The following is a 128382-nucleotide window of genomic DNA, read 5'->3' as shown; positions in this document are numbered from 1 at the left end:
GCAGAAAGGGCCAAATCAGACCTTCCCTCTGCAGGTACAGTGTGTGCGTCTGGGCAAGAGGCCAGGGCAGCAACGCCGGTTGGCCAGCAAGCCGCTTGCAGAAGAAGTGCAGACGGTCCCTGCTGGGACAGGGGCCTGACCGTGGCCGAGAGAACCATTGGTGGGATGCGGGGGAAGAGTGGCATCCGTCAGGGAGGCAAAAGCAGAAGGAAGAGCAGATCAGCCCCATGTCTGTGTTGGACCCTGCAGCTCCCCAGCTGCAGCCGCCGGGCAGGCGGTGGCAGGGCGGATGCCCAGCACCTTGCCCTGGCAGCAGGACTTTCCCTGGGCCCTGCTTCCCCGGCACCAGCGAGCCGCAGGTTTCCACGGCTGCCCGCCACCTCCCCGAGGCCGGGCGTTTGCTCTGCAGGGGCACAGGGGTCCTTTGCCGCCTGCGTGGGAGGAGGGGAGGGGAGAAGGGCCCGGGGCAGAGGCCGGGCGGTCAGAGGAAGACGCACAGAGCCTGCTCTCACTCTTTACACCCCGGAGTAACGCTGCTTTTTGCCACGGTTTCTTTGCAGAATGGGATTCCCAGAGGCTTTCGGTTTCTGAAACTTGGCATATGGAGCAACTGGGGAAAACCAGGATACACCTGCATTTATCGAGTGCAAGTGCATGGGAAGATCGTGGGAAGGAAGGCCGTCGGCCAGACACCTGTGTAGACCTTCTTCCCTCAATAAAAATTAAAGCAGAAAACTGAGAAACAGAGCAGAGGGATGCGGCCGTTAGTCTGGTGCAGAGCAATGTCGTTTCAGAGGCCCCCTCAAAGGTGCCAACTTCTGCCTTTCGCAGGCTGAGGCCTTCCTCAGGCTTTCCACTTTCTCTCCACCAAGGAGATGTTTCCTAACCGAGCAAAAGGAGACGACGCTCCCGTAGCCTTTCCTTGCCTAAGGTCCTTGGTGAAATCCTTTGGCACGAGGGCCGTCCCTGCGTCTCACCCCAGGCAGGAGTCGTCGGAGCCTGGCAGCGTTGGGGGTCAGGATCCCCAGAGCTCATGAGCTCCGCCCCCATTCCCTTCAGGGGACACCGTGCATCTGGGGACTGGGTCTAGTGGGGGCCCACATGGGGTGCAGCCATGGCTGGGACCCTTGAGGGGTCTGAAGCTCCAGCACAAGGGCTCCTGCCGCAGTATCACAGCCCCTGCAGTTATTGCTCCAGTCCCAGGACAGGTCGCGTCTAGTGTCTGGCCATACTGTCCACGGGCGTCTGTCACAAACCCAAACCAACCTATTGATTCGGGGAATTTCTCCGCATCTAATGGACTTGCCTGTGAGCAACCTATGAACTCCTGCTTCTCATATAGGAAGAAAAGAAACACTAACACATCTCTCCGGCGAGACAGCCCTGATCTCTTGGCACACCTCTCCCCACAGCCTGCTCCACGCCACCCATTTTCTTCCCCTCTCTCCTCCCGCCCTGCTTCCTGTGGCCAGCAGGTCGAGGGAGGTCATCCTCCCCCGCTACTCTGCCCTGGTGAGGCCGCACCTGGAGTACTGTGTCCAGTTCTGGGCTCCCCGGTTCAAGAGGGACAGGGAACTGCTGGAGAGGGTGCAGCAAAGGGCTACCAAGATGATTAGGGGACTGGAGCACCTCTCTTATGAGGAAAGGATGAGGGATTTGGGTCTCTTCAGTCTGCAAAAAAGACGGCTGAGCAGGGACCTTATCAACACTTCTAAATACTTCAAGGGTGGGTGTCAGGAGGATGGGGCCAGGCTCTTTTCAGTGGTGCCCAGCGGCAGGACAAGAGGTCACGGGCACAAACTTGACCATAGGAAGTTCCACCGAAACATGAGGAGGAACTTCTTCACCCTGAGAGTGGCAGAGCACTGGAACAGGCTGCCCAGGGAGGCGGTGGAGTCTCCATCTCTGGAGACATTCAAAACCCGCCTGGACACGATCCTGGGCAACCTGCTCTAAGACGACCCTGCTCTGGCAGGCGGGTGGGACCTGATGATCTCCAGAGGTCCCTTCCAACCCTATGATTCTATGATTGTATGATTGTATGATTCCTCTGGCTCGGCCCTTGGAAACTGCTCCGACTGGAACCCGCAAGTTCCTGCTGCTCTCCAGCACAAGCCGTTTGTGGGCCCCTGCTGCAACCACGGTGCAGGGTTCTGAGCCGCCTCTGGCAGAGCCACGCGAGAGCCCAGCCCTCGCCTCGCTGGGACCCCCGGCCCCGTGCTGCTGCTGCTGCTGCTGCTGCTGCTGCTGCTGCGTCCTGGTGGGTCTGTGGTGAGGGAGAGAAGCCGTGGGGGCTGTTTCAGAGAGGGCTCTGGCCCTTGTGCTGCAGAGGCCCTGGGAAGAGGTGGGGGCTGTGGAGGAGGGCAGCTGCTCCCCTCTCCCCGTAGACCGCCAGGCCTCTGAGACGCCTGCCCAGGGGCAGGTTGGTGCTATGGGGGCCGGGGGCAGTCGAGGTGAGAAGCGGTTGTGCTGCCCTGCTGCGCCTGCTGCTGTTTCTGTCTCAGCACGGCGGGGATGTCTCCCGGTGGGCTGCCCAAAGGCTGTCTCCTGGCCAGGGCCTCGGCTCTCGTGGCATGGAGGCAGTGCAAAACAGGGCTCTGCCTGTTTCCTCCCAGAGGGGTAGCCCCTCTCCCGAGGAGCAGGGCACCAGCTGGAAAGGGCCAGCACGCTGCAGCTGCAGTGCTGGAGAAAAGGCGAGTGGCCACCAAGCCCAGCCCCACGGCACTGTGAGCCACTGTCTCCCACCTGGAAGGAGCTCGTGCTGTCCTGGTGGCTCTTGGCTCATGGCAGGTGTTCCCTTGGCCACATTTTGGTGGCTGTTGCCTGAGTGTCCACCCCTGGGCAGGCAGCATTCCTGCAGTGGAGCAAGTGGGCATAGGCTTGGAGGAGAGCTTCGTTTCTCCCCAAGATGAAGAGGAGAAGGGCTCCTCCAAGAGCACAAGGGGCATTAACAGCCCTCTGAAGGAGAGCAGCAGACAGCAGACAGTCTCTCCTGGAGACATCAGCTGGTGGATAGGACACACAGAGCCTAATGCAGGGCTGGTTGTTCCGGAGGGGGAAGCTGTCAGGAGCTGTAGGCATAGTAAAAGCCGCAGGGCTTAGAAACCTGCCTTGAGCGCAGGAGAGTCTGAGCTCTGCCCGAGTGCTGTTGAGTTCAGCCTGAGAAAAGGAAGCGATGTTCCTCATGACTGTACCAAGCCTGCTTGGCTTAGCCGGGACCCACGGCCCCGCAGAACCAGCGTCATCAAGCCCCGAGGGAGCCCTGGGGCCACCTGCCCTACGTGCCCATGTGGAGCTGGGTACCACGTCCACGTCTTTGTGGGATCCTGGAGTAACCAGAGGGTACACCGGTACGGTAGAGGCCAAGAGGCCAAAGCCTCATCTGTTCTCCCTGCCCAGGCACGCCGTCAGCGCCCTGCCTGCGAGGGGAACCTGCCAGGCCCTCTGTGGCAGGGCTGCCCCCCTCTCCAGGGCATAACCCAGCCCCCTGCCCATGCTTTGTGGAGGGAGTGCACAGGACCAGTGCCACCTCCCGCAGGGGTCTGGCATACGCCCTGAAGGGCCGGCCACCTAGAGAACAGTCCGCAGGCTTTTCTCCAGTGTCGTTGAGCAAGGTTGGTCTTCAGCATTGCTTATGGTCTGGCCATAGCCCTGGTCTCCCTCGGTGGAGGGGCCGTGGCAGGGACGGAAGCCCAGAGGCTTCCCAAGGCCCGTCTTCTGGACAGGGCCTCCACACTGGCGGCTCCCCCCGCTCTTCGCTCGCACGGCGTGGAGACAGTGCACAGCAGGGCTCCGTCTTTGTCCTTAGAGGTGCTCACTCTCATCATGGCCCGGCAAGGCCCTGCAAGCTGGTTTGTCCCAGAAGGGGACATTGGGGTGTCCTGGGTGCTCGTGTGTCCCGTTGAGGATGGAGGGGCGCAGCAGCCCCTTGGCATGTCCCTGGGGCCAATTTGGTGGCTGAAGCTCCCCATGACGATGTGGAGCCAGAGGGGCTGAGTGGAACAAAGCCCCGTGCAGCCCCAGCCCATGTCACCCTGAGCCACTGTCCCCTCCTTGCTCCATGGGACATCCCCGTCTGGCATGGCAGGCCCTGCCCAGGCAGGGGGAAGGCAGGGGGCCATGCTCGCTACACACCATGTCCCCGTGCCACCACACGAGATCCCCACTGCCCTCGGGGCAGCCTGTGCCCCTCCGTCCCAGGAACCTGCCTGGTCCACCGAGAGCCTATAAAGCACACAGCAAACACCCTCCTTTCTCGACCCAGGCTGCGGTGGGTTGACCCCAGCACACCGATGCCCAGCCAGTCCCCAAGAAATGGCTGCGTTGGAAAGACCAAAGGCCCAGGATTTATTGCGGAGCTTGACGATCCATGGCGTGGAGCAGCCCTTGGGTCCCTTTGGCTTGGCTCTCCCTGCTGTGTCCCCTCCCAGCCTCTCGCCCAGCCTCAGCCCACTCGCTCGGGGACACACAGAGAGGACCAGAGGAAGCCTTGGCGCTCTGCAGGCACTGCCCAGCACCACCTGAAACATTGCTGTGTTTTCAACACTGTCTGCTCACAAATGCAAAGCACAGCGGCCAAGCGGGCAGCGGGGTCTCTCTCCACCCCCCCACCCCTCCTGCAGTTCCTCCTCTGACATCACAGCCACGACCTCAGACCGTGCGGGGACAGGCTTTGTGAGGTCATGCACCGTGGGCCATAAGATGTGGTCTCGCGGTGTGCTGCTGGCTGTGTGCCTGTGGCAGGCGTTCTCCTCACGGCTATCTCCAGGAGGGATCTGCCCGCACACACAACACTCCTGCGGCTGAAGGAGGCCACCTAAGCTTGCGGGAGAGCCAGGTAAAATCTCAGGAGGCTCAGGCACCAGACGGCCCAGGCCCGCACGCCGCAGGGCTGCAGAAAAGAAGCGTAAGTTCAGTGCTGCCTTTCGCCCCGTGTTTGCACCAAGCCTGCCTGGCTCGGCCGGGAGCCACGGGCCTGCACACCCAGCCTCATCCTGCCCCGAGGGAGGCCTGGGGCCACCTCGCCTCCCGGTGACCATGACGGAGATGGCTACCGTGCCCGTGTCTTTGTGGGATACTGCACTAACCACGGGGTAGGCCGGGACTCGTGCCAGCCCCCCTGCCCAGGCACGCCAGCAGTGCCCTGCCTGCGAGGGGATCCTGCCCGGCCCTTGTACCCCACTCCCAGGCTGCGCCCAGCTGCCCCCTTCTCCAGGGCAGAACCACGGCCCTGCCCCTGCCCCCAGGGAGGGAGGACCGGCGCCCACCTCCCTGCAGGGATCTGGCACGCGTTGGACCAGTGTCCTCAAGAAGGGTCCTCAGGCTTTTCTGCGGTTTCTTTGCCCAGGGTTGGTCTTCGGTCTGCCAGCGGCTGTGGACGCCGTCCAGGGATGCCTCAGCACAGGCATCTCCACCCTGTGAGTACAAGACGTGCGCAGTGGGGACACGGAGACGAGGGGTGACAGTGGGTCAGGGCGAGCAGGGGGAGGCTGGCGGTGCTCCCCACCAGCAGGCCCTGTCTCCTCCAAAATTCCTGCTCCTTGGCTTGGAAGAGAAGGTCCCCTCGTGCAGGGCTCTGCCCTTGGCCACTGCTAAGCTCAGAACTCCCTCTTTTTCAGGCAAGAGATCGTCACCTCGAGCAAGAAGGGGATCTTTGCAATCTTCGTGATGATCATAGGTGCTCTCGGTGAGTCTTTGTCTGCTGCCAGCGGAGGCACAGAGGCAGGGAGTGTGAGCTTAAGTTCACAGGGAGATAGTGGGGAGAGGAGCTAGTGGGGCCTTTCCAGCCTCCCATGTCTGCAGCTCAGGGAGCTCCCCAGATGCTCCCTACGCGCAGAGCGGGGAGGGGAAATGGGGCGTAGCTGTGGGGCGGCCAGCGTGCCCGGGAAGCAGGGCTGTGCAGAGCCCCGAGGCCCAGGGAGAGAGAGGCTCCCTTCTTGGAGCCGCAACCTCTCTCTGCACCCTTGCCCCGTGTCCTCAGCCAGCCTCTTGCCACCGTGCTGGGGGAGGAGACCGCGGGACTCCAAGCATTGTCAGAAACCCTCCTAAAACAACTCTCTCTTGCTCATGTGAATTACAGTTGGTTCCTGCTGCGGGATCCTGCAGCTCATGTGGATGCAGGGGGCAGAGGATGTGGCACAGGTCAGTGACTGCTGCTGTGGGACAGGAAAGGCCCACGGAGGAGCCCTGCTGGCGGTGGGTGGGGAAATGGCCCAGCGCTCCGGTTCCAGGCAGTGACCCAGAGAACCAGCAGCAGCTTCTGCTGTGCCTTCCTAGAGCCACCGGCTCTGGAAAGCCCCGGCAGCTCGGGGACTCAAAGGGAGAGCCTTTCTCTTTCAGGTGCCGCTGGGGCAGGCATCAGCCAACCTGTGGTCCCTACGGTAAGAGCCCTCTCCTCTCTCCTCACCTGCAGCACCTTTGGCGGGCTAGCGGCAGATGAGCCCGTGCTATTTGCCTTCCCTTGCACTGTGCCCAGGGCTCATGCCTTTCGCTCCTGCCTGGGCCTTTGGCTCAACCCGGAGGGGGAGGGAAGCGCTTACAAACCAGGGAAAGAAAAGGGGGCTCGAGCGCCCCTCTCTCTGCTCTCCCTGAGCTTGGAGGCTCTGGGAGGGGCTGGGCAGCGCTCTGACGAGATCTGCTTTCCTGGTGACTGCAGGGAACAATCCCCAGCAATGGAACTCCTGAGGAAGGAGATCAGGCGCCTGGCTGCAGAGATTGATGCTAGCAAGGAGGTGATGCTGCACTTTGGGAAAGAGGGCTGGGACGGGCAAGGCCCTTCCTGGGCCACTTGGTGGGCTTTTCCTGCTCACCCCACACAGCCATCCCCTGCCAGGGGCTGCTGGTCGAGCTTCTCCGCTCTAAAGCCCCTTGCCCTGGCCAAGGGACCTGTGGTCATTTCCCCTGCTCCCATGTGTCTTTCCAGGAAGTTCGGCTAATGAGAGAGGCAATGTCTGCAAGCACGCAGATGTCTGACTGGGCTCTGAAAGAGGCAGGTACGGATGGACGCAGGCAGGCAGGGCTCTCATCGCACTGAACTCCTGCTCAGTGCTCCCAAAAGGAGGCTGCGCTGCAGACTCTGCTCGACAAAGCGTAGGGAGATTGAACGAAACCACGGCGCCCAAGAGCGTGACTGTGGCAGAGCTGGGCCCAGCCCTGCCGTCGGACCCCTCGCTGGTGCCCATGGCAGCATTTCTGCCCTCTCCCTCTCCGCTGAGCTTTGCTGGGGAACAAAAGCGAGCAGACGGGCTGTCCACGCAGCGCGGCCTCAGCTTGGGTCTGCAGCTCTTCCCCAGGGGGCTTGCTGTCTCCCAGCACCCGCAGACCTTCTCTTTGTGCAGCCGGGAGGGGCGTGGGGCACGGGGATCCCCTCCTTCTCCTGGGGCACCTCCAAGCGTGCGCTGCTGGCTGTGGGGCTGGCAGGCAGCCTTAGTAGTTGCCTGCAACCACCAGGTGCTCTGAGCCTGGGCCTTTTGCAGTCACCTGCGCTCTTCTCCCTTCAGGGGCTGCCATGGACCTGCAGAGATCGTCCAGCAGCTCTGCAGGACTCTGCAGGGTGTTTTGGTTCCTGTGTGCTCCAGCCCCCCAGGACACCTTTGTGCAGGTACAGGAGCAGAAACCGTCATTGCTGCTTCTCTTGCCTCTTTGAAGGTGTGGGGCAAGTCCTGGGGCATCTCCCCTCAGGCCAATGGCGTTGCCCAAGGCCCCGGCACCGGGGCGGTGCCAGGCACCTGAGGTCTCCCACAGGGCTTGGCTCCCTAGAAAACAGCAGTTGCCCTCAGAAAGGGGCTGCGCTGAGCTGAGCTTCCTGCCCACCCTCCCTGGTCCCTGCTGGGTGAAGATACTTCTCCTTCGGGACGCCATTTCCCTGCCACAGCTCTGATTGTCCCTCTCCCACGGGGGCAGTGGAGGGGGTGGGAGGCTGCAGAGCTGCTGGCTGCAGAGCTCCTGTCCGCCTCCCAACATGCCATTCGTTTCGAGCACAAGCACAGCCCACAGGGGCAGTGCCGCCTGTGCTCCTGGCTCCACGGGAGCACACGGGCTCTACTACGTCGTCGTGTTCCCATCACACCCTCACATTCTGTGCTCTTGCTTTCAGCCGGATGCTTTGCCGGGATACTGCTGGCCTTTCCAAGGGTCTTGGAGCGAGGTGCTGATCCGGTTGCCCACACAAATAACACCAATAGCCATAACCATACAGCACACCGCAAAGATGGCCTCTGCGCTGGGGACTGTCAGCAGTGCCCCCCGAGATTTCACTGTCTCTGTAAGTCTCTGCCGGGCACTGGGGGTTGGGACCTGGCCGCGGGCAAAAGCTCTAACGGGGACTTGCTGCTCTCTGCGCATCTGCCGAGATTCTGCCGTTCCCTGAGGGGACATTTCAAGGGACGTGCCGGGTGGTATCACCCCTCCTAAGGCTCCCTCAGCACCTTTTGGCCCAGCACCTCCGGGCCCCTGAGCAACACACAAGGAGGACACTCAGCCCCACCGCATCCTGCGCCAGACCGCACTGGAGCCGCAGGAGTGGGGTGCAGATGACGGGCGCGGGTCTGGCATGAGTGTTTCCTGGTGCTCGGGTCACGACTGACTTCCTCCCCTGTGCTTTATCTCCAAGGGACTGGATGAGGAAGGCGAGCAAGAAACTCTGCTGGGGACATTCACCTACACTTTGCAGAAAGGGCCAAATCAGACCTTCCCTCTGCAGGTACAGTGTGTGCATCTGGGCAAGAGGCCAGGGCAGCAACGCCGGTTGGCCAGCAAGCTGCTTGCAGAAGAAGTGCAGACGGTCCCTGCTGGGACAGGGGCCTGACCGTGGCCGAGAGAACCATTGGTGGGATGCGGGGGAAGAGTGGCATCCGTCAGGGAGGCAAAAGCAGAAGGAAGAGCAGATCAGCCCCATGTCTGTGTTGGACCCTGCAGCTCCCCAGCTGCAGCCGCCGGGCAGGCGGTGGCAGGGCGGATGCCCAGCACCTTGCCCTGGCAGCAGGACTTTCCCTGGGCCCTGCTTCCCCGGCACCAGCGAGCCGCACGTTTCCACGGCTGCCCGCCACCTCCCCGAGGCCAGGCGTTTGCTCTGCAGGGGCACAGGGGTCCTTTGCCGCCTGCGTGGGAGGAGGGGAGGGGAGAAGGGCCCGGGGCAGAGGCCGGGCGGTCAGAGGAAGACGCACAGAGCCTGCTCTCACTCTTTACACCCCGGAGTAACGCTGCTTTTTGCCACGGTTTCTTTGCAGAATGGGATTCCCAGAGGCTTTCCGTTTCTGAAACTTGGCATACGGAGCAACTGGGGAAAACCAGGATACACCTGCATTTATCGAGTGCAAGTGCATGGGAAGATCGTGGGAAGGAAGGCCGTCGGCCAGACACCTGTGTAGACCTTCTTCCCTCAATAAAAATTAAAGCAGAAAACTGAGAAACAGAGCAGAGGGATGCGGCCGTTAGTCTGGTGCAGAGCAATGTCGTTTCAGAGGCCCCCTCAAAGGTGCCAACTTCTGCCTTTCGCAGGCTGAGGCCTTCCTCAGGCTTTCCGCTTTCTCTCCACCAAGGAGATGTTTCCTAACCGAGCAAAAGGAGACGACGCTCCCGTAGCCTTTCCTTGCCTAAGGTCCTTGGTGAAATCCTTTGGCACGAGGGCCGTCCCTGCGTCTCACCCCAGGCAGGAGTCGTCGGAGCCTGGCAGCGTTGGGGGTCAGGATCCCCAGAGCTCATGAGCTCCGCCCCCATTCCCTTCAGGGGACACCGTGCATCTGGGGACTGGGTCTAGTGGGGGCCCACATGGGGTGCAGCCATGGCTGGGACCCTTGAGGGGTCTGAAGCTCCAGCACAAGGGCTCCTGCCGCAGTATCACAGCCCCTGCAGTTATTGCTCCAGTCCCAGGACAGGTCGCGTCTAGTGTCTGGCCATACTGTCCACGGGCGTCTGTCACAAACCCAAACCAACCTATTGATTCGGGGAATTTCTCCGCATCTAATGGACTTGCCTGTGAGCAACCTATGAACTCCTGCTTCTCATATAGGAAGAAAAGAAACACTAACACATCTCTCCGGCGAGACAGCCCTGATCTCTTGGCACACCTCTCCCCACAGCCTGCTCCACGCCACCCATTTTCTTCCCCTCTCTCCTCCCGCCCTGCTTCCTGTGGCCAGCAGGTCGAGGGAGGTCATCCTCCCCCGCTACTCTGCCCTGGTGAGGCCGCACCTGGAGTACTGTGTCCAGTTCTGGGCTCCCCGGTTCAAGAGGGACAGGGAACTGCTGGAGAGGGTGCAGCAAAGGGCTACCAAGATGATTAGGGGACTGGAGCACCTCTCTTATGAGGAAAGGCTGAGGGATTTGGGTCTCTTCAGTCTGCAAAAAAGACGGCTGAGCAGGGACCTTATCAACACTTCTAAATACTTCAAGGGTGGGTGTCAGGAGGATGGGGCCAGGCTCTTTTCAGTGGTGCCCAGCGGCAGGACAAGAGGTCACGGGCACAAACTTGACCATAGGAAGTTCCACCGAAACATGAGGAGGAACTTCTTTACCCCGAGGGTGCCAAAGCACAGGAACAGGCTGCCCAGGGAGGCGGTGGAGTCTCCATCTCTGGAGACATTCAAAACCCGCCTGGACACGATCCTGGGCAACCTGCTCTAAGACGACCCTGCTCTGGCAGGCGGGTGGGACCTGATGATCTCCAGAGGTCCCTTCCAACCCTATGATTCTATGATTGTATGATTGTATGATTCCTCTGGCTCGGCCCTTGGAAACTGCTCCGACTGGAACCCGCAAGTTCCTGCTGCTCTCCAGCACAAGCCGTTTGTGGGCCCCTGCTGCAACCACGGTGCAGGGTTCTGAGCCGCCTCTGGCAGAGCCACGCGAGAGCCCAGCCCTCGCCTCGCTGGGACCCCCGGCCCCGTGCTGCTGCTGCTGCGTCCTGGTGGGTCTGTGGTGAGGGAGAGAAGCCGTGGGGGCTGTTTCAGAGAGGGCTCTGGCCCTTGTGCTGCAGAGGCCCTGGGAAGAGGTGGGGGCTGTGGAGGAGGGCAGCTGCTCCCCTCTCCCCGTAGACCGCCAGGCCTCTGAGACGCCTGCCCAGGGGCAGGTTGGTGCTATGGGGGCCGGGGGCAGTCGAGGTGAGAAGCGGTTGTGCTGCCCTGCTGCGCCTGCTGCTGTTTCTGTCTCAGCACGGCGGGGATGTCTCCCAGTGGGCTGCCCAAAGGCTGTCTCCTGGCCAGGGCCTCGGCTCTCGTGGCATGGAGGCAGTGCAAAACAGGGCTCTGCCTGTTTCCTCCCAGAGGGGTAGCCCCTCTCCCGAGGAGCAGGGCACCAGCTGGAAAGGGCCAGCACGCTGCAGCTGCAGTGCTGGAGAAAAGGCGAGTGGCCACCAAGCCCAGCCCCACGGCACTGTGAGCCACTGTCTCCCACCTGGAAGGAGCTCGTGCTGTCCTGGTGGCTCTTGGCTCATGGCAGGTGTTCCCTTGGCCACATTTTGGTGGCTGTTGCCTGAGTGTCCACCCCTGGGCAGGCAGCATTCCTGCAGTGGAGCAAGTGGGCATAGGCTTGGAGGAGAGCTTCGTTTCTCCCCAAGATGAAGAGGAGAAGGGCTCCTCCAAGAGCACAAGGGGCATTAACAGCCCTCTGAAGGAGAGCAGCAGACAGCAGACAGTCTCTCCTGGAGACATCAGCTGGTGGATAGGACACACAGAGCCTAATGCAGGGCTGGTTGTTCCGGAGGGGGAAGCTGTCAGGAGCTGTAGGCATAGTAAAAGCCGCAGGGCTTAGAAACCTGCCTTGAGCGCAGGAGAGTCTGAGCTCTGCCCGAGTGCTGTTGAGTTCAGCCTGAGAAAAGGAAGCGATGTTCCTCATGACTGTACCAAGCCTGCTTGGCTTAGCCGGGACCCACGGCCCCGCAGAACCAGCGTCATCAAGCCCCGAGGGAGCCCTGGGGCCACCTGCCCTACGTGCCCATGTGGAGCTGGGTACCACGTCCACGTCTTTGTGGGATCCTGGAGTAACCAGAGGGTACACCGGTACGGTAGAGGCCAAGAGGCCAAAGCCTCATCTGTTCTCCCTGCCCAGGCACGCCGTCAGCACCCTGCCTGCGAGGGGAACCTGCCAGGCCCTCTGTGGCAGGGCTGCCCCCCTCTCCAGGGCATAACCCAGCCCCCTGCCCATGCTTTGTGGAGGGAGTGCACAGGACCAGTGCCACCTCCCGCAGGGGTCTGGCATACGCCCTGAAGGGCCGGCCACCTAGAGAACAGTCCGCAGGCTTTTCTCCAGTGTCGTTGAGCAAGGTTGGTCTTCAGCATTGCTTATGGTCTGGCCATAGCCCTGGTCTCCCTCGGTGGAGGGGCCGTGGCAGGGACGGAAGCCCAGAGGCTTCCCAAGGCCCGTCTTCTGGACAGGGCCTCCACACTGGCGGCTCCCCCCGCTCTTCGCTCGCACGGCGTGGAGACAGTGCACAGCAGGGCTCCGTCTTTGTCCTTAGAGGTGCTCACTCTCATCATGGCCCGGCAAGGCCCTGCAAGCTGGTTTGTCCCAGAAGGGGACATTGGGGTGTCCTGGGTGCTCGTGTGTCCCGTTGAGGATGGAGGGGCGCAGCAGCCCCTTGGCATGTCCCTGGGGCCAATTTGGTGGCTGAAGCTCCCCATGACGATGTGGAGCCAGAGGGGCTGAGTGGGACAAAGCCCCGTGCAGCCCCAGCCCATGTCACCCTGAGCCACTGTCCCCTCCTTGCTCCATGGGACATCCCCGTCTGGCACGGCAGGCCCTGCCCAGGCAGGGGGAAGGCAGGGGGCCATGCTCGCTACACACCATGTCCCCGTGCCACCACACGAGATCCCCACTGCCCTCGGGGCAGCCTGTGCCCCCCCGTCCCAGGAACCTGCCTGGTCCACCGAGAGCCTATAAAGCACACAGCAAACACCCTCCTTTCTCGACCCAGGCTGCGGTGGGTTGACCCCAGCACACCGATGCCCAGCCAGTCCCCAAGAAATGGCTGCGTTGGAAAGACCAAAGGCCCAGGATTTATTGCGGAGCTTGACGATCCATGGCGTGGAGCAGCCCTTGGGTCCCTTTGGCTTGGCTCTCCCTGCTGTGCCCCCTCCCAGCCTCTCGCCCAGCCTCAGCCCACTCGCTCGGGGACACACAGAGAGGACCAGAGGAAGCCTTGGCGCTCTGCAGGCACTGCCCAGCACCACCTGAAACATTGCTGTGTTTTCAACACTGTCTGCTCACAAATGCAAAGCACAGCGGCCAAGCGGGCAGCGGGGTCTCTCTCCACCCCCCCACCCCTCCTGCAGTTCCTCCTCTGACATCACAGCCACGACCTCAGACCGTGCGGGGACAGGCTTTGTGAGGTCATGCACCGTGGGCCATAAGATGTGGTCTCGCGGTGTGCTGCTGGCTGTGTGCCTGTGGCAGGCGTTCTCCTCACGGCTATCTCCAGGAGGGATCTGCCCGCACACACAACACTCCTGCGGCTGAAGGAGGCCACCTAAGCTTGCGGGAGAGCCAGGTAAAATCTCAGGAGGCTCAGGGCACCAGACGGCCCAGGCCCGCACGCCGCAGGGCTGCAGAAAAGAAGCGTAAGTTCAGTGCTGCCTTTCGCCCCGTGTTTGCACCAAGCCTGCCTGGCTCGGCCGGGAGCCACGGGCCTGCACACCCAGCCTCATCCTGCCCCGAGGGAGGCCTGGGGCCACCTCGCCTCCCGGTGACCATGACGGAGATGGCTACCGTGCCCGTGTCTTTGTGGGATACTGCACTAACCACGGGGTAGGCCGGGACTCGTGCCAGCCCTCCTGCCCAGGCACGCCAGCAGTGCCCTGCCTGCAAGGGGATCCTGCCCGGCCCTTGTACCCCACTCCCAGGCTGCGCCCAGCTGCCCCCTTCTCCAGGGCAGAACCACGGCCCTGCCCCTGCCCCCAGGGAGGGAGGACCGGCGCCCACCTCCCTGCAGGGATCTGGCACGCGTTGGACCAGTGTCCTCAAGAAGGGTCCTCAGGCTTTTCTGCGGTTTCTTTGCCCAGGGTTGGTCTTCGGTCTGCCAGCGGCTGTGGACGCCGTCCAGGGATGCCTCAGCACAGGCATCTCCACCCTGTGAGTACAAGACGTGCGCAGTGGGGACACGGAGACGAGAGGTGACAGTGGGTCAGGGCGAGCAGGGGGAGGCTGGCGGTGCTCCCCACCAGCAGACCCTGTCTCCTCCAAAATTCCTGCTCCTTGGCTTGGAAGAGAAGGTCCCCTCGTGCAGGGCTCTGCCCTTGGCCACTGCTAAGCTCAGAACTCCCTCTTTTTCAGGCAAGAGATCGTCACCTCGAGCAAGAAGGGGATCTTTGCAATCTTCGTGATGATCATAGGTGCTCTCGGTGAGTCTTTGTCTGCTGCCAGCGGAGGCACAGAGGCAGGGAGTGTGAGCTTAAGTTCACAGGGAGATAGTGGGGAGAGGAGCTAGTGGGGCCTTTCCAGCCTCCCATGTCTGCAGCTCAGGGAGCTCCCAAGATGCTCCCTACGCGCAGAGCGGGGAGGGGAAATGGGGCGTAGCTGTGGGGCGGCCAGCGTGCCCGGGAAGCAGGGCTGTGCAGAGCCCCGAGGCCCAGGGAGAGAGAGGCTCCCTTCTTGGAGCCGCAACCTCTCTCTGCACCCTTGCCCCGTGTCCTCAGCCAGCCTCTTGCCACCGTGCTGGGGGAGGAGACCGCGGGACTCCAAGCATTGTCAGAAACCCTCCTAAAACAACTCTCTCTTGCTCATGTGAATTACAGTTGGTTCCTGCTGCGGGATCCTGCAGCTCATGTGGATGCAGGGGGCAGAGGATGTGGCACAGGTCAGTGACTGCTGCTGTGGGACAGGAAAGGCCCACGGAGGAGCCCTGCTGGCGGTGGGTGGGGAAATGGCCCAGCGCTCCAGTTCCAGGCAGTGACCCAGAGAACCAGCAGCAGCTTCTGCTGTGCCTTCCTAGAGCCACCGGCTCTGGAAAGCCCCGGCAGCTCGGGGACTCAAAGGGAGAGCCTTTCTCTTTCAGGTGCCGCTGGGGCAGGCATCAGCCAACCTGTGGTCCCTACGGTAAGAGCCCTCTCCTCTCTCCTCACCTGCAGCACCTTTGGCGGGCTAGCGGCAGATGAGCCCGTGCTATTTGCCTTCCCTTGCACTGTGCCCAGGGCTCATGCCTTTCGCTCCTGCCTGGGCCTTTGGCTCAACCCGGAGGGGGAGGGAAGCGCTTACAAACCAGGGAAAGAAAAGGGGGCTCGAGCGCCCCTCTCTCTGCTCTCCCTGAGCTTGGAGGCTCTGGGAGGGGCTGGGCAGCGCTCTGACGAGATCTGCTTTCCTGGTGACTGCAGGGAACAATCCCCAGCAATGGAACTCCTGAGGAAGGAGATCAGGCGCCTGGCTGCAGAGATTGATGCTAGCAAGGAGGTGATGCTGCACTTTGGGAAAGAGGGCTGGGACGGGCAAGGCCCTTCCTGGGCCACTTGGTGGGCTTTTCCTGCTCACCCCACACAGCCATCCCCTGCCAGGGGCTGCTGGTCGAGCTTCTCCGCTCTAAAGCCCCTTGCCCTGGCCAAGGGACCTGTGGTCATTTCCCCTGCTCCCATGTGTCTTTCCAGGAAGTTCGGCTAATGAGAGAGGCAATGTCTGCAAGCACGCGGATGTCTGACTGGGCTCTGAAAGAGGCAGGTACGGATGGACGCAGGCAGGCAGGGCTCTCATCGCACTGAACTCCTGCTCAGTGCTCCCAAAAGGAGGCTGCGCTGCAGACTCTGCTCGACAAAGCGTAGGGAGATTGAACGAAACCACGGCGCCCAAGAGCGTGACTGTGGCAGAGCTGGGCCCAGCCCTGCCGTCGGACCCCTCGCTGGTGCCCATGGCAGCATTTCTGCCCTCTCCCTCTCCGCTGAGCTTTGCTGGGGAACAAAAGCGAGCAGACGGGCTGTCCACGCAGCGCGGCCTCAGCTTGGGTCTGCAGCTCTTCCCCAGGGGGCTTGCTGTCTCCCAGCACCCGCAGACCTTCTCTTTGTGCAGCCGGGAGGGGCGTGGGGCACGGGGATCCCCTCCTTCTCCTGGGGCACCTCCAAGCGTGCGCTGCTGGCTGTGGGGCTGGCAGGCAGCCTTAGTAGTTGCCTGCAACCACCAGGTGCTCTGAGCCTGGGCCTTTTGCAGTCACCTGCGCTCTTCTCCCTTCAGGGGCTGCCATGGACCTGCAGAGATCGTCCAGCAGCTCTGCAGGACTCTGCAGGGTGTTTTGGTTCCTGTGTGCTCCAGCCCCCCAGGACACCTTTGTGCAGGTACAGGAGCAGAAACCGTCATTGCTGCTTCTCTTGCCTCTTTGAAGGTGTGGGGCAAGTCCTGGGGCATCTCCCCTCAGGCCAATGGCGTTGCCCAAGGCCCCGGCACCGGGGCGGTGCCAGGCACCTGAGGTCTCCCACAGGGCTTGGCTCCCTAGAAAACAGCAGTTGCCCTCAGAAAGGGGCTGCGCTGAGCTGAGCTTCCTGCCCACCCTCCCTGGTCCCTGCTGGGTGAAGATACTTCTCCTTCGGGACGCCATTTCCCTGCCACAGCTCTGATTGTCCCTCTCCCACGGGGGCAGTGGAGGGGGTGGGAGGCTGCAGAGCTGCTGGCTGCAGAGCTCCTGTCCGCCTCCCAACACGCCATTCGTTTCGAGCACAAGCACAGCCCACAGGGGCAGTGCCGCCTGTGCTCCTGGCTCCACGGGAGCACACGGGCTCTACTACATCGTCGTGTTCCCATCACACCCTCACATTCTGTGCTCTTGCTTTCAGCCGGATGCTTTGCCGGGATACTGCTGGCCTTTCCAAGGGTCTTGGAGCGAGGTGCTGATCCGGTTGCCCACACAAATAACACCAATAGCCATAACCATACAGCACACCGCAAAGATGGCCTCTGCGCTGGGGACTGTCAGCAGTGCCCCCCGAGATTTCACTGTCTCTGTAAGTCTCTGCCGGGCACTGGGGGTTGGGACCTGGCCGCGGGCAAAAGCTCTAACGGGGACTTGCTGCTCTCTGCGCATCTGCCGAGATTCTGCCGTTCCCTGAGGGGACATTTCAAGGGACGTGCCGGGTGGTATCACCCCTCCTAAGGCTCCCTCAGCACCTTTTGGCCCAGCACCTCCGGGCCCCTGAGCAACACACAAGGAGGACACTCAGCCCCACCGCATCCTGCGCCAGACCGCACTGGAGCCGCAGGAGTGGGGTGCAGATGACGGGCACGGGTCTGGCATGAGTGTTTCCTGGTGCTCGGGTCACGACTGACTTCCTCCCCTGTGCTTTATCTCCAAGGGACTGGATGAGGAAGGCGAGCAAGAAACTCTGCTGGGGACATTCACTTACACTTTGCAGAAAGGGCCAAATCAGACCTTCCCTCTGCAGGTACAGTGTGTGCGTCTGGGCAAGAGGCCAGGGCAGCAACGCCGGTTGGCCAGCAAGCCGCTTGCAGAAGAAGTGCAGACGGTCCCTGCTGGGACAGGGGCCTGACCGTGGCCGAGAGAACCATGGGTGGGATGCGGGGGAAGAGTGGCATCCGTCAGGGAGGCAAAAGCAGAAGGAAGAGCAGATCAGCCCCATGTCTGTGTTGGACCCTGCAGCTCCCCAGCTGCAGCCGCCGGGCAGGCGGTGGCAGGGCGGATGCCCAGCACCTTGCCCTGGCAGCAGGACTTTCCCTGGGCCCTGCTTCCCCGGCACCAGCGAGCCGCACGTTTCCACGGCTGCCCGCCACCTCCCCGAGGCCGGGCGTTTGCTCTGCAGGGGCACAGGGGTCCTTTGCCGCCTGCGTGGGAGGAGGGGAGGGGAGAAGGGCCCGGGGCAGAGGCCGGGCGGTCAGAGGAAGACGCACAGAGCCTGCTCTCACTCTTTACACCCCGGAGTAACGCTGCTTTTTGCCACGGTTTCTTTGCAGAATGGGATTCCCAGAGGCTTTCGGTTTCTGAAACTTGGCATACGGAGCAACTGGGGAAAACCAGGATACACCTGCATTTATCGAGTGCAAGTGCATGGGAAGATCGTGGGAAGGAAGGCCGTCGGCCAGACACCTGTGTAGACCTTCTTCCCTCAATAAAAATTAAAGCAGAAAACTGAGAAACAGAGCAGAGGGATGCGGCCGTTAGTCTGGTGCAGAGCAATGTCGTTTCAGAGGCCCCCTCAAAGGTGCCAACTTCTGCCTTTCGCAGGCTGAGGCCTTCCTCAGGCTTTCCGCTTTCTCTCCACCAAGGAGATGTTTCCTAACCGAGCAAAAGGAGACGACGCTCCCGTAGCCTTTCCTTGCCTAAGGTCCTTGGTGAAATCCTTTGGCACGAGGGCCGTCCCTGCGTCTCACCCCAGGCAGGAGTCGTCGGAGCCTGGCAGCGTTGGGGGTCAGGATCCCCAGAGCTCATGAGCTCCGCCCCCATTCCCTTCAGGGGACACCGTGCATCTGGGGACTGGGTCTAGTGGGGGCCCACATGGGGTGCAGCCATGGCTGGGACCCTTGAGGGGTCTGAAGCTCCAGCACAAGGGCTCCTGCCGCAGTATCACAGCCCCTGCAGTTATTGCTCCAGTCCCAGGACAGGTCGCGTCTAGTGTCTGGCCATACTGTCCACGGGCGTCTGTCACAAACCCAAACCAACCTATTGATTCGGGGAATTTCTCCGCATCTAATGGACTTGCCTGTGAGCAACCTATGAACTCCTGCTTCTCATATAGGAAGAAAAGAAACACTAACACATCTCTCCGGCGAGACAGCCCTGATCTCTTGGCACACCTCTCCCCACAGCCTGCTCCACGCCACCCATTTTCTTCCCCTCTCTCCTCCCGCCCTGCTTCCTGTGGCCAGCAGGTCGAGGGAGGTCATCCTCCCCCGCTACTCTGCCCTGGTGAGGCCGCACCTGGAGTACTGTGTCCAGTTCTGGGCTCCCCGGTTCAAGAGGGACAGGGAACTGCTGGAGAGGGTGCAGCAAAGGGCTACCAAGATGATTAGGGGACTGGAGCACCTCTCTTATGAGGAAAGGATGAGGGATTTGGGTCTCTTCAGTCTGCAAAAAAGACGGCTGAGCAGGGACCTTATCAACACTTCTAAATACTTCAAGGGTGGGTGTCAGGAGGATGGGGCCAGGCTCTTTTCAGTGGTGCCCAGCGGCAGGACAAGAGGTCACGGGCACAAACTTGACCATAGGAAGTTCCACCGAAACATGAGGAGGAACTTCTTCACCCTGAGAGTGGCAGAGCACTGGAACAGGCTGCCCAGGGAGGCGGTGGAGTCTCCATCTCTGGAGACATTCAAAACCCGCCTGGACACGATCCTGGGCAACCTGCTCTAAGACGACCCTGCTCTGGCAGGCGGGTGGGACCTGATGATCTCCAGAGGTCCCTTCCAACCCTATGATTCTATGATTGTATGATTGTATGATTCCTCTGGCTCGGCCCTTGGAAACTGCTCCGACTGGAACCCGCAAGTTCCTGCTGCTCTCCAGCACAAGCCGTTTGTGGGCCCCTGCTGCAACCACGGTGCAGGGTTCTGAGCCGCCTCTGGCAGAGCCACGCGAGAGCCCAGCCCTCGCCTCGCTGGGACCCCCGGCCCCGTGCTGCTGCTGCTGCTGCTGCTGCTGCGTCCTGGTGGGTCTGTGGTGAGGGAGAGAAGCCGTGGGGGCTGTTTCAGAGAGGGCTCTGGCCCTTGTGCTGCAGAGGCCCTGGGAAGAGGTGGGGGCTGTGGAGGAGGGCAGCTGCTCCCCTCTCCCCGTAGACCGCCAGGCCTCTGAGACGCCTGCCCAGGGGCAGGTTGGTGCTATGGGGGCCGGGGGCAGTCGAGGTGAGAAGCGGTTGTGCTGCCCTGCTGCGCCTGCTGCTGTTTCTGTCTCAGCACGGCGGGGATGTCTCCCGGTGGGCTGCCCAAAGGCTGTCTCCTGGCCAGGGCCTCGGCTCTCGTGGCATGGAGGCAGTGCAAAACAGGGCTCTGCCTGTTTCCTCCCAGAGGGGTAGCCCCTCTCCCGAGGAGCAGGGCACCAGCTGGAAAGGGCCAGCACGCTGCAGCTGCAGTGCTGGAGAAAAGGCGAGTGGCCACCAAGCCCAGCCCCACGGCACTGTGAGCCACTGTCTCCCACCTGGAAGGAGCTCGTGCTGTCCTGGTGGCTCTTGGCTCATGGCAGGTGTTCCCTTGGCCACATTTTGGTGGCTGTTGCCTGAGTGTCCACCCCTGGGCAGGCAGCATTCCTGCAGTGGAGCAAGTGGGCATAGGCTTGGAGGAGAGCTTCGTTTCTCCCCAAGATGAAGAGGAGAAGGGCTCCTCCAAGAGCACAAGGGGCATTAACAGCCCTCTGAAGGAGAGCAGCAGACAGCAGACAGTCTCTCCTGGAGACATCAGCTGGTGGATAGGACACACAGAGCCTAATGCAGGGCTGGTTGTTCCGGAGGGGGAAGCTGTCAGGAGCTGTAGGCATAGTAAAAGCCACGAGGCTTAGAAACCTGCCTTGAGCGCAGGAGAGTCTGAGCTCTGCCCGAGTGCTGTTGAGTTCAGCCTGAGAAAAGGAAGCGATGTTCCTCATGACTGTACCAAGCCTGCTTGGCTTAGCCGGGACCCACGGCCCCGCAGAACCAGCGTCATCAAGCCCCGAGGGAGCCCTGGGGCCACCTGCCCTACGTGCCCATGTGGAGCTGGGTACCACGTCCACGTCTTTGTGGGATCCTGGAGTAACCAGAGGGTACACCGGTACGGTAGAGGCCAAGAGGCCAAAGCCTCATCTGTTCTCCCTGCCCAGGCACGCCGTCAGCGCCCTGCCTGCGAGGGGAACCTGCCAGGCCCTCTGTGGCAGGGCTGCCCCCCTCTCCAGGGCATAACCCAGCCCCCTGCCCATGCTTTGTGGAGGGAGTGCACAGGACCAGTGCCACCTCCCGCAGGGGTCTGGCATACGCCCTGAAGGGCCGGCCACCTAGAGAACAGTCCGCAGGCTTTTCTCCAGTGTCGTTGAGCAAGGTTGGTCTTCAGCATTGCTTATGGTCTGGCCATAGCCCTGGTCTCCCTCGGTGGAGGGGCCGTGGCAGGGACGGAAGCCCAGAGGCTTCCCAAGGCCCGTCTTCTGGACAGGGCCTCCACACTGGCGGCTCCCCCCGCTCTTCGCTCGCACGGCGTGGAGACAGTGCACAGCAGGGCTCCGTCTTTGTCCTTAGAGGTGCTCACTCTCATCATGGCCCGGCAAGGCCCTGCAAGCTGGTTTGTCCCAGAAGGGGACATTGGGGTGTCCTGGGTGCTCGTGTGTCCCGTTGAGGATGGAGGGGCGCAGCAGCCCCTTGGCATGTCCCTGGGGCCAATTTGGTGGCTGAAGCTCCCCATGACGATGTGGAGCCAGAGGGGCTGAGTGGGACAAAGCCCCGTGCAGCCCCAGCCCATGTCACCCTGAGCCACTGTCCCCTCCTTGCTCCATGGGACATCCCCGTCTGGCACGGCAGGCCCTGCCCAGGCAGGGGGAAGGCAGGGGGCCATGCTCGCTACACACCATGTCCCCGTGCCACCACACGAGATCCCCACTGCCCTCGGGGCAGCCTGTGCCCCCCCGTCCCAGGAACCTGCCTGGTCCACCGAGAGCCTATAAAGCACACAGCAAACACCCTCCTTTCTCGACCCAGGCTGCGGTGGGTTGACCCCAGCACACCGATGCCCAGCCAGTCCCCAAGAAATGGCTGCGTTGGAAAGACCAAAGGCCCAGGATTTATTGCGGAGCTTGACGATCCATGGCGTGGAGCAGCCCTTGGGTCCCTTTGGCTTGGCTCTCCCTGCTGTGCCCCCTCCCAGCCTCTCGCCCAGCCTCAGCCCACTCGCTCGGGGACACACAGAGAGGACCAGAGGAAGCCTTGGCGCTCTGCAGGCACTGCCCAGCACCACCTGAAACATTGCTGTGTTTTCAACACTGTCTGCTCACAAATGCAAAGCACAGCGGCCAAGCGGGCAGCGGGGTCTCTCTCCACCCCCCCACCCCTCCTGCAGTTCCTCCTCTGACATCACAGCCACGACCTCAGACCGTGCGGGGACAGGCTTTGTGAGGTCATGCACCGTGGGCCATAAGATGTGGTCTCGCGGTGTGCTGCTGGCTGTGTGCCTGTGGCAGGCGTTCTCCTCACGGCTATCTCCAGGAGGGATCTGCCCGCACACACAACACTCCTGCGGCTGAAGGAGGCCACCTAAGCTTGCGGGAGAGCCAGGTAAAATCTCAGGAGGCTCAGGCACCAGACGGCCCAGGCCCGCACGCCGCAGGGCTGCAGAAAAGAAGCGTAAGTTCAGTGCTGCCTTTCGCCCCGTGTTTGCACCAAGCCTGCCTGGCTCGGCCGGGAGCCACGGGCCTGCACACCCAGCCTCATCCTGCCCCGAGGGAGGCCTGGGGCCACCTCGCCTCCCGGTGACCATGACGGAGATGGCTACCGTGCCCGTGTCTTTGTGGGATACTGCACTAACCACGGGGTAGGCCGGGACTCGTGCCAGCCCCCCTGCCCAGGCACGCCAGCAGTGCCCTGCCTGCGAGGGGATCCTGCCCGGCCCTTGTACCCCACTCCCAGGCTGCGCCCAGCTGCCCCCTTCTCCAGGGCAGAACCACGGCCCTGCCCCTGCCCCCAGGGAGGGAGGACCGGCGCCCACCTCCCTGCAGGGATCTGGCACGCGTTGGACCAGTGTCCTCAAGAAGGGTCCTCAGGCTTTTCTGCGGTTTCTTTGCCCAGGGTTGGTCTTCGGTCTGCCAGCGGCTGTGGACGCCGTCCAGGGATGCCTCAGCACAGGCATCTCCACCCTGTGAGTACAAGACGTGCGCAGTGGGGACACGGAAACGAGGGGTGACAGTGGGTCAGGGCGAGCAGGGGGAGGCTGGCGGTGCTCCCCACCAGCAGGCCCTGTCTCCTCCAAAATTCCTGCTCCTTGGCTTGGAAGAGAAGGTCCCCTCGTGCAGGGCTCTGCCCTTGGCCACTGCTAAGCTCAGAACTCCCTCTTTTTCAGGCAAGAGATCGTCACCTCGAGCAAGAAGGGGATCTTTGCAATCTTCGCGATGATCATAGGTGCTCTCGGTGAGTCTTTGTCTGCTGCCAGCGGAGGCACAGAGGCAGGGAGTGTGAGCTTAAGTTCACAGGGAGATAGTGGGGAGAGGAGCTAGTGGGGCCTTTCCAGCCTCCCATGTCTGCAGCTCAGGGAGCTCCCAAGATGCTCCCTACGCGCAGAGCGGGGAGGGGAAATGGGGCGTAGCTGTGGGGCGGCCAGCGTGCCCGGGAAGCAGGGCTGTGCAGAGCCCCGAGGCCCAGGGAGAGAGAGGCTCCCTTCTTGGAGCCGCAACCTCTCTCTGCACCCTTGCCCCGTGTCCTCAGCCAGCCTCTTGCCACCGTGCTGGGGGAGGAGACCGCGGGACTCCAAGCATTGTCAGAAACCCTCCTAAAACAACTCTCTCTTGCTCATGTGAATTACAGTTGGTTCCTGCTGCGGGATCCTGCAGCTCATGTGGATGCAGGGGGCAGAGGATGTGGCACAGGTCAGTGACTGCTGCTGTGGGACAGGAAAGGCCCACGGAGGAGCCCTGCTGGCGGTGGGTGGGGAAATGGCCCAGCGCTCCGGTTCCAGGCAGTGACCCAGAGAACCAGCAGCAGCTTCTGCTGTGCCTTCCTAGAGCCACCGGCTCTGGAAAGCCCCGGCAGCTCGGGGACTCAAAGGGAGAGCCTTTCTCTTTCAGGTGCCGCTGGGGCAGGCATCAGCCAACCTGTGGTCCCTACGGTAAGAGCCCTCTCCTCTCTCCTCACCTGCAGCACCTTTGGCGGGCTAGCGGCAGATGAGCCCGTGCTATTTGCCTTCCCTTGCACTGTGCCCAGGGCTCATGCCTTTCGCTCCTGCCTGGGCCTTTGGCTCAACCCGGAGGGGGAGGGAAGCGCTTACAAACCAGGGAAAGAAAAGGGGGCTCGAGCGCCCCTCTCTCTGCTCTCCCTGAGCTTGGAGGCTCTGGGAGGGGCTGGGCAGCGCTCTGACGAGATCTGCTTTCCTGGTGACTGCAGGGAACAATCCCCAGCAATGGAACTCCTGAGGAAGGAGATCAGGCGCCTGGCTGCAGAGATTGATGCTAGCAAGGAGGTGATGCTGCACTTTGGGAAAGAGGGCTGGGACGGGCAAGGCGCTTCCTGGGCCACTTGGTGGGCTTTTCCTGCTCACCCCACACAGCCATCCCCTGCCAGGGGCTGCTGGTCGAGCTTCTCCGCTCTAAAGCCCCTTGCCCTGGCCAAGGGACCTGTGGTCATTTCCCCTGCTCCCATGTGTCTTTCCAGGAAGTTCGGCTAATGAGAGAGGCAATGTCTGCAAGCACGCAGATGTCTGACTGGGCTCTGAAAGAGGCAGGTACGGATGGACGCAGGCAGGCAGGGCTCTCATCGCACTGAACTCCTGCTCAGTGCTCCCAAAAGGAGGCTGCGCTGCAGACTCTGCTCGACAAAGCGTAGGGAGATTGAACGAAACCACGGCGCCCAAGAGCGTGACTGTGGCAGAGCTGGGCCCAGCCCTGCCGTCGGACCCCTCGCTGGTGCCCCTGGCAGCATTTCTGCCCTCTCCCTCTCCGCTGAGCTTTGCTGGGGAACAAAAGCGAGCGGACGGGCTGTCCACGCAGCGCGGCCTCGGCTTGGGTCTGCAGCTCTTCCCCAGGGGGCTTGCTGTCTCCCAGCACCCGCAGACCTTCTCTTTGTGCAGCCGGGAGGGGCGTGGGGCACGGGGATCCCCTCCTTCTCCTGGGGCACCTCCAAGCGTGCGCTGCTGGCTGTGGGGCTGGCAGGCAGCCTTAGTAGTTGCCTGCAACCACCAGGTGCTCTGAGCCTGGGCCTTTTGCAGTCACCTGCGCTCTTCTCCCTTCAGGGGCTGCCATGGACCTGCAGAGATCGTCCAGCAGCTCTGCAGGACTCTGCAGGGTGTTTTGGTTCCTGTGTGCTCCAGCCCCCCAGGACACCTTTGTGCAGGTACAGGAGCAGAAACCGTCATTGCTGCTTCTCTTGCCTCTTTGAAGGTGTGGGGCAAGTCCTGGGGCATCTCCCCTCAGGCCAATGGCGTTGCCCAAGGCCCCGGCACCGGGGCGGTGCCAGGCACCTGAGGTCTCCCACAGGGCTTGGCTCCCTAGAAAACAGCAGTTGCCCTCAGAAAGGGGCTGCGCTGAGCTGAGCTTCCTGCCCACCCTCCCTGGTCCCTGCTGGGTGAAGATACTTCTCCTTCGGGACGCCATTTCCCTGCCACAGCTCTGATTGTCCCTCTCCCACGGGGGCAGTGGAGGGGGTGGGAGGCTGCAGAGCTGCTGGCTGCAGAGCTCCTGTCCGCCTCCCAACACGCCATTCGTTTCGAGCACAAGCACAGCCCACAGGGGCAGTGCCGCCTGTGCTCCTGGCTCCACGGGAGCACACGGGCTCTACTACATCGTCGTGTTCCCATCACACCCTCACATTCTGTGCTCTTGCTTTCAGCCGGATGCTTTGCCGGGATACTGCTGGCCTTTCCAAGGGTCTTGGAGCGAGGTGCTGATCCGGTTGCCCACACAAATAACACCAATAGCCATAACCATACAGCACACCGCAAAGATGGCCTCTGCGCTGGGGACTGTCAGCAGTGCCCCCCGAGATTTCACTGTCTCTGTAAGTCTCTGCCGGGCACTGGGGGTTGGGACCTGGCCGCGGGCAAAAGCTCTAACGGGGACTTGCTGCTCTCTGCGCATCTGCCGAGATTCTGCCGTTCCCTGAGGGGACATTTCAAGGGACGTGCCGGGTGGTATCACCCCTCCTAAGGCTCCCTCAGCACCTTTTGGCCCAGCACCTCCGGGCCCCTGAGCAACACACAAGGAGGACACTCAGCCCCACCGCATCCTGCGCCAGACCGCACTGGAGCCGCAGGAGTGGGGTGCAGATGACGGGCGCGGGTCTGGCATGAGTGTTTCCTGGTGCTCGGGTCACGACTGACTTCCTCCCCTGTGCTTTATCTCCAAGGGACTGGATGAGGAAGGCGAGCAAGAAACTCTGCTGGGGACATTCACCTACACTTTGCAGAAAGGGCCAAATCAGACCTTCCCTCTGCAGGTACAGTGTGTGCGTCTGGGCAAGAGGCCAGGGCAGCAACGCCGGTTGGCCAGCAAGCCGCTTGCAGAAGAAGTGCAGACGGTCCCTGCTGGGACAGGGGCCTGACCGTGGCCGAGAGAACCATTGGTGGGATGCGGGGGAAGAGTGGCATCCGTCAGGGAGGCAAAAGCAGAAGGAAGAGCAGATCAGCCCCATGTCTGTGTTGGACCCTGCAGCTCCCCAGCTGCAGCCGCCGGGCAGGCGGTGGCAGGGCGGATGCCCAGCACCTTGCCCTGGCGGCAGGACTTTCCCTGGGCCCTGCTTCCCCGGCACCAGCGAGCCGCAGGTTTCCACGGCTGCCCGCCACCTCCCCGAGGCCGGGCGTTTGCTCTGCAGGGGCACAGGGGTCCTTTGCCGCCTGCGTGGGAGGAGGGGAGGGGAGAAGGGCCCGGGGCAGAGGCCGGGCGGTCAGAGGAAGACGCACAGAGCCTGCTCTCACTCTTTACACCCTGGAGTAACGCTGCTTTTTGCCACGGTTTCTTTGCAGAATGGGATTCCCAGAGGCTTTCGGTTTCTGAAACTTGGCATACGGAGCAACTGGGGAAAACCAGGATACACCTGCATTTATCGAGTGCAAGTGCATGGGAAGATCGTGGGAAGGAAGGCCGTCGGCCAGACACCTGTGTAGACCTTCTTCCCTCAATAAAAATTAAAGCAGAAAACTGAGAAACAGAGCAGAGGGATGCGGCCGTTAGTCTGGTGCAGAGCAATGTCGTTTCAGAGGCCCCCTCAAAGGTGCCAACTTCTGCCTTTCGCAGGCTGAGGCCTTCCTCAGGCTTTCCGCTTTCTCTCCACCAAGGAGATGTTTCCTAACCGAGCAAAAGGAGACGACGCTCCCGTAGCCTTTCCTTGCCTAAGGTCCTTGGTGAAATCCTTTGGCACGAGGGCCGTCCCTGCGTCTCACCCCAGGCAGGAGTCGTCGGAGCCTGGCAGCGTTGGGGGTCAGGATCCCCAGAGCTCATGAGCTCCGCCCCCATTCCCTTCAGGGGACACCGTGCATCTGGGGACTGGGTCTAGTGGGGGCCCACATGGGGTGCAGCCATGGCTGGGACCCTTGAGGGGTCTGAAGCTCCAGCACAAGGGCTCCTGCCGCAGTATCACAGCCCCTGCAGTTATTGCTCCAGTCCCAGGACAGGTCGCGTCTAGTGTCTGGCCATACTGTCCACGGGCGTCTGTCACAAACCCAAACCAACCTATTGATTCGGGGAATTTCTCCGCATCTAATGGACTTGCCTGTGAGCAACCTATGAACTCCTGCTTCTCATATAGGAAGAAAAGAAACACTAACACATCTCTCCGGCGAGACAGCCCTGATCTCTTGGCACACCTCTCCCCACAGCCTGCTCCACGCCACCCATTTTCTTCCCCTCTCTCCTCCCGCCCTGCTTCCTGTGGCCAGCAGGTCGAGGGAGGTCATCCTCCCCCGCTACTCTGCCCTGGTGAGGCCGCACCTGGAGTACTGTGTCCAGTTCTGGGCTCCCCGGTTCAAGAGGGACAGGGAACTGCTGGAGAGGGTGCAGCAAAGGGCTACCAAGATGATTAGGGGACTGGAGCACCTCTCTTATGAGGAAAGGCTGAGGGATTTGGGTCTCTTCAGTCTGCAAAAAAGACGGCTGAGCAGGGACCTTATCAACACTTCTAAATACTTCAAGGGTGGGTGTCAGGAGGATGGGGCCAGGCTCTTTTCAGTGGTGCCCAGCGGCAGGACAAGAGGTCACGGGCACAAACTTGACCATAGGAAGTTCCACCGAAACATGAGGAGGAACTTCTTCACCCTGAGAGTGGCAGAGCACTGGAACAGGCTGCCCAGGGAGGCGGTGGAGTCTCCATCTCTGGAGACATTCAAAACCCGCCTGGACACGATCCTGGGCAACCTGCTCTAAGACGACCCTGCTCTGGCAGGCGGGTGGGACCTGATGATCTCCAGAGGTCCCTTCCAACCCTATGATTCTATGATTGTATGATTGTATGATTCCTCTGGCTCGGCCCTTGGAAACTGCTCCGACTGGAACCCGCAAGTTCCTGCTGCTCTCCAGCACAAGCCGTTTGTGGGCCCCTGCTGCAACCACGGTGCAGGGTTCTGAGCCGCCTCTGGCAGAGCCACGCGAGAGCCCAGCCCTCGCCTCGCTGGGACCCCCGGCCCCGTGCTGCTGCTGCTGCTGCTGCTGCTGCTGCTGCGTCCTGGTGGGTCTGTGGTGAGGGAGAGAAGCCGTGGGGGCTGTTTCAGAGAGGGCTCTGGCCCTTGTGCTGCAGAGGCCCTGGGAAGAGGTGGGGGCTGTGGAGGAGGGCAGCTGCTCCCCTCTCCCCGTAGACCGCCAGGCCTCTGAGACGCCTGCCCAGGGGCAGGTTGGTGCTATGGGGGCCGGGGGCAGTCGAGGTGAGAAGCGGTTGTGCTGCCCTGCTGCGCCTGCTGCTGTTTCTGTCTCAGCACGGCGGGGATGTCTCCCGGTGGGCTGCCCAAAGGCTGTCTCCTGGCCAGGGCCTCGGCTCTCGTGGCATGGAGGCAGTGCAAAACAGGGCTCTGCCTGTTTCCTCCCAGAGGGGTAGCCCCTCTCCCGAGGAGCAGGGCACCAGCTGGAAAGGGCCAGCACGCTGCAGCTGCAGTGCTGGAGAAAAGGCGAGTGGCCACCAAGCCCAGCCCCACGGCACTGTGAGCCACTGTCTCCCACCTGGAAGGAGCTCGTGCTGTCCTGGTGGCTCTTGGCTCATGGCAGGTGTTCCCTTGGCCACATTTTGGTGGCTGTTGCCTGAGTGTCCACCCCTGGGCAGGCAGCATTCCTGCAGTGGAGCAAGTGGGCATAGGCTTGGAGGAGAGCTTCGTTTCTCCCCAAGATGAAGAGGAGAAGGGCTCCTCCAAGAGCACAAGGGGCATTAACAGCCCTCTGAAGGAGAGCAGCAGACAGCAGACAGTCTCTCCTGGAGACATCAGCTGGTGGATAGGACACACAGAGCCTAATGCAGGGCTGGTTGTTCCGGAGGGGGAAGCTGTCAGGAGCTGTAGGCATAGTAAAAGCCGCAGGGCTTAGAAACCTGCCTTGAGCGCAGGAGAGTCTGAGCTCTGCCCGAGTGCTGTTGAGTTCAGCCTGAGAAAAGGAAGCGATGTTCCTCATGACTGTACCAAGCCTGCTTGGCTTAGCCGGGACCCACGGCCCCGCAGAACCAGCGTCATCAAGCCCCGAGGGAGCCCTGGGGCCACCTGCCCTACGTGCCCATGTGGAGCTGGGTACCACGTCCACGTCTTTGTGGGATCCTGGAGTAACCAGAGGGTACACCGGTACGGTAGAGGCCAAGAGGCCAAAGCCTCATCTGTTCTCCCTGCCCAGGCACGCCGTCAGCGCCCTGCCTGCGAGGGGAACCTGCCAGGCCCTCTGTGGCAGGGCTGCCCCCCTCTCCAGGGCATAACCCAGCCCCCTGCCCATGCTTTGTGGAGGGAGTGCACAGGACCAGTGCCACCTCCCGCAGGGGTCTGGCATACGCCCTGAAGGGCCGGCCACCTAGAGAACAGTCCGCAGGCTTTTCTCCAGTGTCGTTGAGCAAGGTTGGTCTTCAGCATTGCTTATGGTCTGGCCATAGCCCTGGTCTCCCTCGGTGGAGGGGCCGTGGCAGGGACGGAAGCCCAGAGGCTTCCCAAGGCCCGTCTTCTGGACAGGGCCTCCACACTGGCGGCTCCCCCCGCTCTTCGCTCGCACGGCGTGGAGACAGTGCACAGCAGGGCTCCGTCTTTGTCCTTAGAGGTGCTCACTCTCATCATGGCCCGGCAAGGCCCTGCAAGCTGGTTTGTCCCAGAAGGGGACATTGGGGTGTCCTGGGTGCTCGTGTGTCCCGTTGAGGATGGAGGGGCGCAGCAGCCCCTTGGCATGTCCCTGGGGCCAATTTGGTGGCTGAAGCTCCCCATGACGATGTGGAGCCAGAGGGGCTGAGTGGGACAAAGCCCCGTGCAGCCCCAGCCCATGTCACCCTGAGCCACTGTCCCCTCCTTGCTCCATGGGACATCCCCGTCTGGCATGGCAGGCCCTGCCCAGGCAGGGGGAAGGCAGGGGGCCATGCTCGCTACACACCATGTCCCCGTGCCACCACACGAGATCCCCACTGCCCTCGGGGCAGCCTGTGCCCCCCCGTCCCAGGAACCTGCCTGGTCCACCGAGAGCCTATAAAGCACACAGCAAACACCCTCCTTTCTCGACCCAGGCTGCGGTGAGTTGACCCCAGCACACCGATGCCCAGCCAGTCCCCAAGAAATGGCTGCGTTGGAAAGACCAAAGGCCCAGGATTTATTGCGGAGCTTGACGATCCATGGCGTGGAGCAGCCCTTGGGTCCCTTTGGCTTGGCTCTCCCTGCTGTGCCCCCTCCCAGCCTCTCGCCCAGCCTCAGCCCACTCGCTCGGGGACACACAGAGAGGACCAGAGGAAGCCTTGGCGCTCTGCAGGCACTGCCCAGCACCACCTGAAACATTGCTGTGTTTTCAACACTGTCTGCTCACAAATGCAAAGCACAGCGGCCAAGCGGGCAGCGGGGTCTCTCTCCACCCCCCCACCCCTCCTGCAGTTCCTCCTCTGACATCACAGCCACGACCTCAGACCGTGCGGGGACAGGCTTTGTGAGGTCATGCACCGTGGGCCATAAGATGTGGTCTCGCGGTGTGCTGCTGGCTGTGTGCCTGTGGCAGGCGTTCTCCTCACGGCTATCTCCAGGAGGGATCTGCCCGCACACACAACACTCCTGCGGCTGAAGGAGGCCACCTAAGCTTGCGGGAGAGCCAGGTAAAATCTCAGGAGGCTCAGGGCACCAGACGGCCCAGGCCCGCACGCCGCAGGGCTGCAGAAAAGAAGCGTAAGTTCAGTGCTGCCTTTCGCCCCATGTTTGCACCAAGCCTGCCTGGCTCGGCCGGGAGCCACGGGCCTGCACACCCAGCCTCATCCTGCCCCGAGGGAGGCCTGGGGCCACCTCGCCTCCCGGTGACCATGACGGAGATGGCTACCGTGCCCGTGTCTTTGTGGGATACTGCACTAACCACGGGGTAGGCCGGGACTCGTGCCAGCCCCCCTGCCCAGGCACGCCAGCAGTGCCCTGCCTGCAAGGGGATCCTGCCCGGCCCTTGTACCCCACTCCCAGGCTGCGCCCAGCTGCCCCCTTCTCCAGGGCAGAACCACGGCCCTGCCCCTGCCCCCAGGGAGGGAGGACCGGCGCCCACCTCCCTGCAGGGATCTGGCACGCGTTGGACCAGTGTCCTCAAGAAGGGTCCTCAGGCTTTTCTGCGGTTCCTTTGCCCAGGGTTGGTCTTCGGTCTGCCAGCGGCTGTGGACGCCATCCAGAGATGCCTCAGCACAGGCATCTCCACCCTGTGAGTACAAGACGTGCGCAGTGGGGACACGGAGACGAGAGGTGACAGTGGGTCAGGGCGAGCAGGGGGAGGCTGGCGGTGCTCCCCACCAGCAGACCCTGTCTCCTCCAAAATTCCTGCTCCTTGGCTTGGAAGAGAAGGTCCCCTCGTGCAGGGCTCTGCCCTTGGCCACTGCTAAGCTCAGAACTCCCTCTTTTTCAGGCAAGAGATCGTCACCTCGAGCAAGAAGGGGATCTTTGCAATCTTCGTGATGATCATAGGTGCTCTCGGTGAGTCTTTGTCTGCTGCCAGCGGAGGCACAGAGGCAGGGAGTGTGAGCTTAAGTTCACAGGGAGATAGTGGGGAGAGGAGCTAGTGGGGCCTTTCCAGCCTCCCATGTCTGCAGCTCAGGGAGCTCCCAAGATGCTCCCTACGCGCAGAGCGGGGAGGGGAAATGGGGCGTAGCTGTGGGGCGGCCAGCGTGCCCGGGAAGCAGGGCTGTGCAGAGCCCCGAGGCCCAGGGAGAGAGAGGCTCCCTTCTTGGAGCCGCAACCTCTCTCTGCACCCTTGCCCCGTGTCCTCAGCCAGCCTCTTGCCACCGTGCTGGGGGAGGAGACCGCGGGACTCCAAGCATTGTCAGAAACCCTCCTAAAACAACTCTCTCTTGCTCATGTGAATTACAGTTGGTTCCTGCTGCGGGATCCTGCAGCTCATGTGGATGCAGGGGGCAGAGGATGTGGCACAGGTCAGTGACTGCTGCTGTGGGACAGGAAAGGCCCACGGAGGAGCCCTGCTGGCGGTGGGTGGGGAAATGGCCCAGCGCTCCGGTTCCAGGCAGTGACCCAGAGAACCAGCAGCAGCTTCTGCTGTGCCTTCCTAGAGCCACCGGCTCTGGAAAGCCCCGGCAGCTCGGGGACTCAAAGGGAGAGCCTTTCTCTTTCAGGTGCCGCTGGGGCAGGCATCAGCCAACCTGTGGTCCCTACGGTAAGAGCCCTCTCCTCTCTCCTCACCTGCAGCACCTTTGGCGGGCTAGCGGCAGATGAGCCCGTGCTATTTGCCTTCCCTTGCACTGTGCCCAGGGCTCATGCCTTTCGCTCCTGCCTGGGCCTTTGGCTCAACCCGGAGGGGGAGGGAAGCGCTTACAAACCAGGGAAAGAAAAGGGGGCTCGAGCGCCCCTCTCTCTGCTCTCCCTGAGCTTGGAGGCTCTGGGAGGGGCTGGGCAGCGCTCTGACGAGATCTGCTTTCCTGGTGACTGCAGGGAACAATCCCCAGCAATGGAACTCCTGAGGAAGGAGATCAGGCGCCTGGCTGCAGAGATTGATGCTAGCAAGGAGGTGATGCTGCACTTTGGGAAAGAGGGCTGGGACGGGCAAGGCCCTTCCTGGGCCACTTGGTGGGCTTTTCCTGCTCACCCCACACAGCCATCCCCTGCCAGGGGCTGCTGGTCGAGCTTCTCCGCTCTAAAGCCCCTTGCCCTGGCCAAGGGACCTGTGGTCATTTCCCCTGCTCCCATGTGTCTTTCCAGGAAGTTCGGCTAATGAGAGAGGCAATGTCTGCAAGCACGCAGATGTCTGACTGGGCTCTGAAAGAGGCAGGTACGGATGGACGCAGGCAGGCAGGGCTCTCATCGCACTGAACTCCTGCTCAGTGCTCCCAAAAGGAGGCTGCGCTGCAGACTCTGCTCGACAAAGCGTAGGGAGATTGAACGAAACCACGGCGCCCAAGAGCGTGACTGTGGCAGAGCTGGGCCCAGCCCTGCCGTCGGACCCCTCGCTGGTGCCCCTGGCAGCATTTCTGCCCTCTCCCTCTCCGCTGAGCTTTGCTGGGGAACAAAAGCGAGCGGACGGGCTGTCCACGCAGCGCGGCCTCGGCTTGGGTCTGCAGCTCTTCCCCAGGGGGCTTGCTGTCTCCCAGCACCCGCAGACCTTCTCTTTGTGCAGCCGGGAGGGGCGTGGGGCACGGGGATCCCCTCCTTCTCCTGGGGCACCTCCAAGCGTGCGCTGCTGGCTGTGGGGCTGGCAGGCAGCCTTAGTAGTTGCCTGCAACCACCAGGTGCTCTGAGCCTGGGCCTTTTGCAGTCACCTGCGCTCTTCTCCCTTCAGGGGCTGCCATGGACCTGCAGAGATCGTCCAGCAGCTCTGCAGGACTCTGCAGGGTGTTTTGGTTCCTGTGTGCTCCAGCCCCCCAGGACACCTTTGTGCAGGTACAGGAGCAGAAACCGTCATTGCTGCTTCTCTTGCCTCTTTGAAGGTGTGGGGCAAGTCCTGGGGCATCTCCCCTCAGGCCAATGGCGTTGCCCAAGGCCCCGGCACCGGGGCGGTGCCAGGCACCTGAGGTCTCCCACAGGGCTTGGCTCCCTAGAAAACAGCAGTTGCCCTCAGAAAGGGGCTGCGCTGAGCTGAGCTTCCTGCCCACCCTCCCTGGTCCCTGCTGGGTGAAGATACTTCTCCTTCGGGACGCCATTTCCCTGCCACAGCTCTGATTGTCCCTCTCCCACGGGGGCAGTGGAGGGGGTGGGAGGCTGCAGAGCTGCTGGCTGCAGAGCTCCTGTCCGCCTCCCAACACGCCATTCGTTTCGAGCACAAGCACAGCCCACAGGGGCAGTGCCGCCTGTGCTCCTGGCTCCACGGGAGCACACGGGCTCTACTACATCGTCGTGTTCCCATCACACCCTCACATTCTGTGCTCTTGCTTTCAGCCGGATGCTTTGCCGGGATACTGCTGGCCTTTCCAAGGGTCTTGGAGCGAGGTGCTGATCCGGTTGCCCACACAAATAACACCAATAGCCATAACCATACAGCACACCGCAAAGATGGCCTCTGCGCTGGGGACTGTCAGCAGTGCCCCCCGAGATTTCACTGTCTCTGTAAGTCTCTGCCGGGCACTGGGGGTTGGGACCTGGCCGCGGGCAAAAGCTCTAACGGGGACTTGCTGCTCTCTGCGCATCTGCCGAGATTCTGCCGTTCCCTGAGGGGACATTTCAAGGGACGTGCCGGGTGGTATCACCCCTCCTAAGGCTCCCTCAGCACCTTTTGGCCCAGCACCTCCGGGCCCCTGAGCAACACACAAGGAGGACACTCAGCCCCACCGCATCCTGCGCCAGACCGCACTGGAGCCACAGGAGTGGGGTGCAGATGACGGGCGCGGGTCTGGCATGAGTGTTTCCTGGTGCTCGGGTCACGACTGACTTCCTCCCCTGTGCTTTATCTCCAAGGGACTGGATGAGGAAGGCGAGCAAGAAACTCTGCTGGGGACATTCACCTACACTTTGCAGAAAGGGCCAAATCAGACCTTCCCTCTGCAGGTACAGTGTGTGCGTCTGGGCAAGAGGCCAGGGCAGCAACGCCGGTTGGCCAGCAAGCCGCTTGCAGAAGAAGTGCAGACGGTCCCTGCTGGGACAGGGGCCTGACCGTGGCTGAGAGAACCATTGGTGGGATGCGGGGGAAGAGTGGCATCCGTCAGGGAGGCAAAAGCAGAAGGAAGAGCAGATCAGCCCCATGTCTGTGTTGGACCCTGCAGCTCCCCAGCTGCAGCCGCCGGGCAGGCGGTGGCAGGGCGGATGCCCAGCACCTTGCCCTGGCAGCAGGACTTTCCCTGGGCCCTGCTTCCCCGGCACCAGCGAGCCGCAGGTTTCCACGGCTGCCCGCCACCTCCCCGAGGCCGGGCGTTTGCTCTGCAGGGGCACAGGGGTCCTTTGCCGCCTGCGTGGGAGGAGGGGAGGGGAGAAGGGCCCGGGGCAGAGGCCGGGCGGTCAGAGGAAGACGCACAGAGCCTGCTCTCACTCTTTACACCCCGGAGTAACGCTGCTTTTTGCCACGGTTTCTTTGCAGAATGGGATTCCCAGAGGCTTTCGGTTTCTGAAACTTGGCATACGGAGCAACTGGGGAAAACCAGGATACACCTGCATTTATCGAGTGCAAGTGCATGGGAAGATCGTGGGAAGGAAGGCCGTCGGCCAGACACCTGTGTAGACCTTCTTCCCTCAATAAAAATTAAAGCAGAAAACTGAGAAACAGAGCAGAGGGATGCGGCCGTTAGTCTGGTGCAGAGCAATGTCGTTTCAGAGGCCCCCTCAAAGGTGCCAACTTCTGCCTTTCGCAGGCTGAGGCCTTCCTCAGGCTTTCCACTTTCTCTCCACCAAGGAGATGTTTCCTAACCGAGCAAAAGGAGACGACGCTCCCGTAGCCTTTCCTTGCCTAAGGTCCTTGGTGAAATCCTTTGGCACGAGGGCCGTCCCTGCGTCTCACCCCAGGCAGGAGTCGTCGGAGCCTGGCAGCGTTGGGGGTCAGGATCCCCAGAGCTCATGAGCTCCGCCCCCATTCCCTTCAGGGGACACCGTGCATCTGGGGACTGGGTCTAGTGGGGGCCCACATGGGGTGCAGCCATGGCTGGGACCTGCATCCAATAAAGGACGGAGATTCTCCTTAGCCCTCCTTTTGTTGCTAATATATTTAGACAAACGTTTTCTATTGCTTTTTACCTCAGTAGCCAGATGAAGTTCTAGCTGGGCTTTGTCCCTTCTAATTTTCTCCCTTCATAACCTCACGATGTTCTTGTAGTCTTCTTGAGTCACCTGCCCCTTCTTCCGAAGCTTGGAAACTCCCCTTTTTTTCCTGAGTTTCAGCCAAAGCTCTCTATTCAGCCAGGCTGGTTTTCTTCCCTGACGGCTTGTCTTTCGGCACATGGGGACAGCCTGCTCTTGTGCCTTCAAGATTTCCTTCTTGAAGAATAGACAGCCTTCCTGGACTCCTTTGCTCTTCAGGACTGCCTCCCAAGGGACACTTTATAGGGAGGTTAACAGTGAGTAGATTGATAGTTCAGAAAAGAAGCACCTAACATGGTACTTCCATATTGGTGTAAATTTGAAACACAAGAAAATAAAGCAGTATGTTTTGTACAGAGTTTTAGTGCAGGTACTTTCTTTTTGGTTTAGTCTGTTATAATTTCATTGGTTTGAATCAATTGTTCAACTGTCTATATAGTTGTGTTTTGGAATAAGTAGTAAATGATGCTAGCTCTAAAGCACATAAAACGAACACTTCAGAATTTGGGGAAAGTTTTATGTAGCAGTCTGTCAAAATGTTTAAAGTCATTAACATGTAAGGGAGGAATACTGTAAAAGTTTTTGGTATTTTTGTAAGAAAAAAAGTTGCATACTAGTGCAAATTGGTTAAACTACAGCCACATGCATCCCCACATGAATACTGACCCTTGCTGTGTGATCCTCAGAGGAACACCTGAGTAAGATGGCCCCATATATTTGTGACTTACAGTTGCAAACTCTAGGGAAGCACAAAGGAATGACATTGGGTCAGTAGAAAATTCAGAAAGATGTATGAAAATACATATCTTTACAAAAGAGAATGGACCACAGTTTGTCTTGAACTAGGATATCCTCCAGATAAGTCATCTACCCAAAGCCTAAGTTTAAAAGTCAGTTTCCCCAAAATGTAAGTGGATGATCCTGGAGAATCCATGTAATTCCCAGTCTGAAGTACTAAATCATCTTGATTTTCCTCCGTTCTGTAATAAGCTTTTGAATCATGCCTTCTAAAAGGGACTTAGCTGCATAGCTTTGAAAGTTCCTGGAAAAATTGCGTTCTTATTAAAGATATCAAAAGATATCAAAAGGATAGGGATCAGAGGTACAGTCTTTGTGTAGTTGACAGTCACAAATTATTCCTGATATTCTGTGCATTGTTATAGGTTGAAATAATGTGTAACTGAAAATGTTTGGGGGCTATATATGCATGTATCTTACAGGTTGGTACATAGGCCTTCATCAGCAACTCATTCAGTTATTACAGACTGTAGTATGCTTCTGGGATGATACAAAAAGAGTAAGTCATACCAGCCAGCATTCCTCCTGCAGTTCTGGTTCATATTTCTTAAGGTCCTTGAATCAGAGCAGTCTAATTCCACCCAAAAGTATTAATGGAGAGAGGGTCATAACTGTTCTAAAAAACTGTCCTTGAAAAGATGTAAAGTGCTTTGAAATGAGGTAAAACCCACCTCTCTCTACAAGTACATGAGCTTGTCTTAACACTGTACTTCTGTATCATTTTTATAACAAAGCTTGAGAATGGTAGGAGATACAAAGTGCTGTGACTTACCACTGGCTCTCACATTCTCTGCCAAGAAAGTTGTTACTGGGGTCTGGGTGTAGGGAGCCAGTGCTGGTGGTGGTGAGAAGTAGACGTCCAACCAGCTAGGAAAATAGCACTGGCCTGTAAAGAGGCAGCCTCAGTTGTTTAGACAGCGTTCTGGGCTCCAGAGCAGGATCGCTTAATAGAGGGGAGGGAACACAGGCCCATCAACACTACTGACTTTGGCAGCAGATTCTCCTTATGCTTTGGTTGGTGGTCTACCAAGACTTTATGTATTTGACAGGCCAGGGTGTCTGGAAATGTTAGAAGAGAGCAGTAGATCTGCACATGTGGACATGTCAGCTCTGTTCTGCTTGCAAAGCTCAATTATACAGAAGAAATTCAATTTAGTGTAACCAGAATGTCTGTCCTACAGGTAGACTGCCCTCCATATCAATACAAATAGAAATGCACATCACATACTTCTCAATGTAGAAAGTAGAAAATGTCAGGTTTCAACCTACTTGTATACCTGTGCCAACCATGCCTAAACAATAATACTAGGTGCACCTCTGTAGTATATTTAGGCAGAGGTTACTATATACAAGTCACTCCTGGCATCTGGAATATTTATTGAACCAGGTTTTTCATGCAGGCTCATGGCTGCCATAGAACAACATTGTTCAGCTGCTTTGAGTCTGGCTGCCACAGACCTTTCTTTGTGTCTGCGCTATCAGCAGCACGGAGTACTGGTTCAGGGAGCTGCTGTAGCTGGATACTACCTTTTCTGGAGAGTTAACTTTCACCTGAATTATCTCCCTGAATAAGCTTCCCATGAACTGCTGGTTCAAGAAAGGCGACAGAGGTGTGCTGAGGAGGTTAGGGAGAGGATGTGACTTAGTGGCATAAACTGCTGTGGAAAAATACCCGAGTCTGAATAACTGAGATCAAAGCAATTGAAAGGCTACTTTACACTTGCATGCAAGTACCGTCCCTGAAGTTCAGTGTGCCTTGTGGTTTTCCTGTGTAGACATAACTGCAGGCTATGTTTCACAGTATGAAGCATTGGATGGCTACACTAGTTAAAGATATTCCTCCCCTCTGCCATGGTCTCTTGCCCTCCTAGTCTTTCCGGCAGAGCTATTTCTGCACCTGTGTTACAAACGCAGTTGTGGAACCGATCAGCTCTAAAGTGAAGAAGGAACATGAACAAGTCAACCTAGTATTCATCCTGATCTTTTCATACTGTGAAGCCGTTCCCTAAAGGTAACTCCTCCCAGTGTGGTTCTCGCATTCTCCCTTCCTCTTGACTTATCCTTTGTCGAGGATACAGCTAAAGCATACATTCCCATTGGCAGTCTTTGGAAGAGTGCTCTTCAGAGAGGTTTAATTAGAATGTGTATTTCCTTGATTTAGATTATGATCTCAAATCAAAATGAGGGGTGACCTCATTGCAGTGTACAACTTCCTCAAGGCAGGCGGCAGAGCAGGAGGTGCTGATCTCCTCTCTTTGGTGACCAGCCGACAGGACATGAGGAAATGGAATGAAGCTCCATCAGGGGAAGTTCAGAGTGGACATTACGAAAAGGTTCTTCACCAAGAGGCTGGTCGGTGACTGGAACAGGCTCCCCAGAGAAGTGGTCATGGCACCAAGCCTGTCAGAGTTCAAGGAGCATCTGGATGTTGCTCTCAGTCATATGGTTTAGTTTTAGGTACTCCTGCGAGGAGCAGGGATTTGGATTTGATGATCCCTATGGGTCTCTTCCAACTTGAGATATTCTATGATTCTACAAAATATTTCAAGTTCTGAAAATAAAACAGAAAAACAGCAATCAAGGCTTGGAGCTATGACAAAGATTATGTTCAGCATTTAGAAGAAGGATTGGGTTTACATTCAAATCTGATTTGAAATTACCTTTTGGTCGTAATGTAAACTCTTCAATTTTCTTTCCAGCTTTTTTGAAAACTCTGCAAAGCTTTTCTCTGTTCTTTCTTGAATTCAAAAAGATGAGCTTTCTGATGAGTTGATTTGATCATGGTTCTTTTCTTAACACGGCTGGAAGTAGATTCTTCACTTGCATCGCCTCATCAAAAATCAAATTTTTCTTCTTTATGTAAACTCAGGGCAATGTCCCTTCATTTTATTGTCAGGCCCTTCTTTTCCAAAGGATCTACATGCTAATGACTGGTAATCTACTGCATGAATCTGTTGAATTGTTGAATTCACAACAGCCATGCATGGGAGGAGTGGTGCTAAGAGGCCATGCAATTTCCAAAACTGCAGTTATGTAGACAAGACAAGGATCTTAACACTTGCCAACCTCAGAGCTTCATAGAGGCCACACAGGAAGAGCTTTGGTCAGGTTTACCTGCCAGGAGACCAGGATGATCCAATTTTATCTGCTCTATATAGTTAATTGAAAAGTGAACAAGAATGTATATCATTAGTAGTTAAATTGGGGTGGATTAAAATAAATAATCCTAATAAGATTAATTATTACTTTTTTTTCCTGAAACATGACCAAATAGCATTGGTCCTCTTGTTTACATGCAGTCCATTTGGAGGCGGAGGAGAGAAATGAAAATATAATCTGCAAGATCACAGAAACACAGAATGATAGGGGTTGGAAGGAACCTTTGGAGATCATCTAGTCCAACCCCCCTGCCAAAGCAGGTTCACCTAGAGCAGGTTGCACAGGAATGCATCCAGACGACTTTTGAGTATCTCCAGAGAAGGAGACCCCACCACCTCTCTGGGCAGCCTGTTCCAGTGCTCTGTCACCCTCAAAGTAAAGAAGTTTTTCCTCACATTGAGATGGAATTTCCTGTGTTCCAGTTTGTGCCTGCTGCTCCTTGTCCTGTTGCCGGGCGCCACTGAAAAGTCTGGCTCCATCCTCTTGACACCCGCCCTTTAGATATTGATAAGCATTGATAAGATCCCCTCTCAGTCTTCTCTTCTCCAGGTTTATCAGACCCAGGTCTCTCAGCCTTTCCTCATAAGAGAGGTGCTCCAGTCCCTTGATCATCTTGGTAGCCCTCCACTGGACTCTCTTCAGTAGCTCCCTGTCCTCCTTGAAGTGGGGAGCCCAGAACTGGACACAGTACTCCAGATGCGGCCTCACCAGGACAAGGTAGAGGGGGAGGATGACCTCCCTCCACCTGCTGGCCACCCTCCTTTTTGATGCACCCCAGGAGACCGTTTGCCTTCTTGGCCACAAGGGCACATTGCTGCCTCATGGTCATCCTGTTGTCCACCAGGAGTCCCAGGTCTCTTTCCACAGAGCTGCTTTCCAGCAGGTCAGCCCCCAACCTGTACAGGTGTACCGGGTTATTCCTCCCTAGGGGCAGGACCCTACACTTGCCCTTGTTGAATTTCATTAGGTTCCTCTCCACCCAGCTCTCTAGCCTGTCCAGGTCTCACTGTACGGCAGCACAGCCATCTGGTGTACCACCCACTCCTCCCAGCTTTGTGCCATCAGCAGGCTTGCTGAGGGTACACTCTGCCCCCTCCTCCAGGTCGTTGATGAGTATGTTGAACAAGAGTGGCGACAGTTCTGACCCCTGGGGAACACCGCTAGTTACAGGCCTCCAGTTGGACTCAGATAAGTCATTGTAGAGTTGGATGTTTCCTCCTTTTACCAACTATTGGACAATGTTAGATGTTTTGAGTGGACTGGATGGCACGCATCGCACCTGCAGCTCAAATACAAGAGTAAAGCCGAGGAATCACGCCGCTATTAAATAAATACCGCAGTGTGACGCTGCCCGAAAGCTCCGAGGGTCTGCACAGCGTGGCGGCCCCTTCAGGCGTAGGCGTAGCGACATCTCCTGACCAAAAGTGTTACTGCAGGTCTTCAACTGCCACTTAAGCTGACCGCGTTGGGGGTAGCTGTGCTTCTTATGGGTAGGTATCAAGCAACTAGTGGGTGAAGTCTTGTGGAAATGTTCTGTGGTTTTGGCTGAATCCGTTAAGGATTCCTATTGAAAAAGACCAGAGTTAAGAGTAACTGCTTTTTGAGTATTATTTCACCCATGATAGCTTTAGTGAATCTTCATTTTATGAATGCAACATGTGTTCAAGTGTTGACAGATCCATGATCAGCTTTAGCTCTGACTGTTCTTTCTTATCCAGGTTAGAGTGACATGCAGCATTTTCCAGTCATGTAGTTTTATTCCTTTTTGATATCTTTTATGCTAAATGTAATATTAGGTGAATTACATGGTTATATGGTATATGCTTTGATAAACACGGATGCTTTGCAGAGATTGGATACGTAGCAGAGGAAACAGTATAAATTTGGAATTACAACACCAGTATTCTGTGTTTTTTTTCTATTATTGGTATTCCGTTGGGATTGTGGTAACACGTTATGGCATGATTATGATGCAAAGGACACTTCTGCATACATGCAAACTCTTACTTTTCAGTTCCTATGCACCCCTGAAGTTAAGTATCTTACTACTCAAGAAACTTATCTACTGCTAGTAGACCTGACCACAGTAAGTTTTTTGGAAAGTATGTTGAATCTAAGTGTAACAACTCCTTATTTTCCTGAATTTCAACACAGAATCATGGAATCACAGAATGGTTTAGGTTGGAAAGGAACCCCGCTGCCATGCGCAGTGATGTCTTCCACTGGATCAGGTTGCTCAAAGCCCCATCCAACCTTATGTTATACACTTCCAGGGATGGGGCATCCACAACTTCTCTGGGCAACCCATCCCAGTGTCTTACCACCCTCATCGTAAAAAAGTTCTTCCTTATGTCCAATCTAAACCTACCTTTTTTCAGTCTAAAACTGTTGCCCCTTGTCCTGTCACTACAGGCCCCGGTAAGAAGTCTCCCTCCACCTTTCTTCTAAGCCCCCTTTAAGTACTGAAAGGCCACAATAAGGTCTGCCTGCAGCCTTTGCTTCTCCAGGCTGAACAACTCCAACATTCTCAGCCTTTCCTCACAGGAGAGGTGTTCCAGCCCCCTGATCATCTGCGTGGTCCTCCTCTGGACTGGCTTTATCCAGTCTGTGTCTTTATTGTGCTGGGGACCCCAGGGCGGGATGCAGTACTCCAGGTGGGGTCTCACAAAAGCAGTGTAGAGGGCGACAGTCACCTCCCTCGTCCTGCTGGCCACGCTTCTTTTGATACAGCCCAGGGTACAGTTGATTTTCTAGGCTGCAAGCACAAATTGCTCACATCCAATTTTTCGTAAATCAGTATCCCCGAGTTCTCTCCTCAATCCGTTCATCCCCTGGTCTGTACTGATATTGAGGATTTCCCCAACCCAGATGTGAAGGCAAAAAAATCAAACCCAGAAAAATTATACATCCAAATCAAAAGAACATATTTGTGTTGAAAAAAAGCATGAGACATTTTCTTAAGGGAAGCAGGCTGAGAAATTTGTGAAAAATGAGGATCAAAAAATGACAGCTGGAATACAGCCTTAGCTCACATACACAATGTCCAAGATTTCTGAGATATGGACAAAAGTGTGTAGAACTACTCATGTGCAGACAAACACATCTGTATTTTTAGAAAAAGAGTTTTTTGTAATTTTTTGAGGAATCAAAGCAATGTAGCTTTCTGCGTGTGAGAAATTTGTTGCCAATTGCATCCCTTATCTAGGATATGACAGAAAAAAGTGTGTCTTGTGCAGCTGAAATTCTGTTCTGTGATGCAATGGGCAGAACTAAGGGAACATTGTGAATGGGAAGAAGGTAAATAACATACATATCTTGTCATATCCCCTCCCACCTAACAAATCTATGTCCAAACTTGTCTGCACAAAAATTCTTAAAACATTCTTCATAAATTGGTGGCTTGTCTTCCTTCTTACAAGCAATTAAATTCAGCCAAATCTCTGCCCAGTTCCTTTGGGTTTCAGAATTTGGAAGGTATTTTGGAATTCCAGAGCAAACAGTGCTGAACTCATGATAGTATTCAATGGAAAAGAAGTCTGACACTTACTGTTCCCTATTTTCAGAGAATAATTTTGTCTCCTTTACTTTCCTTCATTTGCAGGCCTTTTAGACATAATTACAGGATACTAGTTAAATAACATTTTGCTATGAAGTTGTGGATACAGGATGTAATAGAGGATGGACACTCCCATTGAAATCAAGAGAGTCTTCTTCAGTGAAGACAGCCGTGCAAAATGCTTCCACGTGCTGCTACTGGAGCTATGGAAGTTTTCCACTGCAATTGTTTGAACTCTGTATCAGTGAACCCTTTGATTTGTGCAGAAAATGTCTAGTCTAGTACATCTAGTTCAAATGAACTCTCTGCTCTGGTTAATTTATCTTCCTTTGTCTACACCCCTCCTCTCCAACACAAGTATTTTTAGTTCCATCCATCTCATCCTTCTGCTGTAACTTCCAATGACTTGCTATCATCTGTTAACAATTTGCAAGTATCTGTTTCATGTCAAGGCCTGTGAAAACAAAATCGGGAAAACAGTCGTCCTCAAAACTGACTCACTCCATCAGCAGCCAGAATGTCCTCATGTAACTGAGATAAGATACTGCTGAGAAGAATCACTGGCAAAGAGAACGTAAACCACTAATTGGCTGGTATCCTGTATATACCTGTAATGAGAGCTCTGTCTGTCATTACCGTATCTAATGACATGGAAGAGGGATTTCCTTCCCCTGGAAATACTGGCAGCTTGTTGTCCCAGGACTTCAAGGATTTCTTGAGTCAGGAAAAAGACTTTTATTAACTGCCCAGAGGTGCCACAGAGAGGCTGAATGGCTGGTTGTGGATGTATAAATGTCATGATCTGGACAGTCATTACAATTTAGTCTCATCATGTAAAGCTATTACTGGTTTGCTGTTAATACTTAGGATAGATGTTTGGTTTTTTTGAAGGTAATGGTTGGAGAACATGACAGTCTCCTGATAATTGTTTGTTGAGATAAATAATACAGAACAGGTCATGACAGAAATTTCTAAGAGATCTCTGCTTTCTGACAATGTATGAGGCCTCCAGGTGTCCAAAAAGATACTGCTGTTTTCTAAGTTTCTGTCGGTTCATGAATCTCCTGAGTGTTTTCGCATGGGCTTGGAAACACAGCTATGTAACCTCTGTTTAACTTACTATCTTTTCCTATTAGCTGCATTTTGAGGGATGTTTAAACAATCTGTGATGAGTGCTTTTTATAGGATTAAAGCAGGACTACTTCATTACAGACTATAAATTTATCTCAAAAGAAAGATTGGGAAGACAGAAATGTTTTGCAAACAAAATACTGTCTTTGATCATTACCAACTTGTAACTGTGTAGCCCTGTAATAAAGTATTGCCTTTGCTCGTAACAGGCCATAAGCCTTGTACTGAGTTTCCAGCTGCTACTAATAAAGTTAACTCTATCCCAGCCAAAATCAGGATGCTGTGACAGTGGTTTCTCCAGCTGATGAGTTTTCTATGGCTAATTTATTTTTCTATTGTATCTTTACATGGTACGATGATAGTTTTAAATAGATAATAGTAACAAGCAGTTACACTGTGTAGAATGATACGATGAGGTAACGTAGAGAAAAGGAGGCCTGGTACAATACCTTGAGAAGCCTTGAGATGTGGAGACAGCATACGTAGGCTGGTAAGAGATGGAGCACAGGGTTGGCACAAACAATGCTACAACAATCCACTGCTACAAACAATTCACCAGTGGCCAGTTAGAGAAATGCAGACCTGGAGCTGGACACAACTGTTTTTAGGCACAGCAAATTAGTCAAAGAAACAATATATGTGGACGGCATTGTATATCGTAAACTCGGATGTAATGTGCAGCTGCAGGCTAGTGAAGAAAAAAGCGAGATGTAAAAGTGTATTAGCAAGTATGCAAAAATAACTCCATGCCGACCCTTGAGGGAGGAAGAAGAAACCATGAACATGAACATGGTATTCCTCCTGGTGGAGGACACCAGATGCTGATGACTCTCTGTAACACCCGCCCCTGCCCCCGAATGAGACCACTGACCTTGGCGTCTGGGGAAGATGGGCAGAAGGGTGAACACAGCGCCGGGAGAGTGGTAGAAACTAAGAAATGTGTGTGGAACAATTTCAACTGTAATATTATTATTACTATTGAAACTTTTCAGCATAGACATATCCTTTCTGGTTCTGTAATAATTACCTCTGGATTAATAATAATTAATGAATGAGGCTGTTAAGATCTCAAGCTAACAATAATTTTTTTACTTTATAAATAAGGCGTGTTTCATTGTTGTCATAAATAAGGTTTTGAGTGTAACAAGCTTGTTGTACAGATAGTAAATTTCTGTCTCAAGAACACACATTTCCTAGGAAACTTACAGTTTTGGGACAACCCTTGTTAAGGATAAACGTTAATTTGCTGTACTCAGCATCTGGGAGGAATAATGCATTAGACTGTTTCCTAAAGGTAGGAATGACACAACAAAAGAGATACTGTTATACCCCTCTTTGCAAAGCATATGACATTATTTCAGTCTAAACAAAGAATCACAGCTGTAGATGTTTGGTTTGTAAAAAGTCACGCATTTGATACTTCAAATATAAGGCAAACAATTAAAGCTAACAACATTTCACACTATGTATTTCAACCTATATCTAATTAAAAAAGAAAAATGCAAGTTGTATTAGTTAAACATTGGTTACTGGGCTAAGATATGAATAATTAAGTCTGAATGAAGATAAATCAACTATCATGTTCTAAACATCAAAATGATAATGGCAGAAAAAAAATCACGTGCATGTTTTTAAATACATCTGTGTAAAACATTGTTTACAAACTAATGAGCCAATGACCTACTTCAGTACTACAAATCCTCCCATGATTTCTTTTTCCACTTCTGAATATGTCACAACTATTGCACAAAACCACTAGGACAAGGTTTGGACTCTGGCAAAGAAAGCCAAGGAGAAGGGAACAACCATTTATTTTACTACAAAATTTTTATAATATAAATACCCACTTCCGTTCTGCAAAAGCCGTATGTTAGTAAGAGCATGTGTGTGTGAGACAGAAGTGCCTTTCTATCCACTTCCACCCCTTCTTTGTGTATCCTTTATGAAGTTCAGGCAGGTTTCTAAGCAGTCTTCAACAGTGGGATTATTTTAGCAGTCCTCTGTGGAGTTTTTCTGAGCTGCTCAATAGTGCCCGTGGGGAGGCTGAACCTCAGGTTCCCTCTTTAACAGTCAAATAAATTATTTCTGCTTTTTATACATGGTGACTTTGGAGATAAGGGTTAATGGTCTCTCTGACAAATCTAGCTATTTGTTGCATATTTATTTCATACAATGCCTTCCATTTTCCCACAGATTTGTTTTAGGAACATTCAGAGGTTGTCTACACCCTTTGTGGGCTTCCACCTTTCAGAAGTCTGTGAAGTGTGGAGCTTTAAACAAACAGCATGGCTTCTAACATTTAAATGGCTTTTTGTCGACAAATTTTATTTAAGACTGTGGTGCTTTGGCAGACCGAGATGTTGCCCTGGGAACAGTCATAAAGCCCTGAATGCTTCACTCTTTCTGTCCTACTGCATTCTAGAACAAACGTATCGCTGGGCTCAATTACGGAGGTTCACATTGCTCAGTGTAGTAAGATTTATGCTCATGCTAACATTTCTGTGCCATGCCAGTGCCTCCCTACTTAATTGTTATGGAGATTTATTTTGTTGACTGGGCAGTTTTGGGGCTATATTCCCATTTTCATACTGTTGTTAAGTACCACACATCCATTTGTATGTTTTCCTCTTGCTGTTGCAAATCTCTTGTAAAACCATTGAGATTAAACCAGGTTTTAAAATGGAAAGCTGAATTTCATTAGTGTTTTGGCTTGAGCTCTGCATTCTGTGAGATCACTTTTTCACTGCAGCTCTTGCAGCTCACAGTGGCCAAGATCCATCAACATCTCCAGAACTTTTAGTGGGAAGGCTTGCTCCTCTGGCTGTGGACATGACAGTGAACACTCAGTAAGTGGCGCAGTCTTCTATTTCAGTGAAAACTCTGTCTCCTGCTGTAACTGAGAATCACTGAACCGTGTCTGTGGGAAGGGACCTCTGGATGTCATTTGAAAGAACCCTGCTCAAAAACAAGGCCAACCTCCAGCAGTTCGCATTCAAGTGTCTTAAACAAAGCTCAGACACAGCTTTTTAAAAACGCAGCTGCCTGCTACCAGACAGTTGGAGCTTTTTTTTTGCCAGAGACCAGCAAGAAGAGGGTTGCTGCAGGGAGAGGGGCTGGGTAAGCTGGGAGCCGAGCACAGCAGAGCTGCCTCCCTCACCCCACAGCCACTGCCCGGCAGCACCCGAGCCAGGATGTGCCAGCAGCCCCACGGCTCATCAGGTGACAGCCAGATGTCCCAGGTCAGTCTGGGAAATCCTTACTGTAGGTCAGGATGGAGAGTGGGGCAGGGGGGCTGCGGGGGCGGATGAAAAGGGGCTCCTGGCAGAGGGGCTTGGGGAGATTGGTCAGGGCCAGTTAGGACAGATCATCGAATCACAGAATCGTCTGGATTGGAAGGGGCCTTTAAGATCACCAAGTCCAACCATCAACCTCACGCTGCCAAAACCAGCCCTAAACCATGTCCCTCAGCACCATGTCTACCCATCTTTTAAATACCTCCAGGGATGGCGATTCCACCAGCTTCCCTGGGCAGCCTGTTCCAACGTTTGACAACCCTTTCGGTGAAGAAATTTTTCCTAATATCCAATCTAAACCTCCCCTAGTGCAACTTGGGGCCACTTCCTCTTATCCTATCGCTTGTCACTTGGGGGAAGAGACCGACCCCCCACCTCGCTACAACCTCCTTTCAGGTGCTTTCAGACCCTCTCTGATGCTTTACTTTCCATAACGCCATTTGCTTTCGTGTTTGCCTGGTTGTGGGGTTTGTTTTGTTGTTCCACCCCCCTCCCGCCCCCCCCGCGGTGCTTTTACGTAAAGGATCTTTCCTTCCTGCCCCTGATTGACAGCCAGAAAAGCTGCCACTGTTTTTCCCTGGGAGGACCGGCCTCGCTTTTCCCCCCCCCCCCCCTCCTCCGCTCTCCTCCGCCATCCCCGGTCTTACGGGGGGGGGCGGCCGAGGCGGCGCTCCCGGGGAAGGCGGCGCGACGCTCCTGCCCGTCCCCTGCCCCGTCCTCTGCCGCCGCCGCCGCCGCCAGCAGCCGCCGCTCCAGCATGGTGGTGCCGCCGCTGCTGCGCGCCGTCATCATGGGACCGCCGGGCTCCGGCAAAGGCACCGTCTCCGCTCGGATCATCAAACATTTCGGGGTGAAGCACCTCTCCAGCGGCGACCTGCTGAGGGACAACATGCAGAGGAAGACAGGTGGGAACGGGGATGTTCTCCAGACCCGGGGGGGAAACTAGGAAAACGGCGGAGGGGGGATCGTCCCCGCCGCCCTCCCCCGGTGGGAACCGGTGCTCTTCTTGAAGGCCAGAGCCCGAGGGTCCCCTAAAAAGCTGTCACTCGGCATCCTCTTCGGAAGTGTATCTGGGGTTTATCCCTGTTTTCCCGGTTTTCGTTAACGCCTGCTTGTTTCCCAGTCTCGGTGCTTTTCGTGGGGTTTTTTTGTTTGTTTGTTTTTGTTTGGGTTTTTTTTTTTTTTTTTGTAGGTGTTTCTGATAGTCTTGCAGCTGAAACGTTTTGAAAGGGAAAAAAATACTCGTGTCTTTTAACAGACGGGCCAAGAGGAGGAGTTCTGGGCCACGGGCCTTTTGCAGATCTTTTATAGATGGCTAGAAGTAAAGGCACCTAGAATTACCAGCTTTATGCCAAATTAAGAAGGCCTTGTCCTGAACTGGCAGGCATAACTGTAGTGGTGCTTTCCAAAAAACAATGGGAAAAATTTTCAAAACGCTTACCTTGTGCTTTTTAAATTATTATAAGTTTGCATCGTGCTTAGGTTTCAGCGTGGTCTGTGTTTGCATACAGAGTTGCTTGTATTAGGTAGTGATGTGGATTATACTAAGCATATTGTCCTGGCTTGACCTTTGGCTCTCTGTGGAGATGCCACAACCCCTCTCTCCGCTGGATTTTTGCAATGATGAAAGGTCCCATCCTGACATCCGCATCTGCTTTTTTTCACGGTGGGGTCGAAAACCTTCTGAGAACCATTTCAGGTTGCATGGGATGAAGTGAGAGTATTCCTATTTCCAGCACTTTGAAGCTGCAGAGGACTACATTCACTTGTAAGCATCACTACAATATTATGGTTAGGTAGCTGGCAGTCTTGGTTTTGGAAGCTTATAAGCATGTTTGAAGGCAAAAAATTATCTGTATTATGAAATCAATTGTGGTGTGATTTCCACATCTCTTTTCACACAAATTCTGTTTGCTCTGGAAGAACAATGACTTTGGCTTAGTTGACTGGCTTTACTACAGCTGATATCTACAAGTTAAACATTTGCTAAGAGCACCACCTCTGCAGGCATATCTGATCACGTTCATGCTTTTTCTGTCTGTTCGGTTGTGCAAGTGTACGTTTTTATTTACAGAGGGTCATAAAACCAAAATTGTTGGTATTAGAAACTTCCAATGTAAGTGAGACCTAGTGAGAAGGGAATGTGTTCCAGAAGAGGAAGCAAATATGGTATTTACTAAAAATTTCGGGTTTTGTGCTCTTTCAATATGTCCTGGAGGCGACATCAAAGAACACTAGAATCAAGCTGACGGGTGTGTGAGAAGAGGAAATTGTGAGTGGAAATACCCCATTGCTTGATTTAAGGAGGGCGGCGTGAGCTGGGGAAAGAAAAACACTTGGATTCAGCAAAGTGTTCTAGCTGAGATGGACAGATGAAAGAATGTGAAGGAGAACCAAAATGTGAAATGAAAGTGTATCAGACATTTTAAAACCCTGGATGTGAGGAGAGAAGCCAGTGGAGGGTGTAAGAGATGATGCAGTTTGCTCTGAACTAGCTAGCGTAGAACTTACAGGAATCCGCTACAGAGTTTTCCATTCACTAATTAACTCAGAGGAAGCTCTATTGTAACTGTATTGAAAGGGAGTCACTGGTTGCAGAAATGGTCTCCAAAGGATTGAGTTGAATACTGAGGTAGTAGGAGTAAGTAGAATCATAGAATCATTTAGGTTGGAAAAGACCCTGGGGATCATCGAGTCCAACCATCAGCCCCACTCTACAAAGTTCTCCCTTACACCATATCCCTTAACACCACATCTAAATGAGTCTTAAACACATCCAGGGATGGTGACTCCACCACCTCCCTGGGCAGCCTATTCCAGTGTCTGACCACTCTTTCTGTGAAGAATTTTTTCCTAATGTCCAGCCTAAACCTACCCTGCTGCAGCTTGAACCCAGTCCCTCTTGTTCTATCGCTAATTACCTGTGAGAAGAGACCGGCACCAACCTCTCTACCATGTCCTTTCAAGTAGTTGTAGAGAGTGATGAGGTCTCCCCTCACCCTCCTCTTCCTCAAACTAAACAGTCCCAGCTCTTCCAATCGCCCCTCATAAGATTTATTCTCCAGGCCCTTCACCAGCTTCATTGCCCTGCGCTGCACTCGCTCCAGCACCTCGATCTCTCTCTCGTATTGAGGTGCCCAGGACTGGACACAATACTCAAGGTGTGGCCACACCAGTGCTGAGTACAGGGGGACAATCACCTCCCTCCTTCTGCTGCTCACACTATTTCTAATACAAGCCAGGATGCCATTGGCCCTCTTGGCCACCTGGGCACACTGCTGGCTCATGTTCAGCCGCTTGTCAATTAGAACCCCCAGGTCCTTTTCTGCCAGGCAGCTCTCCAGCCACGCTTCCCCAAGCCTGTAGCGATGCATGGGGTTGTTGTGGCCCAAGTGCAGGACCCGGCACTTGGCCTTGTTGAAGCACATTCCATTAGCATTGGCCCATCGATCCAATCTGTCCAAGTCTCTCTGTAGAGCCTCCATATCCTCATGTAGATCAACACTCCCGCTTAGCTTCGTGTCATCTGCAAACTTGCTGATGATACACTCTATGTCCTTATCAAGGTCATCAATAAAGATGTTAAACAGAAATGGTCCCAACATCGAGCCCTGAGGGACACCACTTGTGACCGGCCACCAGCTGGATTTAACTCCATTGACCACCACTCTTTGGGACCGTCCATCCAGCCAGTGCTTGATCCAGCAGATTGTATGCTCATCCAGGCCATGAGCCGCCAGTTTTTCCATGAGAGTTCTATGGAGGACAGTGTCAAATGCTTTTCGAAAGTCTAGGTAGACAATGTCCACAGCCTTTCCCTCATCCAATAATCTGGTCATCTTGTCATAGAAGGAAATCAGGTTCGTCAGGCAGGACCTGCCTTTCATAAACCCATGCTGACTAGGCCTGATCCCCTGCTTGTCCATTATATGACTTGTAATGGCACTCAAGATGATCTGCTCCATGACCTTCCCTGCTACCGAGGTCAGACTGACTGTAGTTTCCTGGATCCTCCTTTCTGCCTTTTTTGTAGATGCGTGCTACATTTGCTACCCTCCAGTCCATTGGGACCTCCCCAGTTAGCCATGACTTCAGGTAGATAATGGAAAGTGGCTTGGCGAGCACGTCTGCCAACTCTTTCAGCACTCTTGGATGTAACCCATCCGGTGCCATAGACTTGTGTGCATCCAAGCGGCGTAGCAGGTCACTGATCACTTCCTCTTTAATTGTGATGACCTCGTTCAGCTTCCCCTCCCTGTCTCCTAGCTCATGAGGCTGGGTGCCCAGGGAACAGCTAGTTCCGCTGCTAAAGACTGAGGCAAAGTAGGCATTGAGCACCTCAGCCTTTCCCTCATCCTTTGTGACTATGTTTCCCTCTGCATTCAATAAGGGAGGGAGATTTTCCCTAATCCTCCTTTTGTTGTTAATGAATTTATAGAAACATTTTTTGTTATCCTTAACAGCTGTAGCTATGTTGAGCTCTAGCTGTGCTTTGGCTCTCCTAATTTTCTCCCTGCATAGCTTCGCTATATCCTTATAGTCTTCATGAGAGACCTTCCCCCTCTTCCAGAGGTCATAGACTCTCCTTTTGTTCTTGAGGTCCAGCCAAAGGTCCCTATTTAGCCAGGCCGGTCTCCTTCCCTGCCTACTTGTTTTTTGGCACACAGGGACAGCCTCCTCCTGTGCCTTTAAGACTTCTCTCTTGACGTATGTCCAGCCTTCCTGGGCTCCTGTATCCTTCAGGGCAGCCTCCCAAGGGATTTTGTCCAGCAGTCTTCTGAACAGGTCAAAATTTGCCCTGTAGTACACTGAAGGACGGAGAGGGACTGAGAGGCAACTCAGACAGCTTTGACAAGTTTAGTCGAGGCAGAGTTTATGAGTTTTGATTACAATAGAAGACTCCTGCAATTCCCAGTTCTCTGGGAACTGTGTTAGGCTAAGTTGTGCAGATGAAACACTTGGAAAATTAAATATAATTAACAGTAGTGATATGGTACTATTTTTGGCGTTTGCTGCGTTGTGAAAATGGACTTTTTCTGTTGAAAACATCCTTAGCAATTTGCAATGATTACCATGTTCTGCTGCTTTGGAGAGTGGAGAGTCTGTGACCACCTCTCTGGTGCTAAGCAACCTGCTGTCTGCATATGGATAGAACTTGTTTGCTGTGATGCGGTTAGACCATGCCAGCCTTTTCCAAAACCTTGAGACATGGATACCCGTTACCACCTAGGCAGGAAAGAAACCTGTGTTGCCTTTAATTGCAAAGATTGCAATGCCGGCAGTGGTTTCAGACCCAAGCTGAAAAAACAAAACAAAATAAAAACAACAAAACCTCATGAAATCCCACCCCCAACAACAGGGAAAAAAAAAAGCAGCTGTGGTCTTGCATACGAACTTTTTGTCCTAACGTAACTGTGGGTACAGTTGTGCCTATTTTTCTCTTCTGTGAGAATGACTTTCTAAACGACCTGAAGTATGTAGAGAGAGGCAGGATGTTTCCAGCTCTGTTGGTCTAATAATAGGACCTGTGCGCCTTACAGCTTGCCATAAACCTCTCCAGGCCCAAATGCTCATCTGTCTTTTCAAAATACATTAGTACCATTCTCTATCAGCCTTGCCTTGCGCATATTCCTAGACCATTGTGGATAGAGCAATGCTGCAGCATAAATCAGTAACAGATCCAAGCATCAAGTGCACGTTAAACTACCTAGACGTAATTTATTCCTCCTCCCAGCCTACTTTTGCAGGGTACATAGTTCAAAGTGCAGTAGAATAATAAAAGAGGTATGACTTGCTGACCTCAAAGAACGGAGATAGGGAAAAGCATAGAGACTTTGTACCCAGGCAGACCATCACCTTTCCAGCTTGTGATGTGCTGGGGGACTGAAGCACGGTAGTCTGACTCTTTTCCACGTCGTGAGGATTATTAGAAGTCTGACCAAGGTTCATAGCGCATATTTCCGAATGGTCTTCAAACTTTACAAAGCCTGACTCTAGGTGTGAACACCCAGTAAGGGGAAATTGTCCTTTTATTACCTTTTTTTTTTTTTCCAGCACCAAAGCTACTGTTTGTATTACTTGAGGGCATCTATTGCTTTTCAGTTGCCTTATCTGAAGAAAGGCCTCTATATTATTGCATGCTTCAATACTACATCAAGTGATGGGATTGGCAGTCTTCATTCCTTTCTGATAAAAGTGGTTATATCTTGTGTTGGTATGTCAGTCCTTCCCATTTTCTTTTCTGTTTAGTTTACTGTAACTAGATCTGAATTGGCGGCAAGTAAAGGCTTCTGCAGATCCACAAGAAAAACAATCTAGCTGCTATTCTGGGTGATTTACATTATTGGATAATTGTTTTATATATGAAGGCCACGGAGACTTTGTGCCTAGGACACAACCCAGGCAAAATAATTTCTTCCTGGCTAGACCCATAATTTGGGTGTAGTGCAGCACGCTACTGCATGTCATGTAGGAGCATGGTGTGATATCCGGGACTGTCATGCGTGGATGGCATTTTAGGAAGCCAGTGAGTGAAACAACGGGCATTAAAGGTTAGTCAGTTCCATGGGAAAATACTAGTGTCTGCGCGCTCCCAAAAATAGTTTACAACATCTATAAACATCCTCTTGTAACTCTAGTAATCATAAAAACACGTATCTGGCAAGCATGTCCCACTGCATACTGCTCTTTTAAATACCAAAGGCGTTTCTCTCTGTAGTGAAGTCACAAGTAAGAACTAGCCACTAACCTGATTAAATAGCTTCCCTGACAGGAAACCTGAGGGCTGATCTCTTAATGAACATGTATCCTTCACATTTTTCTTCTTTTGAAGATCCTCTTACCTAATGCTGTCTCCTGATTTTAGTTTTTGGCGCCTAATATTTCAAACACTTACTAGTAAAATTATTCGGAGAATGTGGGGTAGAGGTGTGCTGAATGCCCAGTTGCCATCTGTGGAACTACAGACCGGTCAAATTAATCTGACGCGTATTTGCATGATCAGATCCTAACTGATCACCTGGTTTTGAATTTCAGCAAACATATTGTCTGTCTTGTTTGCAGCTCCACTGTTCTGCGCCACCCTGATCAAAACAATTTTTTTGCAGGCTTGTGGGCTTTTTTTCGCTCGCTGGAGGTCAGAGATAGTGTAATGCGACTTCTGTTACTTTCGCAGAAGTTGGAATCCTTGCCAAGTCTTACATTGATGAAGGGCGGCTTATTCCAGATGACATCATGACACAACTGATGCTGAGTGAGCTAAAAGGTCTGGATCGGTACAACTGGCTATTGGATGGTAAGTTAGCATATTGGGTATCGCTGTATATGGAGAGAAAAACTGCACTCAGAGCATTACAGGGATGTTTAATTCATGTTGAAAAGGGTAGTTCAGCACTCCAGTAAAATTTCAAAACTGGCAATTCTGGTAATCCTCATATTTTATTTCCCCTTTAAAATATGCATTGAGAAGTTTCTTTTTTTGTGGAACACCTTTGAAGAATGGGGCTGAGGAATTATTTAAATAGGAAGGTAGGTATGTGATAGAGCAACAAAGTAAGTATGGAAAGCAAGTACTGCAGCAGTGCAGTCTGTAATAAATCACTAACAAAAACACTGCTTAAGTGCTCTAAAAGATCTCTTTCATTTGCTTTTTGGTTCTGTTCTCTAGAGTGAATCGCTCTGCAATTCTGCAGGGTAAGCTCCTTGCTTCAGCGTTCAGAGTAGAGAAAAAATGCATTTGCACTGTCTTCATGGACTGAATGGCTGTTGGCCCCTGGGATGCTCAGCACAAAGATAGCGTCTAGGCTGGATCTGGATGTGTGTGTTTTTGGATTCTAGGCGCAACCTGTCTCAGTAGATAAAACTAAAAAGTTGCTGGTGTGGCTTTTTATTTAGAGGGAGTGAAAAATCCACAGAGTTCTTTGTCCCTTAGTGCTTTATTATAATTGTTCCTAATACAGCAGTCTGTTCTGGTGGCTTTAGTCACAGTTATGTTCCTCCTTAGTGAGGACAAAGGCTTAATTCCCATGGTGAACAGCACAATAAAACCTAGTCAATAAAAGAAAGAGCTGCAGATGTTTCTTTTCTTTAGTTCCAGGTCCAGTGAACACACAGTTCCAGCCTCGTGGATCTGAATGTGTAGCAGTATAGCTGGGCACACTGGCAAGTCTCAGTAGGTTGATGATGAGGAGACCGTAAGAGAATAAATCAATTTCTGCTTATTTTCTGTGATTTCTGTTAATGTCCTGCCTTCTTTAAACTTCTGGAGCAGAAATTTTGTCTGCATCAGTATTTGTAATGTGACTCGGTGAATTACACTAGGGGTAGCTCTGGTGTAATCGGCTCTGTAGGACCAATACTGTTCTGTTGAAATACGTTAACCAGAAAGTCTTTAGTATGATAACTGCAACACAGAACAAACAGCTGAGGTCAGCTAGGTCAAGCTAAATAGAGTTGCTGAGCTGCTTGTATGCTCACTTAGCCAAACACCTATTTCCACTGCCTTAGTCAGGTTGGTGGCTTCTGGAGTCACAGCAGATGTAGCAATCACAGACGTGTGTGTGTGGGTATGACCTGCTTAGACTTATGTGCTGTATAAATAGGGCACTCTTCTCTGCGTTCTTGGATTCTTCATAATTCATTACATCTTTTAGATTATTTTTTCTGTATCAAGAAAACACTGAATGCAGCAAACGCTGGTTCAGCTTCAATGAAATGCTTTTATAAGGGCATTTGAATTTGTTGAGGAAGCTTCTCACTAATAAGTCCCAAAGCAAACTCATTTTCCAGCCGTGTAACTAAGATGTGTGGTGGCTGACTAGCTTGTCAATAATAAGTAAGAACAGCAGTGCTGGAGTCCTGGCTGTCCCTCTGCTCTTAACATTTGGAAGCACTTCCATGAGATAATCTGAGAGAAACAGGATGAGGTCAGTTGATGACTGTGCAAACCAGGTGCATCAGACTTAACGCACAAGTGAGAGCTTGGTCTGAGTTAATCAGCTCTTTCCTTTTGTGATGTGTTAGTCAAGACACAGTAGCCTTAAGACGATGATTTTTTTTTTTTCCTGTTGTAAGGCTAGTTCTTGGCTGGTTCCTTACTCAGGCAATGGACTCATCAACCAGTGTTATGCAAGGAAGAGTTTCTTAAGTTTGTACCTATAAGTTTCTTAAGTTTACTCCTATAGTATGATGAAAATTACAAGCTCCTTAAGAACATAAGACTATGCAAGAGCTTTGTGGGTAGAGGTAGTATTCCAGTGAATCTGTGGTGCAGTAGCATGTTCTGCCGTAGCTTTGACTGCTAAAGTTCTGTGGTCATTTTTGCATTTTAAATTCTTTGTGGAGACCTTGGTTTTCTTGTTCTGTTTCCCACCCCCCCCGCCTCCTTCTTAAGTTCCACTAGATTTCTCTAGTAGTAATATGTGCCTTTGAAGGCACACTACCAGAGCTGTAGAGTTCATGGTGCAAAATGCAGTGTCTTTTAAGTGAAGAGACAGATGCCTGTTCAGCCTGAGTGTTCTCAGTCATGATCTCCAAGGATAGTTTGATACGTTAGACTTTTCCAGAACTCTTTCTAAAGCTTTTGTTTTATGTAAAACTAATACTTGACTGTCTCTGGTAGATCTATTTGGCTTACTGCAACTGAATAAAATAGGTTTGTCATGGTCACCTCCTTACCAGACTTACACAACTGTGGAAGTAAGAGTTGTCACAAATGTTTCTAGTGAGCTGCTTGTAGCTTTTATTGTTTGAAATATGTATACAATGCTTTTATTCAATATAGTGGTATGTAGTGCATATGAGTATGGGGTCTTTTTCCATTTATTTGTGACACTTTTGGGAAGATGATTAAGTGAAACGAGGATACAGAAGCTGGGAGGTGTTTAACAAGTGCTTGAAACACTTTAAAACTAAAAACCGCTGAAAAATACTTGGAAAATCTGATGTCTCTTCAACCTTTACAGTATGACGAGGGTTTTTTTTTTTTTCTGCCTGACAATTAATTTCTCTAATGACCGAATCCAGGTAATTCTCGCTATAACTCTGCCTTTAGATTTTTATGGAGTTGTTCCCTTTAAACAGGTTTCCCCAGAACAGTTGCCCAGGCAGAAGCCCTGGATAAAGAATGTCAAATAGATACTGTGATTGACCTGGATGTGCCATTTGAGACCATAAAGTGTCGGCTCACCGCACGTTGGATCCACCCTGCTAGTGGCAGAGTCTACAATCTTGAGTTCAGTCCTCCCAAAGTGCAGGTAGGCAATACACATCGGTGTTGGCTCTAAATAAATGTTGGTTGCATTTGGTCATTGCAGTAGACTATTTTTTGCATATGTTGTTTCAAAACACAGTAGCTCAGAAGAAAAAGGCTCATTCGTTTGATCTCTTCGGAGCACAGAACCTTTCTGGTAACACCCTGCCTCTCAGGGTACCTTAGTGCCCCTGGTAGAAGCTCAAGTGGATGGGCAATGTGTTTGTTCCCTGCAGAGTGAAACACCGTGGTGTTTTGTAAGCTCTTGTTAAAGCTGTTCACTGATCTGGAAGACTCTCACTCTTGCACACTGGCATAGGAGTTGGGCGTGTTCTTAGCTTGTTCTGCAAGTCTGCAGCCTGTACAGTCCAAAATGTAGTTTCCTTTGTATCTAGGAAGCATGCTGAATCATCATTCAGAGGAATCTACTGAGTGCTTTCCCTGTGTTTACATTTAATCAGGATGGGTATTCTCAAGGGAACAGCTATCGTATTGGAAAACTAGATGTATTTCCCTGACTGGGAAACTTCTCAACAGATAAATCGGATGTTACGGCTTGAGGCATCCTAGAAGAGGAATAGTAAACTTGAAGATAATGACTGTATATTGTTACCTTAAGATTTTTGAGGAACTTGGATTAGCTTTAGCTCAACTCGGCTTAAGTTGTATTTCATCCTTAACTCTAAGTAACTTCTCTGTTGTGGCATCACATTTCACCTGAAAGCTTGATTAAGTTACATCAGAAGCATAGCGGGCCTTGTACTTTTTGGATTTCAGTGTTGCAGGAAAAGAAGCCAGCTGTAATAGCAGCAGGTAAACACCGGAAGTGGGAAACTCGAAACACTGTCTTTGTCTTGTTTAAAACATGGTGGTTTAAGTCATGGGTACTTTAATTGCAGAAGAGCATAGGCATGTTGTGACAGAGAATCATCAGACCTACCAAAGAGTGGCCTTCAGCTGCAAGAGCTTTGCTATTAGGAACACTCCACTCTACTTTCCACTAATTAACAGGCATATCACAACAGTGATATATTGCAAAGTAGATTGCAATATATAAGTGAAACCATGGAATGGAGGTAAACAGATGAAATACGGTTGTCTCTGTTACCTAACAGACCTTTACCTACTCAACAGAACCAAAAGATTACAGCTTTAGAGTTACTGCAAGGCTGAAGTACCTATTTGATAGGTACAATGAAGGCACTAGTATGGCTGCCTGCACAGATGCTAGAAAGAAACATTTGAGTGTTTTAAATATTTGTATTATGTAAACAAGGTAAGTTTTACCATACAAGTCCATCTCTAATATAATACAGATGTTCTGGAATAGGTTTTCTTCACACCTTCACAGAGAAGCTTACTGAACATTGGTGGTTATTGGTGTTCTGAAGTCGACTGCTAGAATGCAAGCAAAAAAGGAAAATAGTTTTGTATCTAACTGGCTTTGTACTTGCACGATCACTCATGTTGCCACTCCAAATGTCAGATTAAACTTGTCTTTAGGGAAAATCAAAATTCTGGAGGATTTAATTAATATGTACGAAGGCGCAAGGAGTATCTGTGGTGGGTCATATGCTGTCCTTGGATGTACAATGATTCAGTGCATCTAAGAAGTAGCAAACTTTGATGCCACTAGCTAGTCCTTTGTAAGATGTGCCAGTGGTCAGTAATTTCTTCAGTCATTGCTGGTTTCAAGGCTTACAAGCTCCGTAATCACTTAAAGCACTTCAGTAAACTGGGGACAAAATGTGCAGCAAAGTCGGAGCTCTCATAGTTCATGCCTTAGGTTGCTACCTGTGTTTCCTGAATCCTACAAAAACTTCAGCTGGCTTTTATGCCATTTTTTGTACAGCTGTTGCTGAATGTTAACTCTTCCATTTTGCAACTTGAAAATCAAAGCGCCACTAACTCCTTTCCCCATTTCAGTACTGTCAAACAAAGGTCAAATTGGTCTCTTGCTTGTTTCCTTTTATGCAGTAATATATTACCAACAATATTGTTTTTGCTGATGTATGAAAGTTTTGTCTACATATTTCCCATATTCAGCAAATATTCCAGAGGACATATTAGGCAAGTTCATTGCCAATACTGAGAAAATATTTAACTGATGGACTGTTTTACTGGATAGTCAACATCTTACATTCCAGATAAGATATGGGCAGTAGCTTTTCTCTTTATACACAGAATCTACACCTTGACTAACTGGAAACTGATCATAATTTAAACAGAAAATTACACAAAACATACTTAAACAGAAATACACACCAGTGTTTGCTTTTAACCATGATTAGGGCATTGATGATATTACTGGAGAGCCACTTGTTCAGCGTGATGATGATAAGCCAGAGACGGTTACCAAGAGGCTGCAGGCTTATGATGCACAAACAAAACCTGTTCTAGAATATTACCGGTAAGTAGTAAAATCTACGCTTCCACATTAGCATAGCGAAGAACAGATCTCTTCAGTTACAGAGATATTGCAACAGTGAACGTGGCATGAGCAGCAGTGTATCCTTCATCAACTTAGTAAGAAATCAGCCCAGTAAAATGAGTATGTTTTCCACCATTGAATGAAACCCCTTCAGGAGCCTGCTTAGCAAAACAGCCTTTCACTGCAGCCATATTTAGCTTTGCAAAGAACACCATGCATTATTCAATGCGTTATGGTACTGTTCTGAGCAACATAGCTCTGGTTAGTAAGATAACAGAGACAGTGCCTTTCTTTTTTTGGAAGATTTAACAGTATTTGCTCTTCTGGATGTATAAGTAAAAGCCCTCCTAACAAGGCCTAGAGGTCAAGAAATGATATGCAAATAGAAAAACTGTTAATGAGGATTTAAAAGTGTCTGTTCTAAGAACAGGACTGTGACGGGCACAGCTAGCAAGACTCATTGGAATAAGTAGCTATTTGAGAATACTGCCATTTGCACTGCGGAGTGATAACAAATTATTAGTTCTTTTAAGAGCCAAGAATATACACCAAGTTTCTCTTCACGTAAAGCTGCAAATATCGCATTGTTAATATACAGATATTAGTAGGTCCCCGTGTAGAGCTACAGCTTTGTAGTCTTATCTTGCCTAGAAAAAGAAATCAGACTCTCTTTGACATCCTGAAGTGACTGTCCTTCCTCTATCTCCATATCCACCACCCTTCATTATGGTCTATCAAAACTGTTGAACAGAAGACTAGAAGCTCCATCTTTGGGGTGGTTAAGTTTTAAAGAAGGACTTTTTCTGGATTGACAATGATTTTCCTGACTTTGGTAGCTTTCTGAAGTGAAAATGCCTCAAAGCACCACAGTAAGACATAGGCGTAAACTATTATTACTACTGGTCATAACATACTTTACAGATAAAATTAGCTACTAGAACTAATTCGGAATAACTTGAATGTGCCTGATTCACTTGTTTGTTCTGATGCACCATCTTTGATCCTTGAGGCGTAACTTTACAAGACCTGGGTTAGTCACAGTTGTTTGGATGACTGCTGTACAGCATGTGCTATATGACTGCATTGCTGCTGCTTATTTTTACCCTTCATAGTTTGTTATTAAGTACTCTGTGGACAGCTGTTGGTTTTACAGACTGATGTCACCAATAGCTCACTGTTTGAGGAACAGAGTAATGCATGTCCAGCCCGCGTTCACAATGTTATGGCTGTTCTTTGTGTTAAATCACATACGTATTCGGACATTCCGGCCAGGGCAATTTTAAAGTGATGTGCAGATCCTGGAACAATTAAACAATTTGACTTCTGTAACGCTTTCTTTTTCTTCCTTAGGGAAAAAGGGTTGTTGAAATCCTTCTCTGGAACAGAAACTAATAAGATCTGGCCACATATCTATGCCTTCCTCCAAACCAAGTTGCCAGATGTGAGCCAGAAAGATGCTACCACTCCCAGGTGAAAATAAGTCTAACTTCTGCTCCTCTGCCATAGCTCACACATGATTACATGAGATTCAGCAATCAAGGCTTTCTCGGCTTTCTCTGTGTAGTCTACCAGACTGATCAATAATTAAAGTCTAATGTTGTCCTTAACTTACATTATGATAAAATGGCATCGCCTGTGGTCCTCACTTTAATGCTGTGTTTTTTATATTAAATATACCTAATTTTTTATAATATAGTAACTGACTTTAACAAAAGCATCTACTCTTGTGTCTCTTATTCCGAAAATATTTAAGTTTGCAAATATTGACTGGTGAAGGAAACACATTTCAGAATACAGCTTAATTACAATGCACATTGATTGATTTACTCACTCATGAATAGTGGTGTGAAGCAATAAAGACAGGAAAGCACGTTTCTTGATTGTGTGGGCCAGACAGAAGCTGTGGGGAACCATGAACACCATTCTGCAAAAAGCCATTTCAGACCAGCACTGGCATACATATAGTCACGGTTAGAAAACAGTAGGTACCACATTACAATGAGAAACCATGATGCGCTGCTTACTTCTACTTGTGCATTTTGATTTCACTAAAAAGCAGCTATGCTTGTCTTTTTGACAGCCTACATTAAGTTTCGGTTAGCCGGTGGGAGATGGGGTAGGGAATCGCCTTATGATTTGACACTGAACTCCCACACCATCCAATCTTAGCCCCCTAGAAACTTTAAAGATAACCTTCAGTATATCACACGTTGCTAGATCAGCGCGGCACTACTGCTAATGGTAGCAATTGCAAGTCACTGTGATACACTGCCCTTACTACCATTGTACATAACATTCACTTAAACAACCTGAAGTTATTAGCTTCCCTTAGTTTCCCGTAATAATTAACTAATTATTAAGGAGGAGGCAGTGTTTACTTATCCTCTCTGGAGTATCTGTCAAACTTAAAAAAAATATAAAAAATTACTTTACTACTGAAGCTGATTATCTCTTAATTCACGTCAGAGACAGAGCTGCTCCTTTATCCTCAGTCTGTCTGCAAAAGAACTGCTAGAGAACACAAGGCACATGAAAAGCTGGTTCTATCGGTGGATCTGGTGTTCCTACTTTTGCTGCTGCAGCTGTACCAATACCCATGCTGGAATATGCTGCAGACTTAGAATTTTTCCTACCTCTGCTACAGCCAAAATGAAAATTACTGGATCTCAGCACAGCTTTTGCCTGAATTAGCAACTGCAGGTAGAGTGTGTTCATCAAACTATTGAAATCTAGATACCTTCCAGACCTCATGTACAATCAGAACAAGACAGTGAAGGACCGAGAGTGTGTACCGATACTGATATTTGAGATATGGGTGGTCGTCACTGGAGTCTTCCAACTGCAGTATACATTTTTATATATAGAACCGCTGTAATAGCAGCAAGTTAGAAAAGCACAGTAGAATTTTGGATTGCAGAGGTTTTGTGGAAGGCCTTGTCTAGAAATAGTATTTGTATTTCCAGCTCCTTAAATAGCAAACTTCTAATGACTTTTTGCTTTCATTGTTTGAGTTGGCAATGCCAAAAACCCACTTTACTTTAGTAGCATATGAAGTACCTTTCAAACCCTGCAAGACACCTTACCCTATATGAACTGTGACAAAGCTTGTTATTTAAACTGAAGTCAGCCTAACCCTTGTACCTCAAGTTCCCTCCATCCAGTACTTCTCCCCGTAAAGAGACCTGGTTTAAAAAAAACAACCCGAAGTTAGCCTTATGAACAAGAAAAGAGTCAGACTCTCAGAAATGACACAACCCAGCACTCAGATGTAGACAAGCATTGCTTACGTTTTAGGATAAAACCAAGTTATGTTTAATGAAAGCACAATGTAACATTTAAATCCCCTTAGCAGAGGTAGACAGCCAGTGTTTTAATCTAACCCATTCAGATCTGAAATACTGATACCAGATAATGATTTATTGCTATTAGTGATAACCAAATTTGAGAGCTTATAATGTCAGCACGGTAGCATGAATACAGTTGTGATCTCCAATATTCATAGATTAAAACATGTCCACGTCTGTAGTAAAACAATAGCAGATTCTACCAAGAATCTACCACTTCTTGTAAACATTGTACTTGTGCAGATTTTTTTTTTCATACTTTAATTTCTAAAGTCATGAAAGGCAAGGTTAGTAGCAGAAAACACATCCAGTTTCACATTCGGCAATATGAGAACCCTGCTCTTCACAGACAACCAAAAACCTAGCAGCACATTTTCAAACAATATTAGAAGTTTTTCTGAATTACCCACCCTTCAAAATCCCTTCCCAGCTAAAACCAAAAAACAACAACAACAAAAAAATCTGACAGCAAAAATAAAGTGCAGTACCCAGAAAAATAAGTGTCAAGAAAATAGCCATGTTGGTTTCTTTAAAAAGAAAAAAAAAACAAAGAAAAAAAAGAGTACTTGGCCTCAGTCTTAAGAGTACTATACTGTGTCCATCATTTTGGATTCTTCTTCATCTCTTTGTATCACAGAGTTTAAACTGCAGTCTTCTGTGTTTATGGAACCTTGTAGATCACCTGTGTTCTGCAACAGATGAAAAATTGACAGCTTAATTCTCCATAACTGTATAGAGGGGGAGAGGGGGAGAGGGGGAGAGGGGGAGAGCTTTTAGCTTAAGTTGGACTCTGCCTGTTGTCCATCTTAAGATAAGACAAATTTGCAATAATAAGGAAATAAGCTCTGAAAAATTCATCAACCAATATTTTCACACCGTGGTAAGAATTCTCTAAATTTGCTGGCATAGCTTGTATTTGGTCTCAATATTTCTAGCACTTGACTGCATATTTACTTAAAATTCAGCTGTTGGATCATACTTGAGAGGTACTTTAATCAAATTATTTCAAATAAGTAGTTTCAATTGCGAGTCCTTCCCTATTACCTAATAGGTAACTGCTTCTTCATTCTAGAATGTGGCCATCACTAGTACTGTAATAAAAGACTTAAGTACCCTCAGTTTCCTTTTATAACAACAGGAGACTTCCCTTAGGCTTGACTTACCTGAATGATCCCACGAACAGTCATTTTACACTGAAAGCTCACTTCACTGTTTGTGGTAAAGACTGCAAATACAATTCTAGCATCTGATCAGTTTCATGATGCAGTGTTTATTTTAAACATGAAAATGTAAAGGCAGTGAACTAACATCTGCTTTTGACCTTACGCTGTTGCTTTCTGAATTCCAGTATGTAAAAAGAAGGCTCATATATGCCTTGCATACTGATAATATCCTGAGCACTAGCAGTTCTAGGAATAATCCTGTTTATATTTCAGAAAGGTACAACTTCTAAAGGCAGGACCTATTCCTACTTTAGTTAAATTAATTTCTAGAAATAACAAACCTACCGGTGAAAAAGATGTCAGCTCTCCTACAAGACCAGGATTGACACTGAGATCATGTAGTAACATAGTTTGAAAGCCATGCGATTGTGACCAGATTCTCACTCTCGTCTTGAATGCCTCAAGTTCATTTTTAAAAGCCTCAAAATAGCCTTCTCCTGTCTGCAAAGAGAAGAATTAAATATTTGCACTTCAGACAGATTTACTTCTGAGTTGGAAGCATACAGCGCGCTGAAAAAACCCGATACAGTAAGGCATGTTTTATCCTTTGGGGATAACAACTGTGAACAACTCAAGAATAGTGTTAGTCAATTTAAAATTACATTTAAGGTAGATTTCTTTTTAAGACAATCTGTAGTATTTATATGTAGAATCAAAGTAATTGATTTATCTAAGGACATGTAAATCTAGTGTTAGCCGTTCCCTTATTTCAAATCAGAAGCTAGTACTCTTAGAAGAACTAAGGTGCTTGTTGTAGCAGCACCCTGGACAAAAGTAAAGCACAAGCTGACTCGCACTTAAACTGAACTCCTTTAGGAAATATTGAGAGCCATCAGAGTCTTGATTAACAGAATAGTCTACGGCAAACCACAGTTTCAGTCTTCCACATTTCTCCTGCATAGCTCTGGATTGCCCTGTTTCAGTAATGAGAAACGGACACTGCTGGGCCCCGCTGTGATCTGCAGATGAAATGGCAAGTTGTGGCAGTGCATAGGTACGCTGTGAAAACACGGGTGTAATTAGCCAAAAATCAGTCCTTAGACTGGTCTATGTCTGCTGTTGTTATTTAGTTATTACTTGTCTATAACACCCCTGTTGTCCCTCTGGGATCAGCAAAATCCACTAAACTTTCACTTTCAGAATTGGAATTACACCAAAATATTCTCTCTAGAAAAGAATTGCTAACAAAACACTTTCCCATAAGCCTAAGTCAGTCAATAAAATATTTAGCCTCTTATGGTTAGGAAGAAGCCTCCTCTAAAACACTGGTCCCTGGTACAGCATCAAGGGTTTCTCCCATCATTACCCTAGTTGACTTACTTTGGCTTTTTGGAAAAAGAGACGAAAACACCCTCTTGGATCCACGTTGCAGCTTCTGGCAATTTCTATAATAAACTGCATTGCAACTGCTTGGTGTGCTACTTGCTCCATGAGAGCTCTTTTCTGGGAAAAAAAAAAAGAAAAGAAAAAAAGTTAAGGTTATGATTTAAAGATATTTCCTGTGATTATATTTCTAAAATTCAGCATAATTTCCTTTTGTTCTACTTCCTAAACAGATAAGAACTGATGCTCACAGAAGCAAGGGGACTGATAATCAGCTATAACTAGACAGATATGTGAGAATGCACTATAAAGTAGAGAGAGGGTGGGAAGAACAGTTAAACAGCTAATCAAGTTGGTCAGCTTTTCTATAGTGTAAGTGGGAAAATGTATGCTTTCAAACAATTTAAACATCTTTGTCATACCTGTTCAGCTTCTAGATGATAACACCACAACATGAGATACCTAGATGTCTCTTCACATACAAGATACGGGTGATCAGACAAAAATCTTTGACTGTCATCCCATCTGCTCAGCATACCTAATAAGAGAAACATAGTTAAGATATTCTAAATGAATAAATGATTTAATGCAGCAAAGAAGTTACTTGCATTAATACCCCTGTATATATAACACCTTTGCAATTCACTAACCTCAGAATGGCAGCATGCAGCTAAATTTGGAGGGTTTATTTATACATCTAACCAACGCTGAAAGCACTGCCAGGAGACTTTGAAATACTAAAAGTAGATTTTAACAGTCAAAATTTCCTATATTTTAATGCATCTCTAGAATCGTTGATGTTATTTTTCATTGGCTATCATACACACTAACATAGCAGTGTAGGTATCTACTAGTTACATCATCAAATAGTGTAAAAAGCTCATGGATAGAGATTTACATTCTGTGATTCTGACAAACACGAATCCTCTAAATGTTTGCAAATAAGAATGCAAAGAAAAGAACGTGTAATCTGTCAAAAATGAAAGTGCTTCTAACACATAATTTGCTAGGTTTTTAGGAAATTTGAATTTAATTACAGGAACAGCTTGATCTCAAAAAGCAAAGCCACATCAGTATTGGAAACTTAACCAGAAGATTGAATTTTGATAGCATGAAGCTACCTTCCTGTGAAGAGCTGAGTTTAAAAATCATAACTCAATACTCAGACCACTTCTTAAAATTGTCCTTCATGTATCACTGACAGTCAAGTCATACTGGCAACAGGTACCAGATGTACAGCTTTAACTGTCTATCAGTGTATAATTATAACTGGGCTAAAGATAATTCAGTAGTAATGACCTAAGCTAATCTTAATTCTAACAAACGCACGCCTAAAGAGAAAGCAATGGCTAGTATTTCTTTTTGTGGTTTTCAAGAGAGCTATCATGAATAGGTTCTTTATTGCTTGGAAGCCAGAGCAGGATCCAGAAACGGGACTCATGCAGTATGGCTAGCGAAGTCCACACTACCCCTTGGCAGCAGCCAGCACGCAACAGGAGACTTGAAAGAGCATTAATGTACTGTCCCTTTTTACAATGGATTTACATATTTTGAATTAAAGTAACAACATGGCTTTGCGTTTAGAAGGTAACAAAAAAATTGATGAATTTCTTTAATAATCACAGATTCACAGAATAATAAGGTTGTTTCTGTAACGGCTTAATCTGAATTTAGACAACAAAGTAATTTTGCTCAACTCTTAGCTAGGAAGCCTGCAAATAAGATGATTTTTTTCTGCTGAAATGCACAGCAGGGGAGACGTCTTCTGATTCCACTATCCTTACACTTAGCAGTTAAGGTATTTGAGAGAACCTGTGTTTATCACTGCTGTTTGCATACTCTGACAGTATTGTGCCTCAACTTGGTACTTGCAAGGTTTGCTAAGGCTAACAGGGCTAAAAACCCTTTAAAACTGTTTAAGATCCTTAGAAGCCAAATAGCTTAGTAACAACGAGTTTGTACAAAGAATTAATTTTGCCAACTCAGTCCTGTTCTTGATTGTTCTGGAATTCCAAATATGGCTGTACTATATCGTATTCTGACATCAGCCTGTAACTAAGAATGGAAAGCACTTCAGAGAACCATCAAAATTTCAGACTACATTACAAGATCAGCTTTCTGCTTAATTGGGTTCAACAATTATGACAGAACTGAAGTGACACCTAGTGGATAATAATGTTAAGAAGCGCACAATTCTATCCACACGTACGCTCAGCAGGCATTTATAGACATTTCCCTTCAATCAGTCATTACCCTTGTAGCTTAATAGCCACCAGAAAAACAGTTTTTTAAAGGAGACAATTATGGACAATCCTATGCACTTTTATACACATGACTTGCACTTCCATGAATGTCCCTGCCCTTTCCCACTGAGCAGCAGAAAAAGTTTCTAGAGCTTTAGTCTTCAGGGCTTAAGCTCATTCAAGTATTAATTTTATTTTTTAAATTGAAGCTCTTATTGCTCACAGGCACTAACAATCTTCTACAATTTACACCTTACTTCGCTTTGAAATTATTAACTGTCCTGATAAAATAAAGATGAGCAGTCTGTTAGCCAGGTCTTAAATTTGTTAGCATTCACTCTGTACAGCAAGGAGCCAACCTACGCAAATTCTGTCAAAGTTTGAACCGCAAAGTGTTGGAAAAAACACACTCACCAAAGTGTCTAATCTTTTGTTCATGTTTTTGCATACGTGGTTCAGACACATCTTCATCTTCTACTTCTTTTCTCTTTTGATTAATAAAACTCTGAGGAACAGAAAAATTTTACTATCATAGAAACTTGAGACATACCTTTTTGTGATATATAGGGTCATGCCATATACTTGAGAAGGTTTTCCTTAAAAAAGCACATTTCCTAATAATAGAGTTTAAGTGTCTCATTATAGTATACTGACCAAAGAACTCTGAAAAATTTCTATCCTCAGGTAGAAACTTACTGATCTGTCAACAATGAAAATCATGTACATTGCAGCCTGGATGCAGCTAAATTAGGAGATATGCTAGCTGTTCAAATTAAATTGTGAAATCAAACCTGAGATTCTACTATAAAAAAAAGTTTGTGCTAAATAATCTGTATTACTGTAGTCACTATTAGAGGCAAACTAACAATTTCACATTTTAAGAATTTGGCACAGTAGAAAAGCACACTCTTCATGTGAGGAAACTATTGTTCAGCGCATTTGGCAATACTTGTGCTACTTAGAATCATAGCGTGGTTTAGGCTGGAAGGGACTTCTGAAAATCATGTAGTTCCACCCTGCCCCTGCCATGGGCAGGGACATCTTCCACTAGATCAGTTTGCTCAAAGCCCCATCCAGGCTGACCTCCATCGCTTCCATGGGTGGGGCATCCACAGCTTTTCTGGGCAACCTGTTCCCATGCTTCACTACCCTCATAGTAAAAAAGTTCACTGTAAAAAATTCTTCCTTATATCCAATATAAATTTACCCTCTTTCAGTTTAAAACCATTGCCCCTTGTCCTGTCACTACTGGCCATTATAAAAAAAATCTCTTTCCATCTTTCTTATAAGCCCCCTTTAAGTAGTGAAAGGCCACAATAAGGTCAGTAAGGGCTCCCCAGCACCTTCTTTTCTCCAGGCTGAACAACCCCAACTCTCTCAGCCTTTCTTCACAGAAGAGGTGCTCCAGCCATCTGATCATTTTTGTGGCCCTCCTCTGGACCTAGTCTAACAGAGCTGGTCACAGTACTCCAGGTGGGGTCTCAACAGAGCAGAATCACCTCCCTCGACCTGCTGCCACGTTTCTTTTTATGCAGACCATGGCTTTCTGGGCTGCAAGTGCACATCGCTGGCTCATATCTAATACCTAGATGACCCATGCAAGGGGTCATGATCTGCCCTTCTGGAAGAGAAATGTCATCCAGTTTTGTTGTATGAGTGCAGCTTGCTCCCTTTCATGAGGCAAAATAAGAAACAAACAAAAAAACATTTAACACAGACTGTGGTTTTGTACTGTACTGGACACAGAAGACAAGACTAGTAACAACTGGAATGAAGAAATGAGGCTAAAAATTGTTTTCAGGCACACTGATATGGGTCATACCTTATTAAATACCTCCTTACTAACAAGATCTGTGTTCCATAGATTGTGTCTTTCCCTCTGATTTAGAGCTTCTTCTTTTCTTCTCCACTCTTCCTCTCTCCATCTCAACTCTGCGGCTTCAGTCTTTGCTTTAGCAGATTCCTGATTGCAGGATTCTGAATTATGCAGTGCTAAGCTACCAAGTTTTTGTTGGGCTTCCGCTAGGTTCCATGTGCATTCTACAGAGTGCTTCACGAACTCTCTTTCTTTTTGGCAGGCTAATTCAATCCCTTGGCTGTACGTCTGTGAAGAAAATCAAGACATGCTATTTATGGAGGGGAAATTTAGTTTACAGTTTATATAGGAGCAGACAGGCATAAATCCCAAAGATAATGCACCTGAAAGGCAGATATACAGTACTATATTTGCAGGAGTGATGAAGCTTGGTATTGTACAGCTAGATGTTTTTATAAAAACAGATTTTTTAATTCAAGCTGTCTTAACTTTGTTAAGACATTTGCAAAATGTCTTAACGTTTTGCAAGTGTCCTGCACTTGCAAAATCACGGATCACGTACCACTATCAGTAATTGCCTCCAGACTGTAAAAATACTTTTGACACAGCTGAAACCCCTCTGGCTACCTTTGGGCTGGAACGCTATCTACAGCTGATTGTGAGAATACCCTGAATATATACTTCTGAGAAGAAAGGATCAGTTTTGTGATGTCAGATAACAACAGTAAAGGAAGGGCTGCTGCCTGCATTCCAATACGGATTAGTACCCAACAGATGGCCAACATCTTCCCTTGAACTGACAGTGAAAGCGGAATTTAAGTTATGAAGTGGCTGAGGCCCAGCACAAGCATATGCTCCTTTTGGTCAAATCTATTGAGGAGGTCACCACTCACAGGTGGGAGAGAAAACTGACCTCTTAAGCAGCAGAGCTTATGTTACTTCTGGGTGTGAGCTGGGAATTCACACTCAGTAACTTCAGAAATTATCCTCTAAAGCACATGCCATGCCTTCCCACCAAGAGCAGAGAAAAAAAATATCCATACACATTAGCTCCTCAGCCTTCTAGTGCTGTACTTAAAAGTCGTGATGCTGATAACCTCTGGCAGAGGGACATGAAGGATGGCACAAGTTCTGAAAGCTTATTTGAAGGAAACTTTAATGCAGGTACATCAAAGTTCTTGTGCCAACTTTGTTTGGAAATTGCAGCGGTTTTTTATTTTATTTTTTTTTCAATAACAAGGTGATAAATTTCACTGTTTGGAAAACTAACATAAGGGCAGCTTCTTGCAAGGACACACAGAATTCCTGACAAGGTATTTATAACACGCCGACTTGCCCTAGCCGACAGAGAAACGCACCGCCTACGCATCTGCTTTTTAGACACGGGGATACCGAGATAACTTCAGCCCAGCTCCTTCCACATCACTTGCCAAACGTGGAACTGTTACTCACGGGCGGCGGCAGACGCCAGACAACCCCCCCCAACACTCCCCACCCCCGGTGGCGGCGGCAGCGCACCGGCCCCTGCAGGGCGGCGAAGCGGACGCCAGCGGGGAGCGGCCCCCTCCGCCCCGACAGCAGACCGGGCTGCTCGGTCCCCCCCCGTACCCCCGTGGCACCGGCTGGCTCCGGGGACGGGGGGGAGCTGCGCTACCGGGGGTCGTGAAGCGGCGGGAGGTCCCGGGGTGGGTGAAAGGGTTGGGGGGGGGGGGGGGGCATGGATGTACCTGTACTTCCTGCAGGCGCCGACTGGAGGCGGGAGCCCGCCCCCGCTCCTCGTCCTCCTCCGACGGAGGGTCGCCGTCCCGGGAGTGCGGGAGCCACAGCGCCATCCCGACCGAACGCCGTCCCCCGCCGCCCGCCGCGCTCACACGCCTCACCGGAAGTGAGGCAGAGCGCAACACTTCCGGCAGCCGAGGCGGGTCGGGGCCTGCGCCGTTCGGGCCGCGCCGCGAAGGGCCCGGCCGCCGGGCCCGCCCCCCTGCTCCGCCGCCGCCGCCGCCGCGGGAGGGCGAGCGAAACTCCGCAGCACTCCCCGCCGGGCCCGGCCGCCGGTAGAGCGCGGTGGCGTGGCCGGCGGTGATGGCGCCGAGGCGCTGCCGTGTGTGTCCCCGCTCGGAGTACCCTGTGTCGGGCCTCTTCCGGCCCGGCGGAGGGCCGGCCCCCTCCCTGGAGGCTACCGCAGGACGCTGACAAATTATACGTGTATGTGTGTGTGTGCGTGTATATATATATATATGTGTGTGTGTGTGTATTGTTAAAAAAATTAAAAGAGGACGCGCCCGCGCGGGTGCGCAGGTGCCCTTAGGGGCCGTCGTGGGGACGGAAGGACGCCGCCGTCGCCGTGGCAACGCGGGCCGGGCCCAGTAGGGCCGTCGTCCCGCCCAGCCCCGGCCCAACCGCCCGGATGCCGCTGAAAGTGGTGGTGGAGCTGCAGGTGCAGGCGGTGAGGCCGCAGCAGAGCGGGGCGGCCGGGGTAGGAGGGAGGGAGCGAGGAGCGGCGGGGCGGCCCAGACAACCGGTGCGGGCGGGTGGAAACTTGTTACCGCCGTTGTTCCGGGACCCTGAGGTGCCGCACCATGCCACAATCTGTGTATGAACAGGTGTGCGCCTGCATATATCCTGTCTTATGTGTGTATGTGTGCATGGGGTAGATGTAGATGAGATATTAGGAAGAAATTCTTTACTGTGAGGGTGGTGAGGCACTGGAACAGGTTGCCCAGAGAAGTTGTGGATGCCCCATCCCTGGAAGTGTTCAAGGCCAGGCTGGATGGGGCTTTGAGCAGCCTGGTCTAGTGGGAGGTGTCCCTGCCCAGGGCAGCGGGGTTGGAACTAGATGATCTTTAAGTTATCTTCCAACTCAAACCATTTTATGATTCTATATATATATTTATATACATATATTGTGTTTGAATATTTGTGTATGTATACCTGTGAACGCGCCTTCAGTTCTAAGAGCTCCTGGGGAGCTGTTTAGTTTTTCACAGCTTGGATGAAGTTAACGTAATGGAAATGGAAGTTAACGTAAAATGAGGTTGTACCTTTGCAGTGATAATACCCCTGTGCAGATTAAAACACACCTTCCTTGTAGCCGTAGTTTCTCATCCATGGGTTATTTAGCTCTTCCTCCAAACAGGAGACACTTACTGGTTCTTTGGAGTTGCAGGCATAAAGTCTGCTAGAAAGAGTGTGCAAGGAAAAGGTTAAATTAAACGTGAAGAAGTTCTTGCTGTGTGATGTTTATTTAATGAAGGGTATTACTGCTGTTATGCAAATGGATAATACTAATATGTTGCTCATAACAGATCTTCTCATCAGATGTAAGAATAAAAAATGGTCATTTTCACTCATTCATTTCCTTGTAGGTATCAAATGTTTCTGTTGTGTGTAATGCTAAGGTCTATGAAATCAGTCCCTGTTACATGAGATGATAAAAAAAAAGGCCAAAATACAAAATGAGAGAACTCCTAATGACAGAGCTTAATCTGGCACCCTTTTGAGATCATCAGTAATAAAGCCAAGGGCCTGCTGAGTCCCCTCTGAGATTGAGTCCTGTAGGCTTGGACTGTTGTGTGTGTGTAAGACTGGACTAAGGAGTCTCATGGGAATGTATTTTTTTCTTTCCAAAGGTTACATGTCCTCGTGTGTTTCTGCCTGAGAAACATGATGTTTTTCTTGGTGTGTGTATCTTGGGTCAACACAAAGAGACAGAATGCCTTCCTCCTGTTTTTCCTCTCTTGTTTTATGAGAAGATGTGCTTTGAAAAGGTAACTTTCATTTTTTAGGTGCCTTGGGCTAGAAGGTCTAATGTTTCATGCATTGTGCAAGCTGTAATTCATGCATAATCTTATTTTCCTCTACAACTGATAGGTTATTCTTGTTTCACATGCATTTCAACATACTAAGATGAAGTACTAGGCCCATTCCTGGAACTGAATAGATTTTAACATTTCTTTAAAATTTTATGGTCTGGAGCTTTGACAGCAGTTGTTATGAGACGTCATCTCTCCCATGAACAGTTCTTACCTAATCTTGGTAATGGCAACAGTGTATATGAGGGTAATTGAATTTATTCTGTTTCAGACATGATTGCTCTGGAAGCAGTATGTTACCTCAATTCTAATATGGCTGTCATCTATTCAGATTTTTTGTCATCATGGCAGTAATGTAAATGAGATCAAAGTAAGTGATAGACAAAAGATAGGTTTTTCTGCCATTATACATGCCACCGTAACACCTGGAACAAATGAGAACAGGAGTCTTCAGTGTGTTTTTACTGTACTCTACTGTATGCTCATTGGTTGTGATTCTGGTGAATGGTACTTTGTGTTTCAAAACTGTTTTTAAAAAAATGGTGTAAGACAGAATGGCTATGTCTATTGACAAGCAAAACCTTGCTGAAGCCATTGCAAAACAGGAATAGACAAAGTTTAGAGGATGTCCTGATTTGAGGTGTAACAGAACCAATTTTCCTTTCGGTAATTTTACTTTTCGGTTAAGTCTCTTCTAACTAAGTGCACTCTGAAATTAAGGGCTTACTTATTGCTACAACAGCCAAGTTCAGCTAACTTTGTTATGTGCCCCGTTGGAGGGTCAGAAGTGGAAGAGCATAGAGGGATAGCACCTGCAGGGAGGGGTGGACAGGACAGGTGACCCAAAACTGACCGACGGGGTATTACATCCCATCAGCCCCATGCTCAGTATAAACTGAGGGATCAAAGGGTCAACTCTCTTTCTTCAATGGCCAGCATCCGAGCAGGACTCTGTCGTTCTGCCTTTAATCCTGATCTGTGCATTCTTGAACCCAGTTCCCATCTGTCACTGAGTCCAGTCTGGGACTTTCCCAGTGCCTGCCAGTGATGTGATTGTTATTCTGGGAGCTTGATATTGGTTTTGTATATATTATATACATTTCATTGTTTTCTTATTATTATCTTTTTATTGTTAATAGTTTTAGTTTCATGTTTCATGAAAGTAGTTTAGTTTCTTTTCACCCCATAAGCCTGTCTCCCTTATTCTGTCTCTTCTCTTCTGAGAAGAGAGGTTAACAGAGAGCATCTCTTGTTCCTTTAGTGGCCATCCTAGCCCAAACCATGACAGAGGAACACTTTCTTATCTCTTTCAGACGCCACTCTTTTTCAAACCACTCTACCTGTCTGTTTCTCTAAAATTATTTGTACATGGCTCACAAGAGGCCTTTCCTTGAGGGATATAATTACTTTCCCTTTCCTGCTGTGGTTTTTATTTACAGAAGTGAAGAGCTACATAGTTAATACAACTGAAAGCTACAAAGTATAATTTTCATTAAGGCCTTTACCCTGCTGCAAGGCAAACGCAGCTCAGAACACACCACTCTTCAGTAAATAAAAGCCCATAGGTGCATTCTGACCAGAAGCGGGTAATATAACCCACTTCTATAGAAGCGTAGTTTCTCATACATTTACCTAGTTATAAGAGGAGCATCAAAGTAATTATCATGAAGTAGATGTTGTTAGATAAATTCATCTTTTGTTTTACCTCACAGTAATGTGGCTTTGTGCCTGTGACCTTCCTTAGTAGGTGTTAACTAGCATGAAGCAACATATTTTCTTAGGGAAAACATGACTTTGCACAGCCCTCTCAAAAGAAGACTGTTGATAAAATATTGTCTGAAAACACTGATATTGTTTGAAGAAGGATGTTGGCACATTTGGAGAAAAAAAAAAACAACCAAAAAAAAAAGCAGCAAATATTGATAAAATAAGTGGGATGCAGCTGAGGGCAGCTTCATTAGATAGGTAGAAAGTCCAGCATGAATGCACAAATAAAATAAGTAGTAAAGTTCCCATTTACTTCAAAGAGGTCAGAATTTCATGCCAAGTCATGAGAAGAGGATAAGACATAATTCATTTTAGTAAAATAGACAAGAGCTAAATACAGGCAAATGCATTTGAATTTCTTAAGACATTTCATAGATGATATCTTTAATGATTTTATTTTTGTAAGATATTTGGACAATCTTTACATAAGACACAGAACCATACAGGAAAACTTCCTCACACCTTCTCATTTGTCTATGATCCCTGTGGAAGATTTACCTGTGCTTTAAGGTGCTTGCAGTTAGGGCTTTTAATTTTTTCTTTTGGGATGTGTCCTGTAGGATTTGCCAAGAATTCAAGTGTTTTCCAAACATAAATTTCCTAATTGTATTTGTGGTTCTGCTGTTTTACAGTTCTTAGAATTGCATTTAAGGTACTGTAAACATGGCAATTTTTCCTACAAAGTACAAACTGTTCTGAAGTTGATGCAGACATGGATGAATACGCATTTTCAGCTTTAAAGTATTTTTTCCGAAATATTGCATAACTTTAAAAATGTAAATTACATCTTAAAGTACACAAACATAGATATATAGTATTATTGCTTAATAGCAGCTTGACAAAGAGTAGGGGAAATATTTTGAATAGGTATTAAATTATTCCTATGAGTTGTAGATTGTTAAATTATTTGGTGTTATAATGAGTTTGTTTACTTCTTACTGTTTTCCTGAAGGTGTTTGAAAGTGCCATAGATCCTGTTGCAGTAACTGAAATGCTTGAAAGTAAGTATGATTTTTAAAATGCTTGAGTAGTTGAATAGCTAAAAATGATGAAGTAGATCCATGTATTCACATAGTCTGTCTGTCTTCTTGTCTGACTGTCTTTCTAAAGTATGTGATCTGGTATACATTGTTGCCCTTGTGCATTGCTCTGAACTGAGCCATTTGAGTGTCAGCCTCTACTACCTCCCCTTGAGTCAATTACATGATTTTTCTGTTCTTAGGCCAGGCTGCATTCTGACACCTAATGTAACACCAGGCTAACGTGAGAGGTCTGCTTTTTATTTTTTCCATCAGCAATTCTTATTTTGAAGTCTGTGGCATGTCATGAATTTAATGACTAGGCTGTCTTTTAAAAGCCAAAATCATATTTATTGTTTGTAAGGGAGTAGGGGGAGAAAAAAAAATTGTTTATGATAATTGTCTGTCTACATTCTGTTTCATCATTGCAAGTAACCTTTGGCCAGACTTTTTCAGTCATACCTACAGGAGCAGGTGTTGTATTAATTTAAAAAGATTTCATCCCTTACCTTTAATTCAGTTAGCATTCCTTTGTCCTTGCTAGGTCTCAGGTTTTTGTCGTTCCGAAGCAAGGCCCTCCTGTAAAGTCAACAGAAGGTCAAGTCAGAAGCCACTGAGTATCCCATTGCCCTATAAATCCATCTGATCTTAACCACAGAGAGTTACCTTGTGTTGATATTTCTTTCTTGTGTGTTTCTATTCTAATATTAATAATATTAGAATAAATACTCAAGGAACCAAAGTAGAATATTGCCAGTTATAATGGACTAGCTCTGCATCTGTCTTCTTTCTCCTCTGTCTTTTGTCTGCTCTTCTGTTTCCTTTGCTGTCCTTCCTCCATCCCTTCCTGTAAGGTGAGTCTTTGATTAGTGTCCCAGGAGTAAACAGTAAATCTATTCTAGTTATTCAGCCACACTGCTATAATTTATTTTTTATCTTTCAGGTAACGTCATGAGGTTGGAATTAACTCAGCTTGTGTCTTCAGGTAATAGACAAGTAAGTATTTTCCCACATGCTAGTTAATTTGAGACTGGAAAGAATATTAGTAGGTGTTGTTATATGCCATGCCCCTCAGCTTTCTCTCCCTCATAAGTTTCAGGACCTCCTCCAATGTTATTTCTTTCTACTCCATCACTTCCTGTACATTCTTGGGTACACACTTGAGGAGAAAAAAATGCCTCTTCTGACTGGACACATTGAATAATTTGTTAGGATCAGTCATGTTGCTTTATTTTCTTTACTCTGATTTTCTTGTTTTAATAGTGGTCTAGTTTGCTAGTAATGTTCAAATAGAACACGAATAATAATGTAGAGTTCATCTTGGCAAATAGTACTGTTGGTCTTCTACAGACTTCATATTGTGTGTTTTATAAGATGGGGAAAAAAGGCAAATGGACACTGGGTGGCAGATGAGTGCTGTTGTTAAGGCCACTGATTATGAAGCATTCGTATATATTCTAAAACTGCACGCAATTTGTTAAAATTGGTTATTGTTCTATTATGGCAAATTCAAAATATACTTTATGTTCCCTGTGTAATAAATATTGCTTGTACTTTTGTGTTTGTTTTTCAAAATGCTTTGCTTCAGATATTTGTCTTTCCCTTTCTTCTTTGCTTTTTGCTTTTAAGATTGCTGATATTAATAAAGGTTTATTTATGATGTTATTCTAGGTTCAAAACCAATTAGTTATACTGGAAAAAGGAGATGCAAAGACCCAAATGAGAGAAACTGTTATTATCTCTACATAAAAGCCTAAACAATGCCAAAAAAAAAAGTGTGATCTGTGTTAGTCCAGAGAGTGCTCATCTTCTCATGTGATTTCTTTTAGGCAAGCTTTGTGGGTGTCACGCTGTCATGTAGCTAGGTGTAGTATACAATGCTTGTTTGTCCCCTGGGCATAGCAGATTTTCTCTGTGCATATTAAGGCAGAGAAGTTAGTAATAATTACTAACTAGAGTTAGTAATAACTCTAAAAGGGATGAGACCATTGTAAAAAGTACTAAAGGATTTAATATTCTCCTTGGCGTATTCTGGCCCTGTAGAACACCTGTTCTTTATTCTGTATAGTACCTACATGTCTTTCATGACTCAAACTTAAGTTTTTTTTCCCGTTTTGTTTTTTTTTTTGGTTCTGCAAAAATATGCAGCTTAGAGATTTTGCTTACTTTTCATACAGTGGAACGTGTTGTTTTCTTTCAACTTTCTAAATTAAAAAAATATTCAGAAAAATTGAGTATATTCCTTATGAGAGGAACCAGTGCCTGCCTTTGTCCTTACTACATCAGAAGCCAGGCCCCATATGACAAAACTGACTATTTGCTTTCTTGTTGTAGTGTCAAAAGCTCACAAAAGAGTTTTTTCCGAGTGATTGTAAAGCCGGGATCCATCATAAAGACGGTTCTTACAAGCCATGTGACTAGAAAAGATGAAACTTTGAATAGGATCAGAAGTGTTACTCTCATTATTAACTTTTTCTGAAAATTTTCTTCCTTGCGCCACTGTTTTGTCTAGAAATCACCAAATTGCAAGGTTTGTTTTCAGTCTGATTAGGAGCGAGCATGTGTCCTTGCTCTTGTAAAGACACAGAATGCATCGAAGAGAAGGCAGTAGCAGCTTTTATAGCATAGTATCCATCCATAGTGGGCAGCTTAGTCTCTCATTTCAGGAAATCAAAATCCTTGCTGTAGTTTCTAAGCCTGGTACTTGATGGTGTACCTTATAGTTTGCCTCCTCAGGTGGGTGCTTATGAAAGTATATCCTGTCTCTGGCTGTTCTACCTTTACAGAGCGGTGCTGACCTTCTCCATTCACTCAGAACACAGTTAGTGGGGTTCTGAAGGAAGAGAAGAACTAGTGACAAGCATGGTGTAGGGCACAAGCAGACTTAGTCACAGTAACCCAGTATAGTTCGTACCCCCCATCCAAGTGTGTAGAGTCCCCAGGCACAGCTTATCTCATTGTCTGGTAACCTGGGATAGTTTGGTTCTTTCCATCCCAGTCTGTAGAGTCCCAAGCACTCTTACCCTGTTATGGTAACCTGGGGTCGTTCACTTCTTCCATCCAAATATGCAAAGTCCCAAGCATGTTTTATCTCGTTGTGATGGTAACCCAGAATAGTTTGCTTCCCCCCACATCTGCATCCACCTTTGCACAGGCGCCAATGTGATGGCCAGCTGCAGATCTCATAATCCAGACAACAGTACCTGCATTACATCAGCAAGTTCGCTGATGACCAAAACAGGACATTGCATATGTATGACACGTTAATCGCTGCAAGTTTTATTGTCCATCCCTGTGGTACTTTCCTTTGAGCTTCATTCCCAAGCAGGGTTCTACTGCATCGGGTCCCCACTTGATTAGCATCAGTGTACTTGGTCTCTCACTGTGCTGACGCCATGCTTTCGTTAAAGCCAAAGCTTTCACTTGCTGAGTATTGTGCCTTGTCCCTGAGGGATGTGCACCTGCTGTTTGCTTGTAATAGGTGGATACTTATGCCTTCAGTTAGTAGGACACTGGTCTCATGCTGTGTGGTTGGATGGCCAAATTACATGATGTTTGTTTACTACTTGCTGGCTTTCTGGAGGGAATACATTTCAAAAGTAATGGTGACTGTCTTTCAACACCATTTTAAGATGAGATATTTGCTGAGCAAACATTGGAATGTTGTAATGTTATATCAGCCTTCTTTATTTTATTCCTGCAGATAGCTGATTAGAATAATTAGTTGTTTGCCCAGTGAGGTGGCTCTTGGTCATACTGAAAGCACTGAGAAATCATCTGGACCAAGATTTAGCATGCTGTGTATAAACATATGCATATACATACTCTGTAAAATATTCATTATACATCATCTGTGTACATTCTCTGTCAGAGTTTTGGACATTCTCTACACTGTAACTAGGTAGTCTGCCTTCAAGCCTTGCAGTCATCTCCATCTCCAAAATATTTCAAGGCACTTGTGACAGTTTGAAAGTTAATGACAGCATCAGACTCCAGTGTTGCTCTGCTAAGCCAAATCTTTCAAAACTAATAAGAACATAGATTGTTTCCCTCCCTTTTGCCCTCTTAATTTTGTGTTCAGAAGACAAAGTGATAAGGTGCAGCATAGTCAGAGCACTGGAGATAAAGCAAAAAAGCCATTTGCTGGAGAAATAGTTACTGTCTCAGTCACACAGGCAAAAAAAATCTGATATTGCTATGTTCTTTCTTGTATACAAATACAGAACCAAATGGTTTGGGTTTGCTGTTTTTCTGTGGTTTTGTTTGCTGTGGCCCTCAAGAATGTGAACTTAAAGGTTCCCTGACACAGAGGAGGACAGTATACTAAAAAGGAACTGCTGTCTTAAACATTTCCAACATCAAATAATTTTAAAACATGCTAGGCATATGCCATTTCTGTACCACTCTTCCTAGGCCCTCTAATATCCCAATCACCACCTATTACTGACAGCATCATTATGCAGGAGAGAGGCAGCATTCTGTCAAGGACATTCACAATTTACTGAGTTTACATTGCACAGCTGCTAATGAAAATTCCATGTAATAACCTTGACAGCTATTTTTCTGTGGGTGTTTTTTTGTTCTTTTAGAAGGCGATGACCTTGCATTCTATGAAGAGAATACACGAAACTTTCTGTTCCCAGAGTGCAAGCTGACTCCTGCATGTCCAGGTGTAGACAGAGAATTACTGATGAAAACTTCTCCTCGTTTTCCAGTAAGTTGCCTGAAACTGGTAGTCATCATAGGTGTCTGAAGAAGGAAGGAATTCAGCTACTTAGTAGCAACTTCGTGAGGGCTGGAGTTTGACTGTCCCTTCGGTCCCCTTGAGCAGAGGGAGATGCTTATGTGCTCTTTTGAATATGGAAGTGTCTCAGAGAAGGTACCAGGTGTGTGCTATCCTAACAATTAAATCTGTTAGTCACAGACGGTAAGAATAATCTCTCTGCATAGGCAGGTTAGAAGTCCTAATAGCAAAATTTTATGTTCAGTTATGTACGTCCATCCACAGATTATGTGAAAGGGCCAGGCACTTGAAAGGTTTTCAAGTTTCTTTGTATCAATTGCCTTTGAGGATGCCAACTTTCTGTCTATTTTCTTTCTCTCATGTACAGGTGTAGGAATGTGTCTGAGAGAAAATGGTCACGTGAGCCAGCCTCCCTACTATGAGAGATCAGATTAAGAGCAAAACAGGTGGTAGAAGATGGAATCAGTACATGGGAAAAACGGGAACTGAGAAGGTAGAAAACATGTGGTGTTAATGACTAAGCAATTTACTATGTGAATTCTTGTAACCAACCTGATCTGTGAATGAACTGCATGGACAGCGCGTGAACAGAGACTGTAAGCCAATCATATAGCTGCCGCTAGCGCGTGCTCTTATTGCCTGTCTGTATATACTCTGTGAAAACTTGAATAAAGGGAGAACGATCATACTCATATTGAGATTCCATCGTTACTCCGGGTCCGTCTCCCACTCCGACATCCTCCGACATCTGGTAGCAGAGGATGGTTCAGCGCGACTGAGTTCTCCGAGACTGCAGTAAGCAGCTAGAGGAGGGGAGTGGGAAACTTCAGCTGGGAGACGTCCTGCTTGGGCGCGTCAGCGGGAGCAGACAACGGCGTGAGGTCGCTCCTCACCTCCCAGGCGCAGCTATGGAAACAGAAGCTGCGGCCACGCTACTCGCTGGGATCCTCTCTAAGAGAGGGATTGAAACACCAGCGAAACTGTTGCTCAAACTGATTAAGTCGGGGCAGGAGATGGGGCAAAAGTAACAAAAGAAGAAGGGACAATATTAAGACTTCTCCTGCATATCCTCTCTAAGAGAGGGGTGATATACGATGAGCGTATGCTCCGAAGGTTGTTAACCTGGTGCAGAGAGAACGGATTTGCACCAGAGCCCCAGACAGCTTTTAAACCAGAAATATGGGAGGCTGTTGGGAAAAAACTGTGGGAAGTGATAAGTAAAGGAGACAAAGAGGCATCACCGTCAGCGACGACATGGCGGTTGGTGTTATCGACCTTACAAGATATGAACGCGGAGCGAGCCACAGCAGCCGGGGCTTTTGCAGCGTTACAACCCACGGGAGGGGGATCGAACAGGCCAGGTCCGAAGGTCTGGGACGATCCCCTGCTGAGCCCCTCTGCTCCACCTGAGGCTGATGGAGGAGGCAGGATGTCAGCAGAGAAGGACAGAGCCAGAGCTGTTTGCTCCTGACATTGCCCGCCTCGCCCCCTTCCCTCCCCAGTCGTCTCCCTGAGATAAAAGTGCTGTTTTTGTATGTCTGCTGTGTAAGTGTGTGTGGGCGCCAGCTTATACCTGCCGATCGGCATGTGTGCTACTGTTTGCTTTTTGTTGTGTGCAGTGTCGTTAGGTGACTCCACTTGAGCAGGTGTCTGCCCGGTGTGGTACTGTTCTCGTATGCAACTAGGGCTGACACTCCGTCAAGTGAAGAAGTTTGTGTGTACACAATGTTTAGACGTAAGGCGAGCGCACCCCAGGCAGATACACCAGGATGGGCTGTAGAATCGATGGAAGTCCTGAAATATTGGGGGAGTTTTCACGAGCCGACACGTTTACACTCTTGGGAACGGCTCGCCTGTGTAGGGCGTATCGCTGGTTGTTTGTTGTTTGTCTATAAGATCATGGTTGATTGGGAAAAGGAGTTGAGCCAAAATCTATAGGATGCTCTGTATGAAAATGAGAAACTTAAGGAAAAATGAGAAACTGAGCTCTTGTTGCAAAGGCAGACTTTTATGTCAGTCGTAAGTGATGGAAAAAAAAAAAAAAAAGAAAAAAAGAGAAAGAAAAAAAATAAAAAAAAATGAAAAAGGGAAAAAAAACCCCAACAAACCAAACAGGAACAATTAGATGGGAAATGTGCCACGTTAGCACAAAAGTATGCCATAAGCATTACGAGAAAGCATCAGAAAAAGAGAAATAGGACACCTGATTCAAAGCAGTACCATAGAGATAAGTTTTTGGTTTTTTCCTATATGTGTATACGTTATTGCATGCCTTAGTAGATTGCTCTGTGTTATACCCTGCAAGACTAAAATGAACCCAGCAGAAGCGGTCTCTTGAGCAAGGGGGTGGAATATGGGAAAGCAACAGAAAATCGGCGAGGAGGACTGTAAATACACGCAAGGGACTCTCACCTGGGTGCTGGAAAACACAGATATCACACCAATGGTTATTCAGTCTCGGGTGCTTGCAAGAAAAACATTTGGATGACATAAACTTGTAATGGACTCACAGACACCTTATCTAGCTGCTTGAGAATCTTGGCCTGTTGTGGAAGATCAAAGCACAGTACCAGCAAGAACAGGGAGTCCGCATGCGCTCTTGCTAACAAGGACTCTTTTGCTGCCAAGGATTCGTGATAACAAGGACTCTCTTGCTGCCAAGGATAAGTTTAACAATGCTACTAGTACCGCTATGTCTGAGTTATTGTTAGATGTAGATAGTATTCGATATGCGATGTTGCAAAACAGAACTGCTACTGATTTTTTGCTTTCAGCTCACAGACATGGTTGTCAAGATTTTAAAAGACTGTATTGTATGAATCTAAGTGACCACTCCAAATCCATCCATGCCCAGTTGCAGGAACTGCACCGACCGAACCAGCAACTTGTGGAGACCACTTCTGAAAATCTTTTTGCTGGATGGACTTGGGGGTGGGGTTAGTTGAAGAAAATTATACTCATCGCCTGTGTGGAAGGAATTTGTCTGTTATGTTTAGTATGCTGTTTGCCGTGTTTTATAAGCATTATATGATCAGCTGTAAATGCCACTTTGCATCATACCCTTGTACGAGTTGTAGAATATGTTGCTCTAAAAACTATGTGTGTATCCATGAGAACCCGACCTTCACAGAAGGAGGTAACAAGAAGGGATTACAACAATGTAGTCACGTATCAGACAGCTGCTGTTAGCAAAGCTGGATCATGAGTTTGGTGAGACTTGCTGCATACACTGGCCACGTGTGCAGCGACTCTAGCCTGTACTTTTCTACTCGATCCGGTGCAGGAGAGTCTGGTGGGACTCGCTGCGTGCGCTGGCCATGCATGCAGCGACTCTAGCCTGTACTTCTCCAGTCAATCCAGTGCAGGATATAAGGAGGCTGTCTCGGGTCAGAGAGGGGGAGAGAGACATGAGCACACTTTGAAGGTACAGGGGATGCCCTGAAGCACTGTGTCTGCCGCCCCCCCCCCGATAAGTTCTATGTTCATTAACCCCAACAGCTCTGAAGGCATTACAGCATGTTGAAAGATAAGATATAGTCTACTACTGCTGCAAGACGCATTGAACACCTTCCTACAAGAATTTCAACTTTATGCCCTGATAGGACAGTGGGATGATGCACTCGCAAAGAGCCTGACTGCGTTAGAGTGGGTATTTTTGCCACATACCTTTTCAAAACCAGTAACTATGATGATCGAAATGTTACCACGATTGTTTTTCCAGGGTCGCTTGTGCTGTCAGCAACCGCAATGTATTTGAAATATTACAAAAGGATTTCTCGTGGGTAAATCCAAAGAAATTGGCTTTCTGGGCTAAATTTAGGAATCTGGGTATTTATTGCCTTAGCAGGGTTCTTTTTGATTCTGTTTTTAATTGTGTTTAGTATATAACCGGCTAAGAGCGTCACAACGAGTAGAAGCACAAGTCACGGCGACCTTGTTAATAAATGGTCTGGTGTTAAACAAAAAAGGGGGAGATGTGGCAGATCTACGAGCAGAGGCCTGCGTACGGCCAAAGATACAGTGAGCAGAGCACGCAGGAACCACAGAGCCAAGAGAACAGTTCATACCTTCACTCCATCCTGTGACGACCATATAACATTTTCGAATCTCAGACAAAGAATAGGGCTAAGTATTCTTCCTTCGCTAGGAACAGCAACAGCATTAAATATGCTGAATAAGACAGGGTGTTGGGCAAGTAAACAGATAAACCTTACAACTGAAATCATATCTAGCTTGCTTACTGATGCTGATAGCATTCGGCATGCTACGTTGCAAAATCGAGCGGCTATTGAATTTTTGCTGTTAGCTCAGGGTCATGGATGTGAAGATTTTGAAGGTATGTGTTGTATGAACCTTTCTGACCACTCATCATCCATTCATAAGCAGTTACGGGAGCTGAAGGATAACATGTCCAAATTAAAAGCGGTTAAAAACGGTTTCGATGATTGGTTAAGCTCATGGGGTATAACGGGATGGTTATCAGACTTACTAAAACAAGGGCTCATACTATTGTTGGTTATATTATTATTGATTATGGTAGCCTCGTGTGTTCTCCGCAAAGTGACTGACATGATAGAAAATGCCATGCATAAGGTCTGGCTGGCTCAAGAAGAAAAAGGGGGTATTGTAGGAATGTGTCTGAGAGAAAATGGTCACGTGAGCCAGCCTCCCTACTATGAGAGATCAGATTAAGAGCAAAACAGGTGGTAGAAGATGGAATCAGTACATGGGAAAAACGGGAACTGAGAAGGTAGAAAACATGTGGTGTTAATGACTAAGCAATTTACTATGTGAATTCTTGTAACCAATTTGATCTGTGAATGAACTGCATGGACAGTGCGTGAACAGAGACTGTAAGCCAATCATATAGCTGCCGCTAGCGCGTGTTCTTATTGCCTGTCTATATATACTCTGTGAAAACTTGAATAAAGGGAGAACGATCATACTCATATTGAGATTCCATCGTTACTCCGGGTCCGTCTCCCACTCCGACATCCTCCGACATACAGGCCTTTTTTTCTCACTCTGCCTGTTCTCACTCATCTCTTGGGTGTCTTTAATTTTCATATCTTTGTAAACTCTTCCAGTGCCTGTTCTTGCTAGGGTTCGTTGTTTCCAGAAGCAGCAATAGCAACCTAAAAAAATTACATTTTCATCCCTCTCACTGCATTATGGGTTGGATTATGCAAAAGAAGCAATAAAACTGACTTGAATTTTATTAGTCTGAGTTCATTGCAGCTTAGAATAGCATTGAACAGGGAGAAGCATCCTTCCTGAAGACTCAATTTTGCACTGATTCATTCAGAAAGTTCTTGTAATTACTCTATAAGCTGTGAATGTAATTACTCTGTAAGCTGTGAATGCCATTATTTCACATGAAAAGCTGGGGGTTTGTGCATAAATTGCAAGTATAGAAAATACTAGGCTTAAGAAAAACTAACTGTTAGAAAGTTCTGCCTAATACAAGAATACTTTCTATACATTTAGAACAGAAATTTAGAAATTTATGCTCTGGTTAACCAAATGTTACAATGTATGATTTTTAACTTGATGCTTAAGAATCAGCTGAAGGCAAAGAAGGTGATGACATATTGGTAAAGGAATAGGTGATTTGGGCATACCCTTAGACTGGCATCCTGTTTCCCTTTTTCCATTCCCCTTTAAGACTAAAATCAAATTACTGCTCTACAAAGCAAAATTGCTGTACAACTGTTATTTGCTGGTGAGTTTGCCACAAGTCTTTTCTAGCTGCAGTGCCTCTTTTAGTCATTTTTGATTCTGCAGTTGCAGTGAAGAATAGTTGAAGTGTTCTGATTTTGAGGGGGAGGTGTAGGCAGTGATTATGTTTTTAATCCTTTCCTCTTAACTGTTATTTTTTAAGGGAATAGCACCAAAAATAGAGTTCTCCACAAGAACAAGCATTACAGAACTTCCACTTCAGCACAGAAGAAAGAATTATGTAAGTATTTATGGTAAGGATACAGACCTGATGACAATTTTATAACCTTTGACTGAGTATATTTGAGCCTAGCTTTACCGTTGCTTTTGTATATAGATAGCTTAGGCAGCAATGGTAGGTAAGATTTAAGGCCATGCTAGGAGTCCTAGATTTTGTTGTAACAACAGCAAATCCAACTGACTGAACCAAAGCCATCCACTTCTCAGTTTGTTATCTGCTATCCTAGGTGCTCTCATTTCCTAAATATTAAGAAATTAATTCTGTGGAAAACCCACAAAAACAAATAATCCTTGCATTGCTTTCTCTGGAAGGTAAGAGTTGAGCAGATAATATTCTCTTGATTTGATGGCATTGCAGTACCTCCTGTCTTTTGCTGACGGTGGTTTATATCTAGCCTTCACCAATGTTTGTCTTTGCATGCTTAGTGAATTCATGCTTCCCCTATTTATAATTGCGTACTCTGATCCAGACTGAACTGCAACCAGTTAGTTCCCCTCTGAGAAAGTGCTACCAGAGCTTTCTGTGCTTTGTTTAGTGGCTATAGATCTAACAGATTATCTATTAGATAATATTCTGCGGGAACACAATTCTGCCCCCCCTGCTGGAACAAAACACTCACAGCAGATAAAGTACTTTTGTTTGAGTAACAGCTGCTGAATTCGGCCCCCATAAGTTATCTCTGAGATACTTACAAGGTTTACTTGAATAAGCTCCCACAGAGGTCAGAATTTCAAGATTTTGACCAAAGTTCTGAATTTTCTAACCTCACAAGTTCTTTTCTGAAGTAATTCATCCTTCTCTGAGCTCTGTGACAGACAGGGAACAATCTTTCAGATTTTAGATGAGAGGTTAAGCAACTGAGATAATGTGGAAGGAGAAAGTATATACGAGCCCATGCTGACTTTTTTCTGTTTTTGACTTTGCCACACTCCAACACAGAATCACGGATTCTTCCAATTTGTACATACAAAGATCCAAATTCTGCTATCATATGGTCAGTTCCTACTGGAAGGATTTCTGCTTAGAGCTTAGTCTTCTTTGCAGGGAGTCGCAAATGGCTTGTACCTGTTTTTACTTAGATAACTGTAATGCAGTGAATTTCTCTGCCAGGGCCGAAACAGAACAAGGAATCAAAGATCTGCATCACCTAAACAAAAGAACCAATCACTAACGCAATGCAAGACATCAGTGAAAAGGGATAAAAGCTACGGAAGGCATACAAGGTCCTTAAAATCACAAACTCCTCCTCTAAACACTAGAGACCGCTTCTGTGAACTCTGCAGAGAAAATCATCAGCAGCCATCAAGACTGTGCCTGGAGTCTGCTGGGCGCAAATCAGAAAATGAGACCAGGCCACCCTTTGTAGTCAGACACGTTAAGTCCTAAAATTTCTGTACTACATTAAGAGGGTGAATTTTTGTTAGTATTAATTTCAGCATTTTTGTCTAACCTGTCTTGAACTACTAGATCAGCAGAAGACTGAAGAAATTTAGCAACAAATTTGAAAATATAAATAGAAATATTTTTTTGTTCAGTATGTAGTTGGCCTGTCAAATGCACTGACAGCTGGCAGAAATCAGGTTGGTCAGTTAACAACATTCAGTAAAGGAAAAGATACTACAAACAAAGAATTCAAAGACACATTTAGATACTATAAAAATATAATGCATTTTAACCCTCCCCTTTTGTTTTGGACATAAACCAATCTGTATGTTTCTACACTTGGTAAGGAATCTGTGGAAAGTGTTTCTGGGGTTTCATCAATAAACCTTTGTGTTTAGCCAGTAGGGTGTTCCATCTGAGTGCTTCAAAACACTAACAGTTACCAGGACAGCGTCCTTCTGACTATTTGCCTGGTTCAGAGAGAGGAAAACAGTGTATCTCAGGTGATCAGTACTTCCAGGTGATAAAGTGATAGCTATCTAGAGTAACTTAGATTTGGTCCAGGTTTTAGGTCCTGGTCTTGTATTGCACAGTCCTGTTCCACTGTGCATATGTTTTACCAGACCTGTATTTAACAGTCATGTATTTTAAGTATTTCCACAAATATGTTAATCTGTGACAAGTTACATTGTTTAAATCCATCTTTACACCCTGAGATGGACCTCTAGAGGACACTTAGTCCAAACCCCACTTAAAGCAGGTCCAATTCGATTAAGCTCTTTAAGGCCCTGTGCTGTTGAGTTTGAATATTTCCAAGGACAGAGATTTTGTAGCCTCTCTGGGCTGACTACCCTAATGGTAAAAAAAATTGTCCTCATATCTAATTGGAACTTACACCATTAGTTCTTCTCCTTCCACTACATATCTCTGAAAAGCACCTGGCTCAGTCTTCTCTACATCCTCACGTTAGATAGTCGTAGACAACAATACAACCTCAAAATGACAGAATTGTTTTCGTTGGAACTAGATGATCTGTAATGTTCCTTCCAACTCTAACCATTCTATGATCTTATGGATCAGTTACTCCTCCCATTTTTGTACTGTCTGTGTACTCATTGAGGGTGCACTCTGGGTCATTCATGAAGGTGTTAAACAGTATTGGCCCCAGTGTTGACCCCTGGGATACACCACTAATGACTTGCCTCTAAGCCAGTGACCACAACCCTCTGGGCCTGGATATTCAGGCTGTTTTAATTCACCTCGCTGTGCACTTATCTAATGTGTACTTTGTGTGTTTTTATGTAAGAATGTTATGGGAGACAGTGTCAAAAGCCTTACTAAAGTCAAGGTAAAAAACATCCACTGCTCTCCCCTCATCCACCAAGCCAGTCACCTCATTGTATAAAGTTATCAGGTTGGTTAAGTATGGCTTCTTCTTCGTAAATCCATGTTGATTGTTTCTAACTACCATCTTGTGCTTCAGGTTTGGAAAAACAGCTTCCAGGATCAGTTGCTCCATAACCTTCCCAGTGATTGTAGTGAAGCTGGCCAGCCTGCGGTTCCCTGGATCTTTCTTCTTGCCCTTCTTGAAGATAGGAATGACATTTGCTTTCCTCCAGTCTTCAGGAACCTCGCCTGTTGCCTTGATCTTTCAAAGATACTCAACAGTGAACTTGCAATGACATCATGCAGCTCCCTCAGCACTTGCGGGTGCAACCTCTTATGCCCCATGAACTTGTGTCCAGTTTGTTTAAGTTCTCTTCAATCTCATTTTCCTTTCATGGAGGGTAGGTCTTGTTACAGATTTTCCTTCTGGTTTCTGGGACTTGTGATTCCTCAAGGACAGTTTTACTGGTAAAGACCGAGGCAAAGAAGGCATTGAGTATCTTAGACTTTTCCATATCTTTTGTTACCAGCACCCCTACTCCATTAAGCAGAGGCCCACATTTTCCCTAGGTTTCCTTTGCTGTTTATATATTTTAGAATCCTTTCTTATTCCCCTTCACATCCAGAAATGTTGTTGGATTCAACTCCAGGTCGGTCTTGGCTTTCCAAGTGCTATCTTGGCAAGATCAGACAGGATACTCCTCTGTCCTGTCCCAGCTTCCGCTCCTTATACACTTCCTTTTTATGTCTGAGTTCAGTTAGGAGCTCCTTACTCACCCATGCCAGTCTCCTGCTGCCTTTGATTTCCTACTTGTTGGGATGGTGCTTGCTTGGTCTTGGAGGAGGTGATCCTTGAACATCAACAAGGTCTCTTGGGGCCGCCTTCTTTCCTGGGCCGTATTCCATGGGATTTTGCAAAGCAGATTCCCGAAGAGGCCAAAGTCTGCTCTCCTGAAATGCATGGCTGTGTTCCCGGTTTTTGCCTTGATTTTGCCTCTCAGGGTGCTGAATGCCAATGTCTCATGGTCACTGCAGCCAACGCTGCCCCTGACCTTCACATCCACAAAGAGTTCTTCCCAGTTTGTAAATATCCGATCTAGGAGAGCACCTTTACTTGTTGGCTCCTTGATCACCTGTGCCTGGAAGTTGTGATCAGTGCAGTTTAGAAATCTGCCAGGTTGCTAGAGCCCTGCTGTATTTTCCGTACAGCAGATATGAGGGTGGTTGGAGCCCCCAGTGAGGACCAGGGCCTGTGAGTATCTGGCTTCTTCCTGTTGTCTGAAGAAGTCCTCATCTACTTTTCTCAGCCTCTCCAGTTCTCTTAGCCTTTCTTTGCATGGCCCGTGCTTTAGCCCCCTGACCCATCCTGGCGCACCTCTGGTGGCCTGTCACATAGGCCAATATTTGTCTTATAGCAGGGAGCCTAAAATTGGACCAAACCCTCCAGATGTGGTCTTACAAGTGCTGAATAGAGTTAAAGAACAACTTCCTTCAACCTGCTGGCTGCACTTTAATAGCCCAGGATATGGATGGGCTTCTTTGCTGAAAGGTCATGTTGGCGGCTCAGGTCCAACCTGTTCACCAGACCTCCCAGGTCTATATAGAGCTGCTTTCTAGCCAGTTAACACCCAGCTTGTATATGGGGTCATTCCATCCCAGATGTATGACTTTCCGTTCACCTTTCTTGAACTCCATAAGATTTGTGACAGCCCTTTTGTGCAGGCTTTTAAGGGCTCTTTGAATAGAAACCCTGCCCTCTGGCGTATCAAATGCTCCTCCCAGCTTTGTACTGTCTGTCAACTTGCTGGGGCTGCACTTTGTCCTATTGTATTGTCCTTTTACAAAGATGGTGAACGTTATTTGCTGTATATTGATCCCTGAGATATGCGTCCAGGTAAGTGGCCCATAGCTGGTCTTTGAACTGGCGATAACAACTCTCTGATCCTGGTGATCTGACCAACTCTCCATACACCGTACAGTCCACTTATCCTACCTGCATCTCACGAGTTTGGCCATAAGGATACTACACACTGTGTCCAAGGCTTGCCAAATGTCATCCACTGCCAGCTTTCCCATCATCCATTGGCAGGTACCATCATAGGAACTTACTGAGTTAGTCGAATGTATTTTTTCCTTGGTACATCCATGTTTACTGTTCCTATAAGTCTTCTAGTTCTTTGTAGGCCCAGACAAGTTTTCCAGTAGAATTAGATCCATAAACTTACCACGGACCAAACTTAGGTCACTAACGTCATTCTTGCAGGCTCAGGCAACATTGTTGTTTTCCTGCCTGGTGACCCATCACTGCTTACCCATATCACAGTACACTGTCTGTGTACACAGTCTTCATGATAAAGCTCAGTCAGAGGTTCCTTGTTCATCCACGCTGGCCAGGGCAGGTTTCTTCTACACTGCTTCTTGTGTAATGTCCATTATTGACGGTTCCCATTCTAAATTAACCAGTAATGTGGCATCCTGTGACCTTATTGAAACATCTGCACAATATTTAGCAACAAAACCAGACTCCTAATCTTGCTGACCTGGGCCTTGTCTTCATACTCTTTGCCATCTTACTGCCAAACATATTAAAAAAGAATCCTAGAATCGTAGAATCACAGGATATCTCAAGTTGGAAGGGACCTTTAAGGATCATTGAGTCCAGCTCCTCACGGAACCACCTAAAATTAAACCATTAGACTAAGAGCAGTGTCCAGATGCTCCTTGAACTCTGACAGCCTTGGTGCCATGACCACTTCCCTGGGGATCCTGTTCCAGTGGTCGACCAGCTTCTCTGTGAAGAACCATTTCCTGATGTCCACTCTGAACTTCCCCTGGTGTAGCTTCATCCCATTTCCTCATGCCTGATCACTGGTCCCCAGAGAGAGGAGATCAGCACCTGCCCTTCCACTGCCCGCCTTGAGGAAGTGGGCGGTGGAACTTGCTGAGATCACATGAAAGCTCCAGTGCGTATCTGGCATTGGGGAACACTACCCGTCCTTTGAGGGGATTTATATTGTAGCGTGGAAAGCAGAGAAGGTGTAATGACTGGCTATAGGGACTATTGGTCTAGCACTAAGGGGCTGTCTACTCATGTAATCAGTGCTCAGAAGGGGGAAGAGGAGTCTTTGTCCTCCCTGGGATCAGGGATCACGTCAACAGGAACTGGGAGCCAAGGATGTGTTTCTCTGCAGAAGAAAGACCCTGCCTCTTATGTTAACAACTCTAATTGCTTCTTTCATAGCAGCATTTCTTAACTTTTAAAAGAAGACGTCTTGCTTTAGAATGATTTTCACAGCAAAGAGCTGCGGGCCAGTGCAGGACACTGGGAGTAGAAAAGTTGTTCTTGCTTCCAGAAATAATATGTCCCTTTATATTCCTAAAACTTGTGTATGTTTCTTGCTCTATGTTTTGTCCTGAAACTTCATGTTATGTGGGAAGTCTCTAGTTACGAAGTTAAATCTACAAAGGAGAGCAAACTGTGGTTTTAGAGGAGGTGATTTTATGAAAAATGTTTGTATTATGGCGTGTACATATTTTTGCAATTTGAGGAGGGAAAAAAAAGAATAAGAAACGAAGGAAGAATGAATTTATTATTGTCTGTGAGGGCTGGAGGTGCTTTACATTAGACCAAGTCTTTGTATGTTAAGCAGTGCATCTGCATATTATTTCTTCTTTTTTAGGTGGACAGTTCTAAATTATTCATTGAAGTAACCTCACTGTTATGTTACCGTAAGGTGAAGCAAAGTATAAGATCAGCAAAAGATTCTCTTAAATCCCATGAGAAACGAGGTACTTGTGATTTGCTGCTAGTAATAATACTAACAGGGCTAATACCGCTGTTGATATTACTACCTATCTCAAGCAAATCTTTTTAAAACTGTATGCAGGCTTGTGCTGTTTTTCAGTTCAGATGAACTGTTCACAAAAGAAAACACTGGGATGGACAGGTAGCAATACCTGGCTAGAAGAGACAGCATGTGAATACGTAGGGGTTGTTCCAGCAAAGGATTTCCCCCTTGTTAACAGCATATGCCTCTGAAGAAAACAGATCTTTCAGGAAAAGGAGATCCTGATGTCTTTCTTCTTCACTGACTTGGTTTCTATGTCTTAGTCGAGTTGTTGTTTCAGTGAGGGCCTCTAAAGGTCCTCATCCGAAGTGCATTCACACAAATAGAAATACTTTTGGGGGATAGCTGAATCCCTGCATCAGTATGACGTTGCACCAGTTTTCATGTGTCATCTGTTCTGCCCCTTGTCATATGCAAATTATTCATAATCCAATCAGCATATTGGGAAATGACAAAGAAGTCATACAGTGCCGGAAGATCTGTGCGCTTCTGTTACGAGAAATAGCTTGGTACAGATCGGTCCTTCTTACTCATGCATATTTCTTTAGAGTACCCAGAAATTTAAGAGGCATTACGCATTTTCTGCATTTTGTTTGGTATCTCTTACACTTTAGTGCTAATGTATTGAAAGCACCAATGTAAGATTAATTGCCAATAATAGTTGCTGAAATACTCTTTTTTTTTTTTTTTTTAGCTTCATCTTTTGATAACTGTGAAGCGTCAAATACCTCAGTTAAGGTGATTAAAAAAAAAAAAGAAGTGGAAAATGGTGTCTCTTCTGTTACTATGTATTCTAACAGAACACTTCCATGAGGAGGGTTGATGGTTCAGAAGACAGTATTGGGAAATTCTAGTTGTCTGCCATGGAGAAAATGTGAGGGACATGATATTTTGGCATAGGGAAGATGAAAGGCCCACAGAAGTAAGCAAAGGTATTAAAAAAAATCCCCCCAAATCCTTAATTTTGCAAACAAATAGTGACAGATCATACTGAAGTTTCCTTGCCTAACGTTACTGTTTACAGCTGTTTACAACTTTACAGAAGACATTTTAACATGGTAAAGGCAGAGTTGCAAAAGTAGTTATGGAGACACAGTTTTAGGCTCTATCAATTAATGGCATTGTTTTTCTCTCAAATATCAGGCATGCTACTAATTATGTCTGATATCAAAGATGAGATCAAATGATCTTTCAGTACCTTCCCGCTCTTCACTGAACCAAACCTCTTTCATCCCAAAGTGGGCTGCTCCTCTGGTTTTTTTTCATTGTTTAATCACAGTCCACCTGAACTCCCACTTTGCAAATGAAGGTGAAAATGCAGGTTTGTAAAAACCTCTCCCAGGGTGCTTCTGTGTGGCTCATTTTTCCCAGTTCCCTCACGTGTCAAGGGGCAGCACAACTCATTGGGAGGAATGCTCCTTAGCCTAATGGAGCAAAGTAAACTTTTGTATGTAAAGACAGGAGCAGCTTGCTCGTGTTTCCTGTGGTGTCCTGCCCTTTTATGAATGAGGTAGTATCTGGCTAAAATAAGGAGTTTCATTAGCTTTTGTCAGCCACTCATCAGCGTGAAGAGTTCTGCATATTTTTGTTAATTATGGGCCTTAGTTTTAAGGGCTTCCATTTCACGTGCCTTGCAGTGGGTTTGCATTCATGGTTCATTATGAATTTTCAGCTAACCTCTAATAACCCCCTTGTGCTTCCTTTCCATAAAGTGGATGACAACTTCTCCCTTCTTTTCTTTCCCCAGTCTCTTTCTTATACTATGTTATGTGTCAATTCTAGTTATGGAAATTTGCTTCCTTATTCCCCAGATGATCAAGGAACCATCTGAACAGACTACCTCTGAACATGATTCATCATCTCTTGGAAGAGGTGGACCTGTGAGTTACTTGCATTATCCTCCCAGTCAGAGGGATTCAGCTTTTCACCGTACAGCTTCATCTGCTGCCTCCCAACACCTCAAATGACCAAGTCCTGTTGGGAGTCCCTCTGCTTTTCAAAACAGGTTACTAATTCTTAATCAGATTAGTTAACTGACTGACTTTGTGCTGTGAGAACACAAGCTGAACAACCAGAAAGATTCACTTTCTGACTTCTCGGGCAAATTGAACTTAGCATTCGCAGATAAACTTCACTAGAAAAATTGTGACAACTCTTCATGAAATGCTTTCTTTGTACAGATATATAGAGAAGCCATGGTTCACCTAGCAAGTCTTCAGTGACTAGGACTAAACCCTTCAGAAGGGGGCATGAAAACCCATGTAGAATACAACTGCATGAAGAAATACCCCAAAGAAAGTTTTTGTCACCCCTGTCAATTCATAGTTGGCTTTATACCCTGAAATATGAGATTTATGTTCCATGCAAATTCTTTATTTCTCTTTATGATATGCTTTCATTATTGTGAAATACTTTCCTGCAGTTCCCTGGAGAGTTCTGCAGTTAAATGCTGCCTCAGGTAGACAAATACAACTGATGTATCTCCTTCTATTGGTTTCGCATTTATTGTTTCTGAATTTCATGGGGTGAGCTCATGATACTTATCTGGAGACGAACTGAGATTCAGTTGCCCTCCTCTCTATAATACAGCTGCCTGTGTCCTTCAGTTGGAACTGGATGATCATCCCCTTCAATTTGTGTAGGAAGAACCCCACATGCTCCATTCATGAATGCTTGTTTAGGTCAGGAATTTTTTGTGGGATGAGCACACGGGGCACTCAGCCTTATGAAAGGCCTTTTCATACCAGTTTTACAGAAATAGAGAACACATTTCCATTAATCCATAAATTGCAAGAGAAAATGCAGAGGAGTAGTAAGAATTGTGGTGGGATTGTTTTGTTTTGTTTAAGTGAAGGGGCCTTCTTTTGTAAACATTAGTCCTTTTATTCAAAACTATGAGCACTCCTGCTACGGGTTTGTATTTTACCTGGGTGTATTTCGTCTGGGAACCTGCTTTCCCCTGTCTTTGGGCAAACGAATTACTCAGCCTTTTCACAACTGGATTTTGAATCACAGACTCACAGAATGGTTGAAGCTGGAGGTCATCTTGTTCAAACCCCCTGTTTTTCCTTAGGTCTTGATGTTTACTTTTTACTTGGGCTTTTTGATGCTTTGATTAAACCACATGGTATTTCTGTGATGTGGTTAAGAGAGGCATTATATCCACCTTAACAATAAATTGCTGAACCAGAGGGAAATGTTTTATCTTCACCCCAGCTGGATATTAAGGTAATGTCAGAACAGGAAGGGAACCCTTTGGGGGATTCAGGTGCTAAGCGCAAGAGCTTGATACCATTTGGTATGCTCTGTGTGGGCTGCTGCTGCCGCTTCAGAAAAACGTAAGCCTCCTGTCGGTTTTCCCTCGTATGCACCTGCTTTGCATGCGAGTTTGTGTGCTCTTTCCTATCTGAAATGGTGTAAAAGCTGCCTGTATTTAGTCCCCGGAATCTTAACCTCCCTGCAGGCAGGTACTGCAATTCAGTCTTAGCCTTTGTCTTAATTTCTTTTCTGTTTTCATGTTGTTACTGGTGCCCACGGCAGTGAAAGTCTTACACAGTGTATGTGCCCCGACTGCATGGAGATCATGGCGATAACATTAACTTTGCTCTGAGACGCCTGGCAGGCTTGTCTGTCTTGCATCCTTTTGAAGGTCTAGACCCTGCCGTTTGTGCAGGGGGGCAGGGCTGGTGGGGTGGAGCCAGTTTGCCCTGTGGAACCTTTGCTTTGGGCAGGGTCAGCAAGCAGGAGAAGAGAGAAGGGGAGGAGAAAGGCATGTCAGAGGAGAAAGAGGGAAAGAAAGGCAGAGGTGTGGGGGAAGAGACTTCATGGAATACGTGGCAAAGCAGAGAGGACTGGAGGAAAGGATGAGGTAGGGAAGCATGGCTGTACAGGGAAGAGAGTGCTGAATGCAGTTGAAAATAGAACAAGTCTGGAGGGCAGTAATGAAAGAGGAGCTGGGGATAAAGGGGAGAGAGTGAGAGCTCCACTGGGAGTATAAAACCCCAAGAAAAAGTCAGGAAGAAATAAGTATCCTGAAGGGGAAAAGGGACAAGAGAAGAATTATTTGCGTGTGTCCCTATTCAGAGATTCTGTATGAGGGGATGAAGGGATCATCACGATCTTAAAAGATGGTTTGAAAGGATGTGAGGAATGAGGCATTAGAAATAACGTGCCTAAAGGGATCAAATGATGTCACTCCAGAGGGGGACTGAGAGGCATCTGTTGGATCTCTTTTGGTAGGGTAAATTCCAGTTTGGATCTCAGCTGGGAGAAAATCAACGAGAGGGTGCGGAATCTCCTCACCTCAGCACAGGCCAAGCAGCGGCTTGTCACTGTGAGTATTAACATTACAGGGCCACCAGTGCTGACTTGACAGTGTCTCCTGGTTCTCCACCCGTTCTGGCATGTCAGGATTTTTGCCTGTTTAGCTACCATTCTACCCTTGGTCCATACTTATGCCTGTTTAGTTGTTGGCAGCCAGTCACCTGCCTGACAAAGTTGGCCAAGTCGAGGAATGCTCTGTTGCTACGGAGTGCCACAGAGCAGAGGCCAGAAGGGGTGTCTTGGATTTCTGTTTGTGAATGAGCACAGCAGTGGTGTCTGTAACATCAGAAGAAAACATATAAATTAAATAGCACTTGGGACCTCAAAAACAAAGGACTAAACAAGGGAGCTGTGTCTATATGGGCCCGCTGTCACTGACAAGAGAACTGGTGAATCCCTGGATTTATTCTCTTTTTCTGGCTACAGTAATAATAGTTGGTCCAACAGGACATTGCCTTTCCCTACTGTCCATGTGTCTCTTTTGCCCCGTCTTCAGAAAAGGCTACTGAACCCCTGCCATTCCGCAGTGGCATATAGAAGGCTATTTCATTCTGTCATTGATTTTTATTTCAATGACAAGTCCAAGCCTGAGGTGTTTATTTCACAGTCAAGGGAAGGGCTGTGAATCCAAATCACTGATGCTCCCTCCCCCCCTCCCCCTCTTCTGTACAGGCTGTGAGTGGGAGCTGCCCACCTCAGGTGGCAGAAGTGACAGAATTCATGCTCTTACCCTCTACCTTTTTGGGCTGTAAAACAGCCTAAACAAGACAACTAATGATTAATAACCTTGTAGTTAGATGGTAAGAGGCCTTGTATGAGTCAGGCTTTCATTTCACTGAGGTAATTTCCTATTGTTTAGTTAATTGGTAGCATCAGTTTATGGTTTGGAGTTACACAAGCATTGCAAGTGTCGGTAGCCTTGCACTAGCCTGAAGGAACCACCCTAGAGGAAAGAAGGGGAACATATGAACGAGGATGAATGCATCAGTGTTGCTAGCCTAGTGCAAGATGCAGCAATCAAATTAACATTTACTTTCACTTTCCAGTTGTACGGACTGTGTTATTTAACACATGTGGCAGTTGCTGTGAAGATGCACACGGCTTATAGCTTCCTAATTAGTTACAAGTTAAATGTGTTCACAGGAGTAGGGTCAGATGCTTCAACTGGGGAAATTTACATCACCAAACCTCAAGTTCTCCGATGATATTTTCCACCAAATAAAATAAAACCTGAGCAATAAAACCTGTGAACCTACTATTAGAAAGTACTAAATGTAAAAGACAGCCATCAGAAGCAATAGTTTATCTGTTCATGAGTGTGATGTCAGCTGATGTTGTCTTTTCTTCCTACTGTGTCTGACTTCAAACACCAAAGAACAAATTCTTGATGATATTAAACAGTGTTTTTTTTTCTCACCAGCGTTGATGGTGAGGAATGTCCATTTTCTGCAGTTGTCCTAAGTAGACTAATACTCTGTGTAGTTATGTCTACTTCAGTGGTGTTTACAAGAGGAATCACTTCGAGATTGAGAACTGACCCTGCAGCATATGAGAAACATAGTGAAATGGGTTCCTAGATTGTCTTCTGTCTTCTGACTCTCATCAGTCTTTCATAACGTTGATTGCTACTTACCTAAGTACATAAAACACTTCTCTGATAATAAAAAGTCTGTAATCCCAGAGAATCCCGTTGCATTCAGTGTAACTGTCACATCGGTCAGGGAGTGCTTTTGTTGCAACCTTTAGATGGCGACAGAGGTCCATTGAATTTCTTTTGGCGTTTGTTTTGGCACTATTTTGCTAAAATAAGGTTTAATAATGAGGCATCCAGCTCTTGAGAAGGCTACAAGGAACAGAGGACATTGTCTATTGCCCTGAACTGGTTCAACTCTTTTGGAAACATATGGAAGGTTTACTTTGGACTAGATAATTTTATAAGTTCTCTTAAAGATGAGTGATGAATTAATGTGAGGTGTTTTTGCTAGGGAGCTACTATGAATGAAACTGATGATGTCGTTGAAAGAACGTCTGTCTCTCTGAGGCATTCCATGTATGAGGACTCAAAGAAGTAGCTGTTGCCAGAGAGGTAGGCAGCCTAAGCCTTAGCTTTTTGATATCCTGAATTTATTCCAGAAACAGAAATAGTGTAAGTGAGCTACAGTATCATCAAGAGAAGCTATAGTGAAAATAGGCTACGCAATCCTATTTCCTCGTTCTGGAACTGCAAATGATTGTGACTACCATCTCTTTTGTGTTTTTAGCTAGACAGTCACTTAAACTCTAAACTCAGGGTTCTAAAAAGGACATATGAAATTCACTGGTGTCTCTCTCTGTCAGTTTTGTGTTTGTGCATGAAAACAGTTTTTAAAAGTCTGCCAACTGCTTTTCCGTAAAATTCACAGGGTGCATGTCTCCCTCAGTTGTGTATCTTTGTCATCATGAAGGACAAATTTTGCACTGGGAATTTTGTGTAGCATTTCTGAGTAGATTTTCAAAGATGGCAGGTAAGCTATTAAACTCTAGTGCATCATAATAGAATTGGAGCACCTAGTTCTCTTGGACTTTCTGAGAAGTTCAGCTCTTTTTCAGCTTTGTCTTACCAACAGAGTGAGTAGAACTGGCAAAATACAATAAAAACTACAGCTGCCCATTTTCGTGGCAATACAAGTGAAAAACCTAAGATTAAGACTTGCTGAAGAGTAAGGTGCCGTGTTTGCAGTGTCCCCTTTCTCTCCAGGGTCACATTTCTGCATGTTTTTTTCTTTACTTGAGTCCCAGTTCTGAAGCATTATAGTTGCATGCAGCCGTCAAATCAAACAGCAGATGCTCTCATCCTTCAACTGAGTGAAACGCCCATAAAGTAGTCTATGTAAATTAAGCACAGTTAACAATTGCAGAATCTGTGTGCATATTCTAATTTTGCATTAGCACACTTCCTTAAGATTTCAAAGGTCAAACACAGTGACTAAACACATCTTTCCCAAATGCCAGCAGATTCGTGTGAAGGGTTTTTCATCATTTGTCTTTCTTAACCATGCTTGATTAACCTAGGTCGGGGCAATCCCAACCACAGATACAGGGTGGGAAGAGAATGGATTGAAAGCAACCCTGGGGAGAAGGACTTGGGGAGTGTTGGTTGATGGGAAGCTCAACATGAGCCAGCAATGTGTGCTTGCAGCTCAGAAGGCCAACTGCATCCTGGGCTGCATCAAAAGAAGTGTGACCAGCTCTGGTGAAACCCCGCCTGGAGTAGTACGTCCAGTTTTGGAGTCCTCAGCACAAGAAGGACGTGGGCCTGTTGGAGCAGGTCCAGAGAAGGGCCACAAAGATGATTAAAGGGCTGGAGCGCCTCTCCTATGAAGACAGGCTGAGAAAGTTGTGGTTGTTCAGCCTGGAGAAGAGAAGGCTCCAGGGAGACCTTATAGTGCCTCCCAGTGCTTAAAGGGGGCCTACAAGAAAGGAGGGGCGGGAAGGAATTTTTCCAAGGGCATATAGTGATAGGGTGAGGGGAAATAACTTCAAACTGGAAAAGAGTAGATTTAGATTAGATATCATGAAGAATTTTTTCACTGTGAGGGTGGTCAGACACTGGAACAAGTTGCCCAGGGAAGCTGTGGATGCCCCATCCCTGGAAGTGCTCAAGGCCAGGCTGGATGGGGCTTTGAGCAGCCTGGTCTAGTGGTTGATGTCCCTGCCCATGGCAGGGGGGGTGGAACTAGATGATCTTTAAGGTCCCTTCCAACCCAAACCATTCTATGATTCCATGATTTTAAACTTGTTGATATTGAATTTCTGTGAGGAAAAAAAATGACCAAATTCTGACCCGTGCAGCATCCTTTACATTAGGTGATTTGCCTGCATATGACTGAAAGCAGACTTGAGCAGTTCCTTATATAATCATTTAAACAGCTTGTTATGATATGTGTAGCATGCCTGCCATGTGGCCAGTTCCTCACAGGGCTTCTCTTGTAAACAAAGAGTTAGTTTGGACTGTCCCCTCAGTCTCAGGACCCTTTCTTCATCGCTAGGTGGAGATGGCTGACACAGAGTAATATGGAGTATGAAGAACCAGTGGGCCACACATCCTGGAGTCTTCACTTGTGCAAGACTTACTTACATCAAATTCAGTGAGATTTTCATTTTAATAGCGACACAGGATCGGTTCCTTTATCTTTGTGGCACTGACTCTAGTAACTCTAAAAAAGCACATCCAAACGGTCTGTGCTTGAGTCTGAAACCTTTTATGAAAAGTCTGCTTCTCAAAGCTGATTCTTAAGCCCAGTTTTCTCAGAGATCATTGTTTAGAAGTGTTTTAGATAAAGCACTCTTGCAGGCACTCTGGTTCTTGGGCAGTAAAATTATTCTTGTTTCTGCAGGTTGAACAGCTCAGAACTGCTGGATTCTGACCTGAAGAACACGCTGAGGCTGATGCCTCTACTCCGTTTGAGTGCTGGTTCATTTCTCTCTGGACATACGGCATTTTACTCCTTCCAAGGTTAAGTAACACTGTTGATTAAAATAAACTGAAGGCTACAGTACCTGAACACTGTGGAGCACTGAAGTGGAAATAAAGAGCTTGCCATTACTTTTCATTTCTATAAATCACTTTTCCCAAGGAGTGTGGACAGTCATTTAAAATAGCAATTTTTAAAGACAATTACTTCAATAGTCTTCCAGCTGCTCAGATATAAATTTTACAGAAAAAATATTAGGATAGTGCAAGGTGATTGCAAAAATTCTAAAAGGCCAAATCCAGGATTAATCTGATTCTGTCATTTAAATTATTTCTGCCCCCTCCCTGTATGAAGTCCTACACCAGCAATTAATTATACAAGCCTTAGCAACTGCCAGCAAGGTGTTCTCCCATTTATTTTGCTGATAGCTGTGTTGGATTTGAAAGGACAGGCACATAACAACAAGAAAGAGAAGCCCTTCATACATAAGGTTCCCATACTGTTAACGATCCATTCAAATAGGACCAAAAGACAGAGTTTCAGGCTCAAATGGCAAATAGAGGATTGTTAACACAGTACAAATTGAAAGTAAGTTCAACCAGTGTCATAGCACAAAGGCAGTAAAATTTGCCCTAAGTTGTAGTTATATTACATTTAATCACAGAATCAGAGAATGGTAGGGGTTGGAAGGGACCTCTGAAGATCATCTAGTCCCACCCCCCTGCCAGAGCAGGGTCACCTAGAGCAGGTTGCACAGGAATGCATCCAGGCAGGTTTTGAATGCCTCCAGAGGAGCAGACTCCACAGCCTCTCTGGGCAGCCTGTTCCAGCCTGGTCCAGGGCTCTGCCACCCTCAAAGTAAAGAAGTTCCTTCTCATATTTAGGTGGAACTTCCTATGTTCAAGTTTGTGCCCGATACCCCTTGTCCTGGTTCAGCCAAGTCCTATATTTGGTATCAAAAGATTACACACTGGGTAAGCAGATGTTATCCATTTTACTTTAGCCAGTGTTTAACTCTCTCCTACATTGCTGGAGAAAGCATTCAGTGCCTTTTGTTTGAAAGCATATATTTTGCGACGGATGAAACTTACTTGCACTCTCTGAGAATGCAAGACCCTTGCCTGGGGGGAGGGAATGCTCCAGATGTTTCCAGGCAAGATTCTATCAAACTAACATAGCAAAAAGGAACTTGCAGCTTTAGTCTTCCTTGGACAGGGATAATCAAGGGTCTGGACATTCAAAAAACCTACTTAGGATTGGTGCAAAGTTCAAAGAATGTAATGTTTCCAAAATGAAGGAGGTGTTAAATAGACATACTCCACCTTGAGATTAAAACAAATGAAATCAATCAGCGAAATGTAGTCTGAAATTAGTGAAGAGGTTTCTAGACATTTAAGTGAAATTCTGAAATTAAACTACCTTGATCTTCTACCTTTGCAATTCAAAGATGGGTATTTATCCTTCTGTGTCTAGGATTTTCATGCATTGTTATTTGCATAACAGGTGCTGGACTCACTGCACCAGGAAGTCTCTTCCCATGTAGCAGACCGTGCTCTAGAATGATCAAAGGAGTGCTTGAGACTACTTTGTTGAGCACTAGTTGATGCCTGAACCACCACATGCAGGTTCATAGGTAGAGATGCTGAAGTGCCCATCTTTTCTCCTTACTCAGTCCTCCACACCTTTTGAGAGCAAACTAGTATTCTCAGCCAGAAAAGAACTTTTGATCATGAGGAGAAGAGCAGAGTTCAGGTTTCTTTTTCAGTGTGTGTCTTTAGCAAGAGCTATAATATAACTTGGTTTTAACTTTTAATTCAAATAACAGTATTGTGTTCATGTCTACATTAACACGCAAACTGTAAATTTTGCAATGCAAAGACACAAATAATCGAAGAGCAATGGAGTTTTAAGTTAGTTTTTCTGGCTCACAAACACAGAAAATGATGAAGTGGAAGTGTGTGGCCTTTAAAGTTTGTTTCTATGAAGAAAAATGAAGATGCCCTGTAGAGAGGAGAAAAAAAAAGTCTAAGCAGTGTGGCTTCTCTTTACAGTGATGCTTATGCGAGATCTCAGCTTCACAAGACATATGGAAGCAATATGCTAACTCTCCCAAATGGAATTAATAACAATTTCGGAACCTGTATCCCTCTGAAAAAGTGAGAATGCAGAAAATCTGATTGATCATTTTGAGTTTCCCCATCAATAAAATCTTACTGAGGAGCGAATGAGTGATTGCACATTACCTTCAGGCATGTGCTGAACCAACACATCAAACAATATGAGACAATGAGAAGCTCCAGAATCTAAAGCAGGGATCAGCTGTAGCTGACAGTCTCTTTAAAACATCCTACAGTAGCACTGGATTACACTTTTCATTTAAATGCTGTTTTGAAGGCAAGCTGTCATCCTTTTCAGACAGTTGTGAAAAGAGTGTCTCTGCTGAACTGCACTAGGCAGCCTTTTAAATACGGCAGGCGTCAATTTAAATATTCTCCCTGTTGCTGTCATTGGTCCAAGTTAGAATAATGTAATTGTGTTAAAAAACAGATAAATTCTTTAAAATGGAGGTACCAAATAGATGTATATCATGAAGTCTGTTTAGCAGCCTATGCTAAACCATGTAAACAAGGAAAGTTTTAGTTAAGGTCTCAAAGCACACATTTACATATTATACCACCTGTATTCTAAGGAATCTCTGCACAGTATTCTAAAGAAATACTACTCTATTCCCCTAATACAGTTAGAAATAACTACTATATAAATAGGTAAGTGGTAAGTTTTAATTTTGTTTTTTCTGCTAAATTTTTGTCACTTAAACTTCTCAGTCCATTGGTGTTCTTCGAGCTCTGTCCGACAGTTAGAGGACTGACCTCTGGGGCAGAGAACATATCTTAATTGTTTAGGTGTACAACACTTAGCAAAGGGATCCATTGCTTTACTGCCCCTGGATGGCTTTAGTATAAAAAGTAAAGGCAGCATGTGCCTCATTAGACTACTCCGTGCTCTAACAAAGATATTTCCTTCATTTAGGCTACATATTCTTTCCTCTCACAGAAGCAGAATGCAAGTATTTTCTCACTGTATCATATGTAATTATGGAAGTGTGAGTAGAAAACAAACAATTTACACTAAAAAGTTCACACACTGATTCTCTTCTCCAGCAATCCCTGCAGTGCACAAATAGATGAAAAAAACAGTACCTCCACTCAGTACCCTGTACAGTAACATTTTGAATTGACCCCAAGTATATGTTGGCACAGAGTTTTTCCTATGTACTTGTATAACCTACCAGCTTCAAAACTAGATCACGAGTGGAGCTTTTTAGAAATAGATGGAATAAGCCACAGCTCTCTTTTTTAGAGAACTGAAGTTGACATACCTGAGCGGTCTTCATGTTTATAGTACTACAGAAGTAGCCATTATGGCCAAGCTACAGATAAAGAAAATAAAGCCCCAGGGGGGTTGGATCTAGATGATCTTTAAGGTCCCTTCCAGCCCGAACCGTTCAACAATTCTGTGATTCTATAAGCTGCTAGGGAGTTAACTCAGAATAGCCCCTGCCTGATGCACAATCAGTTCTTGGAAAAACTAACTAGTTCCTTGCCATCTCCCACTTGCTCCATATCAGAATTAATCCAGGGAATTTACATACCTACCAGTTAGTGTCTACCTAGTGCTGAAGTATTCAAATGCATGAGAAGGTTGAAGAGCTTACTTTTTGGATGTCATTTTTGCATCTTGCAAGCAGATCTTCATGGCCCTATCTTTCTCACTGTCTCCCTCTCCAAAAATACAAAAAATAAAGATAAACCTATTTGACAAGCTAATAGAACAAGGAAGTCAGGAGTTCATTGTTATTTACCTATGGCACAGCAGACCAGGCTGAAAACATGCGAAGCCAGGCTTCTTCATCTATAGAAGAAAAACCTTTTGTCTGCTCTAACTTTTTACTACTGAGCTGTTCAGTTTGTTGGTGCTTCATTTAAAATACATAATTTTGTTTATCATAAAGCAAACACCTGGCTTGTTTCCGTTCGTTCTCCACCATTCTAAGGGGTTATCTTTCATGCAGGACATGTCCCAATACAGGCTGTGGGACTTGTTCAATATACTCTAAGGTTTAGAGCAGCAGTCATCAGTGCACTCACTTGCTAAAAAGATTCATCAAAGAAAATTTAATTCTTGGAAACAGAACATAGTGTTCTTATTTCTGTCTCCTTTCCCTTATTCTATGCATATCACTAAGGATATCCAGAACAATCCTTATTGAGATGGTAATAAACTAGATATTACCTTACAATAACTTATTACCTTACAATAACTTAATACCTTACAAAACTATCGCAGAACAAGATGATCATTCTAATAAAAAAAATATTTCATTTTTGTATCCTGTTATATTTCACATATCAGAGCCTCTGAGCTATGAAGAATCTTATGGATTAATTCAAAATCCCTTAAGTGATCTGCTTGCTTAAATGTGTACCTTAAGGTGGTTTTGTATAAACACCATTAAGAAGATTCCAAATTCAACAGGTTGCTCATTTAATCTACCAGAAGATGATCACATTCCTCTGCTCTATTCCTCTGCTCACCATCCGTCTCCATGTTATCTGTGACCAGTCAGTCAAACTTGAGGAGCACACAGGTTATTTGTCTGTGATGGTTGCCTGTGTGTCATCCAGTGTAGTTTGTGCTCCATTACGTGTCTGGAGATGGACTGTTTGAAGAGAGGTAAGAGACCCTCCCCTTGACTGCTGTGGATGTCTAGGACAAGTCCTAACTTGCCGCCTTGATTTTAGTCAACTGACTGGCTGCACTGCAGCAATCTCAGGTCCACAAGAAATTTTCTTCTATCACATTAGAGACCTGTCTGTTCATCTGCTGTCTGCTTCCTTCTGCTTCCCAGCTTCTTGCTGTGATGCTGTCCCTTCTTTGTAAATGAATGTAGCCAAGAAGAATGTCTACACGAAGAAACTTGGAGGATTATGCATAAAAGCATAACTGTGCCTGCCCAGAAAAATTAACATTTAGTTAAGTTGAAAAACTACAAGATTTCATTAAATTATTTAAAATAAAATCCTGTATATTTCAAAGTTATTGAAAGTATTTTATTCGAAGTGATGTTCCAAATATGTCTATCAAAGATCCATTTTAACAGGGTTTCTTCAAGAAGCAGGAAGAATATATGACACAGTAATTAAGCTGTCAAAGAGATTTTAGTCTTTTTATGAACATGCAAACCTTTCTTATCACTAGTTCCAGTGCTGTAAAGTTTTAGTGGTGATTTCAAGTGCCTAGCCTAGCAAAAATACAGACGAGAGTAAGGACTCAAAGATTTCCATTTGCTTCAGTAATAAGCTAGTAAGTGTAGAACTTTGTGAAAATTCTAGCTGAGACCACCATGTAGTTATTTAATTAGCCACTCTTATCCATCATCAGATAGCAAAAAAAGGAAATCTTAGAGACAGAAAATTTAAATTCAAATTTAAACTTTAAGATTTAAAGATTTTATCTTTGAGTAAGAGCTATGGCACAGTATAATACAAAAACAAGCTCCCACTCAGACGGAGTAGGGGCATCAGCCTCAGCATGTTCTTCATGCCAGAACCCAGCAGTCACTGAGCTGTTCCACCTGCAGAAACAGCAATAACGTTACTGCCCAAGAACCATAATGCCTGGAAGAGTGCTTTATCCAAAACACTTCTAAACAATGATGTCTGAGAAAACTGGGCCTAAGAATTAGCTTTGAGAATCAGAATATTCATAAAAGGTTTCAGACTGAAGCATAGACCAGCTTTTTGGACTTAGAGTTGAGAGTGGAAGTTGATCCATTCATCCTCATTCATATGTTCCCCTTCTTTCCTCTAGGGTGGTTCCTTCAGGCTAGTGCAAGGCTACCGACACTTGCAATGCTTGTGTAACTGCAAACCATAAACTGATGCTACCAATTAACTAAACAATGGGAAATTACCTCAGTGAAATGAAAGCCTGACTCATACAAGGCCTCTTACCATCTAACTACAGGGTTATTAATCATTAGTTGTCTTGTTTAGGCTGTTTTACAGCCCAAAAAGGTAGAAGGTAAGAGCATGAATTCTGTCACTTCTGCCACCTGAGGTGGGCAGCTCCCACTCACAGCCTGTACAGAAGAGGGGGAAGGAGGGAGGAAGGGAAGGAGGGAGGGAGGTAGGGAGCTACTTGGGAATGCTGGTGGACGAGAAGCTCAACATGAGCTGGCGATGTGCACTTGCAGCCCAGAAAGCCAACTACATCCTGGGCTGCATCAAATGAAGCGTGGCCAGCAGGTTGAGGGAGGTGATTCTGCCCCACTATTCCACTCTGGTGAGACCCCACCTGGAGTACTGTGTCCAGCTCTGGAGCCCTCAGTGCAAGAAGGACATGGACTTGTCGGAACAGGTCCAGCAGAGGGCCAGGAAGAAGGTCAGAGGGCTGGAGCATCTGTCCTATGAGGACAGGCTGAGAGAGCTGGGGTTGCTCAGCCTGGAGAAGAGAAGGCTCCAGGGGGACCTTATAGCAGCCTCCCAGTACCTAAAGGGGGACTAAGGAATCACGGAATCACGGAATCTTCAGAGTTGGAAGGGACCTCTAGAGATCATCTAGTCCAACTCCCCTGCTAGAGCAGGATTGCCTAAAGCACATCCTTCAGGGCTGCATCCAGGCGGGTCTTGAAAATCTCCAGAGAAGGGGACTCCACAACCTCCCTGGGCAGCCTCTTCCAGTGCTCTGTCACCCTCAGCCTAAAGAAGTTTTTCCGTGTATTTGAACGGAACTTCCTATGTTCTAGCTTGTGCCCATTGCCCCTTGTCCTGTCGCTGGGAACCATTGAAAAGAGCCTGGCTCCGTTCTCCTTAAACCCACCCTTTAGATACTTGTAAACATTAATCAGGTCCCCCCTCAACCTTCTCTTCTCCAGGCTAAAGAGTCCCAGCTCTTTCAGCCTTTCCTCATAAGGGAGGTGCTCCAGTCCCATAATCATCTTGGTTGCCCTTCGCTGGACTCGCTCCAGTAGTTCCCTGTCCCTCTTGAACTGGGGAGCCCAAAACTGGACACAGTACTCCAGTTGTGGCCTCACCAGTGCAGAGTAGAGGGGGAGAATGACCTCCCTCGACCTACTGGCCACAGTCTTCCCTATGCAGCCCAGGATGCCATTGGCCTTCTTGGCGACAAGGGCACACTGCTGGCTCATGGATAATTTGCTGTCTACCAGGACCCCCAGGTCCTTCTCCTCAGAGCTGCTTCCCAGCATGTCCGCCCCTAACCTATACTGGTGTTTGGCATTCTTCCTTCCCAGGTGCAGGACCCTACCCTTGTTTTTGTTGAACCTCATTAGGTTCTTCTCTGCCCAGCTCTCCAGCCTGTCCAGGTCACGCTGGATGGCAGCACGGCCCTCTGGAGTGTCGGCCACCCCTCCCAGCTTGGTATCATCAGCAAACTTGCTGAGGATACACTCTGTCCCCTCATCTAGGTCATTAATGAATATATTGAACAAAATTGGTCCAAGTATTGACCCCTGAGGGACACCACTCATTACAGGCCTCCAACTGGACTCTGTGCCGCTGATCACAACCCTCTGAGTTCTGTCACTCAGCCAGCTCTCGATCCACCTCACCGTCACCTCGTCTAGCCCATACTTCCTCAGCTTCCTAATGAGAATGTTATGGGAGACAGTGTCAAAAGCCTTGCTAAGGTCAAGGTAGATGACATCTACGGCTCTCCCCTCATCCAGCCAACCCGTTATAACATCATAGAAAGCTATCAGATTGGTCAGGCATGATTTGCCCTTGGTAAATCCATGCTGACCACTTCCAATAACTTCCTGTTCCTCTATGTGTTTGGAGACGACATCCAGAATGAGTCGCTCCATTACCTTCCCAGGGACAGAGGTGAGACTAACCGGCCTGTAGTTCCCTGGGTCGTCCTTCTTGCCTTTTTTGAAGATTGGAGTGATGTTAGCCTTCCTCCAGTCCTCAGGCACCTCTCCTGTTCCCCATGACCTTTCAAAGACGATGGAGAGTGGTCTAGCGATAACATCTGCCAGCTCTCTCAGCACTCGCGGGTGCATCCCGTCAGGGCCCATGGATTTACGAATGTCCAGCTTGGCCAAGTGGTCTCTGACTGGGTCCTCCTCAACTAAGGGAAAATCTTCCTCTCTCCAGACCTTCCCCCTTGCCTCCAGGGTATGGGATGTGTGAGGGACGGCTTTATTAGTGAAGACCGAAGAAAAGAAGGCATTCAGTAACTCTGCCTTCTCTGTGTCTTCCACCACGAGGGCACCCGTCTCATTCATCAGTGGACCTATATTTTCCCTAGTTTTCCTTTTTCTGTTGATATACTGGAAAAATCTCTTCTTGTTATCTTTAACTGCAGTGGCCAAGCTGAGTTCTGATTGAGCTTTGGCCCTTCTAATCTTCCCCCTGCATAGCTTTGTTATATCTTGATAATCCTCATAAGTTGCTAAGCCCCTTTTCCAGAGAATGTAAGCCTTCCTTTTTTTCCTGAGGTCCAGCCAAAGCTCTCTATTTAGCCAGGCTGGCCTTCTTCCCCGTCGGCTCGTCTTTCGGGACATGGGGATGGCCTTCACCTGTGCTTCTAAGAGCACCTGCTTGAAGTATGACCAGCTTTCCTGGGCACCTTTGCTCTTCAAAACTGCCTCCCAAGGGACACTCCCAACCATGCTCCTAAACAGGCTAAAGTCTGCCCTTCGGAAATCCAAGGTGGCAGTTTTGCTGGCTCCCCGCCTCCCTTCACCAAGAATTGAAAACTCTATCATTTCATGGAAGGAAGGATGGGGAGGGACTCTTTATCAGGGAGTGTAATGACACGAAGAGGGGTAAGGGTTTCAAACTGAAAGAGGGTCGATTTAGATTGGATATTAGGAAGCAATTCTTTACTGTAAGGGTAGTGAGGCACTGGAGCCCAGGTTGCCCAGAGAAGCTGTGGATGCCCCATCCCTGGAAGTGTTCAAGGCCAGGCTGGATGGGGCTTTGACTGACCTGGTCTAAGGGTTGGTGTCCGTGCCCGTGGCAGGGGGTTTGGAGCTAGGTGATATTTAGGGTCCTTTCCAACCTGAACCATTCTATGATTCTATGATTCTATGAGTGTGGAAGAGAGCATCAGTGATTCCTTTTTACATCAAGACCTAAGGAAAAACAGGGGGTTTGAACAAGATGACCTCCAGCTTCAACCATTCTGTGAGTCTGTGATTCAAAATCCAGTTGTGAAAAGGCTGAGTAATTCGTTTGCCCAAAGACAGGGGAAAGCAGGTTCCCAGACGAAATACACCCAGGTAAAATACGAACCCATAGCAGGAGTGCTCATAGTTTTGAATAAAAGGACTAATGTTTACAAAAGAAGGCCCCTTCACTTAAACAAAACAAAACAATCCCACCACAATTCTTATTACTCCTCTGCATTTTCTCTTGCAATTTATGGATTAATGGAAATGTGTTCTCTATTTCTGTAAAACTGGTATGAAAAGGCCTTTCATAAGGCTGAGTGCCCCGTGTGCTCATCCCACAAAAAATTCCTGACCTAAACAAGCATTCATGAATGGAGCACATGGGGTTCTTCCTATAGACGCTGCTCCTGTCTTTACATACAAAAGCTTACTTTGCTCCATTAGGCTAAGGAGCATTCCTCCCAACGAGTTGTGCTGCCCCTTGACACGTGAGGGAACTGGGAAAAATGAGCCACACAGAAGCACCCTGGGAGAGGTTTTTACAAACCTGCATTTTCACCTTCATTTGCAAAGTGGGAGTTCAGGTGGACTGTGATTAAACAATGAAAAAAAAACAGAGGAGCAGCCCACTTTGGGATGAAAGAGGTTTGGTTCAGTGAAGAGCGGGAAGGTACTGAAAGACCATTTGATCTCATCTTTGATATCAGACATAATTAGTAGCATGCCTGATATTTGAGAGAAAAACAATGCCATTAATTGATAGAGCCTAAAACTGTGTCTCCATAACTACTTTTGCAACTCTGCTGTTCATCAGACATGTATCTTTTGCCTTTCAAGGGTCCTTTACCCAGAGGAGGATAAAGACGATGGCTGAAGCCAAATTCTAGTGTCTGGAACAGGTGATGGGATGTGGTATGGGTCACTTCAAAATTAATTTGGCTTCTCTGATAATACTGGCTGCAGGTTAGTATGCGCGCTGTTCGTCTCATTTAACATTGGCCATATGGAAGCTCAACATCCAGTTCTGACTACTCGTCCAATTTAGGTAACCAATGAAGAGAGGTAAGAACTGCTGGTATATAATACAGACCAGTTGCCTCGGAGAGTGATTTCATGAAAGAGCAAATCACCATCTTTCCACCGTCTATGGAAAGAGCTGAAATGTTTACCTCAAACTAAATATTAAACCTGTCTCTGGCTGTAATTACTTTAGATGATTGCTACTTCACTGTTGTCCATTCAATGTTCTTTCTGATGTTACTGCAGATACCAGTTCAATTATTAACGAGTAGGCATTAAAAACAGATGAAAGGCCCCATATTTAGCTCTACCAGTCCCTTGATACAAAGCTGGAGTCAATTACTGAACCTAGGGCATGGTCAATGAGTGACAGGCAGAGAATGACGAAGAATAATACACATGAAGAGCAAACATTCCTTTCCGCTACAAGTTTGGTATTTTGGTTGAGCCGTATTTGACAGAGATGGTCAGGTCACAAAACACGTTTCAGCACATGACTGTACCTGCAGATGCAGAGCAATGTCTTTAGAGCCTTTTCCCATCAATACCAATTACCTGCTGCTGCTGCCGCTAAACTAAGGTAGGTTTGAATTCATGACTGAGAGTGAAGCAACACTCTATCATATTGCTACAAGGATGTGTCCGAGCTACAGTGTTTGTGTGAAAGACTTCTGCACATTTGACACAGCTACAGCGTCTTGGGTACAACTGCCATGTTGTCGGAGGGAAGAAATGCAGCATATGACAAAATGCTGACCGACTCTCAAGTCAGTTCAGGTCTCTTAGTGTGCCAGCAGTAACTTTCTTTAGCAACTGTACAAGGAATCCTAGACCAAAGATGGAATTTGCACAAGAAATTCCCAACCAAGATCATATTACACTGGTTTTGCTGCTGCTAAAAGTCAAGCAAGTTAGACTAGTGCTGACACAAGTATGTTTTTATTTACTACACCCCAAAGTGAAATGCGGGTGTTGACAAAGAGCCCTGTGGTCTTCTCTATTTTGGCCTCGTTGTAGGCCACTTAGAAGTTAGAATTCTCTACAGTTTTTGTTAACATATCTTCTGTAAAGTTGTAAACAGCTGTAAACAGTAACGTTAGGCAAGGAAACTTCAGTATGATCTGTCACTATTTGTTTGCAAAATTAAGGATTTGGGGGGATTTTTTTTAATACCTTTGCTTACTTCTGTGGGCCTTTCGTCTTCCCTATGCCAAAATATCATGTCCCTCACATTTTCTCCATGGCAGACAACTAGAATTTCCCAATACTGTCTTCTGAACCATCAACCCTCCTCATGGAAGTGTTCTGTTAGAATACATAGTAACAGAAGTGACACCATTTTCCACTTCTTTATTTTTTTTAATTACCTTAACTGAGGTATTTGACGCTTCACAGTTGTCAAAAGATGAAGCTAAAAAAAAAAATTAAAAAAAATTCAACGACTATTATTGGCAATTAGTCTTACCTAAAGTGAAAAGGATACCACGCAAAATGTTTCTTGCAGGAAATGCTCTTTGTAACCTCAATTACGTTATGTACTTCTGTTACAATCTTCCCATCTGGAGAAACTACTACTGTGAAAATGCCTTCATTAGATAATGCCTCTTAAATTTCTGTGTATGCTAAAGAAATACGCGTGAGTAAGAAGGACAAATCTGTACCAAGCTATTTCTCAGAACAGAAGTGCACAAATCTTCTGGCACTGTAAGACTTTGTCATTTCCCAATATGCTGATTAGATTATGAATAGTTTGCATATGACAAGGGGCAGAACAGATGACACACGAAAACTGGTGCAACGTCATACTGATGCAGGGATTCTGGCTGCTTGTGTACTCTTCGCTGACTGAAAAAATGGCTGGATGGCCGGGCCCAAAGAGCTGTGGTGAATGGAGTTAAATTCAGTTGTCAGCCAGTTACAAGTGATGTTCCCCGGGGCTTGGTACTGGGGCCAGCTCTGTTTAATCTCTTTATCAATGATCTGGACGAGGGGAGTGAGTGCACCCTCCGTAAGTTTGGAGATGACACTGAGTTGAATGGGACTGTTGATCTGTTTGAGGGTAGGAAGGCTGTAAAGAGGGATCTGGACAGGCTGGATTGATGTGCTAAGACCAATGGTATGAGGTTCAACAAGGCCAAGTGCCAGGTCCTGCACTTGGGTCACAACAACCCCATGCGGCGCTACAGGCTTGGGGAAGAGTGGCTGGAAAGCTGCCCAGCAGAAAAGGACCCGGGGGTGTTGGTTGACAGCTGGCTAAATACGAGCCAGCAGCGTGCCCAGGTGGCCAGAAGGCCAATAGCATCCTGGCTTCTATTAGGAATAGTGTGGTGTGCAGGACTAGGGAAGTGATTGTCCCCCTGTACTTCTGGAAGCAAGAACAACTTTTCTACTCCCAGTGTCCTGCACTGGCCCGCAGCTCTTTGCTGTGAAAATCATTCTAAAGCAAGACATCTTCTTTTAAAAGTTAAGAAATGCTGCTATGAAAGAAGCAATTGGAGTTGTTAACATAAGAGGCAGGGTCTTTCTTCTGCAGAGAAACACATCCTTGGCTCCCAGTTCCTGTTGACGTGATCCCTGATCCCAGGGAGGACAAAGACTCCTCTTCCCCCTTCTGAGCACTGATTACATGAGTAGACAGCCCCTTAGTGCTAGACCAATAGTCCCTATAGCCAGTCATTACACCTTCTCTGCTTTCCACGCTACAATATAAATCCCCTCAAAGGACGGGTAGTGGAGGAAATTGTTCTTTACCTCTATTCAGCACTTGTAAGACCACATCTGGAGGGTTTGGTCCAATTTTAGGCTCCCTGCTATAAGACAAATATTGGCCTATGTGACAGGCCACCAGAGGTGCGCCAGGATGGGTCAGGGGGCTAAAGCACGGGCCATGCAAAGAAAGGCTAAGAGAACTGGAGAGGCTGAGAAAAGTAGATGAGGACTTCTTCAGACAACAGGAAGAAGCCAGATACTCACAGGCCCTGGTCCTCACTGGGGGCTCCAACCACCCTCATATCTGCTGTACGGAAAATACAGCAGGGCTCTAGCAACCTGGCAGATTTCTAAACTGCACTGATCACAACTTCCAGGCACAGGTGATCAAGGAGCCAACAAGTAAAGGTGCTCTCCTAGATCGGATATTTACAAACTGGGAAGAACTCTTTGTGGATGTGAAGGTCAGGGGCAGCGTTGGCTGCAGTGACCATGAGACATTGGCATTCAGCACCCTGAGAGGCAAAATCAAGGCAAAAACCGGGAACACAGCCATGCATTTCAGGAGAGCAGACTTTGGCCTCTTCGGGAATCTGCTTTGCAAAATCCCATGGAATACGGCCCAGGAAAGAAGGCGGCCCCAAGAGACCTTGTTGATGTTCAAGGATCACCTCCTCCAAGACCAAGCAAGCACCATCCCAACAAGTAGGAAATCAAAGGCAGCAGGAGACTGGCATGGGTGAGTAAGGAGCTCCTAACTGAACTCAGACATAAAAAGGAAGTGTATAAGGAGCGGAAGCTGGGACAGGACAGAGGAGTATCCTGTCTGATCTTGCCGAGATAGCACTTGGAAAGCCAAGACCGACCTGGAGTTGAATTTGGCCACATTTCTGGATGTGAACACATGGAGGTAAGTTTTTGTTATTATTAGGTTTTCCCTATCAATTTATAAAGAGAAACAGGATCTTCATGGGAAACTACTCCTTGCGGGTTTAAATTTGGATTTCCTCTGAAAATGCAGAAAGTGTCATCACCATGTAATTATTTCTCATTTAATAACATATTAGCAAGGTACAGTCACCATGGGAACCCATGGAGCAGTCAATTGCTTTTATAATTTTAGCTCCTATTGCTGCAGCATAGTGGCAGTTTTCTTATTTAAATTAGATTACTACCTTGTTTTCTTGATTTGTCTTTGATTGTTGTGGTTGATGACATGCTTTCATAGTTTTTTGATCCCTAATGGTAATACTAGGGGATAAATAGAAGATATTAATTGAATGTCTGCCTTCATTACAGAAGATAGCTTGTAACAATGTTCTTGCAACTTTCTGTTATACTGAAGTCCCTATTCCTCCCTAAAACACACAGTCATGGCATTTTAAATTAAAGAATTTTTGGTAAAAGAAAGTCAGTGCCTTTCCTGCTAATGCGGAGTGCAGTTCTTATCTTGAGCTTGCTGAACAGGAGAAGAGCTGTATTTTTGCCTCATACTGTAAATTATCTCCTTATCCTGCCTGCAACTCTGGTGTTGAAGGAAAAATTTGCCTTGCTTGGCCCTTGATGCTTTGCTTTAATAAGCAGGGAAAGCGTATTGATCAAAAAGAGGCTGGTTGTACATACGCCCATAAAACAAACTGCCTGAACAGGACCTCTGAGAACAGAGAAAGGAAATATGCCATCCTGCAAGGAACCTTGGGCAGGAGAGTGTTAGCAAAGCTAACGTGTGTCCTTGGCAAGAATGAGTCACTCACTAGGTGACTAAGAGTTGGAGAGTTATGAAAAAGGATTAATAACGTGTATTTTAGCATATCTTTCATTTAACTAGCATAAGCTGGACAAAGAGTGTGAGTGCAGATATTTCTGGGTCTGCAGGAGTCCCAGAACACTTATGTATATTTGGAGCAGTATGTCCCAATGGTCAACCCAGAAATGGGAGTAAAGGTGAGGTACATGGTTTTCTTCTTTTCTTTTCCTTTCCTGTGTGTCCTGCCAATGTGTCATGCAGTTAGCATACCAAACTTCACTCTTGGTCACTTTGGACCAAGGTCTGTAGGACCGATACTCCTTCCAACAGCTGCAGGATGGGTACCCCTCCAGAAAAGGTGCATAGCAACCAGGTCACTGTGTATATTCCCTTTGATTGTGCTTGCAGTCTGTGTTTGCTCTACTATTGTGATTTCTTCACTGTTTTTGAGCCTACATGTTTCCCACTCTTATAATCCTTCACTACATCTTTACAATGGACTGTACTGCTTTCCTCTTTCTACCTAGAACAATGTGTTCCCCCTTTACTGAGCTATTCTGGGAGCAGGGGCTTCTACTGATTTCAGAGCTCTTTGATTTGCCTTTAATTCAGAGAAGGCCCCTCTTAAACTACGACAACTGTTTGCTTGTCCCTGGCTGCAGCTCAGCAGAGTCCATGCCAAGATGCACCATTATTTTTCTGTCCTAAAGGTACTAATTTTTTGCTGTGACTGTTGCATTATCTCCACATACCGTGTTTAGCTCCATTCAAAATTTCTTTAATTCTATTTGCAAATATCATAGGCCAGATTTTTTTACACTGACTTAGCCAGAGTAACACCCATCTTAGGTACACTCTCACCTTCCTCTTAAAAAATGGTCTTGTTGCCATTGTCAGTACAGCTTGGACAATTGGAGTTACTCAAAGTTTCAGCTTGATATGCTCCAGGGAAGATTAAATGTCAGTGACTAAAAGAGTGGTTAATATACTGTTCTCCTTTGCCACAAAAGCTGCTACCCTTTGTGGCACTGTTTCAACAGGGACAATGAGAGGAGATTTTTAAGATAGTTTCCTAACACAGGCTCTGTGTTTGGATTCTGATTTTTTGTAGCCTCCAACTGGAGGCTACAAAAATGGATTAGTCCCAGTTGGTATTGATCTACCAGCTGTTCTAGTGTTAAGTCTGCCTTGAGACCCTCTAATAAAACAAAATAGCAGCAAAAAAAAAAAAAAGTTTGTTTTGCTGACATCCAGTGAACTCTGTTTTAGTGCCAAATGTCTAAATCCCTTCCTGCAGCAAAGCTCGACCCTCTCAGGCCATTTGCAGCTCTGCAGCCCCCCAGAGATGTTCCTTCTAAAACTGGTTCATTGACTTTAAAATGACTATTTTGAGGCTAGTCACCTCTAACTACAGGGATGACTGGAACATCACGTGTTACCAGTCATTTCTCAGCCTCACTCTTGTTCTTGACTGGGTAGTAAAAGTTTCTAACTCATACAGATTGTATTAGAAAATTAAATACTAGTATTTCAAGGAGTCTGTTTCATGCAAATCTGCTTTCTTTTAGTGTGTTGAACTGGAAACATGTGCTGCTACATATGTCTCTTTATCCTTAGGGCAATGCTGCAAAGAAGAAGCAGAAGACCAAGCATGTATGTTAGGCAATGGTTACTGCAAAAGCAGCAAGAAACAGACTTTGGGACACACACCGCAGCCCTGTGCTCTTAAAGACCACAGCCACAGCAGAAAGAGCAGGTATGTTGTTGGCAAGTGCTTACAGGGCTTTTATATGCAAACTACTTTTCTGAACCTAGTATACCAGTAAATATTTCTCCCACTAGAGTAGAAGATGACCCTCTGTGAAGGATTTCGCAGTTACTGCAGCACACTGAAGGGCAAGAGGCTGTTGAGTACAACGAGGATGCATCCCTGGGATTACCACTGGCTGCACTCCCAAGCCCTGAGGAGGCATTTGAACACCCAGATTTACCCTACGCTCAAATGTAGCAGGAGTGGTGGAGGAGGTGACAGACCACCCCATGGCTTCTGCGGCCCATACTCAGCAGTGGGAATGGCTGATCATGAGATTCAAGGCTAGACGATATGTAAAAGAATACAGCTTAGTTAATTTAGATCAGGTGTCACTACATGAAGCTTATGAAACATTTGTTCAGGGTGTAGAAAAGATTTTTGATCATTTACACCATCTGTATGAACCTGTTGATTATGCCCAGCTCTGTCTTGAAACTGCCAGCATGAGTAACTCTTTGTAATCTCACACTACAAATTTATGCTATATGAAGGCTGTGAAATTCGGGTCAGTAATGTTTTGCAAAGTAAAAAAGAGATGTGTTTTGATCAGTCTTTCTGCCTAGCTACTGTGATTTTAAAAGCCATTAGGAATGGGGTATGCAGAATCCCACAGTCTATCTTCCATTCCAAAACTATGGACAAAAAGTGATATTATTTAATTCACCTAAATAACAGTCACAATAATCTCTGTTTTGCTGGGAGTCTTACAGAGAGCTTACAGCTGTGAGGGACCTAACAGATGCAGAATTGTTAAGCAGAGCAAAAGAGCTACAGGACAAACTAGGCTGGGCTGTGCACAAGGAAGGCTGTGCTGAGCAACATCTCCTTGTCCGAGAATCTGCAGCATGTAAATACTGCTCCTGTCTGAAAGAAAAAAAAAGGGTTCGGGGACTTTTAAGCCAAATCGTGGTCTTTGATATCGCAGGATCTGTTTCCTCCTTTTACGTGATTAATATTATTATGCTGTTAAGGATGCCAGGAAGTTATTTTGGGTAAGAAACTTCTGTGAGCTTTTGTCATATATTGTATAGTCATGGCCATAGCTGTAAATATTCTTGCTGGCTCTGCTTGTCTCATGACTGTGCAGTTAACCTGGGGACAGACAAGGTGCCCCAGCTGGATACTACTCTGCAGGCCTGGGAAATATTTGCTGAAGCACAAGGCCCTGGCTGTTGAAAAACAAATTGATTGTCTGGGTAAGATTTTCTGTGAAAAGTGTAAAGCCTGCATAGAAAACATCACGAATGTAAAGTCTTTAAGTGCGGGCTGTGCTGTGAACAATCTGTAACGTAAATCAGTGACGGGTGTTTGATGGCCAAGAGAATGGTAAGACACATGTCTTGTGGACTTTATTCCCTTGTTTATGGACAAAGAGATTCAGGGCTACACTTTCCTAGCACATAATGCCAAAGGCTGGGATGACTACCTTGTTGTTAGTCAGCTTCTGAAGGCAAGAGTGGATGTGTGGTTTATCACCCAAGACGGTGAACTCAGGTGCATAGAAGTGCCGAGCCTGAGCATGCGTTTCGTTGACTCTTTAAATTTTCTACCCAAGATATTAAACAGCCCTCCCCAGGCTTTGGGTATTGAGGGCTGCAAAGCTTGTTTCGCCCATTTGTTCAACACTGCCGAAACCCACATTTATGTGGGGTCTCTTCCACTGCTGCAAATATTGGTGGGGGGGCGGGGGCAGCATGGTGCTCAAAGAGAAAAAGCGGCTCTCAGCATGGCACACAGTAAGTCAGGAGAAGACTTTTGACTGAGTTACTATTGCCAGCAGGATGTAAAAACTTTTGACATCACACAGGAATGAGTGAGATTATGATGATAACCCATCACTCATTCTATGAGACAGAAGACAGTGAAAAGTGAAGGTGACAATCCCTTACGGTGCACTACACTGGCCTGTATTTGCATGACCACACACTGGTTTATGTTGCTTAAACTTAACACGGTAGCACTCTTCCTTCAGATGGCTATCATTCAAGGAAAAAGAGAAATACAACCCGCTTTGATGGCATACATATATGGCTGAAAAGAAAAATACTCAAATTTGTCAGGCATTACAAAGTGGTGAATATCAAATGGGATCCTGCTTCTTGGGTGTCTATGCAGTTATTGATGGGGTATCAACACCTTTTGAATTATCGGTTGCTTTTTCCACAGCTGTATCAAATGCTACCATCAACATGACCAGAACCATGTGGCCGGGAACAACCTTTGGGTATTTGTATTGCACAACACAGCAAAAGAGGGACGACCTAAAGAAAGCTGGATTTCATGTCAGATCTATATGGCAGCATGAGTGGGTTGATATGACAAAATCCAATGGGGAGCTTGCACAGTTCTTACCCAGGACCAAACTGCCATAATGCTGGTCCCCAGAGATGTGCTTGCTGGTGGCAGGACAAATTCCATTTGTCCACGTCACAAAGAGCTCCTGATGAAAAGATAAATTTCCACGGTTTTACTAGCCTCTCACCCTTCATGGACAAAACAAAACAATAGCCTTTTGGACTCCCCAGAGTTATTTTTGAGAATTTTGACACCCTGACAATGTGCTTTGGGATGGTCAAAGTAAAGGTGTACTTGCCTCGTGGGCTGTTTTTTTGCTGTGCTTCCTATGCAGACAAAAGCGGAAAAGCCCCTTGAGACTCCTGAGGCCTCTGACCCTGTAGTTCAGGGGGTGTTGCATTATGGGCATACACAATATCAGAGGAATGCATAAGTATATTAGGGCAATACAAGCATATTTCTTCTGGGGATAACCAGGGAAGTTGTGCAACTCATAACCATGCTTGCTGGTCCTGGAGAAACATGGGCCCTAGGGAGCCAGTTGCTTAGGTAAACACCTAGAAATGAGAGATGGGCCTGTGCAAATCTCATGAAGTTCAACAAGTTCAACAAGGCCAAGTGCAAGGTCCTGCACCTGGGTGATGGCAATCCCAAGCACGAATACACACTGGGTGGAGAATGGATTGAAAGCAGCCCTGAGGAGGTGTTGGTGAGGAGGTGTTGGTGGAGAATGGATTGAAAGCAGCCCTGAGGGGGTGTTGGTGGATGAGAAGCTCAACATGTGCACTCGCAGGCCAGAAAGCCAACTGCATCTTGGGCTGCATCAAAAGAAGGGTGGCCAGCAGGTTGAGGGAGGTGATTCTGCCCCTTTGCTTTGGTGAGACTCCACCTGGAGTACTACATCCAGCTCTGGGGCCCCTAACTTAAGAAGGACATGGACCTGTTGAACTGAGTCCAGAGGAGGGCCATGAAGATGATCAGAGGGCTGGAGCACCTCTGCTATGAGGACATGCTGAGAGAGTTGGGGTTGTTCAGCCTGGAGAAGGCTCCGAGGACACCTTATAGCAGCCTTCCAGTACCTAAAGGGGGCCTACAGGAAGGATGGGGAGGGACTCTTTATCAGGGAGTGGAGCGGCTTTAAACAGAAAGAGGGTAGATTTAGATTGGATATTAGGAAGCAATTCTTTACTGTGAGGGTGGTGAGGCAGTGGAACAGGTTGCCCAGAGAAGCTGTGAATGCCCCATCCCTGGAAGTGTTCAAGGCCAGGCTGGATGGGGCTTTGAGCAGCCTGGTCTAGTGGTTGGTGTCCCTGTCTATGGCAGTGGGATTGGAACTAGATGATCTTTAAGGTCCCTTCCAACCCAAACCATTCTGTGGTTCTATGATTGTACAAAATGTTTGTTTGGCATAGGTATCTGCTGAAAATAACCCAACAAAGCAGTTCAGTGTCTATCCTCACATGCAGTCAAAGAGCACGTGTCTCCACTGGTTTATTTCTGTCATGTTATCAAAAATCCTCTACGCAACCATATGAATACTGGTGATCAAGGCCCCTGCGAAGTATACTTCTGGTTTCTCTTTGGTTCTCTCAGGAACAGTGATCAGCACATTCTTTGTCTGGAGACAGGTCAAAGGCAAAAGTTATAGCCGCTGATGACCTCTTCCCTGTCAGCCAGCAGGGAATGGCCTTTCATATGGCTGCCAATTGTCTGAATGAGCTGTGTGTACTCTCTCACACAGCAGACATTCTCAAAACCGGGCTGCAGCACTGGCATTGGGTTTTGCTGGCATCAGTTCACCATCCTCATACAGGGCCAAAAATTTATATCATAATCCTTGAAGTTGAAAGTGTTTTTCACATAATAGCTGCTAAAATATTGTTCCCTATGAACCCAGTAACAAGAACTTTGTGCAGCTGTTCCAGAAACAACCCCCTTTTAAGTTGCAGGATGGTCTTTCTAATCAGTCTACAGAATATACCTGCAACACTCACACCATGCTTCACACAAAACAGCTTGAAAACCAGGGAAACCGTTGCCAGTTTGGGCTCTGTAATAATTCACATACAAGGATGCGTCCCCATAATTTTTTACCACTATGATTTTGGTGTGGTTTCTTAAAATGTTAGATACTTCCAGGGCTGAAGATGCAGTTCATAATCACTTACCCAAAGCAAAATGAGACGTGCTTTTGTTGGTCAGTCTTTCTTTCAGTGGGGATTGTGTTGATGTGCTGGTGGTCCATCAGTGTGGCTTGTCATACATCACTGTGATGATCTCAGTGTTATTATCGATGGTCAAACACAGAGCAATAACGGAATCACAAATTCCCTGACAAGTTTGTGCTCTGCAAGATGTGTGTAGTGGTGGAGTGAGTTAAACCCTTCAGTGACATCCACCAGAGAGGGCAATTTCTTAGCAACAACCTGCAGAGAAGCCCCCAAAATATGTGCTAGATCTCTGTAGAACAAGTGTAAGGATGTTATCTGCTTTAAGCTTTGTTTTCACTGTGATGGATCACCGCCCAGGTCCACTGCCGGAGACTTGATGGCTGAAGTTCTCTTGTGGGGGTTAATATGATGGTTCACATTTTCCACAAACATGGAGAGAGACAGATAATAGCCTTTCTGCAAAGTATACTGCCATATCTTATCTTGCAGTGGGATTTCAAATGTAGCATCTTTGCTGATGTTATCACAGCTGTGCAGGTACTGTATTCCAACCAGACCCATCTCCCACTTGCCTGAGGACTCAAGGCGCCTTACCAGCTCTACAGTAAAGTTCATGCTGGTGTATAGTGGAAAGATGCTGGTGCTGGCATTGCTGGGAAGCATGATGTTCTACAGTCCCCCTTCTGTCACCCTTTCTTTTTCCCCTGCTCTGCTGCCAACTGCTAGATGTTCTGGACGTGGGAGGCTCCTGTCCAACTGTTAAATTTCTGGGAGCAGCCCCACCACTTCTCCAGCAGCTATTTTATTTCTTTCTTTCCTTTCTGCAGTGGTGTTCTTCCCAATTCTGTAGATTCTGTCCTCATCAGGGTTCATTTTTTGAAGTTCTTCGGGGTAAAATATCCCCTCTATTGCTTTGTGATCACAATCTGTTAAGTATTATGTAGGTAGCTTTCCCCTTCTCACAATTTCAGCTACTATGAACATTTCATCTGTGGACACCTGCTCATAACATTTCTCAAATCTCCCTTTTGTTCCAGACCCCCTGAAGCGGTACCCCTTTTTGCTCAGAGGCACAGATTCTTTAATTTTAAACACAACCCCACGTACGGTTTTCCAAACCCTTGCAGAGTTTAAAGAGTTCATGTCCACAGGCCTGGCTCTGATAGCTTGGTGGAAGCTATAGTTATAGCCCTTTATAAACATTGACAGCACATCAATACAGCAAGAAGTGTTGTGTGTTGTGAAATATCTCCACACCTTGGTTTTGAGCATCCTGTTAAAATGCCCTATGACAGAGGCTTTTACTTCATTATTATTAATAACGTGGTGAACATTACCTGCTTTAACAGCTTGTTTAAAGGGTGGTTTAAAAATTCTTTTCCCTGGTCCACCTGTACTTTCTTAGGCTTGCACTGTCTTCTAAAATGTTTTAAAAGCCCCACCTACCTCAGAACATGTTTTGCCTTTTGGATCAATGGCCGAGGCGAGCTTGGCTAGTGTGTCTATCACTGGTCAGATGTACTATCATTATGATGTAAAACTGTTGCATATTCACCAAGTCTGCTTGCCGTGGTGCCTCCACCTCTGCCACGGACACTTGTTTCTTTTAAAGTGCTTTCTTGCTGCCTTGTCTAAGCTAGAAGCAACTTGATTTGCAAGCCGGATTGCCACCAGGCTTCTCTTGAGATCAGCAATTCACCTTTTAGCAGCTTCAAAAAGGGGATCTGTAACCCCAAAGCTTCCCACCTCTCCAGGAGGACAGTAGACTGCTGCTAACAGAAGCTGCGGCATAGAGGCCCATTCACATGCTATTACACAGGCTTATGAGAGGAAACACTGGACGATCAATTTAACCCAAGTACAGAGAAACTCTGCTAACAGGGTTATGAGAGGAGTCGGTTGCCAGTCAGACTTCTCCAGGCTTTTTCCTTTTTTCCCTTCAACGCCGCTGTCGCTTCTGTGCCAGTGATCCTTTCCTTGGCTGCTGCAGGCCAGGCAGGAAGGCAGACCAGCCACGGCACAGGCCCCAGCCCCCTGTACTCAGTCAGACAGAGCTTTCTGAGACCTTTTGTAAGGTCATCGACCTAAAAGTAAGGCAACATATATAGCAGCAGCCTGCACCCCATAGTGGTCTTACAGGTATCTAGAAGAAGCCCCATAACCGTGGGCAAAGGGAGCTCCCCCCTCCATCCGCCCTCTCTGTGTGACGCCTCCAAATACAGTTTGTGGTTCACAAGCCCATCGGATGGTTCTTCTCGTTCACATGGCTGTTTGGGTGATTCGCTTAAGGTCTCTTCCTTCCCTGTCCAGCTCACATGAGAGCTCGGTGGCCTCTGTAGCCCTCAGGCACGTTACAACATGTCTGTGCCCCACCACCCTTTTGTCCCTCTGCCCTTTTCAAGTTCCCCCAGCCCAGACATGTAGTGCTTACTCTGCAGCCTGTTAAAGTGCAGCACCCCGACCCAGCCTATTCATTCTATTACCTCTTATTAAAGAATGTTTTACCCATTTTATACCTTTCTCTTAGGGCTATATATATTTCTGTATCTTGATAAATATGTGTATATTATCTATTATATGGTGTAGGATAGTAGTAGTACGTATATCACGTAGTACCGTGTATAGTGTATTTGTGTATAAATAAATATATATTTATAAAATATATAAAATATATTTATATTTATATATTTATAAATACATAAAATATATATTTATAAATGTTTATACATGCCTTTCTATTTACAATTCTATACATGTAAATATTGTATAATCGTTGTGGTGGGTTAGCTTTGGCCAGCTGCCAGCAGCCCACCCCGCCACTCTCTCATGCCTCCTCAACAGGACGTGGTAGGGAGAAATAAGATGGGAAAGCTCATGGGTTGAGATAAGGACACTGACCAGTCACTGTCACAGGCAAAACAGACACCTACTTGGGGAAAACTATTTTAATTTATTGCAGACTAAGAATAGAGTTGGATGGTGAGAAGCAAAATCTAAACCACCCTCCCACTTCTCCTCCTCCCCCTCGCTTCTTCCCAGGTTCAACTTCACTCCTTCATTGCTCGCTTCTCTACCTCCACCCCACCCTGAGCAGCGCAGGGGGATGGGGAATGGGGAGTAGGGTCAGTCCGTACAGCTCCTCTCTGCTGCTCTTTCCTCCTCACACATTTTTCTGCATGGTGGTGACAATATAGGTGTTTTTGGGCCAGTTGAGACTGTCAAGAACAGTGCAACATTTGATAAACTCTACGACAAGTAGTGGGTCAGAAAAAAAAATATCTTGCCTTCTCAAGATTTTGCCTTTGACAACAGACAATGCAGATACTGGCTTCCATAAAGAGCATTTATAAACAGGTCATGGCCTTTCCCCATTACACTTTCAGCACTTTCAGCGTGCAATAGTGGTCTGGTGGTCAAGGGGCTGTGACTTGGTTGCTGTTCCTCACTTGGTCTGCCTCCTACGCCCTGGCAATTCTGCCTTCCTTGTGCTCTGCAGTCCAACAAGTGCTGCCAGGTGTTGTGCCAGGAAAAGTTGGAGGCAGAAAACATGGAAAAAGGAAACACAAGAAAACTCTGCCTGGCTGTAGCTCTGCACGGCTATGCACGCTCCATAGTTTGGCATCTCACTTGCTGGGTGCCAGGAGATGCTCCAAGGGACATTCTACATAGCCAGACGGGGCCTGAAACGGTAACTTAGGGGAGGGACCTAGCCACAAGTTTGGGAGTGGTTGGTTGTGTCTTTGAAGAGCTCAGACCGTGCAGTTTCTTTTCTTATCAAGGAAGATTAAAGAATAAGTGAACTGCATGTGTCATGACTGGTTTTATGCAGTTTAAACTCTTGTGGAGCTGATATAGCTGACCTGTGCATATTGACACACCTGTGTATGTTTATGTCCAGGTGCTTTCTTTTCTCCGTGTTAAGAGTCAACTACAAGCCCCTGAGTATTCCAGCAGGGCTGTGTGAGTGGGTAACCTTGTCTTCCATGACCGAAAGCCACACACGCTATTCAAAATGCTGGGTCCAATCCCATGATCACTTCTGCAGCCCCAAAGACCCTACAGGAACATAACAACATGGTGTACAGGGCCAAAAGCTGCAGGTGCTTTTCTGAGGGGAGACTCTCCACCACCCTCCAAAGCTTCCAGACCTATGGTGAAAGCTATAGTGAAAAGCACACATTGCCCATGCATGGTTTTTCCACATACATAGAATGTACCTACTCAGAATACTGTGTCCAGAAAAGCATCCTTGGA

The 128382-nt window shown here is 47.9% G+C and overlaps 4 protein-coding genes across 9 annotated transcripts; 3 read left to right on the top strand and 1 right to left on the bottom strand.

Annotated features, from left to right (window-relative positions):
• The first annotated feature begins 16784 nt into the window (after positions 1-16784).
• On the top strand, positions 16785-18015 carry LOC141735729 (sperm-associated antigen 4 protein-like). The gene is made up of 3 exons (XM_074568864.1): positions 16785-16910; positions 17259-17348; positions 17875-18015. Exons 1-3 carry the CDS (start codon positions 16857-16859, stop codon positions 18013-18015), a joined length of 285 nt encoding a protein of 94 aa, XP_074424965.1. The 5' UTR covers positions 16785-16856.
• Positions 18016-48351: 30336 nt separating this feature from the next.
• Positions 48352-71737, top strand: AK3 (adenylate kinase 3). Of its 5 annotated transcripts, none has more exons than XR_012584860.1 (6): positions 48360-48752; positions 55022-55141; positions 57928-58100; positions 60388-60506; positions 61279-61396; positions 61878-62134. XR_012584860.1 is itself a non-coding variant. In XM_074569373.1 (6 exons), the coding sequence occupies exons 1-6, from the start codon at positions 48605-48607 to the stop codon at positions 70839-70841; spliced, it is 783 nt and encodes a 260-aa protein (XP_074425474.1). In that variant the 5' UTR covers positions 48360-48604; the 3' UTR covers positions 70842-71737. The 5 variants fall into 5 exon arrangements, 4 of the variants coding, with proteins under 4 accessions (XP_074425477.1, XP_074425474.1, XP_074425475.1 ...); XM_074569373.1 differs by lacking the exon at positions 61279-61396 and adding an exon at positions 70739-71737 and having other exon boundaries at positions 61878-61997; XM_074569374.1 differs by lacking the exon at positions 61279-61396 and adding an exon at positions 67457-70183 and having other exon boundaries at positions 61878-61997.
• Positions 62334-72400, bottom strand: CDC37L1 (cell division cycle 37 like 1, HSP90 cochaperone). Its single transcript, XM_074569371.1, has 7 exons — positions 72204-72400; positions 70483-70764; positions 69075-69165; positions 66840-66955; positions 66415-66537; positions 65380-65535; positions 62334-64560 (listed from the first exon to the last, which is right to left on the bottom strand). The coding sequence occupies exons 1-7, from the start codon at positions 72306-72308 to the stop codon at positions 64459-64461; spliced, it is 975 nt and encodes a 324-aa protein (XP_074425472.1). The 5' UTR covers positions 72309-72400; the 3' UTR covers positions 62334-64458.
• A 144-nt stretch (positions 72401-72544) lies between these two features.
• On the top strand, positions 72545-96361 carry SPATA6L (spermatogenesis associated 6 like). 2 transcript variants are annotated; one of them, XM_074569372.1, is made up of 10 exons: positions 72743-72922; positions 74106-74243; positions 77008-77056; positions 78018-78059; positions 81664-81788; positions 87700-87777; positions 88888-89151; positions 94227-94335; positions 95089-95132; positions 96206-96361. In XM_074569372.1, the coding sequence occupies exons 1-10, from the start codon at positions 72884-72886 to the stop codon at positions 96359-96361; spliced, it is 1044 nt and encodes a 347-aa protein (XP_074425473.1). In that variant the 5' UTR covers positions 72743-72883. The 2 variants fall into 2 exon arrangements, 1 of the variants encoding a protein (XP_074425473.1); XR_012584859.1 differs by lacking the exons at positions 72743-72922; positions 87700-87777; positions 88888-89151; ... (1 more) ...; positions 95089-95132; positions 96206-96361 and adding exons at positions 72545-72681; positions 82186-86762 and having other exon boundaries at positions 78018-78070.
• Positions 96362-128382: the final 32021 nt, after the last annotated feature.

Source organism: Larus michahellis, chromosome Z, assembly GCF_964199755.1.
Source record: "Larus michahellis chromosome Z, bLarMic1.1, whole genome shotgun sequence".
NCBI lineage: Eukaryota > Metazoa > Chordata > Aves > Charadriiformes > Laridae > Larus > Larus michahellis.
The sequence above is the reverse complement of the archived record's forward strand: the minus strand, read 5'-3'. Positions and strand labels throughout refer to the sequence as shown.

Bases quoted from the DNA above. Each gene is read 5' to 3' on its own strand.
- SPATA6L (XM_074569372.1), top strand. From the start codon at position 72,884: ATGCCGCTGAAAGTGGTGGTGGAGCTGCAGGTGCAGGCG. The intron at 72,923-74,105 runs GTGAGGCCGCAG...TTCTTTCCAAAG, and splicing joins TGGAGCTGCAGGTGCAGGCG to GTTACATGTCCTCGTGTGTT. The intron at 89,152-94,226 runs GTTAAGTCCTAA...CTTCTTTTTTAG, and splicing joins CACCCTTTGTAGTCAGACAC to GTGGACAGTTCTAAATTATT.
- AK3 (XM_074569373.1), top strand. From the start codon at position 48,605: ATGGTGGTGCCGCCGCTGCTGCGCGCCGTCATCATGGGACCGCCGGGC. The intron at 48,753-55,021 runs GTGGGAACGGGG...TTACTTTCGCAG, and splicing joins CAACATGCAGAGGAAGACAG to AAGTTGGAATCCTTGCCAAG. The intron at 60,507-61,877 runs GTAAGTAGTAAA...TTTCTTCCTTAG, and splicing joins CCTGTTCTAGAATATTACCG to GGAAAAAGGGTTGTTGAAAT.
- CDC37L1 (XM_074569371.1), bottom strand. From the start codon at position 72,308: ATGGCGCTGTGGCTCCCGCACTCCCGGGACGGCGACCCTCCGTCGGAG. The intron at 70,765-72,203 runs GTACATCCATGC...TTTTCTTCACAG, and splicing joins GGCGCCTGCAGGAAGTACAG to ACGTACAGCCAAGGGATTGA. The intron at 69,166-70,482 runs GTATGACCCATA...TCTGTTCCTCAG, and splicing joins GTAAGGAGGTATTTAATAAG to AGTTTTATTAATCAAAAGAG.
- LOC141735729 (XM_074568864.1), top strand. From the start codon at position 16,857: ATGGCCTCTGCGCTGGGGACTGTCAGCAGTGCCCCCCGAGATTTCACT. The intron at 16,911-17,258 runs GTAAGTCTCTGC...TTTATCTCCAAG, and splicing joins CCCGAGATTTCACTGTCTCT to GGACTGGATGAGGAAGGCGA. The intron at 17,349-17,874 runs GTACAGTGTGTG...GTTTCTTTGCAG, and splicing joins ATCAGACCTTCCCTCTGCAG to AATGGGATTCCCAGAGGCTT.